This window comes from Heterodontus francisci, chromosome 25, assembly GCF_036365525.1.
Source record: "Heterodontus francisci isolate sHetFra1 chromosome 25, sHetFra1.hap1, whole genome shotgun sequence".
NCBI lineage: Eukaryota > Metazoa > Chordata > Chondrichthyes > Heterodontiformes > Heterodontidae > Heterodontus > Heterodontus francisci.
Window position 1 is genome coordinate 51,791,267 of NC_090395.1, and position 144,179 is coordinate 51,935,445.

The following is a 144,179-nucleotide window of genomic DNA, read 5'->3' on the forward strand; positions in this document are numbered from 1 at the left end:
TAAATTCTGCTGTTCGTTGGGGCCCAGTTCATGCTTCAACTTGTTTCGATGTAGGAGTCTTTTCTCTCTTGAGGTTTACGTGTCTTCTATGGGTCCAGTAGCTTGGGAGAGAGAGAGACAGCCAGGAGAGCGGCTTTCTTGTTCCAGCTTCAGTTGCAAACTGCCTTCTGTTCCTTTCTGTGGCACAATTTTTTTTTTAACCAAGTTGGCAGGCAGGTCAGTCACGTGACTAACTGGCTTCACCACTTCTGCGTTTGTGGATTGTATTATCTTAGCAGGTCATGGAATGCGCTTCCTTATACCTTCAATGTCTGGTGATCAAAATGCATTTGGGTTAATTGGATCAGGGAATAGTCCTTTGTCTCCCCAACATGGTCTCTTAGTATGTAAATGGCCTTCCAGCCCAAATGTCTGGTGATCTCTTTAACAAGTCATTTCTTCACTCCAGCAACAGTTTAAAATTAGTGTTCATATGACAAAATTAATATGCCTCATTCTTGGCAGGTGGGGGTCTGCATGACAATTTCAAATGCAATGCTTCAAAATGTTGGGTGCTCCGGTTATCTTACTTGCAAGTGACGGTAGCAATTTCATGGTGCAGGTAAGCTATAGGAGTCCTTGCAACAGTTGACACAGCTCTGCAACTGGCTTTTTGTTGCCCAGACCCAATGAAGACAGTTTCCCATTGTTGCTGTCAGGCAGGTCTGCCAGAGTCAGTAGATTCGATTAGTGATGTCATAGTAGGTGTGGTCCTGGTGCCTAATGATTTTCCTATCATGTCTTCTTTCATCTAGTCCACCTTAAACATGAAATACCATGATTCTGAGATCCATTCACTGAAAAATCAACCTTCAAGATTAAAATGAACATTCCCATTAACTAGCATGTATTTCAGACTGTAGATTCCAACAGATCTTGATGTTCTGGTTTAGGATTTATTTAACAATGAGACAACAGCAGTAAAGACCACTGTTTTCAAGCCTGTAGAATCATTAAGTTCAAAAAGGACAAACCAACAAGTTAGAAATATAAGAACAAATTGAATTGAATTGGCAAGGTTCCAAGGGCTGCCTGGCAGTACTTGGCCGACAAGTCGGAGTTTGGACACGCTAATTGGAATGGCATATGTAGGAATCTCAACACAGAGGGTAGGAAAAACTGTTGGCTTTCCTATTTGTGTCAGGCCACTTATTGCATAACTGCAAAATAATATTTAATGTCACTTCTGGAACAGTCCACTGTGCAGATTCTCTTACAATCTCAGTTGGAAGAGGATACATGATAAGTTTAGGAAAAATACAGCTGGAGTACTATAAACTATTTTTTCAATTCAAAGTTTGAACATTAACAGGTCCAGTTCAAACTCCAGCATAGGAGGTCTGGTTAGTTTTGACTTCACTGTGAATCCATTGCGGTGATTGTAATATTTACAGAGCGCTTTTTCTTCCGGTCTGAATCTGCATTGCTTTCTCTTGGCAAATCCCAATACACCAAAACCTTTAAACATTTGCTGTCAAGTTCGTGCATGCGTATATCTCTGTCTGCGGGGAGGAGGCACAGATGTTTTGGATTTTCCCCACCTTCATTTTGCTGGAAGTGTTGCTCCTACCAGTAATGTGCTTTTAATTGCTGGTAATAGATGGTCTTTTGTGGGATGAATGAGAAATTTGGCAGTCGTGTATCATTTCTGACTATGCACTGATGTTTTCACAAACATGACAGAAATGAACAACCACAATTATCCTCAATGAGTATCAAAATATGTCTCATTTCAAATAGTTTTTTCTAACTGTCTTTGCTTAATGCACATAAGATGTTTTATTTGCTTTTGGTGACTGTATTAACACATCAAAATGTTACTTTTTCGTGCCAGCTTTTTCCTCTTGCTTCCTCTTCAGAAGGTGGTAACCCGACTGATGTATGGTTCCATGGATGACATTCAGTATCGAGCCCAAGTAGCCATTGTTCTTGTGTAAATCATGATAGTGAGTGCTGACAAGCTGTTCGACTGTGAGGAGTCAGTTCTTGTAAGGGTGCACTTTTTGTAAGGGTCATTGGATAGAGATCAGGAATGGGAGCCCTAACCAATTTTCTCCTCTCCAACCATGAGGACAATTATAGTGCCTTTTCACTGCCTCACTGAGATCAGATAATTGAGTAAAGCTGAGAATGAAAACACTTGAAAGTTTGGGCCATTGTTTTCTGACACTTGTCCATGCAGTGCAATGGAAAGTAATTTTGAAGTAATAGCACTCCATTTAGGGAAAATATTTGACTCATTTGCATGATTGACTTGTGTGTGGCAGAAGAATATCTAAGGAACATTTTTAGGCTGATGTACCCATAGCACAGGCCCTTTTCTATAATTCTAATATGGCAGTTTTGTTTATTTAACCGCTTTTCACAAGTTGGCCTCAGGACCGTTCTGACTAAGATCTTCTTGACCAACACATTGGTTGAGGTATGGAGAGATTTTCGAGAGCAGAATTTTAATTCACTCAAAACCCATTAACTTACACAGAGTTAAAATCGGGTCCATATTGTTAAGTTTCCTTTGTTATGCGTGAAGAAGCTGATGTTTTGTGATAATTTGGCATATCGGTTGCGACAGTGACACCAGTTTTATTTTCCCTGGGTTGTCGAGTTCCTTGGCAGTATTGTGGTGCTTAAGTTAACTGGTTGTATTTTCTTCTGCTCTCCTTTGGCATTTGTACCATTAGAGACCAGTGAAGGTTGGAAATCCTGGAGGAGGGCGTTGAGACCCCACAGAAAATATAATCTTTTTTGAGTAGAATATGATTATGAATTAACAGGGACACACTGTAGTAATCTCGAAGAAACCATCCTGAGCTGAGAAATTTGCAACTAAACAGAAAAAGGTACTAATTTTCCACTTTCTTGATGTCTTGAGGCTGAGCATCAATTGTAGCTGAGGGGACAGCTGGTTTTTACTAATGCATTTCCAAACCAACTGCTAGGAGAGGCCCAGCAAAAGCACTCCCTGAGGTATCTCCCCGTTTATGGGAAATATTCAGCTTTCGCTTTATGCTTATTCACAGCTCGGAATGAAAAGTCTGCAGTGTGTGGGATCCTGGGAGCAAGCTCGGGTCAGTCTGGTTTAGGCTGTGCTATCAGACTGTTATTAATTATGGCAATTTGTTCTTATGCAGAAAATGATAGAGGAATTTTCAGGACATAGCTTTGAAAAAAAGATCTAAAATGCAAAGAGGATGAGCTGCAGTACTGAAAATATCATCCTTTCATTTTGTAAATGATTTTCTTTTCCTTTAGGTTCTCTCATTTCTCACATCACACAAGTGGGACAACAGGTAATTGTTGCCAGGTTCTGCTTATACTATTGTTGATCAAGATCCTAGACAGTGCCTCATGCTGTATTTACCTTACAGTGTGGTTGCTGGAAGCAAGCCCAGTTCTAGTGAAAGTTTTTTTTAAATTCTTTCATGGGATGTGAGCATCTCTGGCAAGGCCAGCATTTGTTGCCTATCCCGAACTGACCTTGAGAAGGTGTTGGTGAGCTGCCTTCTTGAACCGCTGCAGTCCATCTAGTGTAGGTACACCCACACTGCTGTTAGGAAGAGAGTTCCAGGGTTTTGACCCAGTTATAGTGAAGGAATGGCGATATAGTTCCAAGTTAGGATGGTGTGTGGCTTGGAGGGGAACTTGCAGGTGATGATGTTCTAATCCATCTGCTGCCCTTGTCCTTAGGTGGTAGAGGGTGTGGGTTTCGAAGGTGCTATCAAAGTGCTATCAACTTGGCAAGTTGCTGCAGTGCATTTTGTAGATGGTACACACTGCTGCCACTGTGAGTCAGTGGTGGAGAGAGTGAATGTTGAAGGTGGTGGATGGGGTGCCAATCAAGCGGGCTGCTTTGTCCTGGATAGCGTTGACCTTCTTAAGTGTTGCTGGAGCTGCACTCATCCAGACAAGTGGATAGTATTCCATCACACTCCTGACTTGTGCCTTGTAGATGGTGGACAGGAGGTGAGTTACTCACTGCAGAATTCCCAGCCTCTGACCCACTCTTGTAGCCACAGTATTTATTTCGCTGGTCCAGTTAAGTTTCTAGTCAATGGTAACACCCAGGATGTTGATGAAGTGGAGTTTTTGCGATGGTAATGCCGTTGAATGTCAAGGGGTGATAGTTAGATTCTTTGTTATTGGATATGCTCATTGCCTGGCACTTGTGTGGCACGAATGTTACTTACCACTGATCAGCCCAAGCTGAATGTTGTCCAGGTCTTGCTGCATATGGACACAGACCGCTTCAGTATCTGAGGAGATACGATCATCAGCAAACATCCCCACTTCTGACCTTATGATGGAGGGAAGGTCATTGATGAAGCAGCTGAAGATGGTTGAGCCTAGGACACTACCCCGAGGAACTCCTGCAGTGATGTCCTCAGGCTTAGATGTTTGGCCTCCAACAATCACAACCATCTTGCTTTGTGCCAGGTATGACTCCAACCAGTAGAGAGTTTTCCCCCGATTCCCATTGACTTCAATTTTATGAGGGTTCCTGGATGCCACACTCAGTCAAATGCTGCCTTGATGTCAAGAGCATTCACTCTCACCTCATCTTTTGAATTCAGCTCTTTTGTCCATGTTTGGACTAAGACTGTAAATGAGGTCTTGGCAGTAGCACCAGAGAAACAATGTAAACAGCTGCTTCTGACAGTGCTGCCCCTTAGCCATTGTGAAAGATCTTACTGCCAGGAAATAAAATAGTGCTTCTTGACTTCTATATGACCATATACATACAAGCTTCTACATATATTTATTGTAGACTCCACTCCACAATCTAAAAGGAAGAGGTACACTACACCAAGAGCCAAGTCTACTAAAGCACCACTTCAAGCAGATGCTTATACATATATATATATGTGTGATGCAAATGTATGATAATAATGCAAAGGCAATGCCATCGTGCCATTGTCGAAACCAGGGGTGTCCAACTTTTTCGTATGGTGGGGCCACATTACAATTTTTCTCCTACACAGGGGGCCTGTGAGAAAATTTTGGAACGGCATTAAACATTTATCTTACTATTAATCAACACAACAGCAAACATGCATTTTTGTGAAGAAGCTTTAAATGAGAAGACTAATTTATTGACTTACTTTCTCATCATTCTGTTAAACAATGATTTAGTGCGTGAGTATTCAATCTCTTCCGCACACTTGTTGTAGCGATGTGGAGTATTCCGGATAGATGTCAATCTGTCAGGAGTGAACTTGATCTCTTTCTCTCCCCTCTCTCATCTCTATCCCTCCCCCTCTTTCTCTGTCTCGCCCCACCTGTCTCTCCCCCCCTCTATCTCTCCCTCTCTCTCCCCCCTCTCTCTGCCCTCTCACTGTCTCTCCTCCCCTCTCTGTCTCTCTGTCTTTCCCGCCTCTCTGTCTCTCTCTCCCCCCCATTTCTCTGTCTCTCACCCCCCTCTCTATCTTCTCCACTCTCTGTCTCTCTCTCTCTCTCCCCCACGCACTCTCTTTCTCTCTGTCTCTTTCTCTCTGTGCTCTTTGTCTCTCTCACTCCGCTCTCCCCCCACGCTCTCTGTCTCTGTCTCCCTCTCCCCGCTTTGCGTGTGTGTCTCTTTCTCTCCCCCCACTCTCTGTCTTTCTCTCTTCCTGCTCTCTGTCTGTCTCTCTCCATGCTCTCTGTCTCTCTCTGCTCTCTCTCTCTCTTCCCCTGCTCTTTCTGTCTTTATCTCTTTCTCCCCGTGCTCTCTGTCTCTCTCACCCGCTTTCTTTGTATCTATCACTCTTCCCCTGTTTTCTCAGTCTCTGCCTCTCTCTCTCTCTTCCCAGCTCTCTTTCTGTGTGTCTCTCCCACTCCCTGCTCCTCGCTCCCCGCTCCTCATTCTCTGCTCCTTGCTCCTCATTCCTCGCATCCCGCTCCTCGCTCTCCGCTCCTCACTTCTCGCATCCCACTCCTCGCTCTCCACTCCTCACTCCTTACACCCTGCTCTTCGCACCCAGCTGCTCGCCCCTCACTTCTCGCGTCCCACTCCTCACACCCGGCTCCTCACTCCTCGCATCCCGTTCTCCGCTCCTCACTCCCCGTTCCGTCTGTGCATTCACCTTAAATGTAGATAATAGAGGCAGGCTGCAAATGTCTCCTCTCTGCTGGGTGCAGCCATATTGTCTGGGAGCGGGGTCCTAACAAAGCCTGTAGCTGCCCGCCGAGGTTCCTGACATTCCGGAATTTACATCCGCAGGTCAGATGGAAACCTTTGGAGGGCATATATTGGACAATCATGGTCTTAACCATCCCCTGATCTTCAGGCAAACTGCCTTGCTTCAGCTTTCAAGATCTAGTTGAGCTAGGTACCTTGCCAATTGAGGAATCATGAAGATGAACATATGTCCTGTCACTGCATCGTGTAGGACACCAGTACAAAAGCATGCTGTGTTGTTGAGGCATATCAACAACAACAGCAATTTTTATTTGTGTAGTGTCCTTAATCTCGTAAAATCTTCCGAGGCAGTTCACAGACTGTTATCAAACAAAATTTGACACCAAGCCACATAAGAAGATATTAGGGCAAACCACCAAAAGCTTGGTCAAAAAGATTGGTTTTAAGCTGTGTCCTAAAGGAGGAAAGAAAGGAAGACAGGCAAAGAGGTTTAGGGAGGGAATTCCAGAGCTTAGGTCCTTGGCAGCTGAAGGCATGGCCGCCATTGGTGGAATGATTAAAATCAGGGATGCTTAAGAAGTGAGAATTAGAGGAGCGCTGAGATCTGAGGGTTGTGGGAATGGAGGAGATTACAGAGACAGGGAGGGGCAAGGCCAGGGTGGGATTTGAAGACAAGGATGAGAGTTTTAAAGTCGAGGCGTTGCTTAACCAGGAGCCAGTGTAGGTCAGCGAGTACAGTGTAGTTGGGTGAATGGGACGTGGTGGAAGTTAGAACACGGGCAATAGGGTTTTAAGTGACCTCACGTTTATAGAGGATTGCTCATGGGTGACCAGCCAGGAGTGCGTTGGAATTGTCAAGTCTAGAGATGACAAAGGCATGAGTGAGGATTTCAGCAGCAGATAAGTTGAGGCAGGGTCGACAGATGTTATGGAAGTGAAAATAGGCAGTCTTGGTGATTGTCCAGATAGATGGTCAGAAGCTCACCTTAGGGCCAAATAACTACCAAAGTTGTGAACAGTCTGGTTCAGTCTCAGACAGTTGCCAGGGAGAGGGATTTACTCAGTGGTTACGGAATGGAGTTTGTAGTGGGGACAAAAGACATTAGCTTCAGTTTTCCCAATATTTAGTAGGAGACAATTTTTGCTCATCCAGTACTTGATATCGGACAAGAAGTCTGACAAGTTAGAGCCATTGGAGGGGTTGAGAGAGGTGATGGTGAGGTAAAGCTGGGTATTGTCAGCATACATGTGGAAACTGATGCTGTGTTTTTAGGTGATGTCACTGAGGGGCAGCATGCAAATAAAAAATAGGAGGAGGCCAAAGATAGATCCTTGGGGTCACCAGAGGTAACAGTGCAGGAGCAGGAAGAGAAGACATCGCAGGTTACAGCTGGATAGACAAGAATGGAACCAGCTTGGAAAGGTTGGGACTATTTTCCTTCAAGAAGAGAAGGCTGAGAAGTGATTTGATAGAGTAGTCAAAATCATGAGGGGTCTGGACAGAGTAGATAGAGAGAAACTGTTCCCACTCGTGAAAGTATTGAGAACGAGATTGCACAGAATTAAAGTAATTGTCAAAAGAAGCAAAAGCCACATGAGGAAAAACTTTGTCACGCAAGAAGTGGTTAAGGTCTGGAATGCACTGCCTGAGAGTGTGGTGGAGGCAGGTTCAATCAAGGCATTTAAAAGGGAATTAGACTGTTATGTGGAAAGGAAGAATATGCAGGGTTAAGGAGAGAAGGTGGGGGAATGGCATGAGGTGAATTGCTCATTCGGAGAGCTGGTGCAGATTCGATGGGCTGAATAGCCTCCTTCTGTGCTGTAACAATTCTGTCATCCTATGCTTCTGTGAGTGCTACCACTGAATCAAGTCAGACTCCTAAAAATACATGGATATTGCCTTTATTTTAAATGTAACATCAGTGCTTCAGGATATTCTTGGAGCTTAATGTTTAAAATCATTGAGACCCAGTTTCAGAAATGTTATTTTCTAGTTGGCTGTCACTGTTCATAACTTATTTTATGAAAACCTTTAAAGTTTGAATAATAATAATAACCTTCTTTAATATAATAGCTTAAAAATAGAAAACATTAAAATTCCTTTTACAGCATGCCAGCTGAAATGAGCACAGGTCTCATTTCAGGACTGAAATGTGGCTCCCATCCCCATTTCCAGACCTGTTCCTGAAATTGCTGGTATGTTTCTTACCTTAGCTGGAACCAGGAGGAGCAGGAGTGCTTTTTCTGCCTGCACATTAAAACTCTGGCCGCTGCTGACCCACACTCACTCCTCCTCTCGAACGTCTCCTCTCCCACCCAGATTCACCTGTGCACCTCAGCAGGAGTCCAAGGTGGCAAAAATTGGAAGGACCCATGGTTTTGGGGTCACCCAATTTACAGAAAGTAAGGTTGAATTGACTTCAAGATGGCAGCCGTAGGGTGAAATCAAATCAACCCTCCTTGCCAGGATTGGTAAATCAATACCAGAGCCAAGCATCTCTGCAATACTTTTGCACTTTGTTGATGGATTCCTAATGGAACCTGGAGACATAAATCTGTCAGTGGAATTTCAGATTCTTTCCAATTAGCTCCAGATAATCCTGCAAGTCAGTGCCTTTATGGATAGTATGGTCCAAACTGCAAACTTGCTTGGCTCAGTCCTGGCATTCTGAATCATGGGTTCATGCTGTGCTCCAGCACTTTAGCTGACACTTCAGTGCTATATTATTGGAGATGCTGTCATTCAAAGAAGTGCAAAACTGAGGCCCGACCTTCCTCTGCAGGTGGATATAAAAGATTCCACCTTACTTGAAGACCAAGGAAGTTTCCTATGTAACCTGGCTACATTTGTCCCTCAATAAAACCGCTTAATTAGTCAATTATCACATCTATGAGACCTTGCTGTGTGCAAATTGGTTGCTACGCTTGGCTCCATTAACAGTGATGATACTTCACAAGTAATTAATTGGCTGTGAAGCACTTTGGGATATCCTAAGGATATGCAAGGCATTATATAAATGCAAGTCTGATTTTCTATTGTATGCTGTATGTTGGTCAGCTGTGCAGTTATAGCTCTTCAAGTTCCGGCAGAACCCTTGTGCACACTTGAAGGTCCGTTAACCTTGGCTCCCCCAACTTCCGCTGAACTCTCTGGACTTCGGTAAGATGGCAGTATAGGTTGGGAAGTGTGTGTGTGTGCTTCATAATGGCCAAAACAAACTGTACCTGTGTGGATTTCTCAGTGACTTGCAAGAGGGGGTGAGAAAGGAATTGGGCAGGCCTGTAATTTCATGCTGCTGGGTGGCAGATAACTTGTTAGGATAATTTAAAGGTTAATTAATGCCAATTATCAGAGGCTGACTAAATTTTTCATTCACCTGTGGACCACCCATGGAGTCAGAAGCACACAGCTGATTGCAGGCAGCCTCGCAGTGGCAGGTTGGGGTGTGGCGCCAGTGCTCAAGATGCCTTCGAAGCCCCTCCCCTCCGCCTACCTGGCTACAGCTGCGACCGCAGGTTGCCCTGTGGAGAGGCTCCCCCTCCACAATGGTGGCCCAGCAGCTGTGGCCATTTCTTTACTGTAAAAGTTTTTAAAGTTGTTGAGAGGGCGCCTCAAGATGGAGGTGCCCCTCTCTCTCTCTTCCCTGCAATGCTAGGCCGCATCTCCTTCTGTGATGGAGGGTCTTATTTGGCCCTCCAGCTTTGTGAGCCTGAAGGATGGTGCCACTAATTGTCCAATCCAGGCAAAAATCACTGTTGGGTGACTGCTCCCGACATAGTGCGGGGTCAGGACCCCCATTTGACCCTAGCAACGTCGCCCCAACCCAAAATGCAAAATCCTGCCCTTGGTGACCAAAAATTGGCTCCTTCTACATCAAATGGCAAATAGGGGCTGAAATTCAAATTCAGGGTGGGGCTGTAAATGGGCCTTAGCAGATCAGCCACTGATTACATCCCTTGCCAGGCTCTCCTTTCAACGAAAAGGAAAATATCAACAGGGGTTATATCTTTTCAGGTCAGAGTATAGTGCAGCAGAACAACCAATGTTCATTACTTCCCACGGGTTCAAGGAACTAATGATACAAAGGTGCATAAAACATGGACAGAATTTTTCCAATTGTACAACCAGCAGGCTTGGCATTGTCAATATTTTATCACTTACACATCCCCATTGCAGTCTACTACTCTATGCATCGGAAAAGCACATTGTTATTGAAGCTGCAGAAAGGCTCCAAAGGTTAATTGCAATGGCATTCACTAATAGGCTTGGATGAGCTAAAATATGCAAAGATATTCAGGACAACTTTGCTGCTTGCGCAGTGTACAGAAAAAAAAAAGAAATTCCATGCATTTAGTAACAAGTTGAATCACAGGTGTTCTGTACTAAGATGCCAAGGCTGGAGAGCATGCAGTCCTTATTCGTAGTGTGCAACCACCAGATATGTGGGTCAATTTGAACGTCAGCATTAGTATTCCAAGGCTACCAGCTGTGAAACTGATATGCTGCACAGTTATTTTTATCCTCTCCTCAACGACAGCTCCTATTCAGTTGATGTGTAGGAAATCTTAGATTGTACATAATATCTCCCTGACCTATGCCCGACAATCCCCACCTCCGATTCCCTCATCCCACTCTAGATTCGAATACAATCATATTGCTGTTATTATAATAGCTGCAAAAATGATGTGCATTTCTAAACATTACATAGCAGATTTAGAGATGGGCATACTGACTTGCAACTTTTCTTAATTCAGTATGGGGAGCGCTTGTCAACTTTGATATTGTCTGGCCAGCCCCTTGCAGATATTGTCAAATGACGAGACCCACTGTTGCAACTTCGTATCGGCTACTTAAAGGAAAATGGAACTGTCACTGTAGGAAATTTTTTTTAAATTTACAGTCGCAGAAATAACACGAGTAAGGCAACAAATAAAGAAATATGAAATAAGAATTGTTCAGGTACTTTGCTCATGGTAGAGTCCTGCCTCAGAGACAGCTGAACCCCCTACCCCCCAGACCCCATATTGAAAACCCTACTTTGTCTTATTTTTGGAATTTAAAAAAACTTTCACCCATTGTGGTGTAGAAATGCCTTTATGGTTTTAGTTTAAGGTTTTGTCTATCACAGTGAAGGATGATGGATGAACATACAAGATGTTCATAAACCCAGATGGTCAGTAGCTACAGCATGACATGATGCAGTCCAAATAAGGAAATCTTGGCTGAAATTCCCACTTTAATATTCATACTTAAGCTAAAAGTAAAGGCCACATTAAGCCAGTCTTGTTCATACCATCTGTGGTCATCATGTTTGCATGTGTGTATGGTTCTTTTGCATATAATCAAGTACAGTTCCTGACAAGTCAGTTGAGGGTTGATGTTAACAATTCCAGTGAATTTCTCTGAGTGCTTGATTATCCTAAATTTTTGCCAAGGAAGCATTGATGCTCCAATGTTTCTAGGTGCAATGAAGGAAATTAGGAACCAAGTGTGTGCTGGAAGTTAACAGAACCCCAGAAAGGTTCTGCCTTGCAGCAGATTATTTGAAAGTGATACATTACAGTCGTTTACTCTGCAGCAGAAGTATCTGCCAAAAATGCTAAACCACGTAATGCTACATCCAGCTGTTTATTTGGCAATTATTTATAACAAACCAAAAGACTTTCATCCCTTTCTCTTCCTGTAATGAATTCCAAATAGTACAACATCATAGTGGACAGATTGTGACTTTTCCGTGAAATTGCTTAACAGATCTTTCCATAAATCTTTGGCCCCCAACTCAGTCTTCTGGGAATTCTTATCATTTGAGAAAAAAAAAACAAGAACTTTCATTGAGTTCCTTCAGATGGATAAATTGAAGGGAACTGTCCTCCTGTGCAATATTGCAGTTACAAAATACGTTTCTTAGTAACGCAGCATTGTAGGGTTCAGAATTCTGTTGCTGTTACAAATTAGTAAAGTTTACCTTTGCAAAATAGGGTAAAGTTCTATGTTTAATAATAATGCAGTAAAACGGTTTCTCCTCCACCCTCATGCTCATATTCCGCTCCTAGGGTTGCCAACTCTCCAAGATTGTCCTGGAGTCCCCAGGAATTAAAGATGAATTTCCAGGACACTGCTAAGTTCAACCCAAGAGAAATATCGTAAGGCTATTAAAAAAAAAATAGTGGGTCATTTTTAAAATTTCTTTGAATGCTTTCATTTATTAGTTTGAAAAATATTGAGGACGGGATTAAAAGACTGTTTGACCAACAGTCAGGAATCATTAAGAGCCTGTTTGCATTTCAATTGGCGTGAGAAGGCAGAATGGACATGTCTGGTGACCAAATGTAGAATATGGAGGCTGGCTGGTTGGAGGCAGGAAGTTATGTGATGAAACTTCCAGGAATACATCCAAGCAGAGATGGGAAGCCTATCCTCTCCCTGTGGAACCTCTGGTTGCTTGCTTTCTCCTCCTCAGTCCAAGTATTTTGTGATCAATTGTAGCACTTGACTGCAATCAGTTAACTGAGCATGAACATGGGGCCTTCCTGGTCTGTGTTACTCAATGTTACAAAGGTGACAGTTACCAGCTGAGCCATTTGGGCAGCAGATTTTATTCTGTTACTGTTGAAAAAAAATTAATTAATTGAGCGTATTAAATCCAAATAAGAATGTGTCAATTAGATTAATTAAACAATTTTCTCTGGGCAGGAGGATGATCTGTAGAAATTTAAGAATTTTCAAGGCCTTGGGTCTCCCTTTTCTCTGTATCCTGGTTATGAAGAATTAAAAAAAGTTACACTCTTCATCTGTCATCATGAACTTTATCTGGAGGGTCCAGTTTTGTGCATAAATTAAAACAGCTACAAGCAAGAATTGGAGTCAGCTGGTGTGCTGTGTGGCATATCACAGAGCAGGCTGTTTAAAGCCAATTGTTTTACACCTGTGTGTAACTGGAGTGTTATTGAGGTCGAGTTTCATGTTTGGCCAGACAGAAAATGGTGAAGCACGGCACTTGGTTACCTGTAACCAAGATACAGCTGCAATTTTATGGCACTGGCCTTATGTACATTGGGCTAGTGAGCTCTGAGGCTGAATCGTACCTCAACAGTGGGGGTCCTGGTGGCCAGAAGGCGGGGGCAACCGCGCCTCGGCCATATTTTGGACCTCCATCCAAATTCCACAGTGAGGAGCTCTTTGACTGCCCACCATTGAGGTCCATGCCGCTTTAAGGACGGGGATCCCGCCTCCTCCAAGAGTTGCACCGGGTGTTGTGGCCTCTTCCGTACTGCAGGAGGCCTGGGACCAGGACCAGCACTGGCGACCCGGACCTCATGTAAGTATGACGCGCTCCAGTGGGATGGGCAGGAGGGAGGTGGGATGCAGGAACGATGGTCGCAGTGATCGCGATGGATGGGAAGAGTGGTCATTGTGTATCAGGGGGGTTGTTTGCAGAGGGCAGCCTCTACTGCCAGGAACCCTCTGTGGGCCACAGATTGCCCATGGAAGAGTGCCCCTACCCAGCCCACAAGGAGGCTGCTTTGTTTTATTGGGTGACCTCCTCACATTGTGGAGGCATTCCCACCACTGGTAAAATACCAGCGGCAGCGGGAAGAGGCCTTAATTGGCCTCTGGGCAGAAAAGCCATCCTCGGCTTTCCCTGCCCTGGACTAAATACCAAGGCAACGGGCAGTCTGCCCACCCCGCCTTTCCGAACAATTTTATGGGCCCCTTTCTGCTGCTCCCATCCCTAGGGGCCCCTAAAATTCAGCCCATGGTGTGAAAAACGGGCATCTGGATCCAGTTCACCAGATTAAGGCTGGCCTATAGTGTACCACTTTGCTACCATCAAGATAGGCCCCGGAGGGTCGTGACCCAAATTATTTTTGTGGCTTTGGAGGAGCATTTCTGCTCTTGTGGGCCTCACAAAACTAATTTCAAAGCCACCCTTACTGGGCCTCTTTGGCTCTATTATTAGTGGAAATGGTCAGAGATACACAGTGCACACTCCAATCATTTCCAAACTAAAATGGCAATTGGGGGCCTAGGACCCTGATTTGAATGTCAAAATGGGCTGGCCTTTTGAAACAGGCAGGCATTTTGGGTTCCCAGCTGTTGGCTCTTTACAAAATGGAGCAGACCACATCATTGGGGTTCCAGGGGTCTAAAGCTACTGACTCCATTTTGAATCCTGTTAAAGCCAAGTGAAACAAGTTTAACTCAACCCCATTATGTTCTTGAGGCATAAATAAAAATCAGTGTTACAATTATTGCCTACAAATCATTTCTACTCATGACTTTCTTTTCATTGATCGTATTAACCTCCCCTAAATGCATTAAATTGCCACAGTTATACAAATTTCCTCCTGGAACTGTAACTAGTGTAATATAAAGATAGAATTCAATAGATCAAATATTACATTTACTCAGGCTTCAATTCCAGTATTCCTTGGGGTGATCCCTGAAGATCAGTTAGGTTTTCTGATATTCCTTGCAGTTGAGTACAAGCTGTGGGAAACCTCAAGAGATGTGTCTGCAGACTAGCAGAGCATACAGAAGACATGAATGCAGCAGGGGCTATTCAGCACAGAACTAGCCCCTTAGGCAAGCACTCTCTTCCCAGATTTCTGCAGGGCTTTCTTTCCAAAATAAATTTTGGTTAACACTTTCTATTTGTAGCCACAATATAGCAGGAAGGTAATTTGCTCCCTAACCCCTTAACTGCTTACTAGGAAGTGGTTTATCGTCAGATTTCCTCTCTCCTGTGGGGAAGTGCCTTGCTTCTACTAGGTGGTTCCCCTGACATTGGTTCAGATTGAGAACTTGATATATGGGGAATTCCAGCTACAAAACTGTATCCTACCACATGGTATAGTACATTGACACTTCAATAAGGGATACCACAGGGACTGGACTAACCAAAATAAAACAAGAATACTGTCATAGCTTAACACCTCTCACTAAAAAAGGTACACATTTCACAATCTAGGAATTACAAAGTACTAAATAAGGACTGTAGACTGTGCTAGTTTCTGCAGTGAGACTGCCCTTTTGTGTGATGCCATTATAAAATTAAACATGCCAGTGTTTCAAATCTTGTTCAAAGAAACACTGCTCAGATACCAATAATGACAACTAAATTGGTTGTTTTGAGTAAAATATAATGGCCCAGATTTTATGGTCAGTGGTGAAGCAACAGCGCTTGATACTAACCTCAAAGAAAGCTGCCCACAAAGTTCTAACAATCTATATGATGTGGATTTCATTTTTTCTGACATTAATTTGAATCTGGCGCCAAGTCAAGGGGATCTCCAGGGGTCCAACAACAGTGATGTCATCAAGCAGGGTAGGCAGCCTATCACACTGAAGAATTCTCACAGACAACAAACCAAGAAGTAAAATGTACTGATTATCCTTCACTTTTTATAAATTTTATGGAGAGTGAAATTAAAAATGGATAAACACATAAGAAGTTGAAATATCATGAGCAAACTTTTAAAAAACATATCATAATGAAAAATTTAACATTGCACAAATATAAAATTAGTTTTGCCAGGCCAGAGAGGTTACTCAGTAGTAGTTATGACTTAATATACTGAGAAAAGCCCCAGTATATTTCATTAACAAGACAAAACTTTTTCAGGGTTTTAACAGTAATATTCAGCGTAAATGGGGAAGTTCTTGGCAATTCAGTGATTTCTAAAGATTGCCAGCTGCAGGAACTTTAACAGCGCACCCTCTGAAGAAGCAGGGATTTTCATGGTGCTGTTAGTTTCACCATCATTACCGCTACTGCAAAATTGGGGCCAACACCTCAGATTGCTGCAGAATATGGAAGCTTTGGCCTGAAAACAGTAATTTGACTGAATTTCAGAGAATTAGACTCAAAATAAATTTGAGCTTTGTCTAAGTTTCTAAAGGATGATCACTGTGCTTTGTATAAAAACTAAAGGAGCTTAGTGTATGCAATTTTCTTATGTGTGTAGCTTTTGTTTGGTGTTTGGAGCTGAGTTTGGTTCAATAAGGGGAGATTATTATATTTAAAGGTGCTACAATGGGTTTCCCTCCAAGTCACACACCATTCTCCTTTGGAAATATATCGACGTTCCTTCACTGTCACTGGATCAAAATCCTGGAACTCCCTCCCTAACAGCATTGTGGGTGTACCTGCACCAGATGGACTGCAGTGGTTCAAGAAGGCAGGTCACCACCATCTTCTCAAGGGTAATTAGGGATGGGCAATAAATGCTGGCCTAGCCAGCGATACCCACATTCCATGAAACTAATAAAAAATCTCATTGGCTTAGTGGGTTAATGCACAGCCTAGTAATGGCATTGATCCATACAGGCCAGGAAGGTCCCAGTTTTTTTTTTAAATTTCTTATCTGTGCTGAGTTAGCTGAGGTGGAGTTTGGGATGCTATGAGAATGACAACCAAAGGGGATGAAAATCGACCGTGATTCTCACTGGACGTTGCATGCGTATGGTGATGCTGGATGAGGATTGGATGAAGTTCAGCTGTGTTGTTCCTACAACCAAACAGCACACTAATATTCATTGTTAAGGCCATTTGGGCAGGATGCCAGAATATTGTCAGCACCTTTAAAACTGTTCTCTGGCATGAAACAGGGTCATCTGGGGAGAAGGAAAGAAAAAGGTGGCTGCAATTTTATTGAATGGTTAATTGAATCTGTTATTTGGTATCAGAAACAGCAGGCTGAAATTAAAGTCAAACCATCAAAAAAGTTGAAATGAAAATGAACAAATGGACACATTGCAAACAAGTTCATCAAAAAAGAAACTGTCATTCGCCCCAAAATACACAGACAAGCAGATTGAATAAAAGAAAGATGTGCATTTGTTTTATGCAATAAGTTATTATGATCTGGATTGGTGATAGAGCAGATTCAACAGTAATTTTCAAAAGGGAATTGGATATATACTTGAAAGGGAGAAAATTATATGGCGAAAGAGCTGGGGAGAGGGACTAGTTGGATTGTTCTTTCGAAGATCCTCTACAGAAATGATGGACCAAATGGGTTCCTTGTGTGCTCTATGATTCTATGAATCTTGCATGACCTCAGGATGTCCCAAAGCGCTTTACTGCTAATGAAGCACTTTTGAAATGTATTCACTGCTGTAACATAGGAAACAAGGCAGCCAGTTGTGTATAGCAATGCAAAATGCAATGTGATAATGACCACATCAACTGTTTTAGTGATATCATAAAAGCAAAATGCTGCAGATGCTGGAAATCTGAAATAAAAACAAAAAGTGCTGGAAATACTCAGCAGGTCTGGCAGCATCTGTGGAGAGAGAAGCAGAGTTAACGTTTCAAATATTAACTCTGCTTCTCTCTCCACAGATGCTGCCAGCCATGGGTCTGTACATTCTCTATGGCATTGCACCTCTACCAGGAGTTCTGCTGAGTATTTCCAGTACATTTTCAATCTGTTTTAGTGATATTGGTTGAGGGATAAATATTGACCAGGACATTGGGGGGAAATCTCCTGTTTTACTTTGAACATGGGGTCTTTTACGCTCACTTGAGAAGGCAGATGGGGCATCAGTTTAATGTCTCATCTGGAAGAAGGTGCCTCCAAAAGTGCAGCATGTTCAGTACTGCGCTGGAATGACAGTCTAAATGTTGCGCTCAGGTCTCTAGAGTGAGACTTGCACTGATAATTTTCTTAGAGTCAAGAGTGCTACCACTGAGCCATGCCTGACACCTAATTTAACACTGATTCACACAAATACAACTAAAATTAGAAGGAAGGTTATCTAAGTGACTGCAAGTTTAAAAGTCTTTATGACATAATTTGGAAACTACAGGGGAGGTAAGTTTCCATTATTGGAGATTTCTCTGAAAGAAAAATTTCGCAAGAGGACAATATATAAAAATGTTAGAATACATTGGGCTACAAGAGAATATTGCACCACTGGATTCATTCTTTCAAGTGTGTGAAGAGCTGAAGTGCATGATTGACTGACGAAGCATTCAATAATTCACCATCTGTGGACAATGTCAGCCAAGACCTTCTGGCAGAAGCTTGGCAGGCTGAACTTTTTGCCCGCTTCACTAACAACGTGGCAGACAGACCGAGAGATTAAATCAAATTCCCTGGTCTGCTGAAGTGGTAAAATCCATCAATGGTGAACTACCAGCCCTTTGTGCCCAGATCAATTTCTGATCCAGCCATGGGTCTGTACATTCTCTATGGCATTGCACCTCTACCAGGAGTTCTGCCCACCTGTTCAGTGCATCCCAGCATTCAGGATTGCTGAGGCAATGGTGACATAAAATGTGGCATGTGACTTCACTGCGTTATTGTGACCTCATTTGAATATGTTCACTTCATTTTTGGGTGAGTGTTTTCGGGGTCTAGTGGAGTGAAGCTGGAAAATAAGAACAGAGATCTGGCAGAACAGGTTCCCATCTAAGAGATAAGAGATACCAGTCCTGGTAGTGAAACATTTGAAAGCAAGTGGAAAATTCTGTCCATAGCTATATGCTGTACTTTGAAATCTCTTCTGTCATGTATTATGTCAAGAAGTGATGTTTAGCAGCAAACCATTATTTTTAGACTGGTTTCTATTGTAATGAAATTTATATATTAATGTGCAGGTATAGAAGTTATAAACATCGCATTCATTGATTGGTTCTTATCTCTTGGGCCTAACTGGTTGATTGGCTTGGTAACTGGGTTTGATTCACCAGCCAACCACATGCAATTAATCCAACATCTAACCACAAGGCTGAAATAACTTACAATGTACAAATGTGGTCATTAACTGAAAAATAACTAGGATTTGTACAGGAGAACAGGAAAAATGTGTGACTTGTGCATATGCCTCAACAATTCCATTATTAGCTACAGCAGAAAATGCACCAACGCAAATCTTTTCGTGCAACTGAAATGCTTGACATATTAGCGAGCTTCTCCTAATGGCTCAATGTGGTGTGATATTGGACTTCACAGACCAGAAGGTTCCATTTTCAGTTCCCAGTATAGGCAACAGTATTGGCGCTACAATTGAAGTAGTATTTCTCGAGCTATGCAGTGGAAAAATTAGCTTGACAAATGATAGAAAGGGCAGTCTGTGGGAGGGTCAGCTTGTGTTATACTATTTACAGCCAAATACGCTAGTGATAGTCATTGTCTAGGAAAGCATTCTACTGAGCCAGATGCTGACTGTACATGTTTACCTTCGAGTAGAGATGACTGAATTTGGCACAGGAGACCTGGTTGATTTTTCATTTCTCCAGCCCGGAGATACAAGGGCAAATGTAATGCCCCTACTGATCACCTGACTCAGTATAGACCAGGCACCTTTCGTATCTGTTTGGCTCAGTTCCACAATAAGCAGCTGGACTTACTGACTTTATAGAATAAATGGAGAGCCTTTAGAGAATAAATGATCCTGTAGTTGTTTCACATATACTGTTTTGACAATTACAACCACTACCTTTGGATGGTATCTCAAATCCATTCTATGAAATAATGGTGCAAATTTTAATGGTCACCATTAGGTGTAAAATTGGTGGTAGCGAATCAGCTGCCCATTATGTACCCAGTCAATAGAAAGGAAAATGTGATGGCTGGAATAATAATGGTCAGCTGATCCACTACCACTAATTTTCCACCTAATGGGGAAAGTTAAAAACAACCGTAATAAGCTTTTCAAACGTTCCCTGCTCCTGCACTTAGAGGTAATTGTTTCAGTTTTGAATAGAGATAATAATGCTTGTGATTCCTTTGGCATTTACAACATTGGTATCTATTAAATGTTTTATAACATCTTATTACAGAGCTAAAGGTCAGGAGGGAAAGATTTATAATGTTTATTGGAAAGCGCTGTGGATGACAGTAATTGCATTTTGACTGGTATGAAATTTATGGGTGGCTTTTACTGATGTGACTACTTTATCTGGATCTTTGAATTTGCTTCTGATCTCTAGCTGCATACATTCTTTGCAAAAATCTGCACAGATAGAAAGTTTGTAAGATTGTACAAAGAGAAGCAGCGGCAGTAGAATTACACAGATTATTTCACCCCATGAAAGGTTAACTGTTTTCTTGTCGCCCAGGTTGTCTGTGGTGATAGCTATATTTTGAGCAGCTCTATCACTGTGTTATGATTATGATTTATACACATAACTGTGGCGCCTCACGTGGATTCAGAACCAAAGATAGCATAGTGTTATTGTAAAGCAATTCCCTGACTTGCTGGTAAAGCAAGTAACAGCAACTTATGACAGTGCTGATGACTATGAATGTGTTAGCTGATACAAGGAAGATCTATCTGTGCATCATGGAAAGTCTGAAACTATTCACAGAACTATGCTATGTACATGGACAACTCTTTTCCATTTAAAGAGATTTTGTTCACTATTTTGTTTGTACCAGACACTAATATGACTGAAGGGTTGGGCCAATCCAGTTTATTGATTGTTTTGTGTTGTTTCTTTGAATTTGTTTTTAGTTTAATCCTGTTTTCTTTCCTGAATGTGCTAACTCTATAGGCTGAATCTTATCATTATGCCAAGGCGGCTATGGAGGCGGGAGGGTGGGAAATTTTTCAAAGTTGCAGGTCAGGTCGTCCACCCGGCACATTCCCATCTTTGAGCAATCTTGCGAGAGGTGATCTCAGATCGGAATTAGCTACCTGCCCAGTAGTGGCAGGTGGCTAATTAGTGGCAATTAAGTGCCTACTTGGGGACAAATTGGTGACACAACTGGAATCTTTCTGATCGTGGATGGGCCCCCTGCTGTAGCTGAAGCCTGGCAGGTACCTGGAGCCAGCCTCCTGGTGGCAGGCCAGGGGGTCAGCGAGGCCTTCTTTAAATCTTCCTTCTACCAGAACCGCGGATGCCAGAGGGCCATAGCTGTGGCTGCAGGCCATCCTGTGGAGGGGCTACACTTACTTTTACCATTTTTTGAAGTCTTTAAAGGGCACCTCCATCTTGAGGCACCCTCATGGTCTCCCACCTACTTCAGGAGTGCCCACCTCTCCCAATGGGGCTGCTGGATGCCCATAGCCTTGGGTGCTCCGATTGGTCCTCCCGCCTGCGGTGCCTGTCTGCCGTCCCTAATTGGGCAGGGCTTCCGGAGGCAGCATATTAATTGACCATCTCTGGGAAGATTGCGCAGGTGGGCGGGGCTTGGACACCATCGGGGTCAGGGCACACATATGATCCTGATGCCCAAGAATGTTCTAAGTTGAGAAGATTCCACCCTATGATGCCATGGGCAAGTATCGTTGAGCTATTCGACTAAGGGAGCTCGAAGCTGAATCAGGCCCTGGCTTTATGCAAACATTTCAGCAGGGATCACTGGATGTGGTTATGAGCTAGAATCTTGGCTGATTTTTTTTGTTGCCCAGGAATACAGAGGCCATTCAATGCACCCCAACGCTGTTATGCCTGAGTTCAAATAAAGTTTCAAACTAGCCTGTCCCTTTAAATAAAATGGTGATCATCTTTTACTGCATCCTGTCAAATGCTTCCCACCTATAGTCGGATAAAATGACTCCATGCCAAAAGTTTGCCTCCCTGTTTTTTTATTATTGGCTTACAGTAGCAAATGATACATCCAGTTTGTTTTTAGTCTTGGGTCCTCGACTGACCTCAAATGCTTTACTGGGTGGTCATGGTGATGCAGATGAAAAATTGGCAGCTGATCCGTCCCATTTGGTAGTTATGTTTCCAAAACCTGAGATAGGTACACATCTGATGCATATCTTTCAGTGGTGCCATCAGATACTGGCAGCTAGTTAAGGTCATGTATATGTGATTCGATGGACCATGTCCAAGCTCTCTGGCAGGGTGTCCCATTCACATAGCAATATTTGAAGTCAGAAACACTAATCTCTCTTAGATGGTTTATCTTGCAGGTTCAGTGGTAAATATATAATTTAAGAACTTTTATTCCATTACACTTTGCCAAGACAGTGACTAATGCCATAGTTATAATCCAAGTTTAATGTTTTCAATCTTCAAGAAAGGAATGGAACATCATTGGGGATAGATGTAAACTGACCCACCTGGCAGGATATGAACAGGATTGTCTCACCTGTCTGTATTATAGCTTGCCTGATGTTCCTTTCCATTGACTTCAATGGAAAATATAATTAGATGGAGTGTAAAAATAGGTGGCCGAACTAATCCTGCCATTTCCTGTTTCCTGCCGGCTGGGTTCGGCTACACTTACCCCCATTGTCTTTGCATCTTTCATGCATTTTGAGTTCTGTCTCCTGTACAATACCAGGTGATACCATTATGAATTTGAGTTAGCACTTATTCAATAATAACCCCAGCTGGGATGTGGTTGATCAGGAACATTTAAATGATCCTGTGCGCACTGCATTTTGGCAATCAGAATTAATCTAGTATTGGGCCTGTAATGACCCATCAAGAAATGCCCCAATAATGGCAGTAGGTGCTAGATTTATTTCATTGATATGTATACAACTGTAATGACAGATCTAAGTTAAGGCCAGATAAGCAAAATACAGCCCTGGCTCTGAAGAGTGGAATGGAAACATCAGGGAGATGTATTTTGGAAGAAATAGATAAGGCTATGATATACATTATCAAAAGCTTCGCCCCCTCCAAAAATGCTTAATTTGATTTCTGAACCTGTATCTTAAAAGTCGACTTGATTTTAATTAAATGGTTCAAATGTTAATTTACTAATGAGCCATGCAGAACAGAAAAGTCTGTATTAAGTCAGCTGGTCTTATCTTAGATGAGAGTCGCGATGTTATAATTGGGGACTGGGGAGGTGTAAGATCAACAAGGACCTCTAACCCTTGTTGGAAAGCGTCATGTGCGAAGCATGGGTCAAGACTGAATCAGACTTGGCTGCGATGTTTTCTTCTCTCCTTCCATGGCCAGTTGGGTATGGTATTGGATAGCTGGTGCTACCTATGCAGCTGTCATTGTCTTCATGAGAAGAGAGTAAAGGTCAATGGCCTCCTAATACCCACTGTTCATGCTCATAGGGAAGGAATGGTCAAGTGGTCTAGATATAAGATATGAACCTGAGGAACTATACATCTGCATAAATCACTGTCATCAGGAGAGAAGAAGAAATAATGGGCTGAATTTAGTTGAACCATTGGGGGCCTTAGCGCCAGACCAAAAAGGCAAGGGGAACCCCACCTCAGCCCTTCGGACTGCATCCACCCCCCTCCCCCACCCCCGGCACAATTCAACGGCGCTTGGGCAATTAACTATCCGGCACCAGAAACTTCGTCCCTTTAAGGACAAGGATCCCACCTCCCAGAAAACTTTACTGCACGAGGGCACCTGTGTACTTGTGGGAAATTTACAATCACATAATTTGGTGAGATCTTTATGCTTCGTTCAAAAATCCATATTGTCTGCAGAATTTTTAAAGGCTGGGTCAGTTAGAGAAAAGCATAAAAACACTTTTGTGGTGAATCTGTAAACAATTCTATGGCAAAAATATTTTGGACTAAATTATTTTGGCAGTGAAGTAGTTAATGCAATGCAACTGAGCTGCACTTATCCTAACACTTCCACCAGGCAGATTGACCAGTTTTTGTGTCTTTGCTTGTTTTGGAGATGTCATTTTCATTACATTAATTACTTATAAGTCTTATTTGTCCTTTCCACTACAAAAAACCCAGCTATTATTCTTGCACCTAAAACTGCGATAGTGGGATGTATGTTTAATAAAATAAAGCACTTTAAGGAGTAGTTTCCCATTTCATGATTAATAAAATTTAATAATTTGCTTTATGAGTTACTATCAAGCTAGCCATTTCTTCAACATGTAATATGATATTCAAATTACACACTTCATTAGCTTTACCGAGAACTTCTGGTGCAGATTTCTTATCTGCATCAGATACAGGTCTAAAGTGCGTAGCCAAGGTCAACCTAGCCCTCTATGCAGTTGTAGTTTAAGTGCTAATCTTGCTTTGAAACTTAACAGTGCTTGTTATTTGTGAAAAGACCAAATTTCATAAGCAGCAGAAAAAGATTAATAAGTATAACTGGAAAGATGATTCTCAGCTCTTCAGTGGCTTCGTGGGTAAATGGTATGATACTGTGAAACTCAGACCAAGGTTTGATTTGTGGCTTATGCTGCATTAGACCACTTGTGCCAGGGGAGTGAAGGGGGAACTATAATCAGCATTTGCATCTCCTATGTATTCCATGGGGAAAAAAATCAACCAGAGTTAAGCTCCTGATTACTAGCAATGAACCCTGTGGTAAAGCGTATGTTTGTGGATGTCTTTGACCATACAGGACTTGATCAGGTGTGATACCCCTAATGTTTAAACAGTCCACTATAACTCTGGCCTTGATATACATGGGAGGGTGGGAAGGGTGCAGGGGAGTCCACGAGTGGGTGACGAACCTGGCAAAGATGGGGACATGGAAGCCCTGCAGATTTTAACACCAGGGCTCCATTAAAATAGTAATTTTTTTTATTAATTCACAGGATGTGGATATCACTGGTGAGGCCAGCATTTATTGTTCATCAATATTTTATCATTGAGAAGGTGATGGTGGGCCGCCTTCATAAACTGCTGCATTCGTGTGGTGAAGTTACTCCCATAGTGTGGTAAGGGAGGGATATTGGGGCGGTGGGGGTGGAGTGGGGGGGTGAGGGGATTGGTCCCCAAGCTGCGGAGGTCCAACATAAAGAACATGAGAAACAGGAGCATGAGTAGGCCATTTGGCCCCTCAGTCTGCTCCAGCATTCAATAAGATCATGGGCTGATCTGATTCTGGCCTTAACTCCACTTTCCTGCCTTTCCTGTTTAACTCAGCCTTGAATATATTCAATGACTTAGCTTCCACTGCTCTCTGGGGAAGAGAATTCCAAAGATTAATGACCCTCTGAGAGGAGAAATTCCTCCTCATCTCTGTCTCAAAAGAGAGACCCCTTATTTTGAAATTGTACCCCATAATTCTTGATTCCCCCACAAGGGGAAACATGCTCTCAGCATCTACCCTGTCCAGTCCCCTCAGAATCTTATATGTTTCAACAAGATCACCTCTGATTCTTCTAATCTCCAATGAGAATAGGCCCAACCTGCTCAACCTTTCCTCATAAGACAAACCCCTCATCCCAGGAATCAACCTAGTGAACCTTCTCTGAAACGTTTACAATGAAAGTATATCCCTCCTTAAATAAGGAGACCAAAGCTATACAAAGTACTCTACGTGTGGTCTCACCAACGCCCTGTACAGTTGTATCAAGACTTCCCTACTTTTATACTCCATTCCCCTTGCAATAAATGCCAACATTCCATTTGCCTTCTGAATTACTTGCTGAACCTACATGCTAATGCTTTCAGGGCCTGAGGGAAGCACACATGCTACTTTTGGCCCACAGCAGATCTTTAATACTTACTTGGGCACTTGGTGCCTCCCATATTTAGATCTGCTGTTGGGAAGCCAACGGCGCAGGAATCTTCATGACGTTTAGTGAACTCTATGTCATGATACTGATAACATTCAGTCTGTGACTTTTGCATGTTTACTAGGCCACCGCTTGTCTTTTGCAGGAACTTCATCAATGTCCTGATTTGGGACAGTAAGTATTTAAATGGTTGAGAATGCAGTGGTTTGGAGCCAAGACGTGGAGTTTTTAAATTTTAACCCCTTCCATGCACCATTCCCGCTGGACGGGTGTTGGGTTGTGGGGGGCAGTCAAAATCGAGACATCTGTGTGTAACTTCACGCGTGAAAAGTGGATACTTAAGTTCCATGGAAACACATCTCAGCAGGATGTGGGTCTCATGGACAAGATGAGCTCAGAGAGGGTATAAGGAGAGATAGGAGACCAGAGCAGGATTGCATTTACCTGGTTCCGTTCTTATCTGTCCAGTCATAACCAGAGATTCACCTGCAATGGTTTCTGTTCCTACTGTCTCAGCATTACTTCTGACATCCCTCAAGGATTTACCTTTGGCTCCTTTCTACTTCTCCTTTCCTTGATATTGGAAATATCCTAGACCAGTTTGAGCTTCAGGAACAGGCAGTATATAGTGGCAGAGTGCACCATTGCATAAGGAGAACTATCTGCATCAGTCCTTTCCAGCTGAAATACGTATTCTTTTGGCTGGCAGCAATTCACATTTAATGAGAATTTGTGATGAATTTATTATGACTCACTTACTGTGACAGTGTAATTCTAACAGTGCCACATCGTTGAGGGAGAACAAATTCATATCGCTAGTAAAATTTATAGGTGCTCCATGAATTCAGCTCCTATTTAATAGAAAATTAAAGTTAATTTACAGTCACTTACAGTCACTTGTGCCCATATTATTATTGGTAGTGCATGTAATCTATATAAGGATGAAGGCACTCTTGCTGCTGAGATCTATGTTCAAAAAGAGGATGATATGGAGGCAGAGCTTCATGCCCTTGGGTTGAGGAAATTTGCCAGAGCCGCATAGGCAGTGAAGTTTGGAATAGGATTTTAAGACAGAATCCAAGGACTGGAGCTGGAGAAGCAGAGTTTACGTTAACTCGGCTTCTGTCTCCACAGATGCTGCCTGACCTGCTGAGTATTTCGAGCACTTTCTGTTTTTATTTCAGATTTTTAGCAACTGCAGTATTTTGCTTTTATTTTAACAATTTGTATGTAGCTTCATCCCAAGAGTTTCCTCGTCTACTGTGGAAAAGATTATCACAGTAGGTGTGGGGTACAGGCAAAAGACATGAAGTACAGTTATGATCACAAGGGGGTTATATTGTCACATACCTGAGATGTGCTATCAGATGAACTGCACATTCCTGAAAATAACATGCTCAGTCCACTTATGGGAGTGGCCAACACTATTCTAGCTGAGGGAATATCTAAGATAGGCTTGAAAGTTGTAACAGTACAGCTCAGCTTTTTTCACGATAAATTTACTGAGCCATTGTGGGGAGCTATGCTGAATTTGTTGAATGCTTTCTGATCAAATTTGGAATCAGGAAAGAATGTCTTCTCTCCACTGTCCTGTTCTTGTGCTGTATCGAACCTTTTTGGAGATGTGGGCATAAGAGCGGTGACAATCGCAGGCAGCAGAGGCACTCAGGTTAAAAGCTCCCTGTACATGGACGACATCGCCGTCTTTTGCTCGGATCCGCTGTCAGTTCACAGGGTGATGAGCAACTGCGACCAGTTTGAGGTGGCTTCAGGAGTCAAAGTAAATCGTGGCAAGAGCAAGGCCATGTTCTTTGGGAACTGGGCCGACTGATATTTTGTCCCTTTAACTGTCAGTTCAGACTACATGAAGGTGCTGGGGATATGGTTCAGAGGGGCGAGGGTTGTGCGCCAAATACTGGAAGGAGCATCTAGCCATGATGAAACAGAAACTGGGCATGTGGGAGCAACACTCCCTCTCTATTGCAGGTAAGAACCTTATTATCAGGTGCGAGATGCTCTTGGTGTTGCTGTACATGGCGCAGGTCTGGCGCATAGCCTGCTCCTGCACCACTGCAGTCACCTGAGCCATCTATCACTTTATCTGGAGATCGAAACTGACCGTGTCTGCAGGGACACGAAGTACAAATCTCTTGATAAAGGGGGAAAAAACATACCCAACAATGCCCTCATCCTGACGGACTTTGTGTGCTGCTGCGTCAAGCTGTGCTTAGACCCTCGGTATGCAAATCCCAAGTGTCACTACGTGCTGAGGTTCTATCTGTGTCTGGTGTTGTGAAGGATGGGTCTGGCCATTTTGCCATGGAATGCTCCATTCAGTTGGACTGTGCATACCACATGTCCCTCATGGAAAAGTTTGTGCAGAAAAACACCTTTGACCACAAGTCCATTAGGCAGCAATCCACACATAACATCCTTGAGGGCCCTATGGGAAAGGAGCTGGTGGATCCTGTTGGATGGTTCCCTGAGCAGACTGTCAAAGTCATTTGGCAGAGTGCCTCAATAAGCACCAAGACATATCTTGGCTGGTTGTGAGTCAGGCCCTCTCCATCCGATCCTTCATGCACAACCGATGGGGAAGAGACTGTCGCGGTGGTTTTTTTTAGAGGTTCATCCCCAGCAGCTACATAACGCAGGACCAAGTGCTCTACGGGCTGTTCCCAGGGACACACACCGAGATAAACATCAACTGCTGCTGGAGGACCATCGACTCGGTGAAAAAACCACTTTGGTCTGTCCAAAACTTGCTAGTGTTCCAGTGTAAAGAGCTGTCCACTACTGAGTGTTGTAGACTGGCACATTTCAAGGCCCAGGACTATGCGCTGAGGAATGCACTAAAACGTGAGGCAGTCATCGCAAAGGCACAATGGGAAAAGGCCACAGTCTAAGACTTCCCACCACAGTGGGCTGAATTTTATGCTGCCCCAGCAGGTCAGTTGGTGGCTTGGGGGCGGCGTTAAATTGAGCAGCAGGCTCTGGGAGACCTACCTGCCCTGCTCCCATCTCTAGTCGACTTTACGGCGGTTGGGCATGGGGGGAAACGGCCCGCCCACCCGAGGCCAGTCAAGCAGTCAAGACCCTTAAGTGGCCACTAAGGGGCCTGCGCCCGCCTCCACGGGTATTTTATCCATGGCAAGCGGGCATGCTGGGGATGTGAAAGGCCGCCCAGCGATATTTGCCAGCCTTTCCGCGCTACGGGGGGGGGGGGGGGGGGAGCGGCGCATGGCAGTCAGGCACAGGGTGCCCGATTGAGGGCTGCCCCCGACCCCCAACCCACCCCTGGGCCCTAAGATGCCCTCCCTCCCCCCAAACTACCACGTGAGCCTCACCAGGGAAGGACCGATCCCTCTAGTGAGGCATGCCCAACTCACTCACTCCCCAGGCTCCATGGCATCGGCTGGACTGCAGTCCCAGCAGTGGCCACCACTCCCGGTGGTGCTGCTGGCACTAAGAGTTGCCGGCCTGCTGATTGGCCAGCAACTCACTGAGGCAGAACCTCCTCCCTCAAGTGGGTGGAAGTCCCGCCTCGGGACAATTAAAGCCCGGGGACCCGTAAAATACGGGACGGATCCCCAGGCTAGGCGGAAGCAGGTTCGCCACTGACTTTCATGTCAGTGGTGAATTCCCACCCGCCCAAGGTAAAAATTCAGCCCAGTATTCCAAGGGGCTGGAAGCTGTGTAAAACCCCTTGGGCTGTATGTTTGATATGACCTGTAATTGTAAATATAACCTGTAATTGAAAGTGTAGTGAGGCACCTAGGAGTACCAAATAGTGTATTGAAAGACATTGAACTGTAGTGCACTTTATGTAATATCAAATTTGAACTGTTGCATCGTGCACTTTTACAAATTCTATGAATAAAGTATATTTTTGGGAAAAAAAAGTCACGTGGAATGCCTCCTCTTCTGCAGGATGAACATTGCCATTATGCTTTTGTTTTCTTTATTTGAAATTCAAGCCTTAAAAGTTCTGAACAAATGTTGTCAATCACAACATAGAATCACCAATTCTGTCACTGAACACACAAAATAATAATGCTCCTATAAAGACTCCCATGTTGTTGTGCGCCATAACATCTTTCGTCTGCATTATATCTGCTAACCATCCTTGTGCAAGACTCCAGATTAAACAAGCTCCTTATGTGACCTACTGGGTAAAGTTACAGTTCAGCCCAGTGCTACATAATACCAGCACGATTCCTAGTTCGGGGCAAGTTAGCTTTCCCAGCGGGGGGCAGCAGTTGAATCACTAGAATGGGCTTGGATTAAAGAGGGGAAAATCAGCTCTTGATCATTATTTAATGGACTTTTCTGGGAAAGTGGAAGTGAAGGATGTCAGGTAGCCTATTACCGTTGACTTTTTTAGACTACCTATGGTCGCTTGGGTAAGGCACTGCCAGCATCTGTGGAATTGTACCCCAGCAAGAGCCAGCAAGAGAAAAGGGTAGGATGTTTTTAAATGCTTAATAATGGGTTTATTTCTAACCAGGAAAATCTGTATAAACAGCTTCAATAAATAACCGTGACGATGTTGCATGCTTTGCCTCCCTATCCTTCCGATTGAAATGTAGTCAAAGGAAACAAATAAGGGTGTAAAAAGAGATTATAAGGCAAGTGAAATATAATTCATGTAGAGCAAAGGACAGCAGTTTATAGAACAAGAAGTTCTCATGTGACACCATGGTTTATAATCTGTGAGTGCTGCAGGCTCTATCATTAGTAGTGTAACAGCCATTATGACACAGGCTTCTAAAACCAATCAATGCTGGATCCATGCCAGTTGGTCACATGGAATCAATACATCAATGCAGAGCTATTTTACAGTCCTCTGCTTCATAATGGACTTTTAGATTATTATGCTGTGTATTTTATGTGGAAAATGAACCCTGCTCTGCCAACTCAATGAACGGATCGTGTGATTGCATTTCTGAGACCATCATTTGAACACTGTGCTGTCACCATCACCATCAATGGCCTGCCTAAGGCACGTTCAAACTCAATTCTCCCTTCTCTGAAGCACTCTCTCTTCAGTTCCCTGTAAGGTCTCCCATTCTTCGCATGGTCCAGAAGCATCCATATTTTCCTCCCTTGGTCTTTTTCTTTCCATCCTACCTTCGATCTCCTCTTTCAACTATCCCAATCCAATTCATTCCCTTTTCCTAACAACATCAATCAAACTATATTCTTCTTGTATCATTGCGAACACCACCTCATTACTTTCCTAATCTACTTTCCTTTTCCATGCATCTCAAATTCCATAAAATTTGCCATTTTCCCATCTACTTATATAATATGTTTAATTCATTTTGCAGTTTCAGAGTTGCTTCTGTAGATTTTAAATCCCCCTCAATTTCTTGTCTTCCCAGGTTTTACCTTGAGTCGTAATTTCTTTAAGCTTAAACAATAGGTTTTCCTGTGTTACCTTTGGAAATCAGGCATATGGTTGACTTTCTTCATTCCAACTCGGATGTTATACTCTCACAAAGGTAAGAAAGTAAGTCCTTCCCCTTTCCTGCAACACCATTGGCTGCTGTTTATTAGATCATCATACAGACAATCTTCAAGTTTGCTGCTCATAATGGATTATTTTACCTGGTGCTGTTGCCTGAGTTAGTTTGTTGTCATTTTTGAAACGACATTAACTTGTTCCCAATCTACTGGGATTAGCCCAATGTTCATCAACTCCCTTTTAATGATTTTAAACAAATCGTATGCCTTGCCTCTAATAGTGTTCAGTCATAGCTTCTATCTCATTAATATAAAATTACAAGATCTCTAATTCTATTTGGATTATCATTTAGGGTGGGCATGTTCTTTTCTTCTTCCAAGTATTCACTAGCAAAGGCATGATTTAGTATATTAGTAATATATTTATCCTTTGTTTTAGCCTCAGTAGGGTCTTTTAGGGCACTCTTTTCATCTTTGATAGTGTTGATCAGAAAGATGTTTAAAATTTTGTTTTTCACCTTACTAAAGCAACCATTAATTAATAATTCACCTCAGCTAGGAAGAACAGCTCTTCTGTGAAAGTGTTCTCTCAATAGTGTTTAAAAACTTTTTTAGGCATGACTGATGCTATGATTGATAAGCGAGTCTGTTCAATGTCACAATAGCATCCTTAGAGTAAGTTTTTTTTCTCTTTGTATGGTGGTGGCAGGCTGGGTTTCTATCTGACCTGATTTGACATGTTGAAAAGAGGATTTTGTGTGTTTTTGCATTTGTGAGATGATTGTTACATAATGTTTTGTTTGCTGCCTATGCTGCCAATAGGGTTGATGTTGGTTGCTATGTGAAGATTTTGAAGGGAAGTAGTATTAGTTCAGGTAGATGTGGTAAGGAGTTTGGTTTAAATGCTTTGGATATGTAGAATTACATAGAAATTACAACATGAAAATAAATTGTTCAGCCCAACCAGTTCATGTTGTGTTTAACCTCCACACGAGCAGTAGTCCTAATCCCAGGCCCATACCCTGTTCCCATATTCCTTTAAGCTCTTCAGGTACCTATCCTTAAATGTTGACATGGTCTTTGCTTCAATCACTATCTCTAATGATGTACTCCACAGCCTCACAATCCTCTATGTAAAATGATTTATCCTAATACCTGTTCTAATTTCTTAAATATATCGCAATACCTGCTTGTTCTAACCCCTCTGTTATCTTCCAGAAAGCTTGTTGTGGAAGGATGATGCTGGAGCCTATCTTTACTCAATTTCACATTTATTATATCGAGTAAAAAAAAATTACAACCATGTAACTGTAACATCAACATCAACCCCCAGTCTCAGTAAGTGTCTGCTTATAAGTGCTCAAGTAAGACCCCAATTAACACCCTCTACCTGCATATAATTAAACAATTGACACACAATTATCAGATTAACACCCTCAACCTCTCACCTTAAGCTCTTTAGTTCAAACAGCCCCAAGAGTGCAGAGGTCCATTTTGTTAATGACCCCAGCTAACAGTATTCATTTTAAATAGGGAACTAGTTTTACATTTTCTATTGCTACAGGTATTGAAACATGACTCTATCTGGAAACTTGGCTAAATAATCCACTGAAGCTCAAGATGGAATTCACAACTGAAAAGACTATAAAAAGGTTATGAAAAATTAGTAATTATAAAATTTATGGTTCTGAATGGCAGTTTTTACAACTCTCTCCCCAGATTGCGCTCTGGGCCAAGTGAGATGGTTGGCAAACAAGCTCCTGAGCTCTACCATGCTGTTCTTGATTCAGCCACCAGAAGTACATTAGAGTCATAGAGTCATTTATGGCATAGAAGGAAGCTATTTGACCTATCGAGTCCATGCCAGCTCTCTGTGGAGCAATCCAATCAGTCCTACTCCCCCATTCAATCTCTCCAGTTTATTTCCTTCAAGTTCCCATCCAATTTTCTTTTGAAATCATTGTTTCCGCTTCCACCACCCCCGTTGGCAGCGCATTCCAGGCCATTACCACCTGTGCTAGAAAAGTTCTTCCTTACATTCCCTCTGCATCTCTTGCCTAAAACCTTCAATCTGTAGTCTAGTGACTGCTCAAAACTATTCTCCGCCGCTTGACACCTTTCATGGCTGGATGACTTGGATCAGAACTCATTAAGTGGGAAATTTGGGGCTGGAAGACAGGAGGGCTGGTAATATGATGGGGGAACGCATCAGGAGGGGAGCCCAAACCCACAGGGCTGAATTTTTCCAGCGATGATCAAATCCTGCTGCAGAGTCTGAAAGTAGGAACTGAGCCCGTGCCAGTGGGCGGCAGAACCGTGGGGTGGCATTTTGCTGGCAGTGGACAATTAACGGGCTGCCGCCGGGGCTGCCATCCATTTGAAGATGGCGGCCCTCCCCTTCCCCGCCATCCCCCCCACCCCCACCTAGAGCTGCCGGCCGAATCAGAGGGCCAGCAGCTCAGCGCTATCGTTGCAGTGGCCATTGCTGAGGCTGCACGGTGAAGGAGAAGGCCACCTCCATGGTGAGGTGCCCTCAAAGATCAGGTAAGTTAATTTGAAACAGCCGGAGCCAGGCAGGCACGCAGGCCTCAGTGATCGGGGGTGTTGAGGGTGGTCAAGTGGTGGTGCCTTAGCCACGGGGCAGCCATAAAGGAGGGAATCCCCCCTAGGAATCTGCTGGGAGGCCACCGGGGTTTACCTGGCAGTCTCCCCACCCAGGGGCAAACCCTCCCAAGCGGGCAAAATGCTGGCGGGGTCAGGAAGTGGCCGTTAATTGGGCATTTAAGTGGCTCAATTGTTTGCCTCATTGGCAGCCGTGCAGCTGAGGTTCCCACCGCTAGTAAAATGACAGTGGGAAGACATCAAGCTCCCCTCCTGTTGCCTTCCGCCACCATTTTACCAGCCTCCTGCCTCCCTGCCCAGCTCCAAAGGACTGTTAAAATTCAGCCCACATGTACAACTCCATGGCACAGTATATCGAAGGGGCAAATAGCTCCACTGCTACTGATTTTTTTTTCTGGTACTTTCTCCACCTCTCCAGCTAATTTTATTACCAATTTCCCATGAAATAATCTCCACAGGAGAGAATTGTTATTCAAACAAAACTGCCATTTTCTACAATAGTTGATATGGAATGCTGCTGGACTGTCAAAAATACTGTTCAAGATCCTCCAGAATAATTGCCTGTGTAAATGTTTATGCATAGTCCTAGCATAACATTATATAAATAGAAGTTGTTTATAAGTAAACTTGTGAATAATGGCACAATACCCTTCAGACCATTTCTGTTTCTATTCAGTAATTAGTATCATTTAGAGTGACAATTTAGGTTGCTGTGCCACTGGGATTCATGAGAGAAGGTATTAAAATCAGCATAGGTTTTAGCAACTATAAATCTAACATACACCAAAATAGTCTGAGGCCTTGCATGATATGTATAATGCATTTTCCATCATCGCATGGCAAACCCAATGATAACACAGTCAACTGTTAAAGTAATCTTAAAAGCAACACTGCTCTAGTAATAGCTGTGAAGTGAATTGGCAGCTTAACTGCCAACAACTCTTATCCTCAGAATAAGCTTACAAGTAAATGTTACGTTGGTTGAACTCTGCAGGCTTGCTTTGACATCAGTTATTGCACTTACAGATCCTTACGACACTGGCACAAAGATGGCTAATGGGAGTGTTACGTTAATTTAATGAGACGATTACCCTGAATTCTTGATCCCTTCATGTTGCTGAACTCACTTGAAAAAGAATATGAGCCTATATGTTACACATCACATGATATTTTATTTGCTTTAGCAACCATTTGATTCTCATATCATACTGCTCTTTAATTAACTGATGTATTTGTCATTAAATATTGTAAAGAAGTTAACTTGTTATCAAAATAGCCACTGTTGGTTAGTTCTGAGGTTTTATCCCCTCTTTAAAATATAGACTTGACAGGAAACGAAAGTCCTTTAGCGATGAATAGAGCAAAAAAAGAGCTTTTACTGCAGTAGGTGCAGTCATATCTAGTTAGCTTTGTAATATTGAAAGAGCCATGTTAGATATGATCATATTATCTTTAATCAACAGGTCCCCAAGTTTTATTAATCTTACCAATATGAGCACAAAGGTAGCTTATTGGCCAAGGACTGAAAATTAACTCTTTCTCAGCCCTAAAATCCCAGTGCATGCCTTCACATCACAACAATTGACTTGGAAATAGTTTCAATGGATCAAGAAGGCATTTTCCAACATCTCAGCTTAAAAAAAAACATTCACTACTGCCCCCGACACCTGGCTGCAATCACTTGTAAATGTATTTGGTAATGTGACACTTTCCACAGCTGCAGTATTACCTCATTGACGTGAAAGCGCTCAATGCTGAGGCTTCCGTAGAAATACAGTATTGCATAGAAGGCAAGAAAGTTGTCTCACAGGGCAGTAACCATTCTTGGAGTTCAAATTATGTCATAAGCCATGACAATAAAGCTCGAGCAATTTATCATAGCAGGACTCATGGCATTGAGAACTGTTGAAGGGACAGAAAACTGAGAGTAAGATTAAACAGCTCATTTTCAGGATGGCAGTGGGTAGCTAGTGGAGCTCCACAAGGATCAGTGCTTGGCTCTCAGCTACTTACAATCTATATCAATGACTTAATACCAAGTGTAATATATCCAAGTTTGAAGACAATACAAAGCTAGGTGGGAAAGTATGCTGCAAGGAAGACGCAAAGGGATATAGACGGGTTAAGTCATTGGGCAAGCAGGTGGAGAATATCGCGGAGAAGGGTGAAATTATCTACTTCAGTAGGAAGAATGAAAAGCAGAATATTTGTTAAAAGGTGAGAAACGAGTGAATGTTGGTATGTGGAGGGGTTTGGACAGCCTTGTACATGAATCACAGAAAGTAAACGTGCAAGAACAGAAATTAGTTAGCCTTTATTGCAAGGGGTTTGGAGTATAAGAATAAGGAGGTCTTGCTGTAATTATGTAGAGCTGTGCTGAGACCACACCTGGAATACTCTGTACAATTATGGCCGACTTATCTAAGGAAGCCTCAGAGGGAATACAACCAAGGTTCTCTAAGTGAAGTTGTACAAAATGTTACTATTTATTTTTAAAACATTTCAGGTAATCTACTTTTACACACAGTACGCTGGATTTTACAGCCTCCGCCCTGACGTCGGCATTGTGGTGGGGTTGGGTACCTGAAAATGCCTCCGGCAGAGACCTGCCACAGGCCTCAACGCCGAGAAGGTCCAGCCTGATATTGCCAGCAGCGGCAAGGCCTTATGGCGGCCTCCGTGCCACTCGGTGATGGGAGTAAAATCTACATATTTTTTAAAAATGCAAATAAATGAATTAATTACCTACATGCTCCCTCTGTTCTTTGCGCTCCGATATTGGTGCTGGTGGCTGGCATGCCCGCGCCTTCAGATCTCCATCCGGAGATCCAAGGCAGAACACTGGTGGGGGGGGGGTGTGCAGGTAAGTTTCTCTGTGCAGGAGATGGGGGACTGGCGTCACAGTAATTTAATTGGTATACGGGATGGTGGGAAGGGGTACATTTTAAAGTATATAAACTTTGTTGGGGGAAAGGCCAGGTGTACCAGGTAAGTGTTTTGGGGAGGGGTGGGGAGAGGGCAGATACTTAATTCTATGTTTATTGGGGGGGGGGGGGGGGGCGGGGGGGTGGGAGAGGGTCAGGATCAAGTTATTTAATTTTTTTAAAATGATGTCCCTTTCAATTTTAAATTGCAATGTAGGGTTTGAAGCCCTTTAAAAATGGCGTCGGCGCCTGCGCAGTGGCGCCTGACATCATTGCCGGGGACAGACCGCCTGCCCCCTCCATGTCATGGGTGGGGGATGCGGGGCCAGTCTGCTCCGGCCATTTAAATGAGCCGCCAGGCTGAATATCGCCATGGCTCCACACAGGCGAACCGCCATTGTTCGCGTCTGCTGCCATCACAGCGGCGGCAACATTAATTTCAGCTCAGTGTCCACAGTAGAACAGTTGTAACAATTATTAGACAAAATGTATATTCTGCCAATATAGATTCCGAAACATTTTCCTTTCATTTCGCATCTGTATTGAACTTGTATGTGAATTCTATGTTTAAATTATCCAGCACTAAATGAACAGCTACAACTGTGGGACTAATGTATCACATTGCCTCATCTTGACCAACCAAATCAGACTGGAGATTGGTATTGGTTAGTTGTTATCAACAGTTCACACCTAGAATTGCTAAATTGCCATATTTATAAGTTAATAACTACTTAACTAGCAAACGATTCTCAATAGTCCTACAGATCTAATTCCACTCAATTTTCTTGCCTCACGTATTCCAACAGCGAAGATCAAATAACTAAGAATTTCATTTGTTATTGCACGGTTTTAACTCCAGGAAATATCAAACCTTCTCCATATTACAATTAGGCAGCAGTAATAATAGGTTTTAAGGTGAATGTTGGGTGCATTGTACATTTGCACAGCCTTGTGCTTTACTGCAGTGAGCACAATCATATCTATCTGTTTAGCTACGTCAAATTGAAAAAGGCAGCTAGATATTATTAAAAGAAAAACTGTTTCATACTGATATGAGAGTCTCAATTTAGACAACAAGTCCCAAGTGGTTATGCTAGCCTTATTAATCTTACCAATATGAGCACAAAGGTTGTTTATTGACCATGGAATGAAAAATCAACTCTTTCTGGGTCCACAAATCCCAATGCATCCTTCTACATCACAGCAGATGATTGGAAACAGTTTCAGTGGATTAAGAATGCATTTTCCATCATCTTAGCAGAGAAAGAATTCACCATTGCCCTCTGACACCTGGCTACAATCATTTTCAAATGTTTTTGGTAATGTGACACTTTCCTACCCCTACCTTCCACAGCTGTAGTATTACCTCATTGATGTTAAAGCACTCAATGCTGAGGCTTATATTGAAATGCAGCATTGCATAGAAGGCAAGAGACAAGGGAGTTGTCTCATAAGGCAGTAACCCTTCATTGGTAAGGTATGATATTTTCTGGTTTTAAAAATAGTGAAATCATTTGTAATAGTATATTTTCTTTCTTTATTGCTATGTTGTCCAGTCATGTTTTTCATGCAATCACAGGTGGCCTTTATTTAAATTCATGAACAGTCACATGACGGTTAGTAATCAAACACATCTTCACAGCAACTACTGATGGAATTATTTACGAACATGTTAGTTGAAAGAGGTAACTAAGGATTTGTAGAAAATGTATTGTTATTTTCTTCCATTTGCTCCTTCTGCTCATGATTTGCAGTTTTCTTTCTAAATTGTATTTTGCCCAAATTATAATTAACAGAAAAAAGAATAAGGACATCTGACAGCTCCAGGTCAGGTGATTATCCAGATTGGGCACATGATGCACTGACCCTTTGGATTATCCAGTCAATAGCACTTCCAGGTCTTCCGAAAGGCCAAGACACATAGTTCTGACGTTCCAGCTTGCAAAACGAAGGGCTGGTACCTTCTTTCCTTTTTTTGTCGTGCTGTTTGGTGCGGTGTTACAGATCACTTGTCGGGCAATGACCCTGAGCTCCAAGCACCCATTGAAGCAGGTGGACTGTGGTGGGACAGAACCTTACTGACCAAGGGCTGCCCAGTTTGAGGCGGGCGGTAGCTGTCCAGTGAGATGTGATGACCTCTCCCACCGATAAAGGCACCCCATGGCGCCCAATCTCTACGCCAATTGAGTGCAATTGCTGCCTTCCGTGTTGTTTTGGTCGCTGTGAGGCGACTATGGAGTGACCTCTCCATGGCGCATGCCTGGGCAAATGTATGGAGGTTGTGAGTTGCCCAAACGTCAAAACCCCCCTCTCGGCCTTCCTGTTGGGTCCAAAGGAGTGCAGAGCATGACGTTTGGCAACGATATGGCTGCAGGAACTGCCGGAAACATGCCAAAGGTGACGCATGACCGCCTTCAGGGTTCCGTTCCGGATTTTCTGTTCGGGTTTATGCCCTTAGCCTTTGCCTCTCCCGAGCCGCCCACAAGGCAGTGGGGTTGTTAGGGCCCCTGCTCAGGGATAGGAGCTAACAAGTAAGCTGTGTGATTTCATGGAGGGAGAGGGAAGGGGGGATGGGCTGCGGGGGGAAGAGGGTGCGGTGGATGCCGGGGGGAGGAGGTGGGGAGAAGGGGGTGAGAGGGGGGAGGGGGTGCGAGGGAGAGCTGGGAAGGGGGTGCAGGGGAAGGGGGGTGCAAGGGGAAGATGGGGCAAGGGGCACGGGATGCAGGGGAAGGGGGTGCGAGGGGGGAGTGGGTGCGGGGGGGTGAGCTGGGAAGGGGGTGCTAGGGGGGAAGGGGGGAGGCGTCCGGCAGGGATTCTCGGAAGACTGCCATCATTAACAACGAGCTCAGTAGACTCAATGTTGACATTGCAGCACTTCAGGAGACACGCTTCCCTGTGAGCGGATCTCTAAGAGAGCAAAACTACAGCTTCTTCTCGCAGGGTAGGATCCTGAAGAACCAAGACAGCATGGAGTGGGCTTCGCCATCAGAAACTCTTTGTTCAGCATGATAGAGCCACCTTCAAATAGCTCGTAACGCATACTGTCCATCCGACTGCTCACCGCCTCTGGTCCAGTACACCTACTCAGCATCTATGCTCCAACACTCTGCTCCCCCCCTGATGTTAAAGATCAGTTCTACGAGGAACTCCATAATATCATTAGTAGCATTCCCAATACCGAACATTTGTTCCTGCTGGAGGACTTTAACGCCAGGGTTGGGGCCGACCATGACTCATGGCCCTCCTGCCTTGGGCACTATGGCATTGTAAGGATGAATGAGAATAGACAGAGACTGCTGGAGTTGTGTACCTATCACAACCTCTGCATCACCAACTCGTTCTTTCATACTAAACCCTGTCACCAGGTTTCATGGAGAGACCCAAGATCACGTCGTTGGCACCAGCTGGACCTCATCGTCACAAGGCGAGCCTCTTTAAACAGCGTTCAAATCACACGCAGCTTCCACAGTGCGGACTGCGACACCGACCACTCGCTGCTGTGCAGCAAGGAGCAAGGTTACACTCAAACCAAAGAAGCTGCATCACTCCAAGCAGAAGGGCTGCCCGCGCATCAACACTAACAGAATTTCTTATCTACAGCTGTTACATAAGTTTCTAAATTCACTTGAAAAAGCCCTTCAAAACACTCCTTCAGGGGATGCAGAGACCAAGTGGGCCCACATCAGAGACGCCATCTATGACCACCTATGGCAAATGTGAGAAGCAGAATGCAGATTGGTTTCAAACTCACTTTGAAGAGCTGGAACCTGTCATAGCTGCTAAGCGCATTGCACTGTTGAACTACAAGAAAGCCCCCAGCGAGTTAACATCCGAAGCACTTAAAGCAGCCAGAAGCGCTGCACAAAGAACAGCCAGGCGCTGCGCAAATGACTACTGGCAACACGTATGCAGTCGTATCCAGCTGGCCTCTGACACTGGAAACATCAGAGGAATGTATGATGGCATGAAGAGAGCTTTTGGGCCAACCATCAAGAAGATCGCACCCCCCCCGAAGTCTAAATCAGGGGACACAATCACTGACCAATGCAAGCAAATGGACTGCTCGGTGGAGCACTACCTAGAACTGTACTCCAGGGAAAATGTTGTTACTGAGACCGCCCTCAATGCAGCCCAGTCTCTGCCAGTCATAGATGAGCTGGACGAACAGCCAACAAAATCGGAACTCAGTGATGCCATTGATTCTCTAGCCAGTGGGAAAGCCCCTGGGAAGGACGGCATTACCCCTGAAATAATCAAGAGTGCCAAGTCTGCTATACTCTCAGCACTCCATGAACTTCTTTGCCTGTGTTGGGATGAGGGAGCAGTACCACAGGACATGCGCGATGCCAATATCATCACCCTTTAAGAACAAGGGTGACCGCGGTGACTGCAACAACTACCGTGGAATCTCCCTGCTCAGGGAAGCTGGCTGAGCGTGTCTCCCCTGAGGCACAGTATGGCTTTCGAGCAGAGAGATCCACCATTGACATGCTGTTCTCCCTTCGCCAGCTACAGGAGAAATGCCGCGAACAACAGATGCCCCTCTAGGTTGCTTTCATAGATCTCACCAAAGCCTTTGACCTCATCAGCAGATGTGGTCTCTTCAAACTACTAGCAAAGATCAGATGTCCACCAAAGCTACTAAGTATCATCACCTCATTCCATGACAATATGAAAGGCACAATTCAGCACAGCGGTGCCTCATCAGACCCCTTTCATATCCTGAGTGGCGTGAAACAGGGCTGTGTTCTCGCACCTACACTGTTTGGGATCTTCTTCCCCCTGCTGCTCCCACATGTGTTCAAGTCTTCAGAAGAAGGAATTTTCCTCCACACAAGATCAGATGGCAGGTTGTTCAACCTTGCCCGTCTAAGAGCGAAGACCAAAGTACGGAAGCTCCTCATCAGGGAACTCCTCTTTGCTGGCGATGCTGCAGTAACATCCCACACTGAAGAGTGTCTGCAGAGTCTCATCAACAGGATTGCGGCTGCCTGCAACGAATTTGGCCGAACCATCAGCCTCAAGAAAACGAACATCATGGGACAGGACGTCAGAAATGCTCCATCCATCAATATCGGCAACCACACTCTGGAAGTGGTTCAAGAGTTCACCTACCTAGGCTCAACTATCACCAGTAACCTGTCTCTCGATGCAGAAATCAACAATGCGCATGGGAAAGGCTTCCACTGCTATGTCCAGACTGGCCAAGAGAGTGTGGGAAAATGGCACGCTGACACGGAACACAAAAGTCCGAGTGTATCAAGCCTGTGTCCTCAGTACCTTGCTCTATGGCAGTGAGGCCTGGACAACGTATGTCAGCCAAGAGCGACGTCTCAATTCATTCCATCTTCGCTGCCTCCGAAGAATCCTTGGCATCAGGTGGCAGGACCGTATCTCCAATACAGAAGTCCTCGAGGCGGCCAACATCCCCAGCATATACACACTACTGAGTCAGCGGCGCTTGAGATAGCTTGGCCATGTGAGCCGCATGGAAGATGGCAGGATCCCCAAGGACACATTGCACAGCGAGCTCGTCACTGGCATCAGACCCACCGGCCGTCCATGTCTCTGCTTTAAAGACGTCGGCAAACGTGACATGAAGTCCTGTGACATTGATCACAGGTCGTGGGAGTCAGTTGCCAGCGATCGCCAGAGCTGGCGGACAGCCATAAAGGCGGGGCTAAAGAGTGGCGAGTCGAAGAGACTTAGCAGTTGGTAGGAAAAAAGACAGAAGCGTGAGGGGAGAGCCAACTGTGTAACAGCCCCAACAACCAATTTTATCTGCAGCACCTGTGGAAGAGTCTGTCACTCTAGAATTGGCCTTTATAGCCAATCCAGGCGCTGCTTCACAAACCACTGACCACCTCCAGGCACTTACCCATTGTCTCTCGAGATAAGGAGGCCAAAGAAGGAGAAGAAGAGTACTTGCAGGTAAAGTAAGGTAAATGTGTGTCTGCTCATAGTTATAACTCACATCCGTGTGGCTCAGGCTTAAATGTATTCTGTACAAATCATGCCAGATCACTCAGACGGGAATTAGTGTGCTGACTTAGTGTGTTAACAGCAAAGACAGAAAGAATATTACAGTTGCCTTTGGCACTTCTGGCTATCAAGGACAAAAATTGATCAGGTGCTCTCTTTTGTTTGCAAGCCAGTGCTCCCCGCTGGAAGTATCATAGCATGAGTCATTGCCGTCAGACCAGGAGCGGCATGGGAGAAAATGAAAGAAAAAATTGGAAAGGAAAAGGTGCATCAGAAATAAATTACATTTAATCTTGCATATGTGCTGAAGTGTTTGTGTAAAAGTGTTCAAAGGTCAATGGCACCAAATTCAGATCAGTAGCGCCCATTGTTTGGTGCAATGGGTGAAGCTTGATGTCAAAAATAGTTTCTGTGGTGTGTGTACAGACCTTTGGGCAAGTCACACGAGATGCCATATTGGTGAAGATGTTGGCATGCACGCAGTGAATGGTCACTGGAAGTACGCAGGCCAGGCCGATCATGGCCGTCAATCAATGTGCTACACTGAGTTGAATTCAGCGGTGCCATCTTGAGGCTCAATGCTCCAGCTAACACCCTCTCTTAACCTCACACAGCCGAACACATGCTCAGCAGAAGGAAGGACTGCCTGACAGTGCTATTTCAGGGGATCATCAACTACTTTCAGGTTAGTTGCTTTCTTCTGTGTGTTGCTTCAATTCTGCAAGTATTTGATGCTTTCTATAATTGTTTTAAGTTGCCAAAGTCTACAGGGAGTGAGTGACAGGTGCTCAAGATGTTTTTGCTGACTTCAAGGGATCGACACAAAACAGTTGGTACCAGACATGGGTGTATTAGCGGCCATTCTCCTTGTAATACAGTATGTCTTGGAGAATGAACAGAGGCCACGCAGAGCAGGACAAGCTCTGAGAGGGAGAAGGAGGACGGGGTAGAAAGGTTCTCAGTAGGAAGCCATATCTGCCCAGGGTGCTGCGGGACAGCTCTCTTACCCGAACCTCAGCGGCAAACAATGTGTGAGATGTCTGTGGTTTGGTGAGTATGTGCACCTGCTGCAGCTACAACAGCAATGTCAGAGCAGGGCGAGGACCGCATTGACAGAGGCTGTGAAGGTGTCCATGATGATGAACTTTTATGCATCTGGTTCCTTCCAGACAGAAGCTGGAGATGTTTGCCACAGCTTACAGTTTGTCATCCACTTTTGCTTGAGGAAGGTAACAGACGCTCTCTATTCATTGAGTGAGAACGACATTTCATTCTCTCTTGCCAGAGAGAAGCACTCGGAATGAGCATGTGGTTTTGCTAGGATTGTAGGCTTCCCCATCGTGCAGGGTGTTATTGACTGTACACACGTTGCTTTGCAGACACCACCTGTCAGCTCTGCCCTACATCGCAACCAAAAGGGATGCCACTCCCTCAGAGTCCAGTTGATGTGTGACCATACAGAAAACCATGCAGGTTAATGACTGGTGTGCTGACAGCAGGTATGATGCCTTCATTCTGTGGCAGTCCACTGTGCCAGGAACATTTGAACCACCACTGCAAACCAGAGGGTGGCTACTGGACAGCAAGCGCTATCCACTGATCATATGGCAGCACAACTCATGCACACATGTGCAGTGAGCATACAATGAAAGTCATGCTGCCACATGAAATGTGATGGAGCAAACCTTTAGCGTGCTTAAGCAATGCTTCCACTGCCTGGACCGCTCTGGAGGATTACTGCAGTACTCAGCAGAGTGAGTGTCAAGTTTTGTGGTGGTCTGCTGCATGCTGCAGAAACCTATCATGAGCTACAGCCCTTGCCACCAGCTATATGGCGAGGAGCTCAGCAGGAGGACCATGAAGAGGAGGCAACCTAGACAGAATTCATTCAAGTGTGATATCAGTAACTGCAAACCCAATTCCCCGTTCATCAACAGTTCCAAACCTTACCTTCCCTCTGTTACTGACCATCACAGCAAATATAAAAGCCACCACAAAATAAATATTCCAAACCAAATTTATAAATGAAACTATGCCATATTGCATACAAAAGTCAACAAAGCACCCTTGTGCATTCCCTTAATTCCTGTCTTGCATGTACCTTTGCCTGTCCTAGCGCTCCTACGCAGTGGCCACAGCATGGCTGGTGGAAGACAGCTAACTTTCAGTGGGGGAGACTGGCTTTGGAGGATGACCGTGGGCAGCTCAGGGCCTAGAAGGCCCAGCTATGGATTGCACCCTCTTGGCATGGGCGGCAGTAGTCTAGGTCGGCTAGCTGACAGAAAACAGCAAGAGAACTGGCAATGTGGCAGGGGTGGGAGGATGAATGCTGTCTTCCTGAAAGAGGACAGCATGATATTGCTGCACGGAGCCATTGCCACTCACCTGGGTGCTGCCTCTGCAATTTTAGTAATCTATTAGAGGACAGATTGCTGGACTGCTGTGACACCCTGCAAGTTTCTTTGAATACTGTGATTCACAACAATGATGGTGGCAGTCTGAGTTTTCGTGGCAGCACGCATGACTTCAATCTGAGCTTTCACTGCAGAACTCAGACATTTGGTGGAAACTGTGCTGCATTGGAAATGGAAAAAATCGGCTCTGAGATGATGGCTGCATTCTAGAAAGAGTGGGCTCTAAATTCTGCACAAAGCCTTGTGCCAAGTTGGTGCTGAACTCCTCCATGCTTCTGGACATTGACCACAGGTTTTCTAGCAGACTTCCGAATGCACCCAGCATTTCGTTGTGCATAACCATCAGCCTTCATTCATAGGCTGCCCCATTAAACTTTTTTAAAATTTGTTTCACGGGATGTGGACATCACTGGCAAGGCTGGCATTTCTTGCTTATCCCTAATTGCCCTTGATGGTGAGCTGTCTTCTTGAACTATTGCAGCCCATCTGGTGCGGGTACACCCACAGGGCTGTTAGGGAGGGAGTTCCAGGATTTTGATCCAGCAACAGTGAAGGGACAGCGAGATAGTTTCAAGTTAGGATGGGGGTGTGTGGCTTGTAGGGGAACTTAGGTGGTGGTGTTCCCATGCGTCTGCTGCCCTTGTCCTTCTAGGTGGTAGAGGTCGCAGCTTTGGAAGGTGCTGTCTAAGGAGGCATGGTGAGTTGCTGCAGTGAATCTTGTATATGGTACACATGCTACCAATGTGCGTCAGTGGTGGAGGGAGTGAGTGTTTACGGTGGTGGATGGGGTGCCGATCAAGTGAGCTGCTTTATCCTCGATGGTGTTGGGCTTCCTGAGTGTTGTTGGAGCCGCACTCATCCAGGCAAGTGGAAAGTATTCCATCATACCCTTAACTTGTGCCTTGCAGATGGTGGACAGGCTTTGGTGAGTCAGGAGGAGGATTACTCGCTGCAGAATTCCCAACCTCTGACCTGCTCTTGTAGCCACAGTATTTATGTGGCTGCTCCATCCAGTTTCTGGTCAATGGTAACCCCCCAGCATGTTGATAATGGATGATTCAGCAATAGTAATATTGTTCAATGTCAAGGGGAGATGGGTAGATTCTCCCTTGTTGGAGATTGTCATTGCCTGGCACTTGTGTGGTGCGAATGTTACTAGGTACTTATCAGCCCAAGCATGAATGTTGTCCAAGTGTTGTTGCATATGGACATGGACTGCTTCAGTATCTGCGTAGTTGCGAATGGTGCTGGACAATGTACGTTCATCAGCAAACATCCCCACTTCTGACCTTATAATGGAGGGAAGGTCATTGATGAAGCAGCTGAAGATGGTTGGGCCTAGGAAACTATCCTGAGGAACTCCTGCAGCAATGTCCTGGGGCTGAGATGATTGACCTCCAACAACCACAACCATCTTCCTTTGTGCTAGGTATGACTCCAACCAGTGGAGAGTTTTCCCCTGATTCCCATTGATTTCAGTTTGGCTAGGGCCACTTGATGCCACACTCGGTCAAATGTTGCCTTGATATCAAGGGCAATCAATCTCACCTCACCTCCTGAGTTCAGCCTTTTGTCCATGTTTGGACCAAGGCTGTATTGACGTCTGGAGCCAAGTGGTCCTGGCAGAACCCAAACTGAGCATCATGAGCAGGTTGTTGCTTTTTACATGGCGCTTGATGGAAGGTACCATAGCTATCACGTTGCCGATGATCGAGAGTCAAGTGATAGGGTGATAATTGGCCGAATTGGATTATCTTGCACTTTGTGGACAGGACATACCTGGACAATTTTCCACCTTATTGGGTAGATGCCAGTGCTGTATTGGAACAGCTTGACTAGGGGCACGGCTAGTTCTGCAGCACAGCTGCTCATCTGAGCCCTTTGCAGCAGAACTCGTGTGCGACCTCAACCTCAGGGACTTAGCATCTGTTGTATCCTTGCCCCTGCCTGGCTGCAGACCACTAATAACCAGTGTCTCACCACCTGCAAATCCCACCTCTATGCTATCCTCTAAATTATGTACATTGTCAGTATCTGAGCAAGTGGCTTCAAGTGTGAAATCAAGTGACGGTGCTGTGTCTTCATCATCACTGTCTTCTTGTTGTTCCTCCACTGCTTGGCCAGGAAACACCTCTTGGGTACCAAAAAGAGAAAGGCACAAGGGTAAGGTTGTGGGCTGGGGAGTGAGGGAAAGTAAGATGTGCATGCTTACACTATCTGCAGCTTGTAAATCAGAACAGAGTATGGGATTCCAGGGGAGGTGGAATGTGAGAAAGAGGATTAGATATGAGGATACTGTCATCTTTGATGGTTGCAGTTGCATCACTGGCCACAGCCTCAGCAATGGGCATCCCAGTAATGGCCTACACTGTCTCCTCCATGCAGGTCAGGACATGCAAGTGCACCTGACCCTGTCCGGTTACTTCTCTTGCCTCCAGTTGTGCACGCCACGCTGTCCTGCAGGGAAGAGGGAAATGTGTCAGTGATTGCTGTGCAATCTGTTTGGGCTGTCATGGTTGAATTTGCCCTTGTGCTAAGTGTGTCCGGGTGAGGTGAAGCATATGAATGTCAGGTATGAGTCCTGATAAGCAGTGTCTGAAGCTAGTGTTGCAGTTGGTAGGATATTGCATTTGAAGATGCATTCGCTGATCTTGACCGCTGATGCAAGGTAATTGAACTTCTGGCTGCACTGCATCCAGGTCCTTGGGACTTGACACCTGACAGTGACCTCCATGGCTATCTGCTTCCATTGCCTTTTGAGCGTGTGTCTGGAGGGCCTCCTGGCCCTCTGTGGATACAGGACAGTTCTTCTCCTTTGCACCTCCTACAGTAAGATCTCCAGTGCACCATCCAAAATCCTTGGAGCCCACACTCTCCCATATTGTGCCATTATTCAATGTTTCACAAGCCATATTCAGCTCACAAAGAACTCCCGGCACTTGCTGTAGTCACAATGCACCTCCCCTTTAAGATCTGCCAGCTAGCTTTAACTTGTGCTAGCCATTCATGATATTGACCTCCTACTCAGCAGTCCAGCCAACCAACAGCACAGTTAGCAGTGGCTGGTCACTGCAATCATTTAATACAGGAATCAGCCCAAAGTTGGTGTGCAGCCTGCAATGCAGTGAACAGACAAGAGTTAAGTGTGTATCACGATCCCTGTGCCCAGTTTCTGGGGCTATCAAATTTAGCCCCCACTAGTTGTCCTGACCAGCGTGCCTCCCTTAGCCAAAACTGCAAAAAAAATTGTGTGGTAATTCAAATCATTTGCTGTTTATGGGATCTTGCTGTTTGCAAATTGCTTGCTGCATTTACCCACATTAGGACAGTGACTGAACTTTTGAAAAGCACTTTGCGATGTCTTAAGAAAGTAATAAGGCACCTTATAAATGCAAGTTCTTTTCAGGCACAGGTGACAAGTAAAAGGATATGCTACCTGAACACAAAGCTTTGTTATGGTCCTAAATTGTACTACAGTATGTGGAGGTAGTTATATTGCATTTCCATGAGTTTTGTTTTGGTGAGTGCTATGTCAGGCACTGATGGACATGCAACTTTAACTATTATACCACCTGATTTAAATGGAAGCTTTATTTTATTGCACATTGACTACATTGCTGTTATTTTTCATTCTGATTTCCTATACGTTATTCAATTATATTTCTATCATTTAGATTTTCAGTTTTTCATATAGAAAATTGTAAGAGTTTATGACATCAAAACAAAACAGAAGGAAAGTTACAAAAACAAGAAATGCTGGAATCACTCAGCAGGTCTGGCAGCATCTGCGGAAAGAGAAGCAGAGTTAACGTTTCGGGTCAGTGACCCTTCTACTGACTGCCAAATTATTGTAAAATAATATATTGTTTGATCTATATTTATATATTAAAATGCTTGCTTGCATGTGGCACACATTTCCTGCCCACATTACTCTTGCTTCCTGTATCACAATATTTTCATAATGTTTTTGTGTCATCATATATAATGGCCACTGCTTTTATTTAGTTAATACATTTTGGAGCAAACACATTGCAGTAAGAATGAAAAATAGGCATACAGAGAAAACGGGTGAGGTATGCAGAGTACCATCACACAGAAAGAAAGACTTTAAGAGCAAGAGGGAGAAAGAAAAAGAAAGATAAAAAATGTATGAGAGATGTATAAAAAAGGATAGAGATTATGACAGACTTTTTTATTTTATTTATAGATACAGCACTGAAACAGGCCCTTCGGCCCATCGAGTCTGTGCCGACCATCAACCACCCATTTATACTAATCCTACACTAATTCCATATTCCTACCACATCCCCACCTGTCCCTATATTTCCCTACCACCTACCTATACTAGGGGCAATTTATAATGGCCAATTTACCTATCAACCTGCAAGTCTTTGGCATGTGGGAGGAAACTGGAGCACCCGGAGGAAACCCACGCAGACACAGGGAGAACTTGCAAACTCCACACAGGCAGTACCCAGAATTGAACCCGGGTCGCTGGAGCTGTGAGGCTGCGGTGCTAACCACTGCACCACTGTGCCACCCTTGCACAAAGGGCAAGAGCATGTCCAGAAAATCTGAAATGACAGATCTGTGAAAGGCATACATAAAGATGGAGAGGGAAAGAGAAAAAGTGGGAGACAAAGATAAAGAAATGGAGACAAAAAGAAATAGAGGGCTGGATCGTGTTGCCCTCCTGACAACGGCTTCTGTGGTGGGAGGGGGGGGTAGCTGGAGAATCGGAGCGGCAGTGGCCACCATGCCGGGATTGCTGGGGTTGTTGGAGACGGGGAAACTCCGGGCGGCTCCTCCGCCGCTCTGTGATAGGACCCTAGTTTAAATATTTGAAATACCTCTCTGCATAATTTTCAATGTCATCCGCCACAATCTTCCCATTCGTTCCCGATCTTGAGCTCGACGTGCGGCATTCATGTGCCTTCACTTTCCTGTCCACGAGACGCTGGCACCACCGAGGAGGGGAAGGGGTCAACTCTGCATTCTGTATATAGATGGGGGGGTGGGGAAGGAGGCAACTCTGCATTATTTTGAGGATGGGAAGGGTGATGGGGCCAACTCTACATTTTGTTTGCAGGGCTGGCAGCCTTTTAAAAATGGCGCCAGCACCTGCTCCCGCATCAGGTGACGCCATTCACAGTGCCACCGATGCTGCCCCTGCCAAGTGGTTGAGGGGGGTGGCTGCCGTCTGCATGTTAAGTGGCCGCCCATTGCAGAATCACGGCGGCGTGGTGACACGGGTCCCATGCGGGCGGCCTCCATTTAGGCGGTGGGCCAACAAGATCCGGCCAAGAGAGCCATAAACATGAAGAGACACAGTTACAGGAAGAGCCATCGAGTTATTTACAGCCATTCAGCTGACTAAGCCCATGCCGGCTCTCCACAGAGCTATCCAATCAGTCCCATTCCCCCACTCAATCCCCGTAACCCTGCAAGTTTATTTCCTTCGCTGGCCATCCAATTTCCTTTTGAAGTCATTGATTGTCTCCGCTTCCAACACCCATGTGGGCAGCGAGTTCCAGGTCATTACCACCTGCTGTGTAAACAAAAAGTGATAGAGGCTCAATTTATTTCTAATTTATTGTCTGTAAAATGTGCCATAGCTACTCAACAATAATAGAAAGTATGTTATATGTTACTTGGTACTTGTTCTAAAAGTTATAAAATTGTATATTTTCATCTGGCATGAGTAATACCACAGAAAATCCTTTGGAATTTATTAACTATTCATCCTCTGGAAGCCAGATTCTGTGAAGTATCATTAGACCAGCCCATCCACCATTTTGGCTGAGGATGGTATATGTCCTGGGAAGACCCAGGGAAAATATGAAAATGCATTCAAAAGAAACATGTAAAGAAAAAAAACATTTTAATATAACTCAGCGCATTTCTCAAGTCATTGTGTTGATAACAAGCAGGCCATAAACAGATTGGTACAGACCAATATAATAAATAAAAGCAAAATACTGCAGATGCTGGAAATCCGCCACGTCCAGCGTGATGCCACTACCAAACGCATCGTCCCCTCCCCTCCCCTGTCAGCATTCTGAAGGGATCGTTCCCTCCACGACACCCTGGTCCACTCCGCCATTAACCCCAACACCTCGTCCCCTTCCCACGGCACCTTCCCATGCAATCGCAGCAGGTGTAATACCTGCCCCTTTAACTCCTCTTTCCTCATTATCCAAGGCCCCAAACACACCTTTCAGGTAAAGCAGCGATTTACTTGTACTTCTTTCAATTTAGTATACTGTATTTGCTGTTCACAATGTGGTCTCCCCTACATTGGGGAGACCAAACGCAGATTGGGTGACCGCTTTGCGGAACACCTTAGCTCAGTCCGAAAACATGACCCCGAGCTTCCTGTCACTTGCCATTTCAACACACCGCCCTGTTCTTATGCCTGCATCTCTGGCTTGGACTTGTTGCAGTGTTCCAGTGAACATCAATGCAAGCTCGGGGAACAGAATATCATTTACCAGTTAGGTAGGCCGCACGCTGCAGCCTACCGGACTGAACATTGAGTTCAATAATTTCAGAGCATGGCTGGCCCCCCTTTTTTATTTTTATTTTTTATTTTTATTTTATTTTGTTTTAGTTTGTTTCATCATTCAATTTTTTTTTTACCATGTGCCTGCCCATTTTTTTTCATGTTTGGCTAGGGCTTTCATTATTCTGTCATTTAACAGCCTCTCTGCACTACCACTTTGTCTTTCACTACACCATTAACACACTCTTTTCCTTTGCCTTTGCCCCATGACCTCCTTGTCAGTTATTCTCTGTGACCCTCTGCCCGATCAACACCTCTTTTGTTCCCTTTTGCCCCACGGCCGCTTTATTTGCTTAAAACCTATTACATTTCTAACCTTTGCCAGCTCTGATGAAAGGTCACTGACCTGAATCGTTAACTCTGCTTCTCTCTCCACAGATGCTGCCAGACTTGCTGTATATTTCCTCCCCCAAAAATGTTATGAGCAAATGACATGCTGTTTTCCCACTCCCAGATGTCATTCCTAAAATCTGTCTTGTTTAACTGGATTATCATGGGTTTGACATGAGGTATGGAAAATGCAACCAGCAGAGGTGTAGCACTGATACACACTTCAGCACTGAAGTCATGAAAGCAGTCAGGAGGTGTGGGAAAAAGGATGGTGAGAGTTCCAGTAATAGAGAGAGAGAGAAAAGCACTGGCTTTTACTGGCACTTTCTAAACTGACCAGTCAGTACTCTTTCACATTACATCATCAAAAATGTGTTTCCACTCAGACTTTTGTTGGTCATGAATCAGTAACTGTAATTGTATGACACCTGTGGATACAATGTGTGAATTCTATAATCAAAGAATGATACAGTACAGAAAGCGATCATTCTTCATGCTTGTGCCAACACTTTACAAGAGCTATCCAATTAGTCCCATTCCCCTGCTCATTCCTCATAGACCAGAATTTTGTTTCCTTTTCAAGTATTTATCCTTGTTGAAAGTCATGATTGAATCTATTTCCATCACCCTTACAGGCAGTGTATTCCACATGAACACTTACTGGAACACAACAGGGTCAATTGTCACCTGATTCACCTGGTGTTAATGGGCCATTTATAGACTGAAAATGGCAATGCTCTACTTTACTGCCCTGACTGCAAATCCATTGACTCTGCTGACACTTTGATTGCCTGTTCATCTGTATCAAGTGACAACAGTACTAGGGGTGATATTGTGTAGATAGGAGCCCGCTACAACTTCTACAGGGAAAATTGAGGAAACTGCTCAGTGAAGGACCCACTCAGGAGAGTGGGTGGTAAAGGAAGTAAACTGGGGATATTTAAAGGTACATTCACAGTTTACTGCATCATTTAATACACATTTAAGTAAGTGCTGGTTATTGCAGAGCTGTAAATTTGGAAGGAGAGAGCACAGTCCCCTTCAGCGTAGTAGTACTAACAACTCCTATCTGGTTGGTGGAAGAGGAACATGAGCAACGGGACTGAGGGAAGCAAGCTGGTGCAAGAATGCCAAGAGATGGTTAACAAATGTACTAATATGCATGCAACAGTGTCTACAGAAAGTACATAACATATCCTTAATTTCACCAAGCAATAACATGTTGGGAGACTCCAGTTCAAATGCACTGCGTGGCCACTAAGCTTACAAAGGCTCGAAATCTTTTTGTCACTGGGTCATTCCAGGTTGCAGCAGGTGATGACATCAACCAGTTATCTGTGCATTCTTGTATCAAGCAGTTTGCAGATGGCATCTATACTAAAAAAAAAAGTGATAGAAGAGCATCTAGGGACATAAATAATAATGCAAAATAGTCAGCATGGAGTCTGAAAAACTTAGGTATGCTCAACTCACAGGATAGAATTCTTTGAAAAGGTAATAGAAAGAGTAGACAAGGTAATGTGTTAGCTGTCATATCGTTGGATTTTTGAAAACTTTTGATGAGGTGCCGCATGGTCGACTCATTAAAAAAAGGACAGGGCTTGTGGAGTCGGGTCAAATAGATGAATGGATAGAAAATTGGCTAAAAAGTAGAAGGCAGAGAGTAGGTGTAATTTATTTTAGCTTGAAGTAAGTTATTTAGCTTGAAGCAAGGTCAAAAGTTGTGTTCCACAAGGATCAGTGCTGTGATCACTGTTATTCATAATTTACATTAATGATTTGGATTTAGGAATAAGTAGCTCAATATCAAAATTTGTAGATAATGCCAAACTGAGGAAAAATGCTACATAATACAGACATTAGAAAACTTGTAGTCTGAGCTGTTAGTGGCAAATTAACTTTAACGTGGATAAATGTGAGGTGATGCACTTTGGTAGTAAAAATAGAAACATCACCTACACCTTAGAAAATAAGAAACTGAATGGGGTAGAAGAGCAAAGGGATCTAGTGATCTAGACGAACAAATCATCAAAAGCAGCTTTGCAGGTTAGCAAAACAACTAAAGATGCTAGCACAGAATCACAGAATTATTACAGTGCAGAAGCAGGCCATTTGGCCTATCGTGTCGGCGCCAGCTCTTCAAACAAGCAATTCACTTAGTGCCATTCCCTGCCTTCTTCCCATAATCCTGCACATTCTTCCTTTTTCTATAACAGTCTAATTCCCTTTTGAATGCTCCAGTTGAAGCTGCCTCCACCACACTCTCAGACAGTGCATTTCAGACCCCAGCCACTTGCTGCATGACACAATTTTTCCTCTTGTCGCTTTTGCTTCTCTTACCAAATACTTTAAATCTGTGTCCTCTTATTCTCGATCCTTTCATGAGTGGGAACAATTTCTCCCAATCTACTCTGTCCAGACCCCTCATGATTTTGAACACCTCTATCAAATCTCTTCTAAGTCTTCTCTTCTCGAAGGAAAACAGTCCCAACTTCTCCAATCTATCTTCAGAACTGAACTTCTTCATCCCTGGAACCATTCTCATGAATCTTTTGTGCACTTTCTCCAATGCCCTCACATCCTTCCTAAAGTGTGGTGTCCAGAATTGGAAGCAATAGTCCAGCTGAGGGCATACTAGTGTCATACAAAAGTTCAACATAAATTCCTTGCTGTTATTAATAAAGCCCAGGATTTTCTTAATAAAGTAAAAAGAAATTCCACTATAATTAATATTCACCCAGGTGCTACCCAATTATGTCTTTCTTAAGTGTGCTTTTCCTACGTCTAGTGCTATTACACTGTGCTACCCTGTGGCTTCAGCAGAGATGGTGGGAGGGTGTTTTTGTGGTAATGAGGATACTCGGGATATTTGTGGTAGGTCTACTCTAGCAGTGTGGCCTCCAAGAGGGACTGACTGAAGAGTAGTGCAGCTGGGGCAGTCTGGCCCAACTGTCTTGGTGGACCCAGTGTGGGCATTGGATTGGAGTCTGCTGAGGGCATAGGCACACTGCCCTCCTGAGACTGAAGGCAGGATCTGCAGCTTCCACAACAGCAGTATCACTTCCATTGGTCTGTCCATCATCTGCTCTCCAACTGATTTGTATAAGAGAAGACTGCAGGGTCAGTGACCCGATTAAAGCATCTCTTTATTTGGTCCCTCAGTCTGGCAGCACTGCTGTGATTAGACAGTAGAGGCCAAAGCCCCAGTGGCATAAATTTGGCCTTCGATCAAATTGGTGGTGACATTGCAGGCCTCAGCTTCTATAGAGAACACCACATGCTCCATGGCAGACTGCAGAGAACTCATTCCTTGCACCAGAATGCCACATATGATCGAGGTGGTCCTCTCCATACTCTAAACCATGATGTGACAATCCCTGCAAGTTGTCCAATGTTCCTTGTTGCAACTCCAAAATCCTTTGCTTAAAGGCTGCGGCGTTGAGGCCTTTATCCCCACCCTCTTTGACAATGCTTGGACCTTTTGGCTGCCTCTGTCCTCTGCTGGTAATTTGCACCGCTGTCAGCTCCTGCTCACTTGCAATGGAGAGATCATCCTGTGCTGACCCTACTAACTCACAATCATTCCCAGCCCGGGGCTGATCTCTGAGAGGGGTAAGTGTGCAAGCTGGGTCAACTGGCCTTCCTCTGAGGGGCCTGATTCTGCAGAGGGAATAAAAAGTAGGATAAAGGATAAATGAATAGCAAATACTGGCAGGTTAGCAGGTTAGTGAGCCTCATACATGTGTGAGTAGCAAGGCATGAACAATTTGAGCAGCCACTTGACCTTGTTTGTGGTCAAGGTCTTTATTGAGTTTTCAGTCTTTCTCTGATAAAGCGCGCAATCACTTAAGAATTATTTCTGTCAAGCACAACATTTATTTGCTGTTTATTTGGCTGGAATTAAAATGATAGAAAAATGATCCAAATATTTCTCACATCTTAATACAATACCCACAGACATATTCAAACCATACACAACTATTGCATTATCTTCCACACGTAGCTAGAAATAGGAGGAAAAAAATTACAAATCCTATAAATCTGAAACAAAAGAAGAAGCTGTTGGAAACAGCTGAGGACTAAAGAACAGTTCTAAAGGACATTGTCTGAAATATTAATCTGTCTTTTTCTATCAACAGCTGCCAATTGACTTGCCAAGCTATTCCAGTGCTTTTTTTTTGTTTCTGCTTAAAGTAGATGTTTTGCTGAAGGAACTGTTTACTAATAATAGGCACAAATTTTGTCTTTGTTCTGCTGAAGAACATTTCCATCCATGGATTTTTCTGCCCTGTGTCACATTGTACTCTTTCATCTCCAATGTTGGCATTTAGGTCAGATTTCCTTTCACTGAAAGTAGTTGTACTTTGTGAAACTAAATCTTAACCTCTAACGATAATGCATGAGCAGCAGTATGAATAGTAATAATAGTAAGTAGAAATATATTTCTCTCTTGCTGTGTGCAAATTGGCTGTTGCGTTTCCTATATTACAACAATGACTACACTTTGAAAGTACTGTAAATGGCTTTGGGATATCCTGAAGTCATGAAAGGCGCTATATAAATGCAAGTCTTTCTTTATATTCTGTGCTGCTACACAAACAATTGACTTAATTACTGAAAGTGACACTTATTCAATTATGCTGTGTTCAAAAGTTGTCATCAGAAAGTTTGCCTTTTTACAACCAACAATCTCTTGTGTATCTCACACATTTCCTGTTAACTTGACATTGAACTGTCCACCTTGAAATTTGATATGGATTTACATGGGGCATAGCAATTTCTTACTACCTGTAATAAATTGCCATGTGCAGATGAAGTGCAGTTTGCATTTTTGTGGTTTCCTTGAAGGTTGTTACCAGTGCTTAAGATTTTTGATGGAACCAGGAGAGGTCAATCATGTGCCCAGCTATTGCCACTTTCCACTTTATTTACTGGATTATGATGAGGAGTGGGAACCCTGGTTAATTTTCCCCCCACTACCTACCCCAGGGACATTGAAGCTAATCCTAGTCTATATAGCTCAGCAAGACACAGAATGATGCATTTACCTACTGAACCTCATGGAACCCACTGGTTTGATTGTGAAGGGGACATATCAAAACAACTCGTTGCTGATTTAAACTTTCTTATCCAGTTCTCCTATTTTGCCTTGTAATTGAGATCTGGTTGCAGTACTGCTCTTTGAAGTGGCAATTTGTTTAGTTAGGCGCGCTCTCACCTCTGAGCCTGAAACTTGAAATTTCAAGCCCCACTTAAGAATTTGAGCAGATAATCTAAACTGATTTGCAGTGCAGAACTGAGGGAGAGTTACATTGTTAGAGGCGCTTTCTTTAATATGTTAATCAAGACTCTGCTGGCTATTTCAGATAGATGTAAAAGGTCTCATCGCATTATTCATTGTTCACCTTTCACCCAAACACGAGTGAAAAACAAATTACCTGAACATTCATTTCATTTGGGATTATGTTGTGTGTGCAAATTGACTGCTGTGTTTGCCTACATAACAACAGTGACTACACTTCAAAAGTAATTAACTGTGAAGCGCAAGGGGCATCCTGCTGTCATGAAAGGTGCTATGTAAATGCAAGTTCTCTCTTACTCCTATGGCCCAAGGAGTATTCCATTGGATACATCAGCCCTGGGTTAAGTAAGGTAAAATCAGTCAAGAGGTCTCACTGCTAATTGCTATCTAGTGACCCATTCTGGATGTGCAGTCCCATGTTGAGTGTGAAAAGAATCAGATTCACCTGTGTTTGAATCACTTGCTACTACTGTAAGGTTCAGAAATGAAACATGATCTTGGTGAGGTAAATGAGGTCATGAAATCATTCTGGCAAGGAGATGAGACTTTTAGGAAAGGATCGCAGAAATTGTAAAGGGAAAAAGAAACATTATTCTTTAGAAGGAAATTTATTCCTTTCAGGTACCAGTTGATCCCTGATGGCTTTGGGCTCATTTCATATGGATAACCTGATAAACTAAATGATTAAATTTCCTTCCATGGGCTGCATTTTGAAAACCCGCCACCAAAATAGGAAATGGGCGAAAAACATGGCAGCCCACACACATGGGGCGCACTTTGCTGAGCTGCCGCGATTCCAAATGTGGCGGCACATTTGTATGGCTGGAGCAGCAGCCGCTCCCTCCACTCTGATGACGTGGAGGGGGCAGGTGAACCGTCCCCGGCAACGGTGCCCAGCGCCAATACGCATGCGCAGGTGCTGGCGCCATTTTTAAAGGGCTTAGAGCCCTAAATGCCCATTTGAATTTTTAAAGGAAAATTACATCTCACATTATTAAAAGTGATTGAAAAATTTTTGCCATCCCTTCTCCCACCCCCCTCCCCCCAAAAGCCTCACATTAAATTCACTGCCCACTAATCCCCCCCAAAATACTTACCTTGACGAATTGCCCTTCCACCTCCGAAGTTCAGAAACTTTAACCCTCAACTCCTTCCTATCACCCCCCAACCAATCCGAGGAGTTTGACCCCGCTCCCCACCTCCTGCACTGAGGAAAGTTCCTTCTCCCTCCTCCCCACAGGAGTTGCACCTCGTTTTCCTGAACGGGGATTCAAAGGCACGACATTGCTGGCCGCCGGAATGAAGATCGGAATCTGTTCTCAGAATCGCTGCGGCCGGCATGTTAATGAAAGGTAAGTAGCCATTTGCATATTTTAATGCGGGTCCTGTTGCCAAGCAGCAGAGGGGCCGCCACGAGGCCTTGCTGCTACCGCCGAGATCGGTACACGCCCTGACGCGGTCGGTGGTGGGCCTCATTCATTGCAATCTTCATTCCCCCCTTCCCACCACCATTCCCCGCATCGGAAAGCCTTTAAAATCCAGCCCCATATGTCTGAACAGGCTTCAATTGTTCTTGTTTTGAACTGTTTATGAATCTAACTCTGATTCAAAGGGCAATGCCATGTTGTCTTTTGTATTGAATGCGTCATAGGATGACTCAACCTGTGGCATCAAACTTCCTGTTCAGACCTGGCTTTATAAATTCATCCCATATGAACATTGCTCAGACCTCAGCTTGAGAGTTCCTGCTCAAACAAGCATCCTTGGATCCATTGCGTAACCAATTTCCATTGCATTGTCAAAATGATTGAAGAACCATTTATGTTGTTTGGATCATATTCAACTATTGGAACACAATGTTACACAATAGTATGCTATGGCTGTATGCAAATTGCCTCATCTATGATTATTCACTGCTAATGGTTAAGAGCCTTCCAGTATTATTTGTGAATAAAAATAGGAATAAGAAGCATCAGTACAATATGCATACTTTAATAATAGCTTAGTGCCTATGAAATGCAATTTCATAATGCAATTTACCTTGGCTTCTTTACTCATAAATGGGATGCTGATCTGGATATGCTGATACTATGAAGTCTTTACCACAATGTCAGTAACAGCTATTCAGTCCAGTTTGAATGTTGTGAATTAGATCAAGAGTGATCCCAGAGTTGAAAAGAAATCCCTTTTAGGGCATTGTCTGCCAAAAAAAACAAATTCAAGTTATGTAGCATGTAACCCAATTATTTGGCATCCCAACTGAAGGAAGTGTGGGTGAACAATTGGAGTAGGAAATAAAAATTAGAAAGAGATGTAAAATTGATTTTTAAGAAGTATTATTATTTATTATAATTAGGAAACAGTGGCTTTGGAAAGAAAAAGCATCCTATTGCGGTTACTAGTTGCTTTTATTGGAACATGAACCTTTATTGGCCCATTACTAAAGTAAACACTTTTTGTTAATTTTACCAATGAGCTGCAGGGAATAAAAGGTATATGTTGCTGCAGCACCTGTGTGTGTCCTTTGTAATGTACAGTGTATATAAGTGCCATCCTGCCCTACTTTGATCCCAAATGTGATTAAACAATTATGAGCTTCTTCCTGTTGGCAGTTCTCCAGACCTGTCAAGGACAGTTTGCAGCAGCTTGAGGGGCTGAACTAAACAGAACTGAAGACTTGACCCTGACAAGTATGGACTGTGAAGATTAGCCTGAGAACTCCCGGTGCACACTAACAGCTGCTTCAAGTTGCAAAGGAAGCAGATGACCTTTCAGATCCTTTGGATCCAGATCATTTGTGCTCCTGGTTACTAGTAATAAAAACTGTACCATTTCCCCACTAATCAAAAATATTTTTAGCCTGTGGTTGCACTGTATTTCCGATCTCAGGTGGGTAATTACATTATTGATTTGTGGCTGGCAGCACCTAATTTATGCTGCTGGCTGCAAATTGAACTCGTTGGCCTGAAGAGAGCTGCGTATTCTTGCACACATGTACAGAGCTCCAGTCTGGTCCAATAAATTGTGCGGATCATTTAAATAAGCTCTACTTTAAGTTTAAAGAGTGCCCAGGAGGTTCAACAAATCATGTTCTACATTTTTCAAAACTTGGCTTGAGAATACAGTGTTAAGCCCAAGAAGTGTGAGATGGATTCCATGCAGTGGTCTCCACTCAGATGCCACATTGGAATTCTCACTGATATCTGGAGGTGCCAGTTATGGTTTTTGTGGTATTTCTTGACTTTAACTGCTATTCATCAGATGGATGTTACTGTATTTCGATACAAATGTGTACAGAACATGAACATTGAGTTTAGCTCATTAAGGGAGAATAAACCAGTAATAATTCATTGAAGCAAAATGTTAAATGATAATTGGAATGAATCCTTTTTAAAGTAGGTAGACCGTCTCTCCATGCTTTTTATGGCATTTCTATATTGTGGAGCTGCTTCAATTGATACTGAATCACTTCATTTCTACTCCAAGGCAACTTGGCTACAATAGGACAAATGCATACGCACAAAACATCCATGTCTACAGCTACTTAGAAGTTGTGATCATGATTTTAAATCAACTGCAGCATGCATATTTAGCACAAAGACACTTCATGGTTGTGATTTTGACTGCAACCTTCCTCAATGTCAGAAGACGGATCATATGGCTTAGTGACAGTGAAAGCACATTGTTGACTGATACAGGCAGTAGTGCACTCAGCCAACTCACTAACAGCTAGTACCAGCATTGGGGAGCGTTTAGCTTGCCACTGGTGTAATTCCTACATTGATGCTGCTTTCAGCAAAATTTCATGGCTCTATACATTATAATGTTGCCTAAAAATAAGCAGCGACTAGATTTCAAAAGCAATTCAATGACTGTTGCTTTATTCCCATTGATAACCTGAGAATGTAAGAGGTGCTACATCTTTTGTATCTCTGACACTCTTGCATTAAGGAGCAGACCTATAATTGTTAGAGGGCTTCAAAACATAACAACATTCAGCGATCACAATAAACAACAACTTGTATTTATGTGGCATCTTTAGAGTAGTGAAATGTCCTCAGGCACTTCACAGGATCATTATAAATCAAACTTGACACCGAGACACATAAGGACATATTCAGGCAGCTGACTAAATGTTTGGTCTAAGAGGTAGGTTTTAAGGAGTGGCTTAAAGGAGGAAAGAGAGGCAAAGTGGCAGATATGTTTATGAAAGGAATTACACAGCTTAGGGGCTTGGCAGCTGAAGACATGGCCACCAATGGTGAAGTGATTAAGACTGGGAATGCTCAAGAGGCCAGGTAGAGATGAGTGCAGATATCTCAGAGGGTTGTGAGGCTGGAGGAGATTGCAGAGATAGTGAGGGTTGAGGCAAAGAAGAGATTTGAAAGCAAAGATAAGAATTTTAAAAACAAGGTCTTGCATTGCCAGGAGCCAATGTAGATCAATGAGTACAGGGGTGATGGGTGAATGGGACTTGGTGCGAATTAGGTCATGGGCAGCAAAGTTTTGGATGATTGCAAGATTACGGAGAGTACAAAGTGGGAGGCCGGTCAGGAGTGCATTGGAATAGTCAAGTCTGGAGGTAACAAAGGCATAGATGAGCTGAGTCGGGCGATGTTACAGAGGTGGAAATAAGTGGTATTAGCGGTGGTACGGATATATGGTTGGTAGCTCATCTCGAGGTCTGGTTCTGCCTCAGACAGTTGCCAGGGAGAGTGGGGACCAAAAATAATGGTTTCTATCTTCCCAATATTTAGTTGAAAGAAATTTCTGCTCATTCAGTATTGGATGTTGGACAAGCAGTCTGAGTTTACAGACAGCGGAGGAGTCGAGGGAGGTGTGATAGAGATGGACATTGTCAGCGTACAGGTGGAAACTGACACTGTGTTTATGGATGATATTGCCGACGGGCAGCATGTAAATGAAAAATAAGAGAGGGGTCAAGAATAAAGCCTTGGGGGACACCAGAGGTAACAGAGTGGAAGCGGTAAGAGAAGCCTTTACATGTGATTCTCTGGCTATGATTAGATAGATGAGATTGGAACTGGGCGAGCGCTGTCCCATCCAGCTGGATTACGGTGGAGAGATCTTAAGAGGGAAATTGCAGAAGTGTTGGACAACAGGAAATAAGTTTGCACTCGCTGTGCCATTAGTTTCACAATATACTGTGAATGAGAACCACCCAGCACCCCATTTACAGGAATAGAAGAGAATTTCTATCTAACGGTATTGCAAAACACCAAACCATTTCTGGAAGCAAACTAATGTGTTTCCCTAGAATCTTTTGTATGACAAATAGCTTAAACTGGAAAATCATTAGTCTATGACATTTTATTTTTCTCTGTTAGATTTTGTGGTTGGATTAGAGTCCAGAATAAATGGAAATTGAATACACAGTCTGTGAAGTTGGATGATTCGGTGGTGTTCCAGCTGAATTTGTATTCTTGAAGTCCTTGGCTGGTCAAAGTGCACTTTGTGGCTGGCCTGCTTGGTTCAAGGCTTTTTTGGAGTCAGACTTGTAGGTGGCTCTCTTTCCCTGGTCTCTGGCTGTAACAATCTGTAGATTTGGCGGGTCCACAGTCGCAGACGGGGTTCAAACTTGTGTTATCTGGAGAGAGAGAGAGAAAGAGAGAGAGAGAGGCCCACAGCCTTCCTGTTGCTGAACAGTCTGAGTTACTGCCTGTCTGTCTTTGTTCAAGGAAACTTTTTGGCTTTCAGAGAGATGGACAGACAGCCTCCATGTATTCATTGGAACCTTCTAATGGTATGCAAAGTTCGGAATTGGCTCCCCAGTCCTCAGGATGCCAATATTTATACTTGGAGGGGGTTTGCTCTTTCAAAGTCAAGGTGTTAGGATAGCCTGGAATGCCATGCTAATGAAGAAATCTTAGATAATTCAATCACTTAGAGTAAGCCATTGTTCTGGGTCCATACTGTCCAGACCTCTGTCTCCAGGTGGATCTTTGGAATGTGACAAGGTGTTTCAGTTGCAAATTGCGGTGGCCATCATGGCTGCTAGTTTTTTAAAAGTTAACTGCAGGAGTTTTTCCATTAAAAGTTTAATGTAAGTTTCCAACCTATGAATTAATAATCCTTCATTTGGCATATCATGTTTTCTTGACATAGCCAACTGGCATATTATGTAGATATCTGTAAATAAAGTGGAATTAAAGTCTCTTCAATAGGCTGTGATGGATGAATGAGCTGCTTATATTCAGACTTGCACATAACAAATATGAAAATAAATTTATGACTAAAGGAAAACAGTTGGAACAAATCTGCATTGATCAGTAAAGTTTACATTTATCAAGTTTTGGACATGAATTTGATTGTCCTTGCATGTAACATATAACAACAATCATTTATATTTATATAGTGCCTTTAACGTAATAAAATATCCCAAGGCACTTTACAGGAGCATTATAAAACAAAGTATGACACCAAGCCACAAAATAAAATGTTCGCTCACGTGAAAAAAAAACTTGGTGAAAGAGGTAGGTTCTAAGGAGTGTCTTAAAAGGAGGAAGGCAAGGTGGAGAGACTGGGAGGTGTAGGGAGAGTATTCCAGAGCATGGGACCTAGGCAACAGAAGGCACGGCCATCAATGGTGGAGCAATTAAAATCAGGGATGCACAAGGGGCTAGAATTAGAGGAGCGCAGATATCCTGGAGGGTTGTGGGGCTGAGGAGATTACAGAGACAGGAAAGCATGAGGCCATGGAATTTGAAAACAAGGATGAGAATTTTAAAATCAAGACATTGCTTTACAGGGAGCCAATGTAGGTCAGCAAACATAGGGGTGATAGGTGAATAGGACTTGTGCGAGTGAAGACGTGGGCAGCAGAGTTTTTGATGACCTCAAGTTTATGGAGAGTAGAATGTGGGAGACCAGCCAGGAGTGTGTGGAATAGTCAATTCTAGAGGTAACAAAGGCATGAATGAGGGTTTCAGCAACAGATGAACTGAGACAGGGGCAAAGCCAGGCAACATTACAGAGCTGGAAATAGGCAGTCTTAGTGATGGCACGAATATAAGGTTGGAAGCTCATCTTGGAGTCAAATGTGACACCAAGGTTGTGAACAGACTGGTTTAATCTCAGGCTGTTGCCAGGGACAGGATGGAATCGGTAGCTAGGGAACGGAGTTTGGAGCGGGGACTTCAATCTTCCCAATATTTAATTGGAGGAAATTTCTGCTCTACTGAATGTTGGATAAGCAGTCTGATAATTTAACAGCAGTGGGGGAGTTGAGAGAAGTTGCGGTGAGGTAGAGCTAAGTGTTGTCAGCATACATGTGAAAACTAACACTGTGCTTTCAGACAATGTTGCCAAAGGGCTGCATAAGAAATAGGAGGGGTCCGAGGATAAATCGTTGGGGGGACACCAGAGGTAATGTTGCAGGAGCAGGAAGAGAAACCATTACAAGTGATTCTCTGGCTACGATTAGATAAATAAAAATGGATCCAGGTGCGAGTAGTCCCACCCAGCTGGATGGTGGTGGAGTGGCATTGGAGGAGGATGGTGTGGTCAACCATGTCAAAAGCTGCAAACAGGTCGAGAAGGATGAAAAGGGAAAGTGCACCTTTGTCATAGCCACTTAAGATGTCATTTGTGACTTTGGTAAGAGCTGTTTCTGTACTGTGACTGGGCAGAAAACTGATTGGAGGGATTCAAACATGGAGTTCCAGGAAAGATGGGAACAGATTTGGGAACTGACAACATGTTCAAGGACTTTGGAGAGGAAAGGGAGGTTGGAGATGGGATGGTAGATTGCAAGCACAGAGGGGTCGTGGGCTATTTTTTTTAATGAGAGGAGTGATGATGGCAGATTTAAAGGAGAAAGGGACAACACCTGAAGAGAGAGAGACCATTTACAATATCAGCTAACATGGGGACCAGGAGGGGAAGTTGGGTGATCAACAGTTTAGTGGGAATATGATCGAGGGAATAGGAGGTGGGTCTCATGGACAAGATAAACACAGAGAGAGCATGAGGGGAGATATTAGTGAAACAAGAGAAAGATGTGAGTTCAGGGCTAGGGCAGGGGGGAGATTTACAGCAAGTTTGGCCAGGTGGGCGAGTGGTAGGGAAGGAAGTGGCAAAGGCAGCTGATCAGATAGTCTTGATCTTAGTGATAATGAAAGAAGTCCATGAGCTCCTTGCACTTATTCCTGGAGGTGAGGGTGGAGGGGACAGGGGAGAGACTAAATGATCAACTCTGCATTCCTTCAACTCTGACCTTCAGCTGTCTAGGCACTAAGATTTGGAATTCCCTCCCTAAATGACACTCCCTCTCCACCACACTCTCTAAACCACAAAAGGTGCAAGTGGCCTGGGTATCCATAGATGCTGACTAGTCTGCTGAATCCTTCCAGCACTTTCTGTTTTTTGTTACAGAACTTGCCACCCCTGCACTGGCAATCAGAGGTTGGAGAAACTCCAGATTCAGATTCCACTCCAACCTCGGATGGCAGTGCCAGTAAAAATATCATTGCCACATGTTTACTGCTAATAGAAAGTCAGGGGTGCATGTCTGTCATGAAACCGCAGCAGACCAATTCTAATTATCCATAATATTTTAAAGTTTCATAAAAATCTTCAATGGTACTTGCACTGGATACCACATAGAAGTACACCAGAGCAGCTGGGCTAGAGGGCGGATGCTGGTCTATCTCTGGTTCAAGTGTCAGGCTGCTTGTCGGAAACACTGAAAAAATATCTTCATTCTCAAAGATTTATGGGAACAAAGATGTGGCCATGACTGTTCAGTTTGTGAGTTGCACGTACTGTGACCAGACCAGAGATAAACTGAAAGGTCATATGAAGCCTCAGGAGAGAAAACAAATTGTGCACTAGCAATCACCTGTCTGTTACCTAGGTAACAACAAATTTAATGAGGCAAAATTCCTTTGTTATTTCATTCACAGCACTTTATTTCACTTTAATCAAGGAAAGCAACTATAATGTCAAACTGTTAAAAGACCAGCAGATATATGCACAGTATACAGTTGAACTTACAGTGTAAACTCTAAACACATTCCTGATAAAAGCACAAGCCAAGCTGTGGACAGCTCATTCCTGACTTCGGCCTGAATTCACAAAGCTTTGCAAAATCTCAAATTCTTGAAATAGGTGTCTTTTTCAATGCTGACAATGCTATTCCGAATAAAAGGAGGTCAGATTATAAGTAACTTTCTGGCCATCTCAGTCTATTAGAGATAACAAGATACCACTATATTCGCATTTCGCACAAAACAAGGTCCCACAAACAACATTGAGATGAATGACTATGTAATCTTTATTTGATGGTGTTGGTGGACCAACAACAAAAATTTGCACATCGAGGACATTTAATGCAGTAAAACATCCCAAAGAGCTTCACAGGAGAGTACAAAAATTGACAGCAGGCCAAAGTAGGAGATATTAGCACAGATGAGCTGGAAGGAAATCTTAAAGGAGAGCGAGGTGGAGAGGGGGAGTCATCTAGGGAGGGAATTCCAGAGGTTGGGGCCTAGACAGCTGAAGGAACGCAGAGTTGATCATTTAGTCTCTCCTCCCTCCCCTCCACCCTCACCTCCAGGAATGAGTGCGAGGAGCTCATGGACTTCTTTAATTATTACTAAGCCCGAGACCATCTGATCAGCTGCCTCTGCCACTTCCTTCCCTTCCACTAGCCCACCTGGCCAAACTTCCTCTAAAGCTCCCCCCTGCCCTAGCCCCGAACCCATATCGTTCAAACTTGTGTGGAGTTGGAGAGGTTGCAGCCTGATTTACTTATCTGAGGAGCTGCTCTTCAATCTTTGTTTACATTTTAGCCCTGTGCCTGTGATCTCTGACCACTCAGTATCAAGTGGAGTGGGTGGGAAGGGAGGGCAAGTTGGAAGACCCTCTTGTGAGTGCAGAAAATAGTACAATTCAAAAGCGTTTGAAAAGGAACTGAAAAAGGGGAAGAGGGAGGAACAAAAACACACACACAGATAAAAGAGCATGTACAATGATCTGTAATGTGCTTAAAAGGAAAACAGGAGATAGTTAAATGGTTGAAGCGATATCAAGAAGAGACAAAAGGAAGAAGCATAATGAAAGACGTTAATGACATGTAAGAGACACAGGATGTGTGAATAGCTGAGCTGGTGGGGGGTTGGTGCTGGGATAAGGGAGGCCTGAAATGGGAAAAGGAAAAGCTGGTTAAGTCTTTTGAAGGAGTTTCTCTGCAACAAGTGCCAACCCATCTCCCATCCCCTGAAATGCCAACGCACAAATTTCAAATCTCCAGCAAACCCGGCTTGAAGAAAGTAGGGAGCTATAGTTAAGGTCTTTTTCTTCTTCTTTGGCCTCCTTGTCTCGGGAGACAATGGGTAAGCGCCTGGAGGTGGTCAGTGGTTTGTGAAGCAGTGCCTGGAGTGGCTATAAAGGCCAATTCTAGAGTGACAGACCCTTCCACAGTTGCTGCAGAAAAAATTGGTTGTCGGGGCTGTTACACAATTGGCTCTCCCCTTGCGATTCTGTCTTTTTTCCTGCCAGCTGCTAAGTCTCTTCGACTCGCCACACTTTAGCCCCGCCTTTATGGCTGCCCACCAGCTCTGGCGATCGCTGGCAACTGACTCCCACGACCTGTGATCAATGTCACAGGACTTCATGTCGCGTTTGCAGACGTCTTTAAAGCGGAGACATGGACAGCCGGTAGGTCTGATACCAGTGGCGAGCTCGCTGTACAATGTGTCCTTGGGGATCCTGCCATCTTCCATGCGGCTCACATGGCCAAGCCATCTCAAGCGCCGCTGACTCAGTAGTGTGTATAAACTGGGGATGTTGGCCGCCTCGAGGACTTCTGTGTTAGAGATGCGGTCCTACCACCTGATGCCAAGGATTCTCCGAAGGCAGCGAAGATGGAATGAATTGAGACGTCTGCAGCTGTTAAATTCAATATTAGGACCAAAGGACTACAAAGTACCTAAAGGTGCTGTTCCTCAAGCTTTATTGAGACAACACAGAAGTTCTAAGATAGAGAGGACAGAGTTAGAGTGGGGCAAGGTATTAAAGTGGCAAACAGCAGGGTGCTCGAGGTTGTATTTTTGGAATGAATTGTGAATTCTATGCCCTGGAAAATATCCCTTTTGTGATTGGCTATATTGTTGGTGTGAGTTCAGAGGTAGTTCAATATAAATTCCAAGCAGATTCACCTTGAAATCAGCTACTGCTCCACCATTTTGTTTTACTATTTAAACCAAGTTAGCTGAACAGGTTTAAGGATCCTTGCTTACACTCAACACATGCAGTATTACAATTTGTATTTTTGTTCTACTGAAAGTCAGTGCTATACCTTGGATAGTTATGCTCACTCTGAGTCACAGAATTAAAGGTCCTCAACCTTGGTATAAACCAAGAAGGTGTCAGAAGACGAGAGCTGAAATTCCACAGCTCTTTTGGTACACTCCCAGCATAACGTAAGCAGGAATTGGCCCAAATTACTGCACATTACTGCCTGCCCCTGGACTAACTTCAGAGATCCCTGATAACCTTATATGGGGTGAAGCTTCAGCCCACTTCAAACAACGTCATTAATGCAGCAGGGGGCAGGGTCAAGGACAGCTTCTTCCAATGTTGGAAGTTCCTGTAAGGCGCAGCAGATGAGACACGCAATCTGCAGCATATTTCAGAGCCCTTCCCAGCCAGTCAAGCACACCTTATATCAATATGTAGGATCTTTTGCATGTTGTCTCGCACGATTTGTACATTCATGGGAGTGGACGCACGTCCTGTTGAGGTAGTTGATGGATTCTTTTTTCTGCAGAAGCTGGCAAAGCAACATAGCTGCCACTTATTGCACCCTGGACCTTGGGAAAACCAGAAACACTGTAAAACTGGTTGGCACATTTTGCACTACTGCCTTGCTGAGACACCAAAGATGATTAAATCTCCAGTTCACTTGCGTAGTGTGTCAGCCCCTGGTTGACTGCATGCTGGTACTGCAGCTTGGTTGGCATTATGCAGGTGCCCTGTGGCTGCTTGAAATAAGCCTGTGACATAAACATTGGGTGTGGTTGTCACCTTCTTAGTCACAGAGAGCATTGCGGGCAGGTCCTCATGAAGTAGGTGGAAGAGCTCTATCCTGTGCAGCTGCTTCTCCTCCACCTCCATGATAATGGCATAGAAAGGTCTGCCATAGTGAATGCCATAGCCAGTCCTGAGAAGCCCTCTTTGTGGGTGAGGACGGAGGTGAAAATCTATTGATGGTCTCATACTCTCAGGAAAATCACTGCAAAAAGTTATTCTCAGCTGCAGAAATCACTATTGAAGTTCCCTGTACTTACAAACTTCTGACGTCTGCCTGTCTAAGCTGATCCTGACATTGGCTGCACCTCATAATTCTCAGCCTAACTTACCCTGAGTTCTTTGTGAGAACTTCAGAGCTGAAATGCTGCTGCCATTGTTAGATTATGTTTAAGTAAGGAACTTTAGGATTCTGTGGGCAGTTCATTTGAAAAGCCAAAGATTGCTAGGGAATTTGGGGCGGATGGGTTGTTTTTGGGGCTGAAAACTGGCATCAATGGCTTCCTCTCCATTTTGCTACCATTTTGTCCTGATTGTAGGCTGACATTACAGTGAAAATTGAAATTCTAGGCTGTAGAGTGGGTCACGCATACTGGCACTTAGCTGCAATCCTGCCTCCATATTCCACACTGCAGCCCAGCTGGCCTGAGAAGACTGGCACACAGTGACAAATCTAAACAGGAAGATCAGGACATGGAGACAATGCACCCCAAAACAGGACCAAACAATAGGGTTAATATAATACAGCTGAACTATCATGCACGCACTACCTTGTGTGGTATCAGTTCTGTTCCACATTCTGTGGGACAAAGTTTCCAGTAGAACACAGCATGCCCTTGATCAAGAATGAGAAACAGTTTGTGAAAGAGAAAGGCCTGAGGGCTTCAAAAGAAAATATAAAAGGCAGGGAATAGTGTAATACAACCTGCATTGATATTATTGAACTGGATTTATGTGAAGTAAAGCTCTCTCCAGACCCTTTGAAAACCCTAGAGGCAATTACGAAATTTTCAAAGGGCCTGAATAATGGCTCAATTGGACGTTGAAGTGATATGTAAACTCACCTGCTTTACTGCAAGAATACTGAAAGCACTGATATGTTTACCTTAAAGCTTTTCCCATCCAAACTCTTTAGAGGTTTAAGAATATCTCTGCTTCTTTCCTGAAGGTGCTGACTTATGTTTCCATGGGTGCCAGCCATCCCAACCTCCATATCGTACCAAGTGGCCTTTCTTTATAGATGAGCTGAGACAGTGGAGGGATCCTGAACCTGCACCTAAATGCTCTGAATTGTTTTGGTGCAACAAATATTGGAAAATCAGGCAGGCCAGAATGCATGCTGATGAAGAAATGTGCCCAATCATAGAATTACAGAATAGAACAGCACAGAAGGCCATTTGGCCCATTGAGTTTGTGCTGGCTCTTTCAAAGAGCAATCCAGTTAGTCCCACTCCTTTGCTCTTTCCCCATATCCTTGCAATATTTCTCATTCAGGTATTTATTCAAGTCCCTTTTGAAGGCTACTGTTGAACCTGTATCCATCATCCATTCCAAGTCCTAGCCACTCGTTGCATAAAAATGTTTTTCCTCTCGTCAACTGTGGTTCTTTTGCCAATTGTCCTAAATCTGCACTCTCTGGTTATTGACACTTCAGCCACCAGAAGCAGTGGGTGGAATTTAATTCCCCCCCCCCCCCCCACCCTACAGAGACAAGTTAGGAGACAGTTGTGGGGGAGGGGGAGGACCAATAGAATTGTGATGGAAGGCGGGGTGGGGCGGCAGGGGGCCCGTCGCCTTCCCATCGCATCACAGTTTAGTCGGGGACAGAAAAGGCCAAAGACGGCCTTTCCACCCAGAGACCAATTGAGGCCCTGAAGTGACCAATCAGTAGCCACCTAAGGCCCTCTTCCCACTGCTGCTGGAATTGAACCAGTAGTGGGGACTTGGGGGTGCCTTCACGTAATGAATATCATCATTCGGCATAGTCAGGATAAGAATCTGTGTGATGGACCCATTTCTGCCCTCAACACATCCGGCTCATCACCTAGTGAAACAAGATGGCCTCCGTGTGGGCTTAGGGAAGGGGGCCTCCTCCATAGCCACCTATGGCCCATGTAGGGCCCACAGCGGCAAAGGCTGCTCCTCTGTTAAAACCTCCACTGCCCTCGACGCCCACCTACCCTTCCACCGCCATCAGGGCCAGTCTGGCATGCCCAAATGACCCCGCCTCACTTATCTTTGATCCGGGCTCCAGAGCTGGGCCTGGTCCCAAGCCTCCTTTCTTGACAAATACATGAATAGGATGGGAATAGAGGGATATGGACCCCAGAAGTGCAGAAGGTTTTAGTTTAGGCAGGAATCAAGATCGGCGCAGGCTTGGAGGGCCGAATGGCCTGTTCCTGTGCTGTACTGTTCTTTGTTCTTGTTCTTTGTTCCTGTAGTACTGACAGTGGCCACCACTCCTGGTGGCACTGCCAATACTACTGAGCTGCCACTCCTCTGATTGGCTGGCAGCTCTTGGAGGCTGGATCCCCATTCTTCAAGGGACAGGGATCCTGGTGCCAGGCTGTTAATTGCCTGAGCACTGTTGAATCATGACGGGTCGGGGGTCCGAAGGGACGATGCGGGGTTCCTCTCGTCTTTTCCGCCCGGCATCAGGACCCCTGCTGGCTCAAGTGAATTTAGCACAGTTTCTCTTCATTCACTCTATCTAAATACTTCATGATTTTAAATACCTCTATCAAAATCTCCTCTTGGCCTTCTCCGTTCGAAGGAGAACAACCCCAGCTACTCCAATCAATTAGAGCATCACTTTATCGAGTAAAAGGATTTCAAACATTCACACAAATCTCTCTCCCGGTCCCACTGAGTGTCTGCTTATAAGTGCTCAATTAAAACTCCAATTAACTCCCTTTACCTGCATCATATAATCTTACAATTCACACAGTGTTGAAAAAAAAGGTCAGGACTGTCTCATCCTGATTCCCCAACACAGTTTCCGGCAGCGGGAAACCTGTGGCACAAAGAAAAGTCCTAATTTAGCAGTGTGTAGCATCTTGAATCATAGTTGCCATGAATGGTTTCAGTAACAAATGGAACTGTTGCGATTAAGTTAAAGAATATTATTCAAGAAGATTAAGTTGAATTTAAAGGGCCTTTTGCATTATAGTGTTGCTATTTTAAATGCACTTTTACACTATTAGTCTCCCTGTGAACGCTTCGCAAAGATGAGGTGCACTCACAGGACAGCTGTAACATTTTGGTCCGTGCACACACACAGAATATTATAATGTGCCTGCTGACATCATTCATGCTGCTGGTGCTCCTGGTCCTGTTGCTATCCTGGGAAGGTACACACATGTCATCAGCCCAGGCTGTAGAGGATAGCCTTCATCTCCTAGGGTACACCCAGACAACTGCCTTTCTGATAAGAAAAAAGTAATGCCTTAATATGAAGGCATTGTAACAAATTCCAAGGAAACAAGCATTTGCATGCGTGATATGGTGTTGCAAATTGCAAATAAACCAGGCATTGAGATAATAGAAGCCTTTTTTGATTATGTATTTGTCAGGATTCATGAATAGAGTGCATATGACATGTGGATGTCACATATGACACCTTGTAATGTGCAGCATTATACTACTTCATAAAACTGCCTCCTCAAGTACTGCTGCTGGATTAGCTGAAGGTAGGAATGTTAACATCTGTGGGTGGGTGTTATATCTCCAGTTACTACCACATCATTTTAATATGTCTGTGTATAATAGGGTGGGTGCTCTCAGTGTCCATTGTCACATCTCGTGGTTAATCTGGTGCACGAACAAAGCAGACGTGGACATTGCACAATGGATCTTCAACAACATTTTTCCACTGTCGCCATTCCTGTACTGGCAGAAAAGCAGCAGTATAGAAAAGGAAAATCTTATTTGTCAGAAAACAGAATAATGTTCCATTCCCCATTATTGACATCCCTCACTTTTATGAACACATTCTACCCCCCATCCCTGCCTAAGGATTGTTTTGGTGGACATCACATAAAAGTTTTATGTGAAAACGTACAGGTCTTTTGATAGCAAAAGGGTTAATGACATGTTAAAAATAGATACTGTGGACTGATTAAACAAATGTGGACTGAGGCAGGAGTCTTGCTTCCTTGGGGAACTTCTTGGGAATTGTGAGTGCACTCCTCAAGATTTTCCATCCAATTTCATTGATCAAAAGATATGGCAAATCTGAGTAAACACTTCAGCAAAATCTGAGAATGTTTTTTTAATAATACATCAGAATGGAAGATTTCAATAAAAAGTGGAAGAGGAAGCAATAGAACAGATACCTAATAAATTTGCTGTAGCATGCAGCTAAATTTCAAATTTAGCTAATGGCACAGCAATTTGAAAATAATGTGGTGGACAAAGTTCTGCAGTTGATACTTGTATTCTTCGCACTTTATGCAAAGGAATCGGGCACCTTGAGAGGTCAGACAATTATATACGTTGTTTAATTGGCTGTGAATTTGGCTGACATTTAAATTTTGGGTGTGAGATTGGGCTGGAATCTTTTTTTGATCTTTTCATTTTCCTCCTTTAGAAGTAGCTCAATGGTAAGACATCTGCCTCTGAGTCAGTAGCTTACACATTCAAGTACCACTTCAGAAACTAGAGTATAAAATCTAGGCTGATGCTCCAGAATACTGTAGGGGGTGTTGTCTTAGGGATGAGATGGTAAACCCATCTGTCCTCTCAAGTGGATGTAAAAGATGCCATGCCACTATTTCAAAGAAGAGCAGGGGAGCTCCTCCCTGAAGCCCTGGCTGAAAATAATCTCTCAACTAACATCATTCAAGAACAGATTTTCTGGCCATTATCTTATTGCTGTCTGTGGGACCTGCCTGGGTAAAATTAGCTGCCATATTTACTAAATTACAACAGTGACTTCTTCAAAAGTGCTTCATTGGTTGTAAAACGCTTTGGGCCATCCTAAGGTCATGAAGGGTGCTGCATAAATGAAAGTTCATTCTTTCTCTATCTTGAAGGTGCTGACTTAAGCTGGGACACTGCACAGCTATCCAGTACCTCAACCAAGTGTCCATTCCTCATGTTTGAGCCCAGAGAGCAGATATTGGCAGAATATTTGACGATAGAGGGTGTCATAGCTAAGCCTGATCGTGCTCTCGGCCAACATCACCAGACCTAATGCTCAGGTGCTCATGGCAGGATGATTACAGCAGTAATCGTACCTCATTTCAGGAACATAATAAGAGCAAATATTTGCACACATTTCATTTCTTGGCCATAATCAGGTTTCAAATGGGGATTAGCAGCTTTTACCTTGCCTATAAAATTGCAAATAAACAGATTAACTACTGTAAGATTGGGGATGTAAATGGATATTGCATTCATCAAATTCATATTGAAGTGTTTCTCTGTACTTTGCAGCTGTAAACCTGCTTCTATGTAAAATAGATGTTGACTACCTATAATGGAAGCTGAATACATTTGCATTAAATTTTAAGGAGTGTATTTGCTTTGTTGGGAGTATATTCATTATTGATCACAGTAAAGATGATTTCTATATGTTAACATTCTTATCTTTTAGAACAGGCCATACCAATCAGAAGCAGTATAATATACAATCGATAAAAGAGATACCTTATTGAATTGGCTAAGCTTGACGCTGTATTTTCAGGATCTGTAATTCATAACTGCAGTCAGTGTCTATTTTGAATTAATTTTGCAAAATTACCACTGTTAAACCTGTGACTTCTTAAATTAGTGAATTCAACATTATTTCTAACTGTGGCTTGTCCCTGCTCCATTTGTATGTCATTTGAAAAATCCACTAAAACATAAAGTTCCATGTGAAACTCTACATCCATTTACAGATGTTCTGCACCCTGAATGTGGCACTTCCATTGAATGATCGAAAGCAACGCTTGTTCTGGGTCAGTCCATTTAACTATCCATTGGCACTGACAGAGTGTGACTCACATGGAACTCAGGAGCACTGGGAAGAGTGGAGGTTGCAGGTGCAAGCCTTTAAAAAGCCAAGAATGGCTGAAGATTTTAGTAGCAAGAAAGTAAAGTGTATGTCACAATGAGTTGACTGTTAAGTAGCTGAAATAAATGGCTCACATACCACATATAAATAATGTCTTCAAGTGGAGGATCAGACAGGTATCCAAAGAAGGGAGCGTGCCATTGAAAGGAGTTCAAATTTCCCTGACACACTCAAACCCGACTCAGCAAAAATATTTAGGCTGACTGCTTGTAACACACAGAAAGTAACTAAGATACATAAAAATTGTGCAAACAACTCACAAATCATGACCTGCTTCACACTTCAGCACCCCTCCAAAATAAAGTAGGAAAACAATAAAACAACCTATATTTATATACCTCCTTTCACATAAAGGCCCTGGGCATTTCACAAAGGCATGAGATAACTGGACACTGAGCTAAAGAAGGAGAGATTAGGAGGGGTGGCCAAAAGCTTAGGCAAAGAGATGGGCGTCAGTGATGGTTTTCAAGGATGAGAGAGGGCTGTGGAGATGCTAGGAACAGAATTTCAAAGAGTGGGAGCTGAAAGCATGGCTGCTAATGGTGGGGCAAAGGGAGGGGTAATGTATTAAAGAGTTTGAGGTTGGGGTGTTGAAGGGCTAGAGGAGGTTATCGAGATATGGAGGTGTGAAATTATGGGGAGTTTACAAACAAAGAGAAAAATTCTTACTTTGTGGTATTGGGATACCAAAATCCAATGGAGATTTGCAAGGACAAGGGTAAAAAGCTAGTGGAACCTAGTTTATGGTAAACAATGCATTGCATTCTGAGTGATTAACAGAAGGAAGTTTAATCTCATCCATAACTGGATGTTGAACAAGTAGTCTACGATCAGGGAACATAAGAACATAAGAAATAGGAGCAGGAGTAGAGTATTCAGCCCCTCAAGCCTGCTCCGCCATTCAATGAGATCATGGCTGATCTGATCGTGGCCTCATCGCCACTTTCCTGCCAGCCCCCAATAACCCTTTACCCCTTGTAGATCAAAAACCTGTCTAACTTAGCCTTGAATGTATTCAATGACCCAGCCCCACTGTCTCTGGGGCAGAGAATTCCAAAGATTAACAACCCTCTGAAAGAAGAAATTCCTCCTCATCTCCATCTTAAATTGGAGACGTCTTATTCTGAAACTGTGCCTCCTAGTTCTAGATTCCCTCACAAGGGGAAACATCCTCTCAGCATCTACCCTGTCAATTCCTCTCAGAATCTTATGGGCTGAATTTTAATCCAACCCTATGTTTCAATAAGATCACCTCTCATTCTTCTAAACTCCAATGAGCATAGGCCCAACCTGCTCAATCTTTCCTCATAAGACAACCCCTTCATTCCAAGAATCAATCTAGTGAACATTCTCTGAATTGCTTCCAACGCAAGTATATATATCCCTCCTTAAATAAGGAGATCAAAACTTTTTTTTTCCCAAAATACACTTTGTTCATATAAATTTGTAAAAAATACATTACAAAACGGTTCAAAACAGCACACCAAGTTGACATTCCAAAAAGTGCAAAGGCAATCAGTTTTCTTCAATACAAGGGTGAGTTGCCTCACAACCCTTCCATTCCATTTTACCTGCCTGGTACATTTTACAGCAAAACCATATTGATGTACACAGCCCGAGGGGTTTCCCATGTGAGCCCAAAACTGTATGCAGCACTCTAGAGGTTGAATTTCATGTAAAAAATGGTGGCCCGCCTGTGCGGACCGCATGTTGTAGAGCAGCCACTATCTTCCATGTGGTGGCTCATTTAAATAGCCGGGCGGGCCGCCCCCCACCCCCCCACCCCCAATCGTGTAGGGGGGGCATGCTGCCTGTCCCTGGCATTGGCATTAGCTGCCTGTGCGCAGGTGCTGATGCCATTTTTAAAGGGCGCTTAGCCCTACCAGCTAATTTAAATATTTAAAGGTAAAGTGAATTTTTAAAAAATACATTTCTTTTGCCCCTCTCTCACCCCCCCATAACAATTTAATTAAATTTCCCCCACAAACACTTACCTTTACCATCTGACCTTTCCCCCCAAAACTGCACAAACTTTCAACTACAACCCTCCTCTCCATCCCCTACGCACATGACATTAATTTGACCCCGTTCCCCTCTCCCCCCGCACTGATGAACTTACCTCCTTTCCCCCCTCCCTAACAGTGTGGTGTCTCGTTTCCCCGGAGGGGGATCCGAAGGTGCAGGAGTGCTGGCCACCGGGTCGAAGATCACAGTGGGACATCAGGCGGTGATGTGAGTTTCATTAATTCATTCATTTTAATTAATTTAAATATTCAAATTGGGGTCCCGTCGCCAAGCGGTGGGCAGGGGGGTGGGATTGGGGGTGGTGCTGACACGAGGCCTTGCCGCCGCCGGTAATATACGGCCGGGCCCTCTCGAAGGCATCTTCAGGCACCCCCTGCCATGGAACCCGACGCCTGGGGGAGAACAAAATCCAGCCCTAGGTGTGGTCTCACCAATGTCCTGTACAGTTGTAGCAAGACTTGCCTACTTTTATACTCCATTCTCCTTGCAATAAAGGCCATTTGCCTCCCTAATTACTTGCTGTACCAGCATGCTAACTTTTTGTGATTCATGTATGAGAACATCCAGATCCCCCTCTAATGTAGCATTCTGCAGTCTCTCTCCATTTAAATAATATTCTGCTTTTCTATTCTTCCCACCAAAGTGGACGAATTTGCATTTTCCCACATTATACTCCTTTTGCCAAATTTTTGCCCAACCACTAAACCTACCCGAAAACCCTTTGCAGACTCTTTGTTCTGGATTCTATGAGCCCGCCTCACAAAATGGTGGCCCAGCCGCGCAGGCCGCATGCCAAAATACCACCGCAATCTTAAGCGTGGTGGCTCACTTAAATAGTTGTGGAGGCAGCAGGCTGGGCTGTCCATCCAGGGCAGTGGCATCAGCTGCCTGTGTGCAGGCACTGACGCCATTTTTAAAGGGCAGTCAGCCCAACGGGCTTATTTAAATATTTGAAGAAATAGACAGCAAAATTAAATAAATACATTTCTTTTGCCACTTTCCCACCCCCCCACCATAACAATTAGAATAACAATTTGCCCTCCCCCCACCCCCCCAAAACACTTACCTTTTACATCTGACCTTCCCCTGCCAAACTGCACAATGTTTAAGATTTCACCCTTCCCACCAACCCCTACATTCATTACATGTATTTGACATCCCCTCCTGCCCGCCACCCACTGCCGCACCACCCCCCCCCCCCCCGCTCTGCTCTGACCTATTCTCCCCACCAGTGTCACGCCTCGTTTCCCCAGACAGGGATCTGAAGATGCAAAAGTGCTGCTGCACTGAAGATCGCGGCAGGCCCTCAAGATTTGAGGTAAGATGCATTCATTTTATTAATTTGAATATGGTGATTGTGCTCCCGTTGCCGAGCGGTGTGGGGGCCGCCACGGTGCCTTGCCACTGCTGGGACAATTGGACCAGGCCCTGCTAGAATCAAGTTCCATGGTGGGCCTCATCTGGAGCCATTTTCAGACCCCCCCCTGCCACGGATCTCGACATCGAGGGCTGCTTAAAATCCAGCTCTTTGTGTCTTCCACACAACCTGCTTTCCACCTATCTTTATATCCTCAGCAAATTTGGCTACGATACTCTCGATCCCTTCATCCAATTCATTAATATAGATTGTACATCGTTGAGGCCCCAGCACTGATCCCTGTGGCACCTCGCTAGTTACAGTTTGCCAACCTGAAAAATGACCCATTTATCCCGACTTTGTTTCCTGTTAGCTAGCCAATCCTCTCTCCATGCTAATATATTACCCCCAACAGCATGAACTCTTATGTTGTGTAGTAACCTTATATATGGCATTTGGTCGAATGCCTTTTGGAAATCCAAATACACTATATCTACTGGTTTCCCTTTATCCGTCCTGCTTGTTACATCCTCAAAGAACGCGAATAAATTTGTCAAACACAATTTTCCTTGCACAAAACCACGTTGACTCCACTTAAAGTGGTGCAGCAGTACAGCTGACTGTCATCATGAATGATATCGGCAAGCGGCAATATATGGATGAGAAAGAAGATGTAACCAAGAAGATAAGAATGGATCTTTAGGGGATCGCTAAGGTGATGATGTTGAGGTGGGAAGAGAAGCCATCACTAGGGATGTTCCAGTTACAATCTGATAGGTAAGAGTGTAACCAATAAAGGCCACAGAGCTAGGAAATAAAGGAAAGGCTTTGGAGAAGGATAGCATGGTCAATTATTGATGGTTACAGAGAAGTTGAAGATTGAGAAGCATATTGCAGTCATAGATAATCTCCTTCATTTGCAGATGACACAAAAATTGGTCATGTAGTTGTTAGTAAAGAGGATGGCTGTAGACTCCAGAATTATGTCAATGGTTTGGTTGAGTGGGCGGAAAAGTAGCAAATGGAATTCAATCCGGAGACATGTGAGGTAATACATTTGGGGAGGACAAACAAAGCCAGTGAATACACAATAAATGGAGGATATTGAGAGGGATAAAGGAGTGCATGTCCATAGGCCCCTGAAGGTGGCAGGAACGGTAGATAAAGTGGTGAAGAAGGCATATGGAATGCTTTCCTTTATTAGCTGAAGTATGGAGGTTGGAGATGACGTGCAGAACAATGCACATAGTAAATGCAAAATAAATGTGAAACTTACATAATCAGCAGAATACTTCATGAAATATGTGTGGTAACACTGCTTGTCATACTTGTGAGGCAGAGCTACATAACTGAATTTGTGACTTTGTTTTTTAACTATTAAATAAATGATGCATACTTCTTTCTTACTTCTATTAAAATCTTCCCATCAGCATTCTTCCTATAGCTCCTAAAGACGTTTGACTCATTTTTAGGATAGTGCTCTATTGGTTTTTGCTTCCTTGCCCAAGTCTCCATTATTCATGCCTGAGTCTTAACAGTGAGTGTTGACTGACTTTTTGACTAAAAGTCTGACATCCACACATGCAATTTTCCAAATAGTGCCAATTTTTCCTCCCTAACTCTAGACACTGAAGCCAATTCTAACACCTCTATTACCATCCTGGCACAGATGAACTTACTCAGTACAGACCATTAATCCAATCTTGTACCTTCCTGGCTGTATGTCTTAGCTACTCACAACTGCTGAGCTGTCGGGTGAACTGAATATTCCTTTTCTTTTTAATTTTATTATTTGTGTACTCTTACTGTGGAAAATTTCCGTATGGGTTGAGTCATAACTTTAATGACATACATACAGATTAGAGTATGGGTAATCTGAAAGAGCCTTAAAGGTTAAAATCATTTGTGTTGTCCCTCCCTCAACTGCAATACACCTGTCAAATTCTTGGTAATAAAGGTGTGGATTCAAAGTTACACAATGAAAGCGAAGACAAATATTTCAAGTGACGTTCCTCTTTGCACCTGTTATACTTTCATGGGAAGGCAGCAGGAAGGATGTAGGCCAGGTGGCTCAGAGGACTGTATCCTTCCCACCTGTCAGCATCACCTTGACAACACATGGTTTTTGCCAATAACAAGTGTATAATACCTCTCATTATTTGTTTAATAGGAAGTTTGAGATAGACTTTTGTTAAGGGAGTATAGCCGGAACAAATTAATCTGGGTTGAATTAAAAATAGTTGCTTGGCAAATATATTCTACTTTGCCTCTTTATTGATGTTATCAGTTTCAGATCATTTGTGTATTCAGGAAAAAAACTGGCTTCAAAATTACCTTTGTGTAGCTCACACAAAATAAAATTTCTTACCAAATTAAAATAAAGGTTATGCTTTAAACTCCATGTGAAATCCCAGTGTATTACTATTAAATGTGTCTTCTGCTGTGCGACTATTGCTGAGTGACCAGTTCCTTGTGCAGATAAGTCCTCACGAGGTGGTTTTCTGCATCTGGCTGCTATTGGCTGACATTTCTTACCTGCTTCAGGACAACAGCCCCTTGCAGTGTGAAGTTGTGGCAAATGCAGCAGAAAATAAGTCATGGATAATTTAGCTGATTTGTGCTGCAGCACTCCACCTTTGCATCAGAAGCTGTGCAAGGCAATTCATGTATGCTCCACCAAGACCCTGGTAGCAGCATGCACATCATTTTTATTACTCCTTATGATTTTGTCTTGGGTGCCTAAAATTGGTCTGCACCATGATCCATCCAGTATTCATGGCACTTGAAATGACAGTGGCACAATGCATTGACAGAAAATGAATGCATCATTGCAACTGCCAGGTTAGCTGGTATTCATGTGCACAATTCTTGACCTGTTGTCACTGGCCTAATGCACATTGATGAAATGGAATCCCGTTCTTTTCATGAAATGGGCTGCATTCGTCCCTCTGGCCACGTGCATTCCATCTAAATGCCCTGCAGTTTGTGATATACAGCTAGACGCTAAAGTACAGGGCTGCCCTTTCCTGCTATGTGTTTTCCACGGGGAAATACATGAATTGCCTTGCACAGACACCCTGCATGAGACACAACTGTGTGTAGTGTTTGATTGATTGGGGTTAGATCTTATCGATCTGTCTATTATCTGTGTTCACTGTGTTTGATTGCTTAAGCCTCCAGGTGGAGCTGCAGCGTGAAAGTGAAACTAAGGCAGACTGCTAGAAGCTTCCACAGAATACTGGCTGCCTCATGACTTGTACTGAAATCCTGTAAGAACTTTATAAGTTAATGTGTTTTCAATAAACCCGTTGGTTATTGAACATAAGTGTGATATCTGCATTGCACTGAGTTAAATCAGATATTACAAACTAAACCCAGTAACCCCGTGTAAACACAACACTACACATTACAGGTTGGAAATTTAGCCGACACCTCCTGGAAGGACCCAGTGCCATAAAAGTTTCAACACATCCGTTACCTTTATAGTCACTGTCAGAGCTATGCCTGTCACTGAAATGATCTCGAGGTCTGATTACTGGAGTGTGTACAGTTTGATGATGGGCTCCTTCGGAAATCATTTTCTTGTATGAAGGCAGGTACAATTACTTGGCTCTGTCCACTCTGATGGTAACTTAAGTGTGGGTATTGAAGAAGCACCTAAAGGCCAAAGGCACCTGTCTTTTTATTTGTTCCTGCGACATGACTGACATTGGCAAGGCCTCATTTGTTGCCCATACCCAGTTTATTTGAGAAGGTCAGGGTAAGCCTTCTTCTTGAATTGCTACAATCCTTGTTAGGGTATTCCAGGATTTTGAACAAGGGTGCTGGTGTTGTAGGGAAGGATATTGAGTTAGTGGTAGGGGCATAGGTCAGATGGTCTTCTATTCTGGATAGTTTTGATCTTCTTCAGTGTTGCTCAGCCATCTAGGAGTGTAATGAGTAGTTGATCAGACTATGGATATGAGCCTGGGGGAGAGGCTTTGAGGGGTCAGTAGGAAAACTACTTGTCACAGAGTACACAGCTTCTGCCCTGCTTTTGACTATATCTGCTGGAATGCTTCTTTTGCTTTTATTGTTATTTTCTATTTTGCTAAATGTAATATTTTCTCCTCTGACAACCCAGTTGATAAATGTGTTGTCAGTGTGGGTCTGAGCCACATTGTGCTGAAATGTCTTAAAGTACGATCTTCAAGTTAGCTGACCTCAGTCAGGATGGTAGTAGGCCCAGGTTTGTGAAAGGAAAGGAAACAGTCAGAGTTCTTGCTGCTGATCACTATCTGGAAAGTGTTTGGGTTCATAATGTTTGGGAAGTGGGTGCTGGGTGGGGATGGGGGAAGATTTTCTCTTTTGCTACTTCCAGTGAAATTGTACAATCTTGTTTTAGAATTAATTTAAGATTTTCCGAGGAATATTAAAGGAAATCTTCATGCTGTGCTGACAGTGTCGCTGACAAAGAACAACTAACAACTAAATAGCCTGTTGACCCGCACTATTTTACACATTAAATTTGTTCAATGGGGCTGAGGTATCGGAGAGCAGCTGGTGCCATTGAAACCCTACTTCAGCATAAATCAATAACTGAAGAGAAGAGAAGAACATTGGAAAGGAAAGAATTTAAAGAAATACATGTAAAATTTATTACTGAGATTTGAGCTTACTGTGGTGCTAAAAGGCAGTATTTCACTTGTGGTCAGATTTGAAACTTTCCTAACTGTTCTAAATGATCACATTTTTTCTCATTATTGCTGCTCAACATAAATAGAAAACGCATTGAGGTTTTACTAGAAATTCTATTTGCCTAAAGTGTGGAGCCGACGTCACAACTTAGTTATGACTTTCCTGTGCGTGTTTCATTAAATTAAGCCGCTTATGACTTTCCTGTGCGTGTTTCATTAAATTAGGTCCACCCCTTTAGCAAATATTCTGTTTAACAAGCTTCTGGCATATCAACTCTTTATATTGCAGGTAACAACTCTTAGGTGATGAGGAGCAAAGCGCTTCCTACAACCCACTTTAGCTTTACTGTTTGTTTGTGGCCATGCCTTGCCATTGACGTTCCTGTTGTCATCTATTTGGTTCACACAGAACATATGCTCCTTGTGGGACCCCAATTAGGATGATTATGAAAATCTGAGTCTTGTCACACATCAAACTGAAATTTCCTAAAATAGTTTGAGACTGCACGGGAAATGAAAATTGGGAGAGATGTATAATGGGCTGCTGAACTAAAGTCAAAATTACTCTCTCATGTGATAGGCTGATTGAAGTCCTGAAATGTATGCAAATTAGAACATTTCTTTCTTCTTTTCCTTTCTTCTTCTTTTGGGCCTCCTTATCTCGAGAGACAATGGATACGCGCCTGGAGGTGGTCAGTGGTTTGTGAAGCAGCGCCTGGAGTGGCTATAAAGGCCAATTCTGGAGTGACAGGCTCTTCCACAGGTGCTGCAGAGAAATTTGTTTGTTGGGGCTGTTGCACAGTTGGCTCTCCCCTTGCGCCTCTGTCTTTTTTCCTGCCAACTACTAAGTCTAGGGCCCATAATATGACCCAAAGCACTCATATGCAATGGATAATATATATAACTACAAAACATTTGCTGCCCCTTCCTATATTGAGTCTTTATTCTTAAAGTGGTCTGAATTGTTTGAACTTGCTGCCAATAACTGAGCTTTGTGGAATGGCAAGTAGGTGGGCCTGCACACTGCTGAAATCCCTCGAGAGAGTTTGATTGGCTGTGTGCAAAAAAATCTTATACTATCATTACTGGAAGGAAGTGATAAGAAATTAGAAATTGTTTTATTGTGTCAACATTGTGGTTGAAAGCAGGGTAGGTCAAAGTTTACTAACAGTATATGAGCCAGTGGACTTAATCCCACTCAACAAATACATACACGCAAGTCATTAGAAAGTTGGACACATGCCAACACATTATTGTCTTGTAAATTAGCTTCAGAGTTCAATGTACAGAAAGGTGACTGGAAGGGATGTTCTAAATCATTACTTCAAGAAGCTACAACAGCTTTATTTGCATTTCTGAAGTAATGTTTGGTTTTGGGGGGCTTTGTGAATATAATAGCAAATGCCACTTATAATGGAAATCATATCTTATTTGCAATCATTAGAATTGGCCCTGTAATTATATATGAAATAAAATTAAGGCTAACTATTGTACTGCTAGTGATATTTGTACAAATTCTTTGAAATCTATCTACACAGTGGCATTTTCCACAATTTCATTCATAACAATGCTGGCTAGAAGGCATGCTGTTTGTTCCTGGTGCTGTAATGGTGGTGGAGAGGGATTTACCTTGTAAAATCTTGAAAGCCCATGCATTTGATCATACCAAATGGTTGAATGGCTACTCCTGTTTCTGGTAGACCTCCTGGCAGCAGCTGGGGAGCTTACCACAAATCTGTACCCGACATTGAGGCTAGAGTCAGAGGAACATCCTTGTGGTGGGCAAAAGTGCCACCACATCGGAGATCCACCCCAATTTCACAAAAGCAGAATATCTGGGTCAGTAAGTCTTTTGGATTAAATAGATGATTCAGTTTATTTAAAATTGAACAAAGAAACAAATTGCTTAGAAATGAAGGCACTTTATTCTGTTTCCTAATATGATTTCACTTACTAGTTTTTCCTCTGAACTTACATATTACACTAATCTCTTTTGAGTTTGAAGCCAAAGTGCTGGGAAGTGGGACAGGTGCTACCAGCTCTTGCTTCCCCACCCAAACGTGAAAGAGCTTGTAACTATATTAAACATTTTCCCATGTCACTGGGAGTTTCTTGCTGGAGGGGAGGGATTGACTTAAGCTGCTGCACTTAAACTTCATGCCGTGTTTGTTATATAGAATCATAGAATGGTTACAGCAAGAAGGAGGCCATTGGGCCATCAAGCCTGTGCTGGTTCTCTGCAAGAGCAATTTAGCGAGTCCCACTCCCCTGCCCTTTCCTCAGACCTGCAAATCCTTTTAAGTGCTTACTAATTCCCTTTTGAAAGCTATATTAAGCTGGAGATTACTGCTTTGGTGCAAACTGGAATGTAAAGCCGACAATGTGCCCAATGGTGCACCCATTTTTGCCAATGCCAAGTTACATTCAAATATCCTCCCAATCTCATTCAAATAAGCCCAAAGTTAAAATGGGCATAAATGGGCAGAAATTAGTGTAAACCATCAGGGTCCAAGGAAACTCCACACCACACAGGTATCTTTCTTCTTTGAGTCTCATTTAACCATCATTCATGCATATCAGGCACATGAACTCACAATCGGTGAAGCCTTTCAATTTTTAATGTGATTTATATTTATGCCATAAAAATGCATTCAAAGAAATAGAAATTACAGAGCAAGTCTCAGTGAGGATAAATTTAAAAAAGCTCAAAATATTACAATTAAAAGACCAGAACAATGACTTTGTTTCCAGCTACATCTGAAAATCTGGTGGTAATTCTGATAGACTCCCAAACAAGCGCAGTTAGAGTTGGGGGGCTGGTGGGCATGGCCAGTTTTACGGGCAGAGATTCGTTCAGATGGCAGGTTTAATGGATGGACATAAAAGATCAAGGCGGCTTTGGCACAGAAGTCACTTATTCTCAAAATTCCATGATCTTTTAAGTCATGTCATTTGTTTGCACCCAGATTGCAGGCGTATCTGGGTGCAAATGCAGAGAACACTCTAGCCCAGTGTGCTTCACGACACTGATGGAGATGAAATTGTTGAATCTTCCATGATATTAAAATGAACATTGTTTGTATTAGCTTGTAGCAGGCAATTGACAATACGTTCAAATGAGGAATCTGCTGCTTTGGTTGAAAGGATAATCATTTTAAAATAGTGACAGATTCAATTGTTCCTCCCATGTCATGCAGGCCCCCACCTGCCAAAAATGAGGCACATTAATGTCACCACATGGACATTAAATTTCAAATTGTTGCTAGGAAGGCCTATTACAAGGGGTTGCAGGCCCTTGGCTGGAAAGACATTTTTGCATATGTACAGACAGTATTTGTAGGCAAAGGACCATTCCCTGACAACCTCCCCCGTACCCCACCCCCCAATACACAAAGCCAGAAATGGTTATACCAGTCACATGACTACCCTGCTGGCCAACTTGGGGAGTTTTAAATTGCAGAAACAGTGTTTGAAGACAGAAAGCTCTATGCTCTTGGATTGAAAAGACCTCCTCCCCTCCTGTCTGCTCCCATCTCTTTCTCACCAGCTTTGGAATCCATTGAAGACACATGAACCCCAAGAGAGAAAAGTCTCCTACAGTGAACAAGGTTTAAGAAGAATACTGGGCCCCAACGAGAAGCAAAATCCACCTACAAACAAGAACTCTACAGTGAGCTCGAAGATCCGTAACAAAAATATTCTTCAGAAATTGCCTCAAGCCTTTCCACTTTATTTTTTCTTCTGCTCTTTTCTATCTCTATTTGCATGTGCATATTGCGTATGCATGCTAGCGTGGGACGTGGCGTGCATCCGTAGGTGTTAACTGAGTTAGAGTTTTTAGTTTAAGTTTAATAAATTTCACTTTTCTTCTTTAAACCTAAGAAAGCCTGTTTGTGCTCATTTCTTTGCCTTACAATTGGAAAGCGGTGAACAAGGATTCACCAAGGGGGAGCTCAAAACACATTATGTTTAAAATCAAACCCTATTACAGTAAGACCAGGTGAAGGCTGAGAGGGACCCCTAGACACCTTTCACACCTGGTCCTAACACCACTTTTAATATTATAGTTACAAACCTGCAAAGATTTCCTCATTGAGATTGGAAGGAATTAGTTGTATCCCCTATTGCATTGAATTGGTGCCAATAGCTTAGACTTTCTTATTATAATTGTGATGATGATGATGGTGATGGTTTGTTACACACGTGGTGACATAATAGGACATTAAGTAAAGCGAATTTATTTTGTTTTAACTGAATGCTAGATAAGCTGCAAGTGCCCAGCAGACAATATTTACAGCTCTCTATTTTCTTTTTTGTGAGCAAGGAAGTGGAAGACATATGATAGGCTTTTAAAAAAAAATGTCTTCACTGCAATTGGTCTCAAGATCCCAGACCAGTGAGACAAAAATATCAGCCGTGGTTTCTGCGGTCCAGACCCCTGCTGGAAAATGCACATGAGTGGACATAGTGTGAAGGCGGGATTGGATTTGGCTGTGACCACTTCATGGTAAATTAGCCTGCTAAGACTCAACTACTAGGTAAAGAGATTAAATGTGGCAGTTACCAGAGGGTCATGGCCTTGAACCATCAGCTTCAAGAAAGAAAAGTAGGCAACTTCAGAAAAAAAGAATTCTGTGTATTTTAATGGTCGCAAGTGCCCAAAGAACCTGGTAGTCTAATTTTGATAATGTGGTACATACTTCTGTGTTGTAAGTAACAGTGGTAGAAGGGGTGAGTTTCCAGCTAATTGGTCAACATGAGATAATGTTAATAAATGAAGTAAGCTTTGCTGTCATGATTCATGCCATCTGAACTAATGGATTTGGACTAGGTGAGGCATCACCCTCACAATTTCTGTGCCTCCTAGAGGTATTTCTTTGTCTCTGCAGGTTCCTGTAAATGCTGTTAGCAACTCTGATGGGGTGCTTCTAGTGTCTGCATTTACAGAGGAGAATGTGGGGTCTAACTTCTCAAATTTTCTGGGGTTGGCTGACCGGACAGTAGGAGTTTTCATCTGGGATTCCTCCCGGAATTCCTTTAACCTGCCCTCTTGGTCACTTTGTCCTTTCCCTGTCTAACCTTTCTAACCTTGTGCCTGCCTGTCCCCTTTTTTTTCTTGGCAGGGGTCCCTTACAGTTCACCAGCCCTCTGCTGGAGGGTCCTCCTAACACTGGTACAGGATTTAGGGGTGCAGGTTTCATTGTAGGTTGGGGTTTCCCCTCAACCTGGCACATGTGGCAACTCTTGCAGTACTCCACCATACCTTTGTGGAGTTTTGGCCAGTCAAATTGCTGTCTTATGCGGGCTTTGGTCTTTCGTATACCGGCATGTACAGCCACTGTAGTCTCATGGGCCCTTCTTAATGTATCTCTCCGGTACCTCTGCGGCACCACTAACTGGTGAACTACTGCCCACTCCTTGCTCTCAGGTCTGTGAGGAGAACTCCATTTCCTCATCAGTACCTCAATCTTTAACTAGTAGCAATCAGGGACTCCCTCTGCTTCACTTTCAGACTGGGCAGCCTCGAAATACTGGGTCGGCTTTCTGAGCCTCAGCTAGGGAAAATCCATTTAATTAATTCCCTGCGTCTCCTAACTTGCCAAAGAAAATCTCGGACAGGCAAACAGCATGGTCCTCTGCCTGTAATGCCAATGCAGTCTCCTCTGGGGGAGCTGGTTTGATCATGGCTTGATACACTACACATTCAGGGAAACTGCAGGGGTCCGTCTCCCACCACCGCCCTGTCTCTCTGTCCTCCTGCGGTCTTTCTTTCACTACTGGGGGGGCTACCACCTTTACCCTCGCCAGATCATTACCTAGGAGCAGGTTAACCCCATCCACAGGCAAACTAGGGACAATCCCTATGGTCACCAGTCCCGAAACTAGGCTGCACTCCAGGTGCACAGGTACAGGCATACATTGCACTCCAAAACCATTCACCACCATTTTAGTGTTCAGTGCACTCTCTGGGGGAAAGGTCAGGCCTTTTCCTTGTAAAAAGGATCTAGTGTGTCCCTGAGAATCACTTGGGGTTTGATTAGCCCACTCGAGAGGTATGGGGTTACTTCCCCTTCAAACACAAAACCCTGATAACCTTCAGAAATCCTATTAAATTTTCCTGCACTTGCAGTACTAAGTTCCTGGGTCTCACTCTTACTGCAGTTAAGGCCACAGCTTGTTCTGCTGAGCTTTACATCAGGGTCTCTTCTTCATTGAGCAGGTGTGCCCTGATCAACCCTACCGGTTTATCCTTTAGTTTCCAGCAGTCAGCTTTTAAATGCCCTGCTTTATTACAATGGAAGCACACACTCTTGCTCACTGCACCTTCTTTTTTGGCTGGAGGAGGGTCCCCTGTGTTTCCTGCTTTTCTTTCTCTCCCAGGACTGCCTGGGCTTCTATCACCTTCCCATCCTTGGTCCTTTTTGGATTTGTGGGGGTGACTAGGAAAGGTTCTCCTCTGGGAAACCGGCTTATAAATTAAAGCAAACTCATTGGCCAGAATAACCACTTGCTGGGCTCTCTGAACCCACTGCTCCTCTACATATGTCTTTATGGAGAGTGGGAGAGAGTTCTTAAATTCATCGAACAGAACAACTTCCCGGAGATTTTCATAGCTGAGTTGTACTTTAAGAGCTCTCAGCCACTGGTCAAAAGCCAGCTGCTTACTTCTTTCAAACTCCAGATGAGTTTGATTAGCTTGCTTCTTGAGGGTTTTAAACTTTTGGCGATAAGTTTCAGGTACTAATTCATATACCCCAAGGATAGCATTTTTGGTCAGTTCATAATTTGATGAACTCTCATCTGGCAACAGGGAATAAACCTATTGGGCTTTTCCAGTTAGCTTATCTCAGCTGGCCATTTTAGCTGCCTTGCCAGTTTTTCAAAGGAATTTTGGGATTAGATGAGCTAATTTTAACAATTTTGTATCCAGCCCTGAATTACGCTCCTCCATATTGGAAATGCTTTCACTGGGGTTACTCTGTCACCCCCTGGTTAACTCAAGCCGTTTCAGCTCTCTTTCTTTGCATTCTTTCTGAAATATTCTTTCTCTCTCTCTCTCTCTCTGTCTCCTCTCTTTCTTTCTCTTCACTTTCCTTCTGGAAGGCTTTCTTTTTCTCCCTTTCCTCAAATTCAAGTTTTCTGTGTTTCAATTGTATTTTTGCTAACAATCCCCTGTCAGAGTCTGCTTCTAATCCTGTTTCTGCTTCTTCAGATTCAAGGGAAAAATGATTGGTCAACATAGACAGTGCTTTTAACTTATCCAAAGTTACTTCACCCTGGCTTGGAGAGCTATTAGCTTCAGTTGCAGACATGATAGTATTCAAGCACACACTACCACAAGAAAACCTGTATTGAAAACCTGCTAAGTAAACTTGCAGAGAACATAAAAACTGACTGTAAAAGCTTCTATAGATATGTGAAGAGAAAAAGATTAGTGAAGACAAATGTGGGTCCCTTACATTCAGAAACAGGGAAATTTATAATGGGGTACAAAGAAATGGCAGACCAATTAAATACTTACTTTAATTCTGTCTTAATAAATGAGGACACAAATTGCCTCCCAGAAATGTTGGGAAACATAGGGTCTACTAAGAAGGAGGAACTGTATGAAATCAGTATCAGTAGGGAAATGGTGTTAGGGAAATTGATGGGATTGAAGGCCAATCAATCCCCAGGGCCTGATAATCTACATCCCAGAGTACTTAAAGGAAGTGGCCCTAGAAATAGTAGATGCATTGCTGGTCATTTTTCAAAATTCTATATACTCTGGAACAGTTCCAATGGATTGGAGGTTAGCTATTTACAAAAGGAGGTCGAGAGAAAACAGGGAATTATAGACCGGCTAGCCTGACTCAGTAGTGGGAAAAGTGTTAGAGTCCATTATAAAAAATGTAATAGCAGAGCACTTGGAAAACAATGACAGGATCAGACAAAGTCAACATGGATTTATGAAAGGGAAATCATGCTTGACAAATCTACTGGATTTTTTTGAGGATGTAATTAACAGAATAGACAAGGAAGAACCAGTGGATGTGGTGTATTTGGACTTTCAGAAGGCTTTCGGTAAGGTCCCACATAAGAGATTAGCATGCAAAATTAAAGCACTTGGGATTGGGGGTAACTTACTGACTTGGATAGAGAACTGGTTGGCAGACAGGAAACAATGAGTAGGAATAAACGGGTCTTTTTCCGAGTGGCAGGCAGTGACTAGTGGGGTACTGCAGGAATCAGTGCTAGGACCCCAGCTATTCACGTTAATATATATTAACGTTATAGATGAAGGAATTAAATGAAATATATCCAAGTTTGCAGACGACACAAAGCCGGGTGGGAGTGTAAGCTGGGTGGGAGTGTGAGCTGTGAGGAGGATGCAGAGAAGCTCCAGTTTGATTTGGACAGGTTGAGTGAGTGGGCAAATACATGGCAGATGCAGTATAATGTGGATAAATGTGAGGTTATCCACTTTGGTGGCAAAAGCAGGAAGGCAGATTAGTATCTGAATGGGAAAGGGGGAGGTGCAGCAAGACCTGGGTGTCCTTGTGCACCAGTCGCTGAAAGTAAGCATCCAGGTGCAGCAGGCAGTTGAGAAGGCAAATGCTATGTTGGCCTTCATAGTGAGAGGATTCGAGTACAGGAGTAAGGATGTCATGCTGCAATTATACAAAGCCTTGGTGAGACCACATCTGGAGTATTGTGTGCAGTTTTGGTCTCCTTATCTGAGGAAGCATGTTCTTGCTATGGAGGGATTGCAACGAAGGTTCACCAGACTGATTCCTGGGATGGCAGGACAGATGTATGAAGAGATATTGGGTCGTTTAGGCTTGTATTCACTAGAGTTTAGAAGAATGAGAGAGGATCTCATAGCAACCTACAAAATTCTAACAGGACTGGACAGACTAGATGCAGGAAGGATGTTCCCGATGGCGGGATAGTCCAGGACCAGGGGTCACAGTCTGAGGATAAGGGGTAAGCAATTTAGGACTAAGATGAGGAGGGATTTCTTCTCCCAGAGAGTGGTAAACCTGTGGAATTCTCTACCACAGAAAGCAGTTGAGGCCAAATCATTAAATATATTCAAAAAAGAGTTAGATATAGTTCTTCGGACTAAAGGGATCAAGGGATACAGGGAGAAAGCGGGAACAGGTTACTGAGTTTGGATGATCAGTCATGATCGTATTGATTGGTGGTGCAGGCTCGAAGGGCTGAATGGCCTACTCCTGCTCCGATTTTTCTATGTTTCTATGTTTCCTTTTTTGCTTGGGAACAATTTGGCTTCCCACTTCCAATTTCTCTTGTTTGTCTGTGGGTCAATTCCAGATGCTAGCACACAAAATTCTGTTATGACCAGGTGAGAAAGGGATCTAGGGTTCCCTTTCAGCCTTCACCTAGTCTTACTGTAACAGGGTTTATTTTATTAAACACACTGTGTTTTTAGCTCGCCTTTGGTGAATCCTTGTTCACCGCTTTCCAAGTATAAGGCAAAGAAACCAGCACACACACAGGTTTTCTTAGGTTTAAAGAAGAAAGATTGAAATTTATTCAACATAAACTTAAACCCTACTTTGGTTAACGCCTATAATACACGGCGTGCCCACGCTAGCATGCATATGCGATACACACATGCAAATAGGGACAGAAAAGAGCAGAAGAAAAATAAAGTGGAATGGTTTGAGGCAATCTCTGAAGAGAGTTTTTTTGTTACTGTGCTTCGAGCTCGCTGTAGAGGCCTTGATTATAGGTAGGTCTTGCTTTTCGTTGGGCCCAGTATTCTTCTTAAACCTTGTTTGCTGTAGGAGACTTTTCTATCTTAGGGTTCATGTGCCTTCAGTGGATTCAGAGGCTTCTGAGAAAGAGATGGGAGCAGGAAGACAGACAGGAGGTCTTCTTCAGTCCAGGAGCATTCTTCTTTTTGCAGATTCTCAATTCAAACACTGCAACAGCCAGTTAGTCATGTGACTAACTGGTCTGACCACGCCTGTTTGTGGATTGCATTGGAGCAGGCAATAACTCCTTTGTCTACAAGCACTGTCTGTTAATCTGCAAAAATGTCTTTCCAGCCAGGGGCCTGGCAACCCCTTGTCACAGGCCTTCTCTTCTTCCCAGCAACAATTTGAAATTTAATGTCCATGTGGTGCAATTAATGTGCCTCATTCTTGGTAGGTGTGACATTTTGTACCACTTTTTAAAAAAAAAAATCACACTAAAAGCTAGCCCCATCCACAAAACTGATCATGCCTCACGGATGAATTAATCACTTTGGGGAGTTTTCACCACTTCAACTCATTTCCAAGCTATTGAGAAGGCTCTAAAAATTAAATTGGCTCTGTTGGATGCAACCACACTAGTAGGCACATTTTAAAATTTTTTGAATAAATTTTTGTTTTATTTACTAAGAAAGTGACTGTTGTACACTAACTCGAAAATGGTTCTGTCCATATTTTAAAAGTAATTTTCAGCCTTCAAAATTGGGTGATTCACAGCTGCTTATTTTTTTGTGATTAACCTGCTGTGTTAATCAAACTGCACCCAGCTACCACACTTAATAACATCAAGGGATATTTTTTAAAGAAAAATTTAGAAAAATATCTTTTCAACACACCGCCTGATTGCACTGCTTCAGGGCAGATTTTGCATTTGGCGCCACACAAATGAATCTGAATTGAGAGAAAAGAAAAACACTTCTCAGAACATGCACAATCTTGGTGTAACTTACTTCCAGATTGCCAATTGCACCGAAAGCAGAAGCTCTACATCAGGTTCTTAAATGAAAATCCTAATATATTACAGTTCTCCCCATTTATCTCGTCCTACTTTAGGGTATTTTATCATTACAGAGTTATTGAAAGTGCTTGTAGTGGTAAAAAATATTTGCTTGTTTTCAGAACCACTTTTATCATTTCCCATAGGGTTAAATGTAACGCTGAAGTATTCTAGCTGACCTCTTTGAGCAGTTACATAAGTCAGTACTGAGTTTTGTTAAAATTCAAATGCACCAAGACATTTGATTTTTGCCACCTGCCCTGCAGCAGTTACCTTGATGATTCTTGGGTTTCTGGGTAACCATTGGAGCTCACCATTGGACTGCAGTTTGACAAGAGCAATGCGGAGAACATTGTTTTGATTTGCATAAAGTGGTTACTCCTAGTTCTGGTATGCAGTGGGTGAATATCTTTTACATTGATGAACAATACACCTTCCACCCACCTTGTAATGATATCTTAAGGTGACATTCCCACAGTCTTTTTAAATGCAACATTTGGGAATACAAGCAGAAGACAGCATGTTTCTGTTATGCACATTATTGATTTCTCACAATAATCTGTGCATGAATATGGAACACATATAGATCACTGTGTTTTACAGTAGAAAAAAATGCTGTGGTCTATATTTACAAAAATTAAACAGTTTAGACCTGCTTAAATAGCTTCGAGCATATATATATCATAGAAAGAGAGAGAAAAAGGAAAGAACTTGCATTAATTTGGCACCTTATATGACCTCAGGATGTTGATGTCCCAAAGCACTTCATAGTCAATGAATTATTTTTGAACGGTAGTAATTTTCGTAAAGTGGGGAATTGCAGCAGCCAATACAGCACACAGCAAGATTCCACAAAGAGTAATGTGACAAATGCCAGGTAATCTGTTTCAGTGATGTTGGTTAAGGTACAAATATTAGCCAGCACAAGGGAGAACATCCCTGCTCTTCTTTCCACAAAGATGTGGGATATTTATAAGCCCACTGAGAGGGAAGACGGGGTCTCATTTGGAAGAGAAAAATGTAAGCAAAGATTTGCTGATTGGAATTTGTAATGCTAAGTATGGCTGCAAAAGTGTATGCTTAGATTAAAATGATCCATCCATGTAAAAAGCAGGCTTCCAAAGGTACAGGTAGGGAAACATTTTTGGTATTTAAGAAAGGCAGTTTTACAAAGAAGACTGAAACGACAGGCTGAGAGGTGCATTTAGCAGGACACAATATGGCGGATATCAATGAGGCCAACATCATTTCTGTAGCACTATGAATTCTCATAAAGGGTCCACACCTGAAACACTAATCTGTCCTTTCTCTTTCTGGTGCTGATGGACCTCCTGGCGGTGATTTTCCCCAGATTCTTTAGATGAAAAAGAGCGTCTGGTGTGGCCAAGGTGAGGTCTTAAGCTGAAATGTTGGTTCAGCCCACATTAAGCCCAAGTCGGCGTCTTGATGGAGGAATTGAAGCCAACCCTTGGAAAGGCTGGCCGGAGGATCATTAAGCAGCTGATTACGACTTAAATTGTCTGCTCGCATTCGTTAAGGAGTCTGCACAGCATTTTTAGTGAATAGCACTTGAACTAACAACCTCTCCTAATAGTGACTCACTGACTGGGTGTAAGTTAGTTGTTATTGGCGATTTCAAGTACTGCTTAAAGGTATATCACCTTTCACTGTCTGCTGGAGGTCTGAAGAGGACTTTTGAAACACAGTGAGAGACTTTCTGGAGCACTTTGTCAGGACGTCCTTGAGACTCTGTCAACATTTATTCTGGAAATTCTCTGAGGACATCGCTTCAAAAATAAGTGCTGTGCTATTCTATCTTATTGGACACCTTGTAAAAGTCACGAGGAGAAAGGGGGTGCTTTGTCATCGGATTCTTACTAGTGGTCCCACAGCAGGAGGAATGGGAGGAGAAGATAAGGCCAGGCAGAACAGCATCAGCTGCTGCAGGAGAGAGGGACAGGAGGGATGGTAGACGAGGGTGTGTGGGTGTGAGGAGGACTCCACCAGCAACCCCCCCCCCCCCACCCCCCTCCACCTCCCCCAGCTCTGGGTACAGGACATTCCTCCTTCTCCAGGCCTCATCCACCAGGATGCCCAGTGCTGTATTCGAGAATCTTGGTGCTCTCTCACTCTGTCCCTGAGCCATCCTGAAATGTGTCACCGTGTGTCAGTCAGAGTGCTGCGTATCTTCAGTGGAAGTGGGTGAGTGGAGCTGACATACACTGCTCCATGGAAATTGTGAGTGCTAAACTTGCAGGTGTTTGTTTATCACCTTCATGCAAGTTCAATTATGGTCATCAACAATGAAACTGAAATTGCGTGCTAAAACCAGGCGTGCCTTATTAGCACAGCACACATTTCGCGCCTGTTTTATCCTTGCACCAAAATAACGAATGTCTTTAGGGCACTTACTATTTTTATTTCAGATTGCCAACATTTGCAGCTTCTTTTTGTTGTTGCTGTCGAACAGCTTCAAAAATGTATTCAAGACTAGATCTGACCTTTTGCATTTGCTATCAATACACTCAATTGGTTCAAGCTTATGCATCTGACTCATTTGGATTTCCTAGCCAGCAGGCATTGATTCCCTGCTCCTGCCTTCTTATGTCATGTTTACTATGAGTGGACGTTGGATTCTGTGGAATCCCCACACAAACCCAATGTTCATTTTGCTGGCAGCAGTGGAAAAACCACCTTGTTTAGACTACTGGCTGTTTTTGGAGCCAGTGGGTAGAGGAAAAAGTAATGGCCTCCTATAACTGGCTCACATCCTGTGCAATGCTTCATCCCCACAGCAGCTGTGTGGAGAACATGTTTGAAATATAAGAGTCAGAAATCAGGAAATATTGCAAAGTTAAGCACACACTGACCATGATTTTCCATCCATTAAGTCTAATGGACAAAAGGCACAGGCTGTTTTGTGAAATGTGCCCCAGGCATTTGTTAGGAGCCTGTCAGAAACTGAATTATTGGGCTGGATGTTATGGGCCCCCGTGAGAGGGGCTCTGAGGTGGGGGGACCCATAGAATTGCAACAGGAGGTGGGGGGGGGGGTGGGGAGTGGAGGGTGGCAGGGAGGGCCCATCGCCTCCCCATTGTAATGCAATTTTGTCAGGGGCGATGGGCCCTTGAGGGCCTTCCTGTCCAGAAGCCAATTGAGGCCCTTAAGTGGCCTATTAATGGCCATTTAAGGGCCTCTTCCTGCTGTCGCTGGGAGTTAACCAGCGGCAGAGGGACATATGCCATGCGAGGAGGTTTGCCTGTAAAATGAGGCGACCTCCCTGCAGGCGTGTTGGGGGTGGCCCTCCTCTGTGGCTCAGAGGGCCCCCGCTGAGGAAACCTGCACTTCCCTGAACCACCCCCCTCCCCCTGCACTAGGCACACACCCTTCCCCCTCTCATCATCGGGGCCTGCTGCTTCTGGCCCCAGCGACCCCGCCTCACTCACCTTGGATCTGGGCTCCAGCACTGGGGCCTGGGTCCAGTGGCCGCCACTTCCAGTGGCACTGTCGATACTGCTGAGCTGCCGGCCCTGTGATTGGTCAGCAGCTCCTGGAGGTAGGGTTCCTACCTTTAAAGGGACGAGGATCCTGGTGCCGATCTGTTAGTTATCCAGCGCCGTAGGATCACTCTGGGGTCGGGGGGGGGGGGTGTGACCATAGCTGGCTCAGGCCAGATTCCCCCCACCTTTTCAGCCCAGCGCCAGAAGTCACGTTGTGGACACCAAACTATCTTTTTTTTAAATTGTAATATTGTATTTCTTTTTTTAAAATCCTCAGTAACGCTAAAACATTTTCAAGGGCAATTAGGGATGAGCAATAAATGTTGGTCTTGCCAGCCACATCCTAAGAATGAATTTAAAAATATTGATAATAGCACTTTCACAAGCTAATTGTTTTTCTCTTCTGAAGGGTATGGTGAAAGTTTACTTCCAAATAACACCTCCATGTGGTTATTTTCCATTTACAAGCCTAGATGATGCATCTTATTTGATTGTTAAGGGGGATATCATAGCTGAGCCTAATCCTGTCCATACATGTCCTTTCACATAGCCATGCTTTTTTGTAGAAGTCATTGATAACAATCAGGAGCATGCACCTGGCTGCTAACTTGGAAGCTTCCGAGTCTGAATTACTCATTTCATCATCATTATCATCATTATCATTAATGACAACAACGAGTTCACACAGCTTTTAACATGAGAAAGAATGCATAAGAGAGCAGAGTCAAAGGAACACAGAGTTATGGAGGGTATTGTAAGGCTGGAGGAGGTTACAGAGATAGGCAGTGGTGAGGCCATCAAAAGATGTAAACATGATGAGAATTTTAAATTGGACACATTGGGAGATCAATGTAGGTCAGCAAAGACAGGAGTAATAGGTGAAGCGGGTTAGTATACAAGCAGCAGAATTTTGGATGAGATAAGCTACGGAGATGGGGTGATGACAGTGGGGATTTGAAAGGTAACTTTCAGTATCTGTGGAAAGGGAACCATTTACATTGTTAGTTTGCATAAGGCTAGGAAGGACAATTGGGTGGTCAACAGTTTAGTAGGAATGGGACCAAGGGAGTAGGATGTAGGACTCACAAATAAGATCAGCACAGAGAGGACATGAGGGAAAATGGAAAAGATGCTAGAGAAAGATGCAGGTTCAGTGCCAGGGCAGCAAAAAACTTGGGAAAAGTTAAGTTGCTGGACAAGGGGAAGGAGGGAGGCAGTTCAAACAGATGGTCTCAATTTTAGTGACAAAGATGTCCATGAGCTCCTAACACTTGTTGAAAATGATAGTAGAGAGAGCAGAGGAGAAGGGTTTAAGGAATTAGTTGGTGGTGGAGAAAAGAAGTTGGGGATTATCTTTGTGCTTCTGGAGTAGTGGACAATTTCAACAGAGAAGAGTAAGGTCTAATATTGCTTGATGTTATCGAGGCAGAACTGGAGATGGATGGCTAAACCAGTTGTGTGCCAGATGTGCTCAAGTATGTGCCTCTTGTACCTGAGGGACTGACAATGGGGGCCATACTGGGGCAATAATTGGAATGGAAAGGAGTAAAGGTTTGACTGGGGAAAAAACATTAAAGGTGGAGGTGAGGGAGTGGTTGAGCAGGTCAACAGCTGCAGAAGTATTGTGATGACTGGAGTGCCAAAGGCAAAGCAGTTGGCAATTAGAAGTGGTGTTGTGAGTGACTTGGAGAGAACTTTTCCAGGGGAGGATGCAGAAGGAAGTGATCTTGGAAATGGGTAGGCAGATGTGATTGATGAGGGATACAAGGAAGTTGTTGGAAATGGTCTTAATCAATGATTATAGTTAGCATTGCCATTACAAACTGGATCACTTTTAACTCGATGCCCCTACATTCTTGTGTGGACAAACTAAGTTGGGAGAAATTTCCAGTAAATCAGGTGAACACATTAAACTGCTTTAAAAAATCCACAGAAAGATTAATCTCCGATGTGGTAAGATGTGCAAAATAATATATCGGGAATGCCTTTTAACATCATTGGCACTGCGTGTGGCTGCTTCTCTCCAGCACTGCTGATAGAAAAAGTGGTTTCTGTGCTAAAGTATGCCAATAGCTTCTTCATTTGTTTATTTTAAAAAATGAGAAAAAAGAGAGACTTTCCTTTATGTAGGGATACAGGACATTCCAAATTGTTTTAAAGCCAATGAAATACTTCTGAAGTGTAGTTACTGTTCTAATGTGGGAAGCACACAGCCAATTTGTGCAAAGCAAGCTACCACAAACAGCAATGTGATAAATGACCAGTTAATCTGTCTTTTCAGTGATGTTGATTGAGGAATAAACATTGGCCAGGAAACCAGCAATAACTCCCTGCTCTTCTTTGAAATAATACTACAAAATCTGTTGCGTGCACCAGAGAAGGCAGATGGGGCCTTGGTTTAACATAACCATTTGAAAGGCAGCACCTCTGACAATGCAGCACTCACACAGTACTGCACTGGAGCGTCAGCCTAGATTTTTATGCTCACATCTCTGAAGTGGGATTTGAACCCACAACCTTCTGACCCAGCAGTGAGAGTTGTACTAACTGAGCCACAGCTGACACACGTAGGCACTAAAATTACCTGAAACATAATGTATCACATCTGGTTGAGTTTTCTTGTTATTTTTTACATATTTATTCTCAGGATGTTGAATAACTGCCAAGGCCAGCATTTACTGTCCATCCCTAGTTGTCTTGAGATTTGATACAACTGACTGGCTTGCTAGGTAGGACATTTCTGGTTGGTGTGGGAGTGTCACTTTTTTTTCCAAAAATATACCTTATTCATATAATTTGTAAAAGTACATTACATAACAGTTCAAATTTATATTGCATGAAGTGCAATACAGTTCAGTTTCTTTCAATATATTTGGCTGGATTTTGTTCTCCTCCTGATGTCAGGCTTGTTTAGGGGTGGGGGGTAGGGACGGAAGATCGGAGCAGCAATGGTCCACCAGGAACCCGATGCCAGGATTGCCGAGGCTGATCGTCCTGGCGGCGGGGAAGCTCTGTGGCGGGCCTTCCGCCGCTCTGCGATGGGACCCAACTTTACATATTTAAATTAGCTGTTTGCATTATAATTAAAATCTAATCCATAACAATCTGACCTGCAATTTCGGATCTTCAGCGTGATGGGTGGCACTCACAGGCCATCACATTCCTGTCTAGGGAAAGCTGTTGCCACCGAGGTGGGGAAGGGGGCAACTCTGAGTTTGTAGTGCAGTGGGTGGGGGAAGGGGTCAACTTTGCATTAGTAGTGTAGTTGTGGGGGGGAAACAGGGAAAATGTGTATTTTTGGTGTAGGTGGGGTGGGGCAACTCTACGGTTTCTTCACAGGGCTGGCAGCCCTTTAAAAGTGGCACCAGCACCTGTGCAGAAACAGCTGACGCCATTCACGGCTTCGATGAGGCCGCCCCCGCCACATGACTGGGGGTGGGGCAGCTGCCCTGCATATGATAATGAGCTACTGGGATCAAGATCGTGGCAGCGTGGCGACCTGCGGCCCATGTGTGCCGGCCACCATTTTAAATCCAGCCCTCTATGTGCCTCTCTGAGGTGCCTCCCTACACTTTTAATTCCATGTTATATTTACAATATACATTTACATTTCATGTCAAACATTCTCTGGAGCATACAGCCTGAGAGGTTTAACATGGGCTCGAGCCCCTTCGTAAACTCTGGCAGGAGGGTCTTACGCAGGGGCTTTTCCCCATTGAGCCTTTGCAGCAGCTGCCCCAAGCTTTAGTGCATGGTCCTGAACCTTGGAATGTGCCAGTCTGCAACACTCAGTTGTGGGGAGCTCTTTGCAGTGGAAGATCTGCACGTTTTGGGCAGACCAAAGTGCATCTTTCGCCAAGTTGATAGTCCTCCAGCAGCAGTTGATGGCATTACTGTCACATATAGATCAGGCCAGATAAGGATGCAGGCTTACTTCCCTAAAGGTCATTAGTGGACCAGTTGGGTTTTAATGACAATCGAAAGGCTTTATGGTCACATTTACTGATACCAGTTCTTTATTTCTACATCATTTAAAAAAAAACTGAATACAAATTCTCAAAGAGCCATGGTTTATTGAGAGTACTATAGACCTGTTAGAGTACATCATGGATGGTTGAACTATTTCAACGCGTGGAATTCAGCATGCAGGTCTAATTATGTGAAACAGTGAGAATGAATATTAATGAGGTGTGCTCTAAAACCTCCGGTCATTGCTCACACGCCATCACAGGCGCCATTCTTTTGATGCAGGAGTCCCTCCAGTAACTACTGATGGTGATTGCATTCTCCTGGGCTTTGCACAGATGAAAACACTTTCGGTTCTGTTTGTAGTGACACTTAGGCTTCATTCAGAATTCACAGCTGTTTCAAATCAAAAGTGCACAATTAAATTATAAAATTCATATGGTTCGATGTTAGATTTGAGTTGAAATTCTGATCTAACAATGAAAATCTGTGACCAGCTGAATCAGGGAGGTATGAAATCTGTTTTGGGGATCTTCAGTTTTCACTGATCTCCCATTTTTCCAGACCTATCAGGGGTATGGAGCTGAATTTTCCCAAGCCTGCAAGAAGCGGGTTAGGAGGCAGGACCAGAAGCAAAATTGGAAAATAGCCAGATCAGCTACCCAACGCGTTCCCACCTCCAAGCGATCGGAGGTGAGGTCACTGAAGCATCGGCTAATGGGCCAATTGGGGGAAAGTTGCTTCCCAACGGTGGCTGGGCCCCCCACTCAGGCTGGAGCCCGACAGGTAACTGGAGGCAGCCTCTCAGCAGCAGGCCAGGGGCCCATCAATGTAGTTAGTGAAAACATAAAAGGAACAAAAACGTTGTTGCTGGACGCTGGCCTTAATGGCCGGCTGTGTGAAAACCAGCAGCTCAAGTACTCCACTGACAGCAGTATAAAACCAATTTGAGTGTACGAGTTGGCTTGAATGCATTCACTCCCTTAATATTTTCATGCTTTGCTTTTTATCACAAGAGCTTACAGAATTGACTAATTCCTGGTTCCTAGTACACTGTCTGGTCCGTGCTAAGTTAACCAATTAATGCTGGGAGTTCCAAAATTGGGCTTAGCAGCTCTGGACTGAGGAGGAACAGGTAGGTCAGATTGTCTGCTTCTGATTGCTCTGTGAAAATGCTGCATTAAGTATATTTGTGTGGATGTTAGGAGAGAACAGGGTCAGGTTCAGCTGTTATGATCTTCTCCCCTTACAGCTCAAGCATGATCAAACAGCTCCAACACTCATTATATGAGAAGAAAGGTCATCTCGAGTATTGTATTGCTGCCACTGACGGAACCAAAGCAAGAGCCAGCAAGAGGAGGGGTAAAGGAGAACACTCGAGTAAAGAAAGGCTGAGCTAATAAAGTCAAATTTGTTGCTTCATAATAAGGATGTAAATAGGGCTTCTGCCAATTCTAGTGACCTTTGATGATAAAAGCATTACAACCCTCTACTAAAGTCAATATTTGTATAGTGCATGTGTCATTTCTGGTAAGAGGTGGGAATAAATAACAATAAAACTGAATTTCCTGTGAGTTGATTTTAGACCAGGTGTTAATTAAGAGCTCAAACCTTAAATAAGACCTCAAACCTGGCACCAAACTCATTGGTCTACAGGACCGCAGTGTTTCCTGCCCTCCTGTATACGTCAAAAACTTGGACACTATACAGCAGACATCTCAAAGCCCTGGAGAGATATCATCAGCGGTGCCTCTGCAAGATCCTGTAAATTCAGTGGCAGGACAGACGTTCCAATATATCTCCATTTATTTGTGGGAATCTCTTGTCCGAGACCACCCAAAATGGAGAAGAAGCATCCACGATGGTGCCAGCCAGTTTGAACAGCATTGACATGCCCAGGCAGTGACCAAGTGCAAACAGCGGAAGGAGCATTTGGAAATTTGAGCTTCCCATTCACTCGCCTCATCAAACACCACCTGCCCCACCTGTGGCAGAGTGTGCGGATCCAGAATTGGACTATTCAGTCACCTAAGGACCCACAACCCTGGAGTGGAAGAAAGTCACCCTCGTTCCCAAGGGACTGCCCAAGAAAAAGAAGAGGTGTTAATTTGCAGTTCTATCTATTACTTACTCCTTTACTTGATAATTTTCTCTGTCAGTTTTCTCCCCCGCCACCCCTCCATGAATACAACTCCACAGGCTCAAAGACTTCACGCAAGGGATTCTTACACATCAGAAGAAATTCTGGGGGAAAACCACTGGTTTCAGTTAGTCTCCTGCTTGTCCGCTAGGCCTCATTCACACATTGCCATCCACCTCCTGCCCAGAATAGTTGAGGTGGTTGTGCTAGGGGCGGGAGCAGAAGTCTGGGCCAAAGGAGGCCTGAATTTTCCTTGTGGGGCCTGGAGAATACTCCCCCCACAAATTGCTCTGCCTCTCCCTCTTTCCTTCCTACATAGACCTCTTCCTTAAAACCTACCTCTTTGGCCAAGTTTTTGTGTCAGCCCTCCCAATACCTTCTTTGTCTCAGCTAAGAGGAAGCTAGACAAGTACCTGAAGGAGTAAGGTTTATAAGGATATGTTGATAGGGCTTGATGAAGTGGAGTGGGAGGAGGCTCATGTGGTACATAAACATCGACATGGACCAGTTGGGTCAAATGGCCTCTTTCTGTGCTATAAATGCTGTGTAATTCTTTGTCTGATTATGCTTCTGCAAACTGCCTTGGAACATTTCTCTACATTAAAAATGCTGCATAAATGCAAATCATTTCATATTTGAATTATACAAAATTACTTATTGATGAGGAAGTGAGGAAGTGGAATGGATGTGCTTGATGAGTGCACATCGTTGGCACACACATTTTCAGTGGGCAGAAGCTTGTTTGTAAGAGTAGCTTGTGTCTATTCCATTGAACAGAGCTATTTATTAACCTTATAGTACTGAGTAAACAGGAACATTCTCGAGTTAATAAAGGGACACTGACACTGGCACTTTACTGGGTAAGTATACACACAATAATGTTTATAACCCTCTATTATTGGACTTCTGCAGCTCTTTCACTGCTTTTTGATAAGGAAGCAATTACATCTGCTATGTAGAATAATGGCGCCATGGGAGTGATTACAAGGCAGTAATCTAACTGAAGAGGTTCAGGTGGCATCATACATCCTCTCGAGTGCAAAGCTCAAGTACTTATAACTATCATTTGAATTCCAGGACAGGATTACTGCTTTTTGTCACATAAATTATTCATTATTATTTTCCTCTGAAGACTGGACAGACAACCTACTCACAAGACATTTCCAATGTTGCCCTATAAATAGTTTCTGGTATGTGTTCAAGAGCAACCTAGGGTGGCAATGCCTCTGATATTCCATTCCCCCTTGATGGGAAGTGATACTCAGTACCTCCCAGCATTGGTGCGGCTGAGATGAACAAATCTAGGGACATTTCCAATCTGTGCTCAAAATGGCTGTGAAGTGGTCAGGGCATCTGCCACGCCTGCCTAAAGTTACAGTGAAAAGCCCAAACTATTTTCACATTCTGGCCTCATTTAAATTTAGCCGCCAAGCTGCAGGTTGGGCCTTTTGGGGAATTGGGGGGCTCCAATCCTGGGTAGGTGGGAGAACAGGCTGACAAAAAAAATGCTCCTTCCAGTTCCTGCAGTAGTCCCTTTAAGGATTGCTGTTTATGTTACTCAGTGCCTGGTACAACTGGACTTAGTGTGCATGACTCACACTCTCCCCGCTTGTACATGAAAACTGTAATCACAGTCATACACCACTGGTATTAGATCCTAATTTGCATACTTAAGCAGCACTCCAACTGTTTCGGGTGAGAGTGCTGGGCACCTAGTTAAAGGCCTGAAAATTGTATCAAGCAACACAGGAAAGGAAAGTCAACCGTTTGCCTCGGCTGCCGAGGTCTAAATCTACCTCAGAGAATAGAAATCAAAGAATTCTTTCTGCAAAAGAAGGAGTCCTGACTATAACAGTCCTGTATAAAATTAAACTGGTGAGTGCAATGCAGTTCAGAACAAGTGAAAGTCAATGAGGCAGATTTTCAACTTGCCACCTGGGTGTAAAACTGGCATTGTGAGTCATGCTGCCCATTACAGAAGCTGCCAATTTTTATTTCCATAGATTTGAATGGAAAGAAAAATCAGACTGTTTCTTTCACGGGGAGTCTATACATAATACTTGTTATATTTGCCTGGCTACTCTAACAACACAAAAGTCTCCATAATTTAGTACAATTGTCATTCTCACTCAGACAGACCGGAGTGTGAAATGCAATGGGAAAAAGATTATACGCTTTTGAAGTTGTGGGGGGCAAATTGTTGGAAGAGTATGTGGAAATAAACAGCACACTTGTTCCCATCCTATATCTGGCCTGCAAGTGTCTGAAGTTGACACTATCGCAGTTGTAGAGGTGTGAGGATAGATTTTCTCCGTTGTTGCCTCAGAAGAGATAGCTGCACAAGCCCAATGAATCCAGTAGGTAAACCTCAGGACATCCTGTGGCAGTACCTTGGGGACAGAGACCTGATGTAGGGGGTCTCTGCTCTTCCTTCTTTTATGGAACACTGATTTCCTGTGCACAGGATGAAGAGGTGAAAAACCCCAGCATTTTATTCCCTGCACTCACTGACATTATCATGCAAATGGGCAGAAGAAATTTGCCCAAAAATAACAATCTCAATGAAAACTAATAGTCTGCAGAATTGAGAAAGTGGCCTTGAATTGAAATTACACAACCACATCCCACCCCCATACCAGGTGGGAGAGGGTCAGATGGATGGGGTTAAAAATGTAAAATTGGGGAATGTGTCCTCAACTCGCTATCTTAATGCCCGTTGCTGTTTTTTTGACTGCGGGTAGCGTGACGTGTCAATGGCCCATTCACGAGAGGTGGCACACTTCAATGATATATTTAAATCAATCTCCCACAGTGCAAAGGGAGCCTGATTTAAATTGAACAGTTGCCGTCAGGGCATCCAAGGGCCTGAGCAACCCGGCTGCAAAATGGAGGCGGAAGCTGCCGGCTTCAGAAGGTATGTGCTTTTTACAGCGCTCCTTATAGACCAAGAAGAGGAGTACTGCCCCCAGCCCTTCAAGGAAGCCTTCTGCCTCCCCTCTGTCGATCGCGGTTTCACTCTCCCCCTTGCCACGCTCGATGACCTGACCATACAGCTCCCAATATACAGCTCCATCCCACCCAACTGCTGTGGACTGTCCACAAGGGACACTGGCTGTGGCCTTTTCCTGCTGGTTTCCCCACCTGGCAGCCACCCAGCCTGTCAATTTGGCTGGATGCCAGGCAGGAAACAGAACGGGAAAAAAATTACAATGAGCCCCAGCTGTTAAATCTGGCAGGCCCTCCATGGCCCTAGCCTCGTGCTCCTTCCACCCTCCTCACCTCCCCGTAAATATCAGCCAAAGTGTCTCAATGTTCAGTTACGACCTAGATACAGTATAACAAATCAAGCTCTCTCCTAATGCTTCCCATTCCTATTCAATGCTAATGTCAACTTACGTAGCCCGCAATTCCAGTGAATTGAAACTACACCTTCCATGCAAAGTATGTGCGATGTAGCACGTCTGGAGGAAACAATGAACCCTTTCACCACCAGTATGTACACTGGGCTAGTATGGGTTATCCCTGCACTTCATGATCTCTCTGAAATGGACAAAAAAAAACATGCTGACAGACCATATGATTCAGGATAAAAACTACTAGGATTTTTAATAAAGTGACAGAAATAATACTGAAGAAAAATGGATCAATCAGCAGAGCTCGTACAGTAACAGAATACGTCATTTCTCAAACATTTATTCACATTTCCAAAGCAGTAAAAGTCCCATTAATTCTCTTTGTCATTTCAACCACACATCCTTGATGAAATGCATTTGCCTCAACATTTACATCAACATTTACAAGAAACAGAGTCCCTCATTAGCATTATGGTTGATATACCATATGTGAGTGTGGTGAGAGAGTGTGGGAAAATGGCGCACTGACACGGAACACAAAAGTCCGAGTGTATCAGGCCTGTGTCCTCAGTACCTTGCTCTACGGCAGCGAGGCCTGGACAACGTATGCCAGCCAAGAGCGACGTCTCAATTCATTCCATCTTCGCTGCCTTCGGAGAATACTTGGCATCAGGTGGCAGGACTATATCTCCAACACAGAAGTCCTTGAAGCGGCCAACATCCCCAGCTTATACACACTACTGAGTCAACGGCGCTTGAGATGGCTTGGCCATGTGAGCCGCATGGAAGATGGCAGGATCCCCAAAGACACATTGTACAGCGAGCTCGCCACTGGTATCAGACCCACCGGCCGTCCATGTCTCCGTTATAAAGACGTCTGCAAACGCGACATGAAATCGTGTGACATTGATCACAAGTCGTGGGAGTCAGTTGCCAGCATTCGCCAGAGCTGGCGGGCAGCCATAAAGACAGGGCTATATTGTGGCGAGTCGAAGAGACTTAGTAGTTGGCAGGAAAAAAGACAGAGGCGCAAGGGGAGAGCCAACTGTGCAACAGCCCCAACAAACAAATTTCTCTGCAGCACCTGTGGAAGAGCCTGTTACTCCAGAATTGGCCTTTATAGCCACTCCAGGCGCTGCTTCACAAACCACTGACCACCTCCAGGCGCGTATCCATTGTCTCTCGAGATAAGGAGGCCCAAAAGAACCAGAACAGTGAAAGAGAGAGTGATTAACACGGATTCCAGTTAGAGCACTATTTCACTTTCCCCTTTGATCTAGGCTGTGACGAAAGGAAGATAAAATTGCATCTTTACAATTTATTAAATCTGTCAATCAAAATAGAAGTCAAAGCCTAAATGACTACATGTAGCAGAAGATGTTAATTCTGACAACTTCATGGTTCTCCTGCATTCCCCTTGTGGGGCTCAAAGGTTTAGGGTGCCTAACTTGAGAAGGTATGATTTAAATATCCTTTCGCTTAAAATTTGCAAGGAGCTACTAATTTAAAGTTTTAAAAGTCATTTTTAAATTTGGAGAGATTTCGTCTTGTCCCATGAGACCTCAGACCAGTTACAGTCACAGGGCTGATCTCAGTCTAGGCACTTGGTGCTGCGAACGTAGCCTTTGCTTGAAACGTGAGGACCGAAAATCAATGAGTTCTGATGAAAGATCATCAGCCTGAAACATGAACTCTATTTCTCTCTCCATAGATGCTGCCAGACCTGCTGAGTATTTCCAGCATTTTCTGTTTTTGATTCAGTTTTTGCTTTTGTATGGCCCGTATCATATTGGAGCTGGCTTCAATCTCTGAATACAATAAGAATTTGATACTAATTCATAAATAATACCACCTGTTGTGTTTTTGAGCTTTATTTCTGACTTTTACATTTGAGATTTTTTTGCAGACCATTCGATAAAGTGTAAACTGTTGTTGTATCATGATGGGACAACACAATGTGCAAATATTCTTCAGTGCTACATATTGTGGATCTGGCACTGAAGCAAATGAAGGGTTTATTCCAGCACTGACTGAGATGATCCAACCCCCCTATAGAATTAGAATTAGAACATTACAGCGCAGTACAGGCCCTTCGGCCCTCGATGTTGCGCCGACCTGTGAAACCATCTGACCTACACTATTCCATTTTCATCCATATGTCTATCCAATGACCACTTAAATGCCCTTAAAGTTGGCGAGTCTACTACTGTTGCAGGCAGGGCGTTCCACGCCCCTACTACTCTCTGCGTAAAGAAACTACCTCTGACATCTGTCCTATATCTTTCACCCCTCAACTTAAAGCTATGTCCCCTCGTGTTTGCCATCATCATCCGAGGAAAAAGACTCTCACTATCCACCCTATCTAACCCTCTGATTATCTTGTATGTCTCTATTAAGTCACCTCTCCTCCTCCTTCTCTCTAATGAAAACAACCCCAAGTCCCTCAGCCTTTCCTCGTAAGACCTTCCCTCCATACCAGGCAACATCCTAGTAAATCTCCTCTGCACCCTTTCCAAAGCTTCCACATCCTTCCTATAATGCGGTGACCAGAACTGCACGCAATACTCCAGGTGCGGCCTCACCAGAGTTTTGTACAGCTGCATCATGACCTCGTGGCTCCGAAACCCGATCCCCCTACTAATAAAAGCTAACACACCATATGCCTTCTTAACAGCCCTATTAACCTGGGTAGCAACTTTCAGGGATTTATGTACCTGGACAGCAAGATCTCTCTGCTCATCTACACTACCAAGAATCTTCCCATTAGCCCAGTACTCTGCATTGCTGTTACTCCTTCCAAAGTGAATCACCTCACACTTCTCCGCATTAAACTCCATTTGCCATCTCTCAGCCCAGCTCTGCAGCCTATCTATGTCCCTCTGTACCCTACAACACCCTTCGACACTATCCACAACTCCACCGACCTTCGTGTCATCCGCAAATTTACTAACCCACCCTTCTACACCCTCATCCAGGTCATTTATAAAAATGACAAACAGCAGTGGCCCCAAAACAGAACCTTGCGGTACACCACTAGTAACTAAACTCCAGGATGAACATTTGCCATCAACCACCACCCTCTGTCTTCTTTCAGCTAGCCAATTTCTGATCCAAAGCTCTAAATCACCTTCAACCCCATACTTCCGTATTTTCTGCAATAGCCTACCGTGGGGAACCTTATCAAATGCCTTACTGAAATCCATATACACCACATCCACTGCTTTACCCTCATCCACCTGTTTGGTCACCTTCTCGAAAAACTCAATAAGGTTTGTGAGGCACGACCTACCTTTCACAAAACCGTGCTGACTATCGCAAATGAACTTATTCTTTTCAAGATGATTATAAATCCTATCTCTTATAACCTTTTCCAACATTTTACCCACAACCGAAGTAAGGCTCACAGGTCTATAATTACCAGGGCTGTCTCTACTCCCCTTCTTGAACAAGGGGACAACATTTGCTATCCTCCAGTCCTCCGGCACTACTCCTGTCGACAATGACGACATAAAGATCAACAACAACGGCTCTGCAATCTCCTCCCTGGCTTCCCAGAGAATCCTAGGATAAATCCCATCTGGCCCAGGGGACTTATCTATTTTCACTCTTTCCAAAATTGCTAACACCTCCTCCTTGTGAATCTCAATCCCATCTAGCCTAGTAGGCTGTATCTCAGTAATCTCCTCGACAACATTTTCTTTCTCTACTGTAAATACTGACGAAAAATATTCATTTAACGCTTCCCCTATCTCCTCTGATTCCGCACACAACTTCCCACTACTATCCTTGATTGGCCCTGTTCTACCTCTTATCATTCTTTTATTCCTGATATACCTATAGAAAGCCTTTGGGTTTTCTTTGATCCTATCCGCCAATGACTTCTCGTGTCCTCTCCTTGCTCTTCTTAGCCCTCCCTTTAGATCCTTCCTGGCTAGCTTGTAACTCTCAAGCGCCCTAACTGAGCCTTCACGTCTCATCCTAACATAAGCCGCCCTCTTCCTCTTGACAAGCGCTTCAACTTCTTGAGTAAACCACGGCTCCCTCGCTCGACAACTTCCTCCCTGCCTGACAGGTACATACTTATCAAGGACACGCATTAGCTGCTCCTTGAATAAGCTCCACATTTCGTTTGTGCCCATCCCCTGCAGTTTCCTTCCCCATCCTACACATCCTAAATCTTGCCTAATCGCGTCATAATTTCCTTTCCCCCAGCTATAATTCTTGCCCTGCGGTATATACCTGTCCCTGCCCATCGCTAAGGTAAACCTAACCGAATTGTGATCACTATCGCCAAAGTGCTCACCTACATCTAAATCGAACACCTGGCCGGGTTCATTACCCAGTACCAAATCCAATGTGGCATCGCCCCTGGTTGGCCTGTCCACATACTGTGTCAGAAAACCCTCCTGCACACACTGGACAAAAACCGACCCATCTAAAGTACTCGAACTATAGTATTTCCAGTCAATATTTGGAAAGTTAAAGTCCCCCATAACCACTACCCTGTTACTCTCGCTCCTGTCGAGAATCATCTTCGCTATCCTTTCCTCTACATCTCTGGAACTATTCGGAGGTCTATAGAAAACTCCCAACAGGGTGACCTCTCCTCTCCTGTTTCTAACCTCGGCCCATACTACCTCAGTAGACGAGTCCTCAAACGTCCTTTCTGCCGCTGTAATACTTTCCTTGATTAACAATGCCACACCCCCCCCTCTTTTACCCTCTTCTCTGTTCTTACTGAAACATCTAAATCCCGGAACCTGCAACATCCATTCCTGCCCCTGCTCTACCCATGTCTCTGAAATGGCCACAACATCAGGATCCCAGGTACCAACCCATGCTGCAAGCTCACCCACCTTATTCCGGATGCTCCTGGCGTTGAAGTAGACACACTTTAAACCAAGTTCTTGCTTGCCAGTGCCCTCTTGCGTCCCTGTAACCTTATCCCCTACCTCACTACTCTCAACAGCCTGTACACTGGAACTACAATTTAGGTTCCCATTCCCCTGCTGATTTAGTTTAAACCCCCCCGAAGAGCACTAACAAATCTCCCCCCCAGCAGTGAAAGTGAACTAGCAAATGCATAATGTTAGTGGGCACACCATTTTAAAAAGAGACAATTCACTTCTCTTTATGAGGACATCTTCATCTTCTTGTAGTGAAGTTACTCCAATAGCAACAGAGAGCTGATAGTGATGGACCTTTATCTTTTAAAAGCAGTAACCTTAAACATTTAAATCCTTACTGTCTTCTATGTGACAATTACTCAATTTTCCAATGTCACCAATTCCACTGTGCCCAGCAGACCACATTGTAATATTTGTTTCTGTACTGTTTTACAACTGAACATGTTAAAAAAAAGCCCTGCAATTCTGCAACTGTGTCTAAGGGAGGGAGAGAGAGAGATCAGAAATAAAGCAGAGCTCAGTAAGTTGAATGCTATTAGTCAACACAGATAAGAAATATTAGTGACCCAAATATCAGGTATTAGTATTTTTTGGAAAAGTACTTCGTATTTTTGTGGCTGCACTGATAGCAGTCTTCTGACAAATTGAGCAATGTATTTTGTAAACTATGCAAAATGCATATGTAAAATTGAAAATTAATTTCCATAAAGAAGACCAGGACTAGTGCACTTGCTTCCTAACAAGAGACATCGTGGGGTAGAAATTCATATGCGCTGCATCCGTTTTTCAGCCAGGCATCCAAGACAGATGCTTAATACAGGTGTTAGGCCCTTTGAATATGTAAGTTAGAGGCCTACAACCTGTTAAATGACCCCTTTGACAAATTTGTCATTGCTCAGGAGTCTTCAGCTGACCCAGCAGCTACCAAGGTAAGTTTATTTCCCCAAAAAACATCTGGACACTTGCAATGCCTGCTTTAGGCATCCGCCTGGGATGCCTGCCTGAAAAGCATGAGCTAATACTGTGTAAGCTACAGTATGGCACTGAAATGTAGGCTCACACCATTGTGAAACGAAGGAATACATAAAAATGAGCAGGGTTGGACGTGGCATATGACGTTTCCCTGTTCCACAACAAGTAAAATCTTCCCCATCTCTCTCCACAGTGCACTGTGATTCCTGCTGGCAGTTCAGTGAGCACTGGCCACCTTATGATATGTCATCAAGAAACCATTCTTCAGGTCTGAGGTTAGATAGTGAATGTTAGCAGATAAGCTCCATCTTGTCCTGACATACACACACTTTCAAGCAGGCACTACTGGATCATTATCTGGATTGAGTACCCTGGATGATTTTCCCTCTTTCCGTTCTAGGGCCATTGAGGATAATTTTACCACTCTTAACTGCTGCCTCAGATAGGACCTTTTGCCCTACATAAACCTTAGCACTGCAGTAGGTAGTGCATTGCCTCCAAAGCCATTAGCGACCTCACAGTAACAGAACGCAATGTGCCTCATTGATGTTGACATCCTTAATATGAGAACAAGAAATAATGCCAATTCACAGGATGGGGTATCCTTTATTTGTGACTGTTTGTTTGCCCTCAGGCAGGCTTAGACAAGGCACAGAAACTTAAAGCAGGCTGAAACCATCTCCTCTTAGCCAGCTTGAAATGATCAGAAATACAGGAGCCAAGTAAGAGCCACAAAACCACATTTTGTAATCATTGATCAGAATATAGGATTGAAATCTTGGAAATTATGTCTGTTTTACATCCATCCCAAGTATTCTAGGCTCTGCTGAACAAAATAGAACTGTGCAGGAATTACTGTGAAGAGGTTTGGTTCAGGAACTCAGATGGATTGCCAGCTTTCATTTCCAGATGGTAAAAACATGCTGATAAGGAGAACTTTGTTAGGAAAGAGTGATAACTTGTTTATCACTGAACACTATTGGGAATTTTATTCTGGCTATATAGCCACATCATGTCCTCAGAACCAATTTACTATTTTCAGGGCATTAGCTGCAATTCCAACAGGATTCAAACATTGAGACTATGTGCAGAATTTTCCCCATTAGGTAGAGCTGGGTTTCGGTGCATGTGGGAAATTAAATCCCCTGAAAGTGACATTGAGTCTGGATCCCGACATCATTCCACCCTCTTGCGGTTTTCCCCTCGCCGGGTTCTGAGTCCAGCGGGGAACCCCCTTGGGTCTGACAGGAAAGCAATTGAGCCAATTAAAAAGACAAATAATAGCCTTTTAACCATGAATTCCTTCTTTCCCAACAGCACATGGGTTCCACACTGTGTCTGCACTTCACCAGGGTCTCCAAGGCGAGTGCGCAGCAGATAGAGCTTCTTCAGTGAAACTGACAAGCTGGGAAGGCTTTGATCAGTTAACCTGAAGAGCTTCAGCCATGACCAGGTGAGAGGCTGCTGTTCAAAGTACTTCTTCTCTCAGAAAGTGCATTTATTGCTCGACAGATGATTGCCAACTTCTTGGAAGGTACTTCATCTGCTGAGCACTTCACTCAACTTCAGCTGTACTTCCCTGCTGCCAGCCTTCACACACGGGAGCAGCTTATGTAGCTCCACATTGTACCTCTGCTGAGGGGCAATGCAGAAGCCACACCACCACCAACAGCTCCAGCAACAGTAGTAGCTGCCTCCTCCTCAGCTGCATGCCTCTCCTCAGGGCAGATGGGATGGAAACTGAGATCCAGCTGGAAGAGGGTGAGACCCCCAACACAGGAAAAGGATCAGCTCTCTCAACATGTCTGAGCACCAGTGCCTCAGTCGGTGGTGGAGGGAGTGAATGTTTGTGGATGGAGTGCCAATCAAGAGGGCTGCTTTGTCCTGGATGGTGTCGAGCTTCTTGAGTGTGGTTGGAGCTGCACCCATCTAGGCAAGTGGAGAGTATTCCATCACACTCCTGACTTGTACCTTGTAGATGGTGGACAGGCTTTGGGGAGTCAGGAGGTGAGTTACTCGCCACAGGATTCCTAGCCTCTGACCTGCTCTTGTAGCCATGGTATTTATATGGATACTTCAGTTCAGTTTCTAGTCAATGGTAACCCCTAGGATGTTGATAGTAGGGGATTCAGCGATGGTAATGCCATTGAATGTCAAGGGGAGATGGTTAGGTTTTCTCTTGTTGGAGATGGTCATTGCCTGGCACTTGTGTGGCACAAATGTTACTTGCCACTTATCAGCCCAAGCCTGGATATTGTCCAGGTCTTGCTGCATTTCTACACGGACTGCATCAGTATTTGAGGAGTCGCGAATGGTGCTGAACATTGTGCAATCATCAGTGAACATCCCCACTTCTGACCTATGATTGAAGGAAGGTCATTGATGAAACAGCTGAAGATGGTTGGGCCTAGGACACTACCCTGAGGAACTCCTGCAGTGATGTCCTTGGGCTGAGATGATTGACCTCCAACAACCACAGCCATTTTCCTTTGTGCTAGATATGACTCGAACCAGCAGAGAGTTTCCCCCCGATTCCCATTGACTCTAGTTTTGCTAGGTCTCCTTGGTGCCATACTCGGTCAAATGCTGCCTTTAAGTCAAGGACAGTCACTCTCACCTCACCTCTTGAGTTCAGCTCTTTTGTCCATGTTTGAACCAAGACTGTAATGAGGTCAGGTGCTGAGTGGCCCTGTCGGAACCTAAACTGGGTATCACTGAGCAGGTTATTGCTAAGCAAGTGCTGCTTGATGGCACTGTTGATGACACCTTCCATCACTTTGCTGATGATTGAGAGTAGACTGATGGGGCGGTAATTGGCCGAGTTGGACTTGTCCTGCTTTTTGTGTACAGGACATACCTGGGCAATTTTCCACATTGCCGGGTAGATGCCAGTGTTGTAGCTGTACTGGAACAGCTTGGCTAGGGGCACGGCAAGTTCTGGAGCACAGTCGTTTCTTGATATCACGCGGAGTGAATCGAATTTGAATGACCAGATAATCTGTTTAGTGATGTTGGTTGAGGGATAAATATTGGTCAGGTCCCAACAGCTGCCCTGCTCATTAAGCACTAATTTTGTAAAGGAAACCCTCAACATGCATTAACATATTCGAGAGGCCTAACGCCTGTTATGGGCAACCGTCCCACTGCTAGATTGGTATCCTGTTTTATGCCTATATCTGATAAAGCTCATATTTCAGCATTCAGCTGAGCCATACAGATAAAATGGTTCCAGATTTGATTATTTGTCTCTGCTGCATTGACTGATCTCAGTCGAGCGGCAGTAGTGATTCTACAATTGGCTTCAGTTCCCCGGAAAAATTTATCCAGGTTCCTGCTCTAGGTTTTTTGTGGATAACAGATGAGCCCAGGATTGGGTTCAGCTGTAAAGCTTTCCAAGTTTGAATAGCTTGCCAGTATTACTGTTGACGCTTACATCTGAAGGATGGCCATTCGGCAAGGTACCAGATGTGACTGGTGCCTATGGAACCAGAACGTGGTATACAGCCAATGCCTTCAAAAAGTAGGGAAGCAAACTGACAGAATGTCCCACATGGTTTTGATAACATGTAGTTGTGCTAGGGATGCCAAAAGTTTTGTGAACTGAGCCAGTTCATGGAATACCCAGGAATATCCTGCACCATAAAACCACAATGATTATGTGCACTGCAGCAGATCCTCTCTCTACTAACTTTTACAATTTAATTGGCAGTTTTTAACAAAAAAACATAAACTATTAAAATTTTTTAAAGTTTGGTTCATACTTGGAGTGTTGTAGGGATATTGTCGCAAACTAACAACATAATCATGTTCTCTATTTTGATAAATGTTGTGGAGTGTTTTTTGAGACTCTTTACTGTGGCCCGCAGTATCAGTTTAATACAGAACTCTAATGTTTTTACAAAAATGATTATTTTGAGTTGGTGGAACAGGTAATTCAGCTTACTTCAGTTGTAATCGATTACTGGAAACTTCCATGAATCAACTATGTGTTCATGTGTGCATAGGAAATCAGCTTCTGCTTTAGCAATGTCTGAATGAAAGTGGCAGACAGATATTCAGGAGGTACTGTGGCCTTTTAGGGGTCATATACATTGGACTCAGTGAGGGATAATTTTGCCTGAATGAGATATTGAATAAATGAAGTATTTTAAAACTACACCTAAATTTTCCTAATGGCTCTGTGGTTAAGTGTCCTACTCAATGTGGAATATAGTCAAACAGATGGGGAAGGATTTCCTATTAAATTATGGGTCTATAATGAGTTGCCTGGTCTCAGTGCAGCATTTGGGGTGTTACTAGGGAGGGGAAAAAATCAGCCAGATTTTCTGCTCCCATTATTGCCCAATGATCCCTGCTGAAAGGGCATGTGTGCAGATGCCCGATGAGGACAGCTGCAATTATGGTTCATGGTCGGATAGTCCACCAATAAAGTCTGGGCACTTGGGTAAGGCACCAGAGAGCTGCCAATGCCCAGAGAACAACATTACCACAGACTGAGTCAGCAAATTCAGAAAAAAGATTGGAAAAACAAATTATGCTCAACAGTTTTAGCACTATTGGAGCATTAATGAAATAGTTTTGGCATTTGTTGATGCATTGTAAGCTTTATTTCACCACTGTAAAAGTCTGACAATGAATGAACATCATTGGCATTGGAGAATTACAGGCTGGAATTTTACACCCCCCACTGGGAGCGGGCTCGGAGGCGGGGAGAGGGGGAGCGTAAAATCGAGTGGGAGACGGAGAGGGAGTGCAATTCCCGTCGCCTACCTGCCTCCACTGCTATTTTACCAGCAGCAGGGGAGGTGACAAATGGCCTGCCTGCCCCGAACCATTTGAGGGCCTTAAGCAGCCAATTAATTGCCACTTAAGGACCTCTTCCTGCAGCCACTTGTATTTTATCAGCAGCAGATGGGCACTTTAGCCCCTGAGGAGGCCGCCCAGTAAAACCTGGGAGTGGGGGCTCCTTCTGATCCAGCACCCTGTGCCCCTTGCAGGGCTCCCCCAGCAGCATGGGCCAACCCCCCCCTCTACTAAATCTAACCCCCTGCCTTAAACTCTGACACACACCCCAATCACCGGGGCCCAGCCAATTGTCCCTGGCGAGACCCAAACCCCATTTGCTTTATTGAAGGGCAACGTCATTGAAAATAAAACATTGATAAAAATTGATTAAAACCCTAATTAACTAATTAATAAGTAGAGTAACTAAACCAGAGGGGGAGATTACTGTATTTAGTTAGCATTTAATATTTATAGTAGAAATCTAGCACTAGGGACCATATAGTTAATTGTAACATAATTTAGTAAGGATTTCATAAGTATTTATTTATTTTAAATCAATTTATTAATTAGTGCTAGAAATGTCAGTTAGAGGGGTAAAGTGCTTCACCTGTGAGATGTGGGAGGTCCGTGACGCTTCCAACGTTCCGGACGACTACATCTGCAGGAAGTGTACCCAGTTGCAGTTTCTCACAGACCGTATGGATCGGTTGGAGCAGCAACTGGATGCACTTAGGAGCATACAGGTGGTGGAAAGCATCATAGACAGGAGTTTTAGAGACGTGGTTACACCCAAGGTGCAGGCAGATAGATGGGTGACCGCTAGAAGGAGCAGGCAGTCATTGCAGGTATCCCCTGTGGCTATCCCCCTCTCTAACAAGTATACCGTTTTGGATACTGTTGGGGGGCTGGCCTATCAGGGGAAAATAACAGCAGCAGCCAGAACAGTGGCACCACGGCTGGCACTGTTGTTCAGCAGGGAGGGACAAAGCGCAGAAGAGCAATAGTTATAGGGGTCTCTATAGTCAGGGGCACAGATAGGCGCTTCTGTGGATGTGAAAGAGACTCCAGGATGGTATGTTGCCTCCCTGGTGCCAGGGTCAAGGATGTCTCTGAACGACAGGGGGAATTCTGAAGGGGGAGGGTGAACAGCCAGAGGTTGTGGTACACATCGGTACCAACGACATAGGCAGGAAGAGTGATGAGGTCCTGCAGGGGGAGCTTATGGAATTAGGTAGTAAGTTAAAAGACAGGACCTCTAGGGTTGTAATCTCGGTATTACTCCCTGTGCCACGTGCCAGTGAGGCTAGAAATAGGAAGATAGTGCAGCTAAACAAGTGGCTGAACAGCTGGTGTAGGAGGGAGGGTTTCAGATATCTGGATCATTGGGATCTCTTCAGGGACAGGTGGGACCTGTACAAGAAGGACGGGTTGCATCTAAACTGGAGGGGCACAAATATCCTGGCTGCGAGGTTTGCTTGCGTCACTCGGGAGGGTTTAAACTCGTGTGGCAGGGGGTTGGGAACCAGAGCAGTAGCACAGCAGGTGAAATAAATGAGGGGAAACAAGTAAATAAGGCCAGTAAGACTAAGAGGAAGAGCAGGCAGGGAGATGTTGCTGAGCACAGCAGGACTGGTGGTGTAAAGTGCATTTGTTTCAATGCGAGAAGTATAACAGGTAAGGCAGATGAACTTAGAGCTTGGATTAGTACTTGGAATTATGATGTTGTTGCTATTACAGAGACTTGGTTGAGGGAAGGGCAGGATTGGCAGCTAAATGTTCTGGAATTTAGAAGCTTCAGGCGGTATAGAGGGGGATGTAAAAGGGGTGGTGGATTTGCATTGCTGGTTAAGGAGAATGTCACAGCTGTACTGCAGGAGGACACCTCCGAGGGGTCATGCAGCGAGGCAATATGGGTGGAGCTCAGGAATAGGAAGGGTGCAGTCACAATGTTGGGGGTTTTCTACAGGCCTCCCAACAGCCAGCGGGAGGTAGAGGAGCAGATATGTAGACAGATTTTGGAAAGATGTAAAGGTAACAGGGTTGTAGTGGTGGGTGATTTTAACTTCCCCTATATTGACTGGGGCTCACTTAGTGCTAGGGGCTTGGATGGGGCAGAATTTGTAAGGAGCATCCAGGAGGGTTTCTTGAAACAATATGTAGATAGTCCAACTAGGGATGGGGCCGTACTGGACCTGGTATTGGGGAATGAGCCCAGCCAGGTGGTCGAAGTTTCAGTAGGGGAGCATTTTGGGAGCAGTGACCATAATTCAACAAGTTTTAAGGTACTTGTGGATAAGGATAAGAGTAGTCCTCGGGTGAAGGTGCTAAATTGGGGGAAGGCTAATTATAACAATATTAGGCAGGAACTGAAGAATTTAGATTGGGGGCAGCTGTTTGAGGGTAAATCAACATCTGACATGTGGGAGTCTTTCAAACGTCAGTTGATTAGAATCCAGGACCAGCATATTCCTGTGAGGATGAAGGATAAGTTTGGCAAGTTTCGGGAACCTTGGATAATGTGGGATATTGTGAGCCTAGTCAAAAAAAAAGGAAACATTCGTAAGGGCTGGAAGGCTGGGAACAAACGAAACCCTTGAGGAATATAAAGACAGTAGGAAGGAACTTAAGCAAGGAGTCAGGAGGGCTAAAAGGGGTCATGAAAAGTCATTGGCAAACAGGATTAAGGAAAATCCGAAGGCTTTTTATATGTATATAAAGAGCAAGAGGGTAACCAGGGAAAGGGTTGGCCCACTCAAGGACAGAGGAGGGAATCTATGTGTGGAGCCAGAGGAAATGGGCGAGGTACTAAATGAGTTCTTTGCATCAGTATTCACCAAAGAGAATGATTTGGTGGATGATGAGTCTAGGGAAGGGTGTGTAGATTGTCTCGGTCATGTCGTTATCAAAAAGGAGGAGGTGTTGAGCATCTTGCAAAGCATTAAGGTAGATATGTCTCCAGGGCCTGATGGGATCTATCCCAGAATACTGAGGGAGGCAAGGGAAGAAATTGTTGGGGCCTTGACAGAAATCTTTGTATCTCATTGGCTACAGGTGAGGTCCCAGAGGACTGGAGAATAGCCAATGTTGTTCCTTTGTTTAAGAAGGGTAGCAAGGATAATCCAGGAAATTATAGGCCGGTGAGCCTTACGTCAGTGGTAGGGAAATTATTAGAGAGGATTCTTCGGGACAGGATTTACTCCCATTTGGAAACAAACGAACTTATTAGCGAGAGGCAGCATGGTTTTGTGAAGGGGAGGTCGTGTCTCACTAACTTGATTGAGTTTTTTGAGGAAGTGACAAAGATGATTGATGAAGGAAGGGCAGTGGATGTTGTCTATATGGACTTCAGTAAAGCCTTTGACAAGGTCCCTCATGGCAGACTGGTACAAAAGGTGAAGTCACACGGGATCAGAGGTGAGCTGGCAGGATGGATACAGAACTGGCTTGGTCATAGAAGACAGAGGGTAGCAGTGGAAGGGTGCTTTTCTGAATGGAGGGCTGTGACTAGTGGTGTTCCGCAGGGATCAGTGCTGGGACCTTTGCTGTTTGTAGTATATATAAATGATTTGGAGGAAAATGTAGCTGGTCTGATTATTAAGTTTGCGGACGTCACAAAGGTTGGTGGAGTTGCGGATAGTGATGAGGATTGTCAGAGGATACAGCAGGATATAGATCGGTTGGAGACTTGGGCGGAGAAATGGCAGCTGGAGTTTATTCCGGACAAATGTGAGGTAATGCATTTTGGAAGGTCCAATGCAGGTGGGAAGTATACAGTAAATGGCAGAACCGTTAGGAGTATTGACAGGCAGAGAGATCTGGGCGTACAGGTCCACAGGTCACTGAAAGTGGCAATGCAGGTGGATAAGGTAGTCAAGAAGGCATACGGCATGCTTGCCTTCATCGGTCGGGGGATAGAGTATAAAAATTGGCAAGTCATGCTGCAGCTGTACAGAACCTTAGTTAGGCCACACTTAGAATATTGCGTGCAATTCTGGTCGCCACACTACCAGAAGGATGTGGAGGCTTTGGAGAGGGTACAGAAGAGGTTTACCAGGATGTTGCCTGATCTGGAGGGCATTAGCTATGAGGAGAAGTTGGATAAACTCAGATTGTTTTCACTGGAACGACGGAGGTGGAGGGGTGACATGATAGAGGTTAACAAAGTTATGAGCAGCAAGGACAAAGTCAGAAGCTTTTTCCCAGGGTGGAAGAGTCAGTTACTAGGGGACATAGGTTTAAGGTGCAAGGGGCAAAGTTTAGAGGGGATGTGCGAGGCAAGTTCTTTACACAGAGGGTGGTGAGTGCCTGGAACTTGCTGCCGGGGGAGGTGGTAGAAGCAGGTACGATAGCGACGTTTAAGAGGCGTCTTGACAAATACATGAATAGGATGGGAATAGAGGGATATGGTCCCCGGTAGTGCAGAAGGTTTTAGTTTAGGCAGGCATCAAGATCGGCGCAGGCTTGGAGGGTCGAATGGCCTGTTCCTGTGCGTATCTGTTCTTTCTTTGTCTTTGTCTTTGTCGATCGTCCTCTTCTTGGTGGGTGCAGTCCCAGCAGTGGCCACTGCTCCTGGTGGAGCTGCTGGGACTGAGGAGCTGCCGGCCCTCTGATTGGCCAGCAGCTCTTGGAGATGGAACTTCCTGCCTCAGAGGGTCGGAAACCCTGACCGAGGCCAATTAAAGGCCAAGACCATGTAAATTTGCTGCATGGCTTCCAGGCCTGGCAGAGGAAGGCTGTCCCCCGACTTTTTAGCCAGTGGGCAGGGCTACCGCCACAACGTAAAATTCTGGTCATAAGGTACTTATCATTAATGAAATATTCTGCTTACCATATAAGCATTATTTTTCAAGAAGTGATTAATGGTTATTTTTGTTAAAACGTATCATATGTCCTGCATGTTACCAATAACCAGCAGTTGTTTTAGTGATACCATAAGAACCCTAAACACGAGTTTACATTTCCACATGTTTGTAGTAAGATTTACATTTTCATTGATGTGAAATATCTGTATTGGGCAAAAAATAATATGAATGAAAGTCGAACAAATTTCCACAGTTCAATACATGCATCTGTATTGATTTCAACTCTTAAGTATGGATTCACATTTTGCTGCCCAAATATGTTACACAGACACTAGCTGTTGGCTCTAAGACTCAGGGCTGCATTTTAACTTTTAACCCCCCCTGACAGCAGACAAGCCCAGCAGCACATAGAGGTTTCAGCAGCGTTTTTGTTGGTGGCTTTTTAACACAGCCACTGCGTTTTATTTATTCATTCCTGGGATGTGAACATCGCAGGCTAGGCCAACATTTATTGCCCATCCCGAAATGTCCTTGAGAAGGTGGTGGTGAGCTGCCTTCTTGAACCGCTGCAGTCCATGTGGGGTAGGTACACCCACAGTGCTGTTAGGAAGGGAGTTCCAGGATTTTGACCCAGTGACAGTGAAGGAACGGTGATATAGTTCCAAGTCAGAATGGTGTGTGACTTGGAGGGGAACTTGCAGGTGGTGGTGTTCCCATGCATCTGCTGCCCTTGTCCTTCTCGGTGGTAGAGGTTATGGGTTTGGAAGGTGCTGTCAAAGGAGCCTTGATGCATTGCATCTTGTAGATGGTACACACTGCTGCATCAGTGGTGGGGAGAGTGCCAATCAAGTGGGCTGCTTTGTCCTCGATGGTGTTATAGAGTCATAGAGAGATACAGCACTGAAACAGGCCCTTCGGCCCTCCGAGTCTGTGCCGACCATCAACCACCCATTTTTACGAATCCCATATTAATCCCATATTCCCTACCACATCCCCACCTTCCCTCGATTCCCCTACCAACACTAGGGGCAATTTACAATAGCCAATTTACCGATCAATCTGCAAGTCTTTGGCTGTGGGAGGAAATCAGAGCACCTGACAGAAACCCACACAGTCACAGGGAAAACTTGCAAACTCCACACAGGTAGTACCTAGAACTGAACCTGGGTCACTGGAACTGTGAGGCTGCGGTGCTTACCACTGCACCACTGTGCCACCCCTTTTGGCCTTTATCAATTTGACCATCTTTTGGCCTTCACAAATTTAGCAGGAGTGGGGGTGGTGTGGGGTTAGCATCTTACTTTCGATCTTCCCCACTTATTAGTGTGAGTGAGTGTGATGACGACCCAAATCAGATTATTTCAGCTCAACTATTTAAAGGAACCCTGCTTGGATAAAGACATGAAGAGCTGTACAGGTGTTTAAACAGAGCCAGAACCTGCAGCAATGGACTCTCATTGTTGTAAGGCAGCACACATTTCATAGATCCCTCCCTCGAGATGATGCTGTGGGCTGTCAGGGCCCACAGGGATTTACTGTTCCCTGCTGAAGGGGGGAAGAAGCCTACCACAGAGAGCAAAGCAGCTCGCTTGAAAATTGCTGAGGAAGCCAGCAGCAGCAGTGTGGTGCCATACTCCTGGATATAGTTTAATGGCCTGATCAGTTCTGGAAAGGTGAATGGCTTGGCACATTCAAATGTGTCCTGATGCATGTCTTACCCCAACCTCCCTCAATCTGTTTCCCAAGCTTCTTCCTGCACATCATTCCTGCTTACAGCTTACCTTACCGGTGCACCCACCCCTCTCTGTCTAGCCACCTCCTCACCCATCTGACCATCCATCACAGATACTCACCCTCGCATTAATGCAACGTCATACCTAATCTCATGGTGACCCTCCACAAATGTTGTTCATCCATCCTCTCGACATATTCCAATTCTCACACTTATAGGTCTCTTCTTTCTCTCCTTGCAGAGGAAGAAAGCTCAGTACTGGGTCCCCTGCTTTTTGTGGTGTATATTAACGACTTGGACGTAAATGTAGGGTCATGATCAAGAAGTTTGCGGACGACACAAAGATTGGCTTTGCGGTAGATAGCGAGGAGGATAGCTGTAGGCTGCAGGAAGATAGTGATGGTCTGATCAGATAGGCAGACAAATGGCAAATGGAATTCAACTTGGAGAAGTGTGAGGTGATGCATTTGGGGAGGTCAAACAAGTCAAAGGAATGCACAATTAATTGGAAAGTACTGCGAAGTATAAATGAAATAAGGGACCTTGGAGTGAATATCCACTCCAGTCCAATACCAGATGCCTGAAGGTAGCAGGACAGGTCGGTGGTTAAGTGCAGGATAAGGTGGTTAAGAAGGCATATGGAATAGTTTCCTTTATTAGCCAAGGTACGGAATACAAGAGCAGGGAGGTTATGCTGGAACTGTATAACTCATTGGTTCGGCCACAACTTGAGTACTGTGTGCAGTTCTGGTCACCTCATTACAGAAAGAATGTAATTGCACTAGAGAGGGTACAGAGGAGATTTATGAGGATGTTGCCAGGACTGGAAAAATGCAGCTATGAGGAAAGATTGGATAGGCTGGGGTTGTTCTCCTTGGAACAGAGAAGGCTGAGGGGAGATCTGATTGAAATGTACAAACTTTTGAGGGGCCTGGATAGAGTGGTGGTGAAGGGTCTATTCACCTTTGCAGAGAGGTCAGTGACGAGGGGGCATAGATTTACAGTGATTGGTAGAAAAATTAGAGGGGCGATGAGGAAAAACATTTTCACCCAAAGAGTGGTGACGGTCTGGAACTCACTGCCAGAGAGGATAGTTGAGGCAGAGATCCTCAACTCATTCAAAAAGAGCCTGGATATGCACCTCAAGTGACGTAAGCTGCAGGGCTATGGAGCAAATGCTGGAAGGTGGGATTAGAATAGGTGGATCGTTTTTCGGCCGGTACAGACACGATGGTCCGAGTGGCCTCTTTCTGTGCCTTAAACTTTCTATGATTCTATGATTCTAACACCAGAGGTGGCCCTTCAGCCAGACAAGACACAACACTAGAACACAAGAATTAGGAGCAGGAGTAGGCAATTTCAGCCCCTCGAGCCTACCCCACCATTCGATAAGATCATGGCTGATCTGATTATGGCCTCAACTCCACTTTCCTGTCTGTCCCCCATAATACTTGACTCCCTTGTCAATCAAAAATCTATCCAACTCAGCCTTGAATATATTCAATGACCCAGCCTCCACTGCTATCTGGGGAAGATGAATTCCACAGACCAACAACCCTCTGAGAGAAAAATTTCTCATCTTAGTCTTAAATGGGGGACCCCTAAATTTTAAACTGTATCCCCCAGTTCTAGACTCCCCCATAAGGAGAAACATCCTCTCAGCATCGACCCTGTCAAGTCCCCTCAGGTTTTTTTATGTTTCAATAAGATCATCTCTCATTCTTATATACTCCAATGGCCCATATGCTCAATCTTTCTTCATCCCAGGAATCAGTCAAGTGAATCTTCTCTGAACTGTTTCTACTGCAATTATATCCTTTCTTAAATAAGGAGACCAAAACTGCATGCAGTATTCCAGACGCAGTCTCACAAAGGCCCTGTACAGCTGTAGCAACACTTCCCTACTTTTATGCTTGATTCCCGTGCAATAAACGCCAACATTCCATTTGCCTTCCTAATCATTTGCTTACTAATCTTTTGTGATTCATGTACCAGGACACCCAGGTCCCTCTGTACCACAGAGTTCTGCAGTCTCTCTGAATTTAAATAATATATTGTTTTCTATTCTATTTTAATTGTCCATTAGGGTAAGGTCGGGTACAGGCGTACATTGAAAATTGTGATCTCAGATGGCATCATTGGTTCCTGAAGCCTCCGGAACACGATCTGATTTTCAAAGGGAGGGTTGGGGGGGGTGGGGGGCTGGGGGTGAGCTGGCAACCTGCATGCCTTCAATTAACAGATTGTTGAGCTTGTTGTGAAGCTCATTAACAGTCTTTGGTGCAGCAGTTTGAGATTTTCATTTGGGAGGCACAGGCAAAATGGAGGATCTGGGACACATTATGGTGCGGCTGTCAGGAGCACAGTGGGGAGCCCTGATTCCTAATGAATGCATTGCTCAGCAGTTGTGAGAAACAGGAGATTTAAACTCAGATGGTCAACCAGTGATGCAGAGTTGCCATTGCGAGAGGCTTACATTTGTGAACAGTGTGTGGTTTGACACTTGAGAGGATGTGAGGCTGCTGGCATCACTTGGGCAAGAGAGGTGGGTAGAGGAGGGCCTGGTCAACCAATGAGCGGCAGGTTAGGGAGTTGAGATGGGAGCAGGCTACTCTGACATTGGACAGAGTATCGAGAGGATGCATAGCAGATACATCCACCTGGTCAAGTGGAGTCAATGGGATCACAGCAAAGGGCTGAAAGGGGAGGAAGGAGTTATCGAAAACATCGGGTGCACCACCCAAGAGTTCGCTACCTACAAATAACAGAGCGCCAGTGCCTTTCCAGGCAGTTGGTCTCAGATATTTGTGCTCTGGTCCACAATGCCCTGATGCCTTGCAGCCTCATGGCTGTCCCATACCTGCAGTTGCCAAGGTCACAGTGGCGCTGAACTTTTATGCATACGGTTTGTTCCAGGGATCAGCTGCGGACCTGGGTGGCATCTCACAGTTGGCAGCTCATCACGCAGGTCACAGATGCTCTCTTCCAGAGGGCGGGGGCCTACATCCATTTTGAGTCAGATGCGCCAACGCAGGCACAGAAGGGCATTGGGCTTTGCCACCATCGATGGATTCCCTTAGATCCAGGGGTCATGGCTTGTACCCATGTAAACATCAAAGCACCGACAGATTAGCCAGCCAGATTCCTCCACAGAAAAGGCTTCCATTCAATGAATGTCCAATTGTCGCATCTTGCAGGTATTCGCTCGGTTCCAGGGCAGCTGTCATGATGCCTTTATCCTTCAAGAGTCCCAGGTGTCACACATCTTCAGGCCAATATCCAGACTCTGTGAGTGGCTGCTGGGGGATAAGGATTATCCCCTGAAGGGGTGGCTCCTGACACCCGTCCAGTACCCAGCCACGGAAGGTGAGAGGTGCTACAACCAAAGCCATCAACTAACATATACCTGCATTGAACAGACCATTAGCATCCTGAAGATGCACTTCTGTTGCCTTGACTGGTTGGGTGGTGCCCTCCATTATGGTGGTCCTTTGCTGTGCACTGCAAAGAGGTCTAGACGTAGATGAAAGGAGGACCTGGTACGCCACTTTTCCTTGGAGGAGGACATGGAGGTGGAAGAAGAGGAGGATGAAGGGGTGCATCAGAGGAGCCCAGTGCCCAGGCATTGGAGAAGGTCCACTGAGGCTGTTTGAGGGCTCATGGAGATCGGTAGGGTGGCATGGCTGCTAGGGCCATGCTAATTCAGGAATGTTTCACTTGAGTGGCTCCCAGCCCTTATGACAAATAACTATGTAACTCACCTTCCATCAGAAATTATCCAGTAAGCACACACATCTGAATAATCCCAATGCCAACCACATCGATTGTTAAAATTCTCCCCCAATACAGATCATGGCACCGCATGTAACCCAGCCCCTGTTCCCACCCACCCTGGCCCCTCACCCTATGCCCCTTTTGACATCAAGCAATGATAACACACAAGTCTGCTCATTGGAATAATCAATAATATAATAAACAAAAAGACAATGAGCATACAAACTCAAAAAAATAACCCAGTGACCCAGAAAGTGCATCGAACAAAGTGGCACCTTGAGTTCACATCTGTTCCTTTGAGGTGCTCTCCCTGCGGCTGAGGATGAGGTGAAGGCTGCCTGCTCCCTTGTTTCTGTTCGTGGCTGAAGTGCCTGTGGATTCCATCCTCGTTGTGGAGGTGCCCGTGGGGTTCATTGCTTCATGGATGTTTCCTCAGTCAGAGGGGCTGAGGAGGCGGGGGATGATGCCAATACCCTCTGAGGGGTGGCCCGCTCATCGTTCTCTTCAATCTCCTCAGTCCTTTCATGGTGCTCTTGCATGCTGGATGAGGCCATCAGCAGGGACGCAGCTGGAATTGGCTCCATGCCTCTCTGCACCATCTGCGACACTGAGCAGTCAATGCTACAAGTGTGTCATTCTTTCTGCGCATTTCAGCGCGCTGCTCCTGCATCCACTCAGAGCTGTGCTGCATATGGCTGTCCAAGAGGTTGACCACTCTCTGAATGGAGGAGCTCTTGTGCTCAAAATCCTGAGACAATATGGAGCACATGTGCTACATGGACTCCTCCATTGTTTGCCCATGGCCCCGCAATGCCTCAGGGATCTCCGACATGCGGGAACTCATCTGCCTCTGATGCTCCAGAAAGACCCTCTTTTGTGCGTGACACCCGAAGCCCAGAATCACTGCTCAGCAGAGCATAGCTGTGACATCCCCCCGTCCTCCAAGGGGGACTGTCCACAGCTGACTTTGCCTCACTCTCCTCCTCTTGCTCACTTGTGAGGTGAGGTTCACCCAGTGCTCCCTGTTCTAAGCTAGACTTAGGCCCAACCGAGGTGATTGTGTCTGCGTTGGTGGAAGTTGCGGAGGAATGATGTGATGGTGCTGCCTGAGGGATATCTCTCCCCGCTGAGGAGGCCGGCAACGACTGGGCTGCTACAACTTGTTCCCCCCCTGCTACGGGCCCTGTGGGAAACACAAGAAGGTGGTCATGAGAACTGAGGCTATTCAGCAGGTGCCTCAGCACGACCAACACCATAGATGACAGCGTTTGTATAACCACAGTGAGCATTGGGCAGGAGTCACCTCTATGCCCTTCACCTCTAAATTGAACTATCAGATGACCTTGCTCTGGACTACCTCACATCTTGCCATCACCCATGGCTTGATGCAATGGCACCCTCACCATCTCCAGGGCTGCCACCTCCATAGGGGTTAGTGTGTGGAGCTGTGGCACACCATCAACAGTCCAAGACATCTCTCTTGAATTATGCACTCTCTTCTCCTACAGGATGAAGAGAATGATTTATGAGAAGGCTGCCCTCCCTCACCCATTCCAGCTTGACATTCTCAGTGATGCCCCCTGCTCAATTACACACCATATGTGAGTGTGGTTGACGTCTCATGAATGTAACTGGCCACTTGATGTGACAATGTTAAGGAGAGCTATGGGCACTCACTCTGCTCAGTTCGTGTGAATGCTGGTTTATACAGAGTTAGAACACTGTCACGCAAGTGTAGCTTGCCACTCATCTTTACAGACCTTAGCAGATCATTGACGCTCTTTCTGCACTGCACCCATGTCCTCCTAATGATTCCCTAGCTGCTGTCCTCTTCGGCCACCTCCATCCATGCCCTATTGTTCCGGCTGGGAGGATTTCTTCTCTTGATGGAGGGAAGAGCACATCTCTCCTCTCAGAGACAGTGCCCATCAAAGCCTCAAAGGAGGCATTGGAGAAGTGTGAGGCCACCCAGGGACACCTGCCCAGATGAGCGCTGGCCCTCTGAGCACCCTGCTGTGCCATCCTTCCAGGCAGTGACAAGCCCAGTCATGGCTGCTGTTTGCCTTTTAAAATCGCCCTCTGTGATAAGGTCCCACTTCCAGGCCACTCCTGGCTCTGCTAACTGGGCACTGAAATCGCCTGTGGACCAATTAGGCACTTTGCATTTAAAAACCATGTTGCGTCACTGACGCTGACACGGCGCAGGGTCAGGACCTGGAAATGATCCGGCTGTTGGGATCCTGACCCCAGATTGTAAATTCAGCCATTGATGTCTCACACAACACAAATGAGCACAAGCAGATGGTGGAGACAGGAGCAGCAGTGGAGTGTCCTCATTGGAGGGTGAAGGATGCTCCAAGCTCTGCTTAGATGAACGCAGATGCTGAGTTGCAGCGACCATCGATGAAGAGGACTATTCTGGAGCAGCAGCAGCAAATGTGTGAGGTGCTATCAGCCTTTCCAGCCACACTGCAGACATTTAGAGAGAGAGTGGAGAACTCCATCTGTAACATGAGTGCCATGATGTCTCAGCCTTCATGCTGATGTATATGTCCATGGAAAGAGTGCCCACCTGCATGGAGTATCAAAAGTAACAGTTGACCGAGTGCATGTTGGCCCTCACCAATATCTTACACATGCAGAATGTCATCTTAGAGAGGATTGATGGAAGTCAAACTTTGGCTGTTCAGCACCTCATTGATGAGCAGCAAAGTGCTCTCCCGTTCCTTGCTAGCAGGGAAGTGTGGTGGGCCATGAGATGGAAGATGGAGGAAGAGGACATGGAAGTGGGGACTCTACTCAAAGTGCTTCCACTTCTGACCTGTTGCTTCCCCCACCCCAGCCCAGTCAGAGTTCCACCTGCTGACTCATGACCTGATAGCCGAGCCTGCCGCTGCACAGGTGGAGGTGGGGCAGTCTTTGACGGGGCCCTCATAGGCTCCAAAACCCAGAGGACGTCAGCCAAGTGCACCTGAGCAGTCAGAGGAGGGATATGAGCAGCCTGCCTCTACCTCTGTTGAAGCCACAGGGGTTGCACCATGTAGGAGTAGTAGCAAAAGGAACAGTAACAAATTGTAGATGCACAAGGTAATACACATGGGTGTTTACAACATAGTTAGGTTACTAACTTTGTGTTCAATTTTTGTGCACAAAAAAAAATTGTTTGCTCCATTTCCCCGTAAGGCCCATTTTTGTCTGCTGCCTGGCAAATGATCTTCTGCCTTGTGAGAAATGGCAAACAATGGGTGTCTGCAACAGGGATGAATTGTTGAGTGTGGGACTGCTTTGGGCTGGGGATTGCAAGAAGTACTTCTGTGATGACTCCACATCATTAGATAATTCCTTAATGCCATTATCCTTCTGAGTTTAACATTAATCTATTCTAATGTTTCTTTTCTGTTACTTTATCTTATGGAAATGAGGTTTAGCTCTTAAAAAGAGAAGATCCACTTGTGCCTCACTGTTTGGTTTTCAAACAACAAACTCTGGGCAGCAGGCGGTCAATTATTTATGGAATATGTTACATAGGTAAGGGGGCGAATCTCTCGACAATCCATTGATGATTTGACTGACCTTAATATATAACTGTTGAAATATAAAAGACAAAAGATGTGGCAGAGGTCAAAGTGAGTGTTTGGCCAGTGGGTTACAGTTTTTTTTTACAAATGGTGGCATAGACCCATAACACTCAATCAAGCATTCAATTTATTTAATGGAAGTACTGAAAAAAATAACACTTCCGTTAGCTGTGTTCTTATTTTCAGTCTGATTCAGTCTGGTCTATGTTGAGCTGGTTGATCTCTGATAGAGCAGCAATTAACTAGAATCTATATTATAATCTTCCGAAGTTCTCTCGATTCAGGAACCGTTCCTTCAGATTGGAAAAATGCACATGTCACTCTGTTACTTAAGAAACATAAGAGAGGGAAACCAGGGAATTATAGATCAGTTAGTTCAGCCTCTTGTCAGGAAATTACTGGAGACTATAATTAAGAATAGGGTGACTATATGTCTTGAAAATTTCCAGCTGATCAGAGAGAGCCAAAGTGCATTTGTAAAGGGTAGGTCATGCCTACTGAGCCTGATCGAATTTTTTGAAGAGGTGACTAAAGTAGTGGACAGGGGAATGTCTATAGATGTTACTTATTTATTTGAAGTTCCAGAAGGCATTTCATAAGTGACTGTTGGCTAAAATTGAAGCTCATGGAATTGAAGGCAAATTATTGACTCAGTTAGGAAATCGGCTGAGCGACAGAGAGTCGGGATAATGGGCAAGTACTCAATAGGCAAAACGTCATTAGTGGTATCCCACAAAGATCAGTATTAGGGCCTCAACTATTCACTGTATTTATTAACAACTTAGATGATGGGACAGAAAGCCATATATCCAAATTTGCCAAAGGCAAAAAGTTGGACAGTATTGCAACCAGTGTAGATAGATGTGTAACATTATAAAGAGATATTGATAGTGTACTTTACAATTGGTGAAAAGTTAGAAACAGTGGTGGTCCAAAGAGACTCAGGGGTCCAGGTACATAGATCATTGAAATTCCATGAACAGGAACAGAAAATAGTCAAAAAGGCTAATGAAATGCTGGCCTTTATATCTAAAGGACTATAGAATACAAAGGGCCAGAAGTTATGCTTCAGCTACATAAAGCCCTGGTTAGACCACACCTGGAGTACTGTGAGCAGTTCTGGGCACCACATTTTAGGAAGGATATATTGGCCTTGGAGGGAGTGTAGCGTAGATTTACCAGAATGATATCTGAACTCCAAAAATTGTGAGGAGAGATTACACAAACTAGCATTATATTGCCTGGAATTTATAAACTTAAGAGGTGATTTGATTGAAGTTTTCAAGATATTAAGGGGAACTGATACGGTAGATAAAGGCTATTGCCACTGGTTGGGGAATCTAGGACTAGGGGACATAGGCTAAAAATTAGAGCCAGACCTTTCATGAACAAAATTAGGAAACACTTCATGTCGAGCTTTAGGACTCTCTTCTGCAAATAGATAAATTGTTCATTTTAAATCTGAAATATATTTATTTAGAGATACAGAACTGAAACAGGCCCTTCAGCCCACCGCATCTGTGCCAACTATCAACCACCCATTTATACTAATCCTACACTAATCCCATATTCCTGCCACATCCCCTATAATCCCCTACCACCACTAGAGGCAATTTATAATGGCCAATTTACCTATCAACCTGCGAGTCTTTGGCTGTGGGAGGAAACCGGAGCACCTGGCAAAAACCCATGCGGTCACAGGGAGAACATACAAACTCCACACAGGCAGTATCCAGAAATGAACCCAGGTTGCTGGAGCTGTGAGACTGTGGTGCTAACCACTGCACCACCCTTTGATTTTTGTTAACTATGGATTTTTGTTAACTAAAGGTATTAAGGGATATGGGGCAAAGGGGAGGAGGATAGATGGAGTTAGGTTGCAGATTAGCCATGATCTCACTGAATGGCAGAACAGGGTAAGGGGCTAAATGGCCTACTCCTGTTCCCATATTCCAATGACTGGTATGGTGCAATTTTTACGTTTACTGCTAGATGACAGAGGAAGTTCATGCTTCTAATCATTATCCACTATCCTGGAAAGTGCAAAGGTATAGATGTTGGGTGAGGGAAGATAGGGGCCAATTGTGAAAGATTTCCACAATCGCTGAAATGAACTGCCTTGGCATACACATGAGGAATAGGCGGTGATCAAGTACTGGAGAACACCCAACATTCATGCAAACTATGGCCCAAGATTGGTTAGGATAGGAGGCTTGTGCAAAAAAAAAATTCACATTTGCCCCAAATTTCTGAAAGAAAGAGATCAACCTACAAAACCAAGAAACCTCAAACATCCTGCAACAGAGTGAAGCTGCTAGTTATGGGGTTTTGTCAGATAATCATTTGTGCGACAGATATCTCTTACTAAATTTCATGACAACTGTAACGTATTGTGCTACGTGAGCTCTGACACATTGCTAGATGCGCAGTAAGCATTTCTGCAATCCATTATTGAAGTAACCAGGGTAAAGGTAGCATTATATGACGACCCATTTAATTTTTCAATGTTCCTTACATGTAAGTTATTAAGTTGAGAAGATACATATCACATAATTTCAATTATTTTATTACCTTTTGTTTTTGCTTCAAATTTTTTAGTTCTACAATTGCTTTCATAAAGAAATTTTTTATTGTTCAGACATTATGCAAAACTATTGTGAAGAGGTGTTTTGAACTTAACCGAAAAGTGAGCCATTGGATAATGTCTTAATGCATAATCCATTTGGAGGGAAATGGCCCTCAAAAATAGGAACGTGTATTTGGATTAATTCAGCTGTCAGATTCAGATTTGGCTTCTGTGATATTGAAGTCCTCTGATTTTTTTTTTAAAGGCAACAAATGTATTTTAGGGATTCATGGGAAGAACTCTTCTACAATATGGGAAATTAATATAGATATAGCTTCCCCAAACTCCAAGAAGACTTTTTTTTATCTGAGGCTACCAAGTGAGGGTGTTAAATTTGAACAAAGGAAATTATGAAGGTATGAGGGGAAAATTGGCTGAGGTGGATTGGGAAAATACATTAAAATTTATGACTGTACATAAGCAATGGATAATCTTTAAAGAATTATTAGAGAGTTTACAGCAACTATTTATTCCTTCAAAGCAGCAAAACCCCAAAGAAAAGCCATCCTACTTCCACTCTGACCTCTCTGACCTTGGCCTCCTGCACTGTTACAATGAAGCTGAATGCTGGCTTGATGAACAGCACCTCATCTTTGATTAGCTATGTTACAACCTTCCGGACTCAACATTGAGTTCAACAATTTCAGATCATAACCGCAGTTCCCATTTTTTTGGACAACAGATCTTCTTCTTCTTCTTTGCCTCCTTGTCTCGGGAGACAATGCGTAAGCGCCTGGAGGTGGTCAGTGGTTTGTGGAGCAGCGCCTGGAGTGGCTATAAAGACCAATACTAGAATGGCAGACTCTTCCACAGGTGCTACAGAAAAAATTGTTTGTCGGGGCTGTTACACAGTTGGCTCTCCCCTTGCGCTTCTATCTTTTTTGCTGCCAACTGCTAAGTCTCTTCGACTTGCCACACTTTAGCCCCGCCTTTATGGCTGCCCGCCAGCTCTGTCAATCGCTGGCAACTGACTCCCACGACTTGTGATCGATGTTACAGGACTTCATGTCGCGTTTGATGACGTCTTTAAAGTGGAGACAAGAATGGCCGGTAGGTCTGATACCAGTGGCGATCCTTGGGGATCCTGCCATCTTCCATGCAGCTAATATGGCCAAGCCATCTCAAGCGCCGCCGACTCAGTAGTGTGTATAAGCTGGGGATGTTGGCCGCCTTGAGGACTACTGTGTTGGAGATGCGGTCCTGCCACCTGATGCCAAGGATTCTCTGGAAGCAGCGAAGATGGAATGAATTGAGACGTCGCTCTTGGCTGACATACGTTGTCCAGGCCTCACTGCCATAGAGCAAGGTACTGAGGACACAGGCTTGATGCACTCGGACTTTTGTGTACCGTGTCAGTGCGCCATTTTCCCACACCCTCTTGGCCAATCTGGACATAGCAGTGGAAGCCTTTCCCATGCGCTTGTTGATTTCTGCATCGAGAAACAGGTTATTGGTGATAGTTGAACCTAGGTAGGTGAACTCTTGAACCACTTCCAGAGTGTGGTCGCCGATATTGATGGATGGAGCATTTCTGACGTCCTGTCCCATGATGTTCATTTTCTTGAGGCTGATGGTTAGGTCAAATTCGTTGCAGGCAGCCGCAAACCTGTCGATGAGACTCTACAGACACTCTTCAGTGTGAGATGTTAATGCAGCATCATCAGCAAAGAGGAGTTCTCTGATGAGGACTTTCTGTACTTTGGTCTTCGCTCTTAGGCGGGCAAGGTTGAACAACCTGCCACCTGATCTTGTGTGGAGGAAAATTCCTTCTTCTGAAGACTTGAACGCGTGTGAGAGCAGCAGGGAGAAGAAAATCCCAAACAGTGTGGGTGCGAGAACACAGCCTGATACTGATCATGATAATAAAAGCAAAATACTGCAGATGCTGGAAATCTGAAATAAAAACAAGAAATGCTGGAAATACTCAGCGGGTCTGGCAGCATCTGTGGAGAGAGAAGCAGAGTTAACAGGTTTTCAGGTCAGTGACCCTTCTTCAGAACAGATACTGATCATGGTTCTGCTGTTGCCATTTACAGCTTCTCTTGATTCATCTTCTGTTTCTTCACTTATCTCATTACCACCCTCTTTTGCCTTGCACCATCATCCCTTTTATCATTTAATCACTCCTGCCTTCCACCCTACTACAAAGCTTCTATCTTACTCTTTCCTCGCCGTCCCCCTTTCCTTGGTACTGTACTTGCTCAAAAACTAGTTTATCTCGAACTATTTTCAGTTCTGATGAAAGGCCATCAAACTGAAATGTTACTGCTGTTTCTCTCTCCACAGATCCTGCCTGACCTGCTGAGTATTTCTAGGATTTTCTCTTTTTATTTTGTAAGTCATAAGCTTCAATTCAACTTCCACCTCTTTCCAGGTCTGTCATGAAGCTGATGTATGGGGATGCCAGATAGAGCAACCCTCCTCACAACCACATTATACAAGAGCACCTCCACTTCAGCATCTATCAAACAGGGCTCAGGTGCTGGGCTGCAGCATTACTTGCCTGCAGACTTTGTTTCATGCCTTCACATTATGTTTCCTTTCACTTCATTGTTGCCTTTCACTTCTGTCTCCTCACCTTTATCAGCTGGACAAAAGGCTGCCAATGGGTTGACAAGACTTTTGAATATTTCCAAAGGCTGTAAGGATTTTTGGCTATTATGTTTCTTCCATGAGTGTTCAAATTGCTATTTTCCAGTCCCACCACCAGGCCATCTCCCTGTCCAAAATTATACTTGAGTTCTGAATAATTTTGATTATGAGCTGGCCACAGATAATTGTGCACTATCAGCACACTACACTTCAACACTTATTCAGGAGTAAAGTAAACCTATAGCGAAAAATTGACCCTTCGAAACCATAAATAAGATTAAATAACTGGTCAGTGTTCGAGTTGATATTTTAATCTGGGAGATTTAACTTAGGTGCAAGCAAATAGCCACATTTACACTGACTTGTATAATTGCTAAACCAGCTTACAAAATCAAGAAGAAATTGGAACCAAAGGGAATTTATCCATCATCCAAAATTTCTGCAGTAAATCTGTAATTGCTTTATGTGTGTTAAAAAACATTTTTAAACTTTTAAAAGGCATGATACAAAATTGCGACTTAAATATTTAAAAGGCTGAGAAACATTTTCAGAAATAATTTACTATCACCCTTTATTTTCTCCAAAAGGAGAGAGACAATGAATCCTCCCACGGAGATCACAGCAAAAAGGTAGAATGTGTGACCTATGCTGATTTAAAAAAATAGAAAAGCTGATGTTCACTCTGACCTGATGACATACAGTCCAACAACATTATGATTGACAGGCTGGAGTGTGAGCTCCATAGAACAAAAAGAGCAATCCTTCCAATTTAGTATCTCAAAATGGAAAAGATTTAAATTGCGATGTTCACTGGAGCTATTTTCTTTTGATGAGAATTATTGATTCAAATAAAATAATTATAGTCTTGTGGATGTTTAATGTTGAAATCAGTCCAGTGATGATCCTGGTCCCTCAATAGGTCAGCTTAATGATGAGATTACTGGTTAGTTGATGCTGCATTTGTGAAACTTAACTGAAAATGACACACTGACTGTTGGAAAAGACTACACATTGATGTGCAAACATTTGTAATCACAGCATGTTCACTTGCCTATTATTGTGAGTGAAATTGCTAATATTGTCTTTTTAAATCATACTCCTACCTCTCAGCCCTTCTGGTGGGGCTGTTGAGGAACCAGCTGCTCTCGGGCTATCAGCATATGCACCAAATCAGTACATTCGTCACCAGCAAGATTGCAGTCAGCAGGCATCAAAGCTTTTGACACATATTCACAGGTAAAACAGGATTTTCTTTTCAAATGAATATTGATTGCAGATCCACTTGTTCAACAGGTACAACCTATTACTCGGCTTAATACCATCAGAACAACTGCAAATACGCAGCAAGTGGTTTAGTAATAAAAGCAGGCATATGATGAGAACATCTGACAACAGTGAATCAAAAATTAGATAAATACTGCTGTATGCTGACATTTAAGTCTGTAGGTATGTATAATGCTGCTTTGTACTCATGGTGCATTCAGAGATTTTTGGAACCAAGGCTTTGAGAGACACTCCTTTAAACTTTTAGGTGCAGAAATTCTGGCTGAATTGTTGAGAACGGTCAAAATTTTGGGTGAACCCTTGTTTCTTCGGGTTATACATCAGTTTTTGCTTGCAGCTATTCTCTGGGAGAGAGTTAGGGTTAGGGTCAGGTCTTCTGCACAACCACCACCACCCCACACTCCCCCATATCAAAGAGATGTGTCTAAGAAAGTTCTTGGTTTTCCCTGGAAAATGCAACCCTTTACATTCCCCTTGGGCTTCAACTGAGCTAATATCAGCTAAAACCTGATGCATGTCCTACAAAAGCCTGTTAAAAAAAAGTCCCAAATCTCCACTAAGAAAAGGTAATCGATCTCTAAGGGATCAACTACCTTTCTCAACATACCAGCTAGAAGAAACTACTTTTCTTTGGAGCATTGGCAGATCTCATGCTTACCATCGGATCTTCATAGCATCACTTCGACATTCTGCTGGCACAACAAGCTGGGTGCCACTGACGTATATGCAATCTGCCCTGGTCAAGCACATAATCCTTCAGAAAGCATTAAGTGTTGGATTCAATTCACATGTAGGCCTGACTGGGTAGAGGTGACAGATTCTCTTCTCAAGGGACATTAGTGAACGAGTTGGGTTTTTATGACAACCAGCCATTTTGCTTCTATGCCAGCCCACGAATTATGAGATTTATTTCCTGCCTTATAAATTCCAATAATAATTGAAGTTCCATCCATCATCGATGAACAGTGGTTCAGATAATAGAAGAAACCTGAGGAGGATTGCAAGAAATTATAAGGTAACATTAATAAGCTTGCAGGATGTATATATATTTGACAAAATAAATTTCAAAATAAATAAATAAGGTATTATACTTTGGTCAGAAAAATAACGAGCTCACATATTACTTGGAAAGTAAAAATCTAAAAGGGGTAGTTTAGCAAAGGGATCTGGGAATATAAATATGCAAAATTAGCAACACAGGTCAATATGGCCATAACAAAATCAAACCAAGCCCTAGAGTTATAATGTCTAGAGGGACAGACTTGAAAAGTAGAGAAGTTACACTAAACTGGTATTGAACTTTGGTTAGACCACACTTGAAGCACTGGATACAGTTTTGGTCACCAAAATATAAAAAGGATATGTAAGTACTGGATAGGGTGCAAAAAAGATCTACAAGAATTATACCAGAAATACAAGGTTATAGCTATCAGGAAGGTTGAACAGGGTGGGTCTCTTTTCTCTTCAAAAGCAAAGGCTGAGGGATGACCTAATAGAGGTCTTTAAAGTTATGGAAGTTTTTGATAGACACAGAGGACTGAATTTTCCTGGGTAGTATGTCATTCCAACGTCGGGATGAACTTTGGATGGGGAACCTGGAAGTGGCCATGGCAGGACGATGGACTCGACATTCCAGGAGACAGCAAATGAAGAAACCACCTCCAGGAGCCCTTTCCAATCAGGCACAGTGCCAGGTTCTAGCGTCTGGAGGTTCAATCAACGCGGCCTATGGGTAGGGCCACCAGCTGTCTTTGCAGTGTGGGCGTAGCTTGAATATTAGCAGGAATGGAAGTACAGCAAGCATTAGTGGAGATATCAGTCACCATGAAGTGGCTGCAAGGGAATGCCTGCTGGGGATAGATCCCCTTTCTAAATTACTGCCAGCAAATAAATTTAAACCCTCAAATGAATCGCAGTTTGGACGTCCTGCTGCAAAGCCGCCTCCAATCCATTTTCAGACTCCTGACACAGCGGCGGGGTGGGGGAGGGGCAGGTTCTGTGCGCCATTGGGAAAATTCACTTGTGCCCTGGAAAATTGCAGATGAGTGGCTCATTACTATCCTTAATTGGATACCCACCGTTGCTGGGAGGGTTGCTGTTGAACTCACTGGTGTACCTCTGGGAAAAGTGCTCAGGGAACACATCAGAAAGCATCCTGATGCGCATCTTTCCAAATTTCCTCGCACCCCTGCCTCCAAAGTCACTTCTGCGGGCCTTGGAAAATTTACTCTAGAGACTGTGTTTCCACTTATAATAAAGAGCAAAGCTATAGGCCGTCAATATAAGATAGTCACCAAGCAATCAAATACAGAACTCAGGAGAAATTTCTTTACCCAGAGAGTGTTAAGAATGTTGAACTCACTACCACAGGGAGGATGTGATGAGTGGATTCCCACAGTGCTGGGGCCTCAACTTTTTACAATTTATAATTAACTGCGCAAATAGATGTAAATGGATACAATATAGTTGCGATGACAGAGACATGGCTGCAGGGTGACCAAGGTTGGGAACTGAACATCCAGGGGCATTCAATATTTAGGAAGGACAGGCAAAAAGGGAAAGAAGGTGGAGTAGCATTGTTAACAAAAGAGGAAATCAATACAATAGTGAGGAAAGATATTAGCTCAGAGAATCCTGATGTGGAATCTGTATGGGTGGAGCTAAGAAACACCAAGGGGTAGAAAACGTTGTGGGGGTTGTATATAGACCTCCAAACAGCAGTGGTGATATAGAGGATGGCATTAAACAAGAAATTAGAGATGCATGCAACAAGGGTACAACTGTAATTATGGGTGATATTAATCTACATATAGATTGGGCAAACCAAATTAGCAATAATACTGTAGAGGAGGAATTCCTGGAGTGCATACATGATGTTTTTTAGGACCAAATGTTGAGGAACCAACTAGAGAACAAGCCATCCTAGACTGGGTATTGTGTAATGAGAAAGGATTAGTTAACAATCTGGTTGTGCGGGGTCCCTTCAGGCAAAAGCGACCATAACATGATAGAATTCTTCATTAAGATGGAGAGTGAGAGAGTTGATTCCAAGACTAGGGTCCTGAATCTAAATAAAGGAAACCATGAAGGTATGAGGCATGAGTTGGCTATAATAGATTGGGGAACGTTACTTAAAGGGTTGACAGTGGATAGGCAATGGCTAGCATTTAAAGAGCGCATGGATGAATTACGACAATTGTTCATTCCTGTCTGGCACAAAAATAAAACAAGAAGGGTGTCTCAACTGTGGCTTACAAAATAAATTAGGGATAATATTAGATCCAAGGAGGAGAAATATAAAATGGCCAGAACAAGCAGCAAAACTGAGGATTGGGAGCAGTTTAGAATTCAGAAAAGGAGGACAAAGGGATTGATTCAGAAGGGGTAATTAGAGTATGACAGTAAGCTTGCAGATAACATAAAAACTGACTGTAAATGCTTCTCTCGATATGTTTTTTTTTGATTTATTGATTTAGAGATACAGCACTGAAACAGGCCCTTCGGCCCACCTAGTCTGTGCCGACCATTAACCACCCATTTATACTGATCCTACACTAATCCCATATTCCTACCACATCCTCACCTGTCCCTATACTCCCCTACCACCTACCTATACTAGGGACAATTTATAATGGCCAATTTACCTATCAACCTACAAGTCTTTTGGCTGTGAGAGGAAACCGGAGCACCCGGAGGAAACCCACGCAGACACAGGGAAAACTTGCAAACTCCACACAGGCAGTACCCAGAATTGAACCCGGGTCGCTGGAGCTGTGAGGCTGCAGTGCTAACCACTGCGCCACTGTTCCGCCCAAAAGAGAAAAAAATTAATGAAGACAAATGTGGGTCCCTTACAGTCAGAAACGGAGGAATTTATAATGGGGAACAAAGAAATGGCAGACCAATTAATTACATACTTTGGTTCTGTCTTCACAAAGGACACAAATTACCTCCCAGAAATGTTGGGGAACAAAGGGTCTAGTGAGAAGGAGGAACTGTATGAAATCAATATTAGTAGGGAAATGGTGTTAGGGAAATTGATGGGATTGAAGGCTGATCAATCCCCAGTGCCTGATAATCTACATCCCAGAGTACTTAAGGTAGTGGCCCTAGAAATAGTAGATGCATTGCTGGTCATTTTTCAAAATTCTATAGACTCTGGAACAGTTCCAATGGATTGGAGGGTAGCTAATGTAACCCACTATTTAAAAAAGGAGGTAGAGAGGAAACAGGGAATTATAGACCGTTTAGCCTGACATCAGTAGTGAGGAAAATGCTAGAGTCCATTATAAAAGATGTAATAGCAGAGCACTTGGAAAACAGTGACAGGATCGGACAAAGTCAACGTGGATTTATGAAAGGGAAATCATGCTTGACAAAACTACTGGAATTTTTTGAGGATGTAACCAGTAGAATAGATAAGGGAGAACCAGTGGATGTGGTGTAGTTGGACTTTCAGAAGGCTTTTGATAAGGTCCCACATAAGAGAGTAACATGCAAAATTAAAGCACATGGGATTGGAGGTAAGGTACTGACATGGATCGAGAGCTGGTTGGCAGACAGGAAACAAAGAGTAGGAATAAATGGGTCTTTTTCCGAGTGGCAGGCAGTGACTAGTGGAGTACCGCAGGGATCAGTGCTAGGACCCGAGCTATTCACAATATATATTAATGATATAAATGAGGGAATTAAATGTAATATATCTAAGTTTGCAAATGACACAAAGCTGGGTGGGAGTGTGAGCTGTGAGGAGGATGCAGAGAAGCTCCAGTGTGATTTGGACAGGTTGAGTGAGTGGGCAAATACATGGCAGATGCAGTATAATGTGGATAAATGTGAGGTTATCCACTTTGGAGGCAAAAACAGGAAGGCAGATTAGTAGCTGAAAGGTGATAGATTGGGAAAGGGGGAGGTGCGGCGATACCAGGGTGTCCTTGTGCACCAGTCGCTTAAAGTAAGCATGCAGGTGCAGCAGGCAGTTAAGAAGGCAAATGGTATGTTGGCCTTCATAGCGAGAAGATTCGAGTACAGGAGCAGGGATGTCTTGCTGCAATTATACAAGGCCTTGGTGAGACCACACCTTGAGTATTGTGTGCAGTTTTGGTCTCCTTGTCTGAGGAAGGATGTTCTTGCTATGGAGGGAGTGCAGCGAAGGTTCACCAGACTGGGATGGCAAGACTAACGTATGAAGAGAGATTGGGTGGATTAGGCTTGTATCCGCTAGAGTTTAGAAGAATGAGAGGGGATCTCATAGAAACCTGCAAAATTCTAATGGGACTGGACAGACTAGATGCAGGAAGGATGTTCCCGATGTGAGGGGGAGTCCAGGACCAGGGGTCACAGTCTAAGGATACGGGGTGAGCCATTTAGGACTGAGATGCGGAGAAATTTCTTCACACAGAGAGTGGTGAACCTGTGGAATTCTCTACCACGGAAAGCAGTTGAGGCCAAATCATTAAATATATTCAAGAAAGAGTTAGATGTAGTTCTTAGGGTTAAAGGGATCAAAGGATATGGGGAGAAAGTGGGAACAGGATACTGAGTTTGGATGATCCACCATGATCATATTGAATGGTGGAGAAGGCTCGAAGGGCCAAATGGCCTACTCCTGCTCCTATTTTTTGATGTTTCTTTGTTTCTATATCAATGATTTAGATGAGGGGAGTGATGGCATAGTTGCTAAATTTGCAGATGACACAAAGATAGGTAGGAACGTATGTTGTGAAGAGGACATAAGGAGGTTGCAGACCTATATAGATAGGTTGAGGAAGTGGGCAAAAATCTGGCAGATGGAGTATAATGTGGGAAAATGTGAAGTTGTTCACTTTGGCAGGAAGAATAAAAAAGCAGAGTGTTACTTAAATGGAGAATGACTGCAGAATTCTGAGCTGCAGAGAGATCTAGTTTTTCTGGTGCATGAGTCACAAAATGTTAGTATGCAGGTGCTGCAATTAATAAAGAAGGCTAATGGAATGCTTTCCTTTATTATGAGAGGAATTGAAAATAAAAGTAAGGATATTATGCTTCAGTTATACAGGGCATTGGTGAGACCACATCTCAAATACTGTGTGCAGTTTTGGTCTCCTTATTGAGGGAAG

At 43.9% G+C, this 144,179-nt stretch overlaps 1 long non-coding RNA gene across 2 annotated transcripts; it reads left to right on the forward strand.

Moving 5' to 3' along the window:
• Positions 1-37,949: 37,949 nt before the first annotated feature.
• Positions 37,950-103,093, forward strand: LOC137384095 (uncharacterized). Of its 2 annotated transcripts, none has more exons than XR_010977524.1 (3): positions 37,950-38,029; positions 43,149-43,219; positions 102,789-103,093. It is a non-coding gene; the product is annotated as an uncharacterized lncRNA (long non-coding RNA). The 2 variants fall into 2 exon arrangements; XR_010977525.1 differs by lacking the exon at positions 102,789-103,093 and adding an exon at positions 43,914-44,008.
• Positions 103,094-144,179: the final 41,086 nt, after the last annotated feature.